This window comes from Ranitomeya variabilis, chromosome 1 (genome assembly GCF_051348905.1).
Source record: "Ranitomeya variabilis isolate aRanVar5 chromosome 1, aRanVar5.hap1, whole genome shotgun sequence".
Lineage (NCBI taxonomy): Eukaryota > Metazoa > Chordata > Amphibia > Anura > Dendrobatidae > Ranitomeya > Ranitomeya variabilis.
Window position 1 is genome coordinate 943,096,709 of NC_135232.1, and position 120,865 is coordinate 943,217,573.

The 120,865-nt window shown below is 44.3% G+C and overlaps 2 protein-coding genes across 6 annotated transcripts; one reads left to right on the plus strand and one right to left on the minus strand.

Annotated features, from left to right (window-relative positions):
• Nucleotides 1-1,587: 1,587 nt before the first annotated feature.
• LOC143790973 (malate synthase-like) lies at nucleotides 1,588-52,470 on the minus strand. Of its 3 annotated transcripts, XM_077279194.1 has the most exons (15): nucleotides 52,420-52,470; nucleotides 51,005-51,133; nucleotides 46,008-46,226; nucleotides 39,836-39,926; nucleotides 39,663-39,739; nucleotides 37,983-38,093; nucleotides 35,408-35,467; nucleotides 21,988-22,144; nucleotides 14,998-15,196; nucleotides 10,076-10,154; nucleotides 8,753-8,842; nucleotides 8,517-8,589; nucleotides 8,366-8,433; nucleotides 3,372-3,499; nucleotides 1,588-2,041 (listed from the first exon to the last, which is right to left on the minus strand). In XM_077279194.1, exons 2-15 carry the CDS (start codon nucleotides 51,128-51,130, stop codon nucleotides 1,918-1,920), a joined length of 1,602 nt encoding a protein of 533 aa, XP_077135309.1. In that variant the 5' UTR covers nucleotides 51,131-51,133; nucleotides 52,420-52,470; the 3' UTR covers nucleotides 1,588-1,917. The 3 variants fall into 3 exon arrangements, with proteins under 3 accessions (XP_077135309.1, XP_077135310.1, XP_077135311.1); XM_077279195.1 differs by lacking the exon at nucleotides 52,420-52,470 and having other exon boundaries at nucleotides 51,005-51,233; XM_077279196.1 differs by lacking the exon at nucleotides 46,008-46,226 and having other exon boundaries at nucleotides 1,639-2,041; nucleotides 52,420-52,456.
• A 22,335-nt stretch (nucleotides 52,471-74,805) lies between these two features.
• RAB33B (RAB33B, member RAS oncogene family) lies at nucleotides 74,806-97,917 on the plus strand. 3 transcript variants are annotated; one of them, XM_077279198.1, is made up of 3 exons: nucleotides 74,806-75,001; nucleotides 83,300-83,564; nucleotides 95,804-97,917. In XM_077279198.1, exons 2-3 carry the CDS (start codon nucleotides 83,319-83,321, stop codon nucleotides 96,236-96,238), a joined length of 681 nt encoding a protein of 226 aa, XP_077135313.1. In that variant the 5' UTR covers nucleotides 74,806-75,001; nucleotides 83,300-83,318; the 3' UTR covers nucleotides 96,239-97,917. The 3 variants fall into 3 exon arrangements, with proteins under 3 accessions (XP_077135313.1, XP_077135312.1, XP_077135314.1); XM_077279197.1 differs by having other exon boundaries at nucleotides 74,809-75,059; XM_077279199.1 differs by having other exon boundaries at nucleotides 74,810-74,960.
• The last annotated feature ends 22,948 nt before the right edge of the window (nucleotides 97,918-120,865 follow it).

The following is a 120,865-nucleotide window of genomic DNA, read 5'->3' on the forward strand; positions in this document are numbered from 1 at the left end:
CCAGCCACCCCTGAAAAGGCGCCTGTTCTGGCACTTAGCCTCTCTCTTCCCACTGCCCTGTGGCATTGGCATATGGGGTAATAAGGGGGTAATGTCACCTTGCTAATGTAAGGTGACATTAAGCCTGGTTAATAATGGAGAGATGTCAATAAGACAACCTATCAATTATTAATCCAATAGTAGGAAAGTAGGAAACACAGGTTTTTAATATCTTTATTGTACGCTCAATCCAAAGCGAAGCCCTCATTCTTCTGTAAAAAAAAAAAACAATATCCCATACCTGTCCGCCGTACAGTCAAGTCCCACGCTGTAAATCCATCTCAAGGGGGTTAAATACTTTACAACTGGGAGCGCTGCTAATGCTACCGGCCAGGCTGTAAAAGACTGGGGAATGCATGAAATGCAGGGAACGGAGGTTTGGTGACCAGTGGCGCCGTCACCGAAGCTCCGCCCCTTGGCGGCATTAACTCATATGAACTGTAGCGTGGGAAAATATTCAGAAACTTTTCCCGGTTGTAAAGTATTTAACCCCCTTGAGATGGATTTACAGCGTGGGACTTGACTGTACGGCGGACAGGTATGGGATATTGTGTTGTTTTTTTGTTTGTTTGTTTTATTTTTACAGAAGGACGAGGGCTTTGCTTTGGATTGAGCGCATAGTAAAGATATTAAAAACCTGTGTGTTTCTTTCAATAAAATACTTTATTCTTAATGTGTGTGTATTTTTAACCCTTTCCTTCTATTGTATTAATAATGGATAGGTGTGCCTTATTCACACCTCTCCATTATTAACCAGTCTTAGTCACCAAGGTGACATTAACCCCTTATTACCCCATATGCCAATGCCACAGGGCAGTGGGAAGAGAGTGGCTAAGTGCCAGAACAGGTACATCTTACAGATGCGCCTTTTCTGGGGTGACTGGTCGCAGATGTTTTTAGCTGGGGGGGCAATAACCTTGGTCCCCCTCTAGGCTATTAATATCACTGGCTTTCCCTCTCTGGCGGAGAAAATTGCGCGGGAGCCCACGCCAGTTTTTTCCGTGAATTAACCCTTTAATTTTACACCTACAGCTCCCAAATTTTACACACACACTTCTAACATTATTAGTGAGGGATATGTAAAAATCTAACGGATATGAAATGGTTTACTGTATGTAAACCATGTCTCATATTCTTTCGGGTTCGGTAATGATTTGGCAGCGGAAGCAGTTTTACAACGCTTCAGCTGCCCATTGTGCATTGTGAAGTCCGAGGAGGAGGGGGCGGAGTTCCGGCCATGCATGCGCGGTCGGAAATGGCGGTCCCGACGCACGAAAAAACGTTACATGTAACTTTTTTTGGGCCAACGCTTCCAGTGTGCGACACTTTCGACGTATGGACATACGTCGCAATGCGCCGCTAATATAAGTATATGGGCAAAAAAACGCATCCTGCGGGCATGTTTGCAGGATGCGTTTTTTTGCCACAGCGGCGCATTGCTACGTGTTCCAAACTACGCTAGTGTGAAAGTAGCCTAACTGAGAGCAAGCAGAGACATTAAATGTTAAGGTATCGAAATGCAAAATAAATTAGCTTTTTCTTTTCTTTAGAGCATATTCTTTACTTATAGAAAATTTTCTCATACAGCAACCCCTTCTTGACAATGTGTATTTTATTAGCATATTGATTTTATTATACCAGAAAGATTAGCTGTATAGTTAAGTGTTTGAAGGCAACTTGAGGAGCAATGACTTGCTCTAACTAAAATATGTGACACCCCCAGTGGGATCTTGTACAATTCAACCATGCAATGATTGTCTATGGGGAGAAAAGTGACGGGTGACTCTTTCCAAGACCTCTCATGTTCTTTACATTGGTTGCAATTTGCATCACAAGTTTATAGTAAATCAAAGGCATTGATGTGGAGCCCAAGTTTACCTAGAACTTGCTGCTCAGGAATGTATGATCCAGATTAAGGTAGGTGGTAATGAATTCTGGGAAATCTCTTTTTAAAACAATTTCCATAAATATTTCTGATGCAGTATGTAGTCTCTCCTCCTGCCTAAGAAGAAAAGAGAAAAGTATTTATATTGGGGCCAAGACACATTAACATCAAACAAGGCAACAAGTGTTCAGTTCCAGCAGGCAGACCAGACTGGTAAGATGGAAACTGGCATCATGTGCCAGGATAGATATGATTGTGGGCAATTGCACACAAGCAGGTGTTGGGCATGTTCTGTGTGTTGTTTTTGGTTCATTATTATTTATTATGCTTTGCTTATTTAGTATCATCATATTCCACAGCACTTTATGAGCCCCACTGGGGACAGTGTAGTCTATCAGTATGTCTTTGGAGTAAAGGAGGAAACTCACGCAAACACGGCTGTGGCCAATCTAGTTATCTATCCTGTGGAGATGTGGATTATCTTCAAACTTTAAAAATACCCCTTTAAGAATATCAATAAAGTTATTTCGGGTGGGTAGAAGGTGTGGACAGCTTTACTTGGCTGTGCCACATTCCCTGCACCATCATATACCATCACAGCGCTTTACTGACCTCATCATCATTGTCCACATTGGGGCTCACAATCTAGATTCCTTATTAGAGATGAGCGAATATCTTCGGCTCCCTCCTTATTCCGCAAGCTATAGCGCTTACCGAATAACCTGTATCGGGAACCTGGCTAACTGGAGCGCTCCCGATAATCAGCCGCTCCGAGCCTCAGCTGCATGTGTCGCGGCTGTGTGACAGGCACAACACATGCCTGTTGGGCTCTCCATGCATGTGCTGTGACAGTGACACAGCCGCGACATATGCAGCTGCGGCGCCGATTAGCAGGAGCGATCCAGGTGCCCTCTGCAGCTTATTCGTTAAGCGCTATAGCTTGCTGAATAAGGAGAGAGCCGAAGATATTCGCTCATCTCTATTCCCCATAAGTATTTATTTGAAGTGTGGGAGGAAATCTGAGAACCATGAGGAAACCCACACAAACACGGGGAGAACATACAAATTCCTTGCAGATGTTGTCCTGGCGGGATTTGAACGCAGGTCCCCAGCTTGCAAATCAAGAGTACTAACCACTGAGTCACCGTGCTGCCCCATAAATCTATTTAGAAGACCTGTGGAGTCTTTATATAAAGAACTACCACTTTAACACCACATTCACACGTTCAGTATTTGGTCAGTATTTTACATCCGTATTTGTAAAATACTGAACTCTTGAACATGGCATAACAGTATACAGTATATTTTTTTTACTTTCATAAAGCACTTTGTGTACGATGTAACATTAGTAACGTTTTGCAAGAAAATGTATTTTTTTGTCTTAAACTTTTCTGCATTTTGACACCAACGTTTTTCCTGTTTCCTATGAGAAGTTCTATTTACTTACAAATCAGAGATCTGTGACTCATCAAGCAGCTGACACTCCACTTGCTGCAGCAGGGCATGTACCAGACCCCTTGTGACCGTTCTGCTGTCATCCTCTAATTTTACCTGGTGCCTTATCCACTGCCAGACCTGTAGACCAGGAGGAAAGAATACATGAGCTTAGCCTGCGAGAGGAGGAAAATTTAAAATTATCCCTTGGCAAGGTTTCTTCTACTTGATAAGTCATTTGTTATTGTACGTAAAAAGTATACAGATAATGCCAGAATATTACACATAACGTGAACGGATTAGCTGCGGATTGAACGCTGAATACAGCCGCAGCGTTCATCCCGCAGCGTCCAGATGTTACAGCATAGTGGAGGGGATTTTATAAAATCCTGTCTCCACTATGCGTGGTAACACGCATTCGGCGGCCCTGCGTTTATGGACATGCGGACGCTCCGCCTCCGCAAGGTATCTAACACAGTCCTATGTATGGGGTGCGGAGATTCTGGATGTGTGCAATGAACACATCTGGAATCACCGTGCGTACAGAAGGGGGCGGCGCTTTGGGCGGAGTGAGTTTTCCGCTCCGCCCAAAGCATCGGCAATCCGGACCGTGGACACATACATACCCTTAGACATGTTTTTCAAAATGCCCTACAAGTGCATGTTACTTATGAAAACAGTGTCCAGGAAAAGGTATGGCCTAAGTTATTGTCTTGCGCTCCAAAACTGCACCACAATTTGGTATCAAAGAGGAGGCAAATTTATTAAACTATATGTGTCACTTTTCTAAATCTGGAACATTTTTTTAAACTGTAATGCTATGTTCATGCTTTGCATTTTTGCGGCTTTTTCTGCAAATTCAAAGCAGACAGTACCAGCAAAAGCTATGAGATCTCAATAATCTCATGCTGATGATTGCTTTTTTTTTTTCCTGAGTGTTTTGGAAAACTGCAGCTTTTTTTTACATCTGCATTATGTCAATTCTTTCAGTGTTTTTGCAGCATTTTTTTCTTCAATAGAAAGCACAAGTGACAAAACGCTTCTTGTGAACAGTTTAGTACATCTGTCCCAATTTTTATGAAAAAATAGTGTTACAATTTTTGAACTAAGCAATAGTGGTGTTGAAAAGAATGGACAATATAAAATAAAGACTTACCGTATATACTCGTGTATAAGTTGACCCTGTATAAGCCGAGGCACCTAATTTTGCCTCGAAAAAAAAACTGATTGACTTGAGTATAAGCCGGGTATGCATTGTCCCCTAATCCCTTTTCTGGTATGCATGGTTCCTTATTCCCATCCTTGTCTGCATGGGCTCCTTATTCCAATCCTTGTATGCATGGTTCCTCATCCCTATCCTTGTCTGCATGGATCCTTATACCCATCCTTGTGTGCATGGGCTCCTTTTTCCCATCCTTGTAATATATGGCACCTTATTCCCATCCTTGTAACACATGGCTCCTCATCTCTATCCTTGTCTGCATGGCTCCTCATCCCCATCCTTGTCTGCGTGGCTCCTTATTCCCATCCTTGTATACATGGTTCCTCATCCCTTTCTTTGTCTGCATGGTTCCTTATTCTCATCCTTGTATGCATGGGCTCCTTATTCCCATCCTTGTTTGCATTGGCTCCTTATTCCCATCCTTGTATGCATGGGCTCCTTATTCCCATCCTTGTTTGCATTGGCTCCTTATTCCCATCCTTGTATGCATGGGCTCCTTATTCCCATCCTTGTATGCATGGCTCTTTATTCCCATCCTTGTATGCATGGCTCTTTATTCCCATCCTTGTATGCATGGCTCTTTATTCCCATCCTTGTATACATGGGCTCTTTATTCCCATCCTTGTTTGCATTGGCTCCTTATTCCCATCCTTGTTGTATGCATGGCTCTTTATTCCCATCCTTGTATGTATGGTCCCCATGAGAAAAGCATGCAAAAAGGAAAAAAAAAATCCTACTTGCCTCCCCTGTGCACCCTCGCAGCATCTTGTTTCGGTGCCAGCAGCTCCTGTGGCCGGGCGATCACATGTCCCCGCTCATTAAGGTAATGAATATTCACCTCTCTCCACACCTATGGGACTGAAGAGAGGTGAATATTAATTACCTTATTGAGCGTGCACCTATGAGAGCCTGGTAGCTGCTGAAAGCCGGTGCCTGCGTCTGTAACTGTGCGCCTGGTATAAGAGAAATGAATATTTATTGCCAGTGCAGCGAATATTCATTGCTCTTTAGCAGTGGGCATAGGCTTTTAGCCACAGCCACGGGATCCTGTCTCCTGTGACCCGCCGGTCCCCCTCCGTAAACTGGGACAATGACTCGTGTATAAGCCGAGAGGGGCGTTTTTAGTACAAAAAAAAGTGTTGAAAAACAAACATACATACAGGGCCGGACTGGCCGTCGGGCATTTCTGGCAAATGCCAGAGCGGCCGGTCCCTGTAGTGGGCCGCTCGATCTGTTGCCCCCTTCATCCTGTCAGCTCCTGCAGCCAAAAGCGATCTCGCTGCTGCTGCTGCACGGGATGAAGTTTGCGGCTGCTGTCTGATGTCCTGATCACCAGCTGCAGTGTGGTAACATAGACAGGCAGGGAGGGGGAGAGGCGCCCTCTGCTCTTCTGTGCTGCTCTGACCCTGCCACTTACTGCAGCTGGGGATCAGGACATCAGACCGCCCACTTCCTCCTGTCCAGAGAGGCGGCAGGGACAGAAAAGATTTAGGAGCTGCTGAACCTTAACGTGAGTGTCCTGAGCAGAAGCACAGAAAACCCCGAAGTTGTACCTAAGAAAAAAGAAGCTGCTAAAAGGCAAGCATAAGGCTGTGTGCACACGTTCCAGATTTTTTGCGTTTTTTTTTCCGCTATAAAACACGATAAAACCGCAAAAAAAAAAAAAAAGCTCACATTAAGCGTCCTATTAATAGAATGCAATCCCTATGTTGTATGCACATGCTGCATTTTTTTTTCCGGAGCGGAAACTCATTCCGGAAAAAAACGCAGCATGTTCATTAATTTGCGGAATCGCGGGGATTCTGCACACATAGGAATGCATTGATCCGCTTACTTCCCACATGAGGCTGTGCCCACCATGCGGGAAGTAAGCGGATCATGTGTGGATGGTACCCAGGGTGGAGGAGAGGAGACTCTCCTCCACGGACTGGGCACCATATCACTGTTTAAAAAAAAAATGAAAATAAAAGTGATATACTCACCTTCCGATGGCCCCCGGAGTCCTCCCGCCTCTCAGCAGTGCAGCATCGCTGAGATCATCGGGGGCCGTCGAAAGAATAACCATTTTTTTATTTTATCATTTTTAACATTAGATCTTTTTACTATTTATGCTGCCTATGCAGCAAAGAGTTGGTCACACTTGTCAAACATTGTGTTGGTGTGTTTTTGGCGCGACATATTTTTTGTTGCATCAAAAACGCAGCGTCTTACAGTTCATCAACGTGGATGAGATTTACTATATAAAAATCTCCTGCCCACAGGGCTTGTTTATGCAGTGTAAACTGACCTGCGGTGCGTGCTTCAACTTCGCAACATGTCCATTTTTCTTGCAGATATGCTACATTTTCTGTGCACATTTTTCCCATAGAAGCAAAATATAGCTAATGTGGCCACTTTGGACGAGGCCGTAGCACTGTAGAGCGCAGCATCATCCTCATTATCTATGAGACCCTGCTGTGTGTGTGTGTAAAGTAGCAACTTTTCTTGGTACTGCAGCTAAGGCTGGAATCACACAAGCGTATAACATCCGATGCGAGAGCAATGGATGCGATATGCCAATGACCCTCCACTCCAGCTCTGCTGCAAGCGTGATGTGTCAGAGCTCTGTGCTCCGATGCTCTCACATGGGAGAATCAGCAGAGCTGCGGAGGAGACAGAGAAAGTAATTTCTCCATCTCCTCCATTACCTGTCTTCACGGCTCGGGGGAGTGCAGGAAAAAGGAGGTGAGCAGGAGTGACGACGATCGTTTCGCGCTGGAGCAGCGCTTCAACGGTTGAAGCGCTGCTCCAGCGCGAAACGATCGTCGTCACTCCTGCTCACCTCCTTTTTCCTGCACTCCCCCGAGCCGTGAAGACGCGGCTATGAATATGCTTCAATAAAAGATTGGACTACACTTCCTGGTGAGTGCTGCCACATTTTTTCTTGGTTTCACTAGGCATGTTTGGTATCTATGAACTCTTAATGACATGGACAATCATAATGTCAGTTTTAGCATTTAGTGAACCTAGCAAAAAAAAAGCCAAACAAAAACCTGTTGTGGGATTCCACTTTTTTTGCAATTTGACCGCACTTGTTTTTTTTCCCCCATTTTCTAGTACACGACATGGTAAAACCAATGGTGTCATTCAAAAGTACAACTCGTCCCGCAAAAAAAAACAACCCTCACAAGGCCATATTGATGGAAAAACAAAAAGGTTATGGCTCTGGGAAGAAGGGGAGCGAAAATGCAAAAAAAGAGAAAAGGCATGGTCTCTAGGGTTAAAAACAATTGTGGAAATGCACTTTTTTTTTTGCAATTTCACCCCACTTGGAATTTTTTTTCCTGTTTTTCAGTACACTCTATAGTAAAGTAAATGGTGTTATTCAAAAGTACAACTTGTCCCTAAAAAAACAAGCCCTCATATGGCTTTATGGCCAGAAAAAAAAAAATGGCCCTTAGAAGAAGGGGAGGAAAAAAACTGAAAATTGCAGAGTATTGAAGGCGTTAAAAGTATTTTTTTGATGTTTTGCAGCACACGTTTTCTAAATCCTTTGTGCTGATATCCACTGTAAGGGCTCTTTTCCATTTGCGAGAAACACGTCCGTGTCTCGCATGTGAAAACCAAGCTCTGGCGCCTGCACTTTGGAGCGGAGCGTGCAGCTCCATGTGTTGCTCTGCGGCCGCACGCTCTGCTCTGGAGTGCCGGTGCCACAGCTTGGTTTTCACATGCGAGACACGGACGTGTTTCTCGCAAATGGAAAAGAGCCCTTTGCCATATTACATCATAGTACATTTTGTTTGTACCTGGGATCGAGATATTTCGGCCGTTGCAGAGTCCTCCACTTTTCCACGATAGAAGAAATGGCCTTCACCTAATGCATACAATATATATGAAGAATTACAATATACAGCGCCCTTTCTGGGACATTATTACTGTATGATATGCAAAATCTACCTTTAAGCCAGGCATCAATGAAAAGTATTCCAACAGCAATATTATACTTTAGGCCAAAAAGTGTGACACCTCCCTGAGGAACACAACACAGACAATTCAGTGTCTTCTAAGCATCTGCTATAATAAATATGACAAAGAACTTGCATATACTGCCTGTCTAAATTATAGATACACAGTCCTAAAGCGAAGTACTAAGTTGCACAAGTGTAATAATGGGGCAACACAGCTTTACTTACAGCAGGCATTATAAGTAAATCAGACTGGGAGATTGTCACCGAGGGAATGACGTGTAACTGGTTTGGTCCACTTGTGCACTCCTGAAAAAGCTGAACAACAGTGTTACTGAGTGAATACCTATTTATACAAAATTCACACACCTAAATTGACTATTAGGCCAAATGCACACATCCATGTTTCGTTTACTGATCTTGATGAAAGTGGACCATGGGTCTCTTCACCCAACCCAACAGCCTCACAGGCATATATGATGCCGATTTCGTGTCTGGAGACCACCAGGAGATCCATACATTGCAGCCTGTGTACAGTAGGCCAGCTTATCACAGTTGTTCCAAAGTATGCATAGGTTCCCCAATGATTGCACTTAAAGGTGCAGTAAATGAGGCATTTCTCATAACGCACTCAACTATTACCTTACGCAAGAATAGGGTGGGATATGAAGGTGCAGTAAGGTCCATTGCACCTCTGTGGATGCTTACATACAAAGGGAAGCGGGCACTGCAAGAATAAATGAAAATTGCAGTGCTTAAACCATGTCCTCTCATAACTGAATGAAAAGGAGGTGAAAACTAAGCCGACACGGGCTAGCAGATACTCAGCATTTGTTGGGTATTGATTCTAAAAAAGCATACAGCGAAGAACTGTCTGAGTTTTAAGTTGACGACTTCCTTGGTAGGAGTTTGGGGTAGAATTAAACACATTAGATTTGTTGCAAACATTTCTGCAAATTTCCAATAAATGTATATGCTTCCGGCAGAAACGACTCCAATCAATTGTATTCAGTAGATGTTGTTGAAATTCCTACTGTACTCTATGAACAAGACCCCCATGGTATGTTCACACGATGTGATAGTGCAGCCTTTATTTGCCACAATTTCTGAAATTAAATTTAAAGTGGACAGAATTTGAAAATTGTTCAAAAATGGTGTTTCTACTGCCATTTTTTAAAATTGTGACAATTAACAGACGTGAACAGTCTCAAATTCTGAAAGTGTACCGTACTTGCCTACTGTAACTTAGATTTGGATATAACTTTTCATTTGAGGGGTTCTTTATATATAAAAAAACAAAAAACAAGCAAAGCTTGTGACTGGAGCAATAGGTCATAAAGGCGCAGCTGATAATGTGTCGTTCTAGTCATCTAAATGTCGCAGCCAATCACTTCCTGTCCTTACAGAAACTACTGAACAGCACTGTAACGAAGGTTCAGCAGGTGAGAATACATTCATTTATTGCTTTCTTTTCTACCATACTTTTTTTTTCTTTTAAGTCAAACAACCTTTTTAACGTATTAGATGATGTGACAGCCGAGATACTCTTACCTTTTGCATTGGTGCAACCAGGTCAATGTCATATACCATAAATCCGTCCACTCCAGCATTTATTTCAAACAGTTTCAATCTGAAATGACAATTAAGAATATGTTACCAAATACTCACGTGGTCAAAATTGTTGTTACCCCTCATTTAATGACAGAAAAACCCACAATGGTCACAGAAATAACTTGAATCTGACAAAAGTAATAAATAAAAAACTCTATGAAAATTAATAAATGAAAGTCAGACATTGCTTTTCAACCATGATTCCACAGAATTTTAAAAAATAAATAAATAAATAAAACTCATGAAATAGGCCTGGACAGAAATGATGGTCCCCTTAACTTAATATTTTGTTGCACAACCTTTTGCAATCACTGCAATCAAACACTTCCTGTAACTGTCAATAAGACTTCTGCACCTCTCAACTGGTATTTTGACCCACTCCTCAAGAGCAAACTGCTCCAGTTGTCATGTGTTTAAAGGTTGCCTTTTCCAGACGGCATGTTTCAGCTCTTTCCAAAGATGCTCAATAGGATTTAGGTCATGGCTCATAGAAGGCCACTTAAGAATAGTCAAATATTTTCCTTTTAGCCATTCTTGGGTGTTTTCAGCTGTGTGTTTTGGATCATTATCCTGTTGGAAGACCCATGACCTGCGACTGAGACCAAGCTTTCTGACACTGGGCAACACATTTCTCTCTACAATCCCTTGATAGTCTTGAGATTCCATTGTACCCTGCACAGATTCTAGACACTCTGTGCCAGATGTAACAAAGCAGCCCAAGAACATAACAGAGCCTCCTCCATGTTTCACAGTAGGGACAGTGTTCTTTTCTTGATATGCTTCATTTCTCCATCTGTGAACATGGAGCTGATGTGCCTTGCCAAAAAGTTCTATTTTTGTTTCATCTGTCCACAGGACATTCTCCCAGAATCTTTGTGGCTTGTCAACATGTAGTTTGGCAACTTCCAGTATGGCTTTTTTATGATTTTTTTTCAACAATGGTGTCCTCCTTGGTGGTCTCCCAAGAAGTCCACTTTGGCTCTAACAACGTCAGATGGTACAATCTAACACTGATGTTCCTTGAGCTTGAAGTTCACCTTTAATCTGTTTAGAAGTTTTTCTGGGCTCTTTTGTTACCATACATATTATCCGTCTCTGATTTGTCATCAGTTTTCCTCCTGCGACCACGTCCAGGGAGGTTGGCTACAGTCCCATGGCTCTTAAATTTCTGAATAATATGTGCAACTGTAGTCACAGGAACATCAAGCTGCTTGGAGATGGTCTTATAACTTTTACCTTTATCATGTATGTCTATAATCTTCTTTCTAATCTCCTGAGACAACTCTTTACTTCGCTTCCTCTTGTCTATGCTGAGTGTGATACACACCATGTCACCAAACAGCACAGTGAGTATCTGTAGCCCTATATACAGACCCACTCACTGATTCCAAGATTGTAGACACCTGTGATTTTAGTTAGTGGACATGCCTTGATTTAACATGTCCCTTCTTATTTTTTATTATTATTATTATTAATTTATATAGCACCATTAGTTCCATGGTGCTGTACAAGAGAAAGGGGTTACATACAGAGTTATATATATCGTTTACAGTAAACTAATTTACAATGACAGACTGATACAGAGGGGAGAGGACCCTTTCCTTGCGGACTTACATTCTATGGGATAATGGGGAAGAGACAGAAGGTCAGGGGTGCAGCAGCTCTGGTGGTTGTCAGGCGGTGGTTGTCCTAGGCCAAGGGTATAGATGGAAAAAAGTAGGGGCCCCAGGACAGAGCCTTGAGGGACACCAACAGGGAGAGGGATGGATGAGGAGGTAGTGTGGGAGTGGGAAACGCTAAATGTGAGGTCGGAAAGCTATGAGGCAATCCAGGACAGGGCAAGGTCTTTGGTGCCAAGGGAAGAAAGAATCTAGCAGTAGGCAGTGGTCGACTGTGTTAAAGGCAGAGGACAGGTCAAAAAGGAGGAGGATGGAGAACTGTCTGTTGGCTTTGGCTGTGAGTAAGTCATTAGTGATTTTGGTTAGGGCAGTTTTGGTAGAGTGGTGGGGGCGGAAGCCAGACTGGAGGTTGTCAAGGAGAGAGTTAGATGAGAAGTGGGAGGAAAGTTGAGCATGGACATGCTGCTCAAGGAGTTTTGAAGCAAACGGGAGCAGTGATATGGGGCGATAGTTGGGCATAGCAGTTGGGTCAAGGTTTGTTTTTTGAGGATGGGTGTGATGGTGGCATGTTTGAAGATAGAGGGGAAGATAGCAGAAGATAGCGATAGGTTGAAGAGATTGGTTAGTCCTGGAATGAGCGTGTTAGTGAGGTTAGGGAGCAGGTGGGAAGGGATGGGGTCAAGTGCAGAGGTGGTGAGGTGTGATTTGGAAAGGAGGGGAGTAATCTCTCCTTCAGTGATGTTGGAGAGGGAAGTCATTAGGGAAGGGCAGAGGTATGGTATATGGAGTGGTTGGGGTGGTGGAACAGTAAAGATTTGCCTTGTTTGGTCGATCTTATTTTTGAAGTAGGTGGCAAAGTCCTCGGAAGAGATGTGGGGAGTTGGAGGTGGCAGTGGTGAGTGGAGGAGAGAGTTGAATGTGCTGAACAGTTGTTTTTGGGTTGTAGGATAATGAAGATACAAGGTGAAATAGGTCTGTTTAGCAGAGGTGAGGGCTAATTTAAAGGCAAGTGTAGCTTGATTGAACGCAGTGAAGTCATCTGGCAGGTGTGTTTTCTTTCAACGCCGCTCCGCAACCCTGGATTCTTGTCGAAGTTTTTTGGTTGGATTGTTATGCCAGGGTTGCCTATTGATTTGTCGCACTTTGCCATGCATGAGAGGGGCGACTGAGTATATGGCTGATGTGAGGGTGGCATTATAGAAAGCAGTGGCGCTGTCCATGTCGTGGAGTGAAGATATGGAGGACAGAGGTAGAAGAGTGTCAGAGTCTGTGAATGTCTAGGTGAGCGAGGTTTCTGCGGGGATGTGCTAGTGGCTGGACATGGGAGGTGGGTGAGGAGAACAAGGATGAGAAAGTGAGTAGATGGTGGTCAGATAGGGGGAAGGGAGAGGTTGTGAGATTAGATAGGGAACAGAGGCTGGTGAAGATGAGATCTAGTGTATGTCCCGTCTGTGTGGGTGGCTGTTGAGGACCACTAAGCCCAAAGGATGAGGTACGGGACAGGAGTTTGGAGGCTGCTGGCTGGCAGGTGTCAGTAGGGATATTAAAGTCACCCATGATGATGGGGGGATGTCAGCAGAGAGAAAGTGAAGAAGCCTGGAGGAGAATTGGTCAATGAAGGCAGTGGCTGAGACTGGTGGTCAGTATATGACAGCCATTTGGAGACTAGAGGGAGAGTAGATACGGACAGAGTAAACCTCGAATGAAGGGAGGATAAGGGAGGGTAGGGGTTGGATAGGGTTGAAGAAGTTTTTAGGATCTCGGAAACCCACTCCTCTGCCATGTCTGTTGCCAGAGCAAGGAGTGTGGGTAAATTGGAGGCCACCGTAACTCAGTGTAGCAGGGGAGGCCGTATCATCGGGCGTCAGCCAGGTCTCAGTGAGGGCCAGGAAGGAAAGGTTGCTGGAAGTAAAGAGATAGTGGATCACGTGGAGCTTGTTGCAGATGGAGCGGGCATTCCAAATGCCCCAGAGAGAGGAAGCAGGGGGGGTGGGGGTCAGTGGCACAGATTTTAAGTGTGAGGGATTGCGGTAGTTTCTCTTAGTGTGAGAAAGATAGGGGTAAGTATTAATGGGATGTATGAGGCGGGGGGTGGGGGCGGCAAGATTGGGGGATATGTCACCAGCAGTGAGAAGGAGCAGAGAGAGGGAAAGCAGCTGGGTGAAGGAGAGTCATCGACTTATATTTTAGTAGGAGAGGTCTGAGGTTAAGGAGCAGGTCTGCAGATGAAGCAAGGGTAGGGGTAAGAGAGAGGGGGAGATAGTTATTTGGTTCGAGGGTGCAGGGGTTGGGGGATAGCGAAGGAGAGTGAGGATTAGTGGAGCATTATTTTCACATTATTGTCACATTATTTTCAGAGGTACCATCATTTCTGTCCAGGCCTATTTCATTTTTTTTTTTTTTTTTTTTTTTTTTTTTAAATTCGGTCGAAGCATGGTTGAAAAGCAATGTCTGACTTCCATTTGTTCATTTTCATAGATCTTTTATTTATTATTACTTTTGTCAGATTCAAGTTATTTCTGTGACCATTGTGGGTTTTTCTGTCATTAAACGAGGAGTACCAACAATTCTGACCATGTGTACATCTTGTTTGTGAGGTGGAAATAGAACATAAAATAATCATCACAGTTTCAGAAGGTAATGTATTTTTCTCATGGAAACTATGATAACAGCTATTTGCACATCTTTAAGGGCTTGTTCAGATGGGTTAATGCAATTCAATAGGGCTGCTCAGATGACCGCGTCTTCACATGGACCAACTGTACATGTGAAAAAAAAAAAATCACAGCACATGCTATTCACTTCTGAGTCTTTAATCAATATTGCCTATACAAGTCTATGGGTGCGCAAAAAAATCAGATCCCAAAGAGATAAATTTGTATAACATCCAATTTTTACGGATACATTGCCATTATTAACCCAAGAAACTCTACTTGATCGTGTACATTTTAAACCATTGAGGTATAAAAAAGGATGAGGCACGAACGTGACAAAAAATGGACAGACAGATGAACATATAGATGAAAAATTATCCAAGGTTTTTCATAGGTTCCTCTGACCCCGGCTTTAGCTTTACAAACTACTGAGGGAGCCGTTAGGCACTTAGTCCTGACCTATGGTCCCTTTGTGCAAGGCTGTATTATAGGTTATTCTCCGGGATATACAATGGTTTTTGGAAAACAATACCTCAAAATATGGTGGGGGAGAATGCATATTAATAATTATTCGGTTCTCCCAGCTTACTGTGTAACAGCTGCAGAAACACTTTGATACTCTTGGCTTTCTTTGTCTTTTGGCAGAAGTAGAGCAGCCATTCCCCCTGTAGCTAAGGCCCCTCTTCGATGACATGTTTGCACCAACAAATCCATGTAACTTTTTAGAAAATGTTTCTCCATATTCACGTACTTACTGCGATCTGGCAACAAAAATGTTGGCCGATGTCCTAAAATATTAAGTATATAAAATGAAATATCTCCCAACATTTCTTGATCATGTACTTGAAGAGGAAGAGAAGTTTTTATACTGTATTGTAACAAATACTTTATCCATTCTAAAAAAAACTAAAAAAAAATTATATGAATGATTGACGATTGTTCATGAGAAGTGAAAGCGTCATGCCTTGGATTTTAGATACGTCCTTTTTCTTTTTTTTTTTTTTAAACTATGAAGCCTTTTCTGATAATACAATGAGAAATAAAACAGTAAAATTGTTCATTTTCATTAAATTTATCGCAGCAGATCACAATTTCTTTGGATTATAATATAATGTCTCTGCCTGATGGCACCAGTTGGGTGCCACCCAAGGATGAGGCACGTTGGATTGGGCAAGGTTGAAGTGTGTGGCAGCGGGTTATCCCCCTCTCCACCACAGATAAACATGCACACTCTGCTCAGAGAGTTTAAGGGGAGGTTGGAAAACAGGTTTTTACTTCCGATAATAGGATTTTACAGAGTCCACGACAGCACCCACTATGAGAGAGGGGATCCGCCCACCATCAGGACAGGAACCTACAGGTTAAAAAGGGGCGGTCCCCCTCGCCTCTCCAGTTTGTGTTCCAGAGTACAAGGGATACCGCCAAACCGGTAAAAACCGGTTTTCCTATCGCCATGACAGCACCCACTACGAGAGACTTTTAGAGACTATTTAACTGGGAGGGACTACAGCACTAAGTACTGAACGCCCAAAGTTTAGGCTGGAATTGGCTGATAGATCAAGGCGACAGTGTTTAAAAAAGGTGGAAGGAGATGACCACGTTGCTGCCTTACATATCATATCAATCGGAACATCCGCCTTCTCTGCCCAGGATGAGGCCATAGCTCGAGTGGAATGGGCCTTGATGCCTTTTGGTGGTGTTTCCCCTTTGGCGGAATAGGCAAGACATATCGCATCTCTGATCCATTTGTGACACTCGAACCTTTCTTTTGACTCTGGAAAGAAACAAACAGAGCCCTACTCTGCCTCCAGCTTTGTGTTCTATTTAAATACTCTAATACTGCCCTTTTAACATCTAGAGTATGCCATTTCTGCTCTTCTGCTGTGACTGGATTATCGTAAAAGGATGGTAAATATATTTCCTGACTCCTATGAAATCTAGAAGCTACCTTTAGTAAGTATGCTGGATCTGGTTTCAAAACAATTTTATCCTGAAAGACCATTAGATAGGGAGGATCTATTGATAACGCTTGGATATCACTAACTCGTCTAGCAGAAGTTAAGGCTAGCAGAAGAGCTGTCTTTAGGGTTAAAATCTTAGTTGAGGCAGAATCTAATGGTTCGAAAGGGGATTGTGTTAACGCATCTAACGCTAAGTTTAGTTCCCATGGCGGTAATCTAGCAATATAAACTGGTTTACTACGCTCAGTAGCCTTAATAAACCTAGAGATCCATCTATTTCCCGCCACATTGCTATTATATAGGGCTCCTAAAGCTGACACTTGAACCCTAAGAGTATTAACTGCCAAACCCAATTCTTGGCCTTTCTGCAAGAATTCCAGTATAGCCGGAATTGGAACATGGTCTGACAGAGGCTGCTGATGAAATGCAAGAAATTTTTTCCAGACCTTAGAGTAAATTTTTGTCGTAACCTCCTTTCGGCTATTTAACAAGGTAGATATTAAGGCTTCTGAAAACCTCTCCATTTTAATAACTGCCTCTCAAGTTCGACGCCATCAAATGAAGACTCTCCATATTGGGATGATAAAATGGACCTTGAGAAAGAAGCCCCGGACTAACTGGTAACAGCCAAGGATCGGTTACTGACATCGCTCTTAGTAGAGAAAACCATGGCCTCCTGGGCCAGAAGGGGGCAATTAGAATTACTCTCGCCTTCTCCTCCCTGATCTTCCTGAGAACTAGAGGAATCAAGCACATTGGGGGAAACGCATATGCTAGTGGAAAATCCCAACGGATCTGAAGGGAGTCTACTATGCATGGTCTGTCTGCTACCTGAAGCGATGCAAACTCCCTGAGTTGTCTGTTTTCTCTTGTAGCAAACAGATCTATGACTGGTAACCCCCAGAGTCTGACTATTTGTCTGAATATTTGACGGTCCAGAGACCATTCCCCCTGACGTAGGGAATGTCAGCTGAGATAGTCTGCTTCCACATTGAGTTCCCCTTTTATGTGAACTGCTGAAAGTGAATTTCGGATTGCAGTATCCGAGTGTGGGATTGAGCCCATTGAACGGCCGGTATGCATGACGTCAATGACCCCAACAGGGACATTGCGTCTCTTAATGTTGACATGACTGATTCTCCGAATTTAGAAGAATACCGAGGAAAACTTGACACGTTGAAGGTTCTAGTTTTGACTTCTTTAGGTTGATTAACCAACCAAGGTCCTGCAGAGATGATATCATACAGTTTAAGCGGGCCTTACATTGGACCATCGAATTTCCAATAATCAGGAAATCGTCCAAGTAGGGTACAACAAGGGTATCCTTTCTTCTAACATGAGCCATTACTTCCGCAATTATTTTAGCAAATACCCTCGGGGCCATGGACAGGCCAAAAGGCATTGCTGTAAATTGAAAATGCCTGACCTGATCGTTTAGCCGCACCGCCATCCTGAGGAACTGCTGGTGATCCCTGTAAATGGGAAGATGATAGTATGCATCTTTTAGATCCAACACAGACATGTAACACTTGGGAAATAGAAGTTTAGCCGTTGACTTAATGGACTCCATTTTAAAGGCATGATATTGTAGGAATTTATTTAATTTCCGTAAATTTATGATGGTCCTAAAGGACCCATCAGGCTTCGAAATCGAAAACAACGGGGAGTAAAACCCCTCTTTTTCCTAATCTTTTGGAATTTTTACAATAACTTGCTTCTTTCTCAACTGCTTAATTTCCATTTCTAATGCCTGCTGTTGGTCCGAAGAGTCAAGAGTAGTCAAAACATAATGATTGGGGGGCATCTTCTCAAACTCTAGTTTCAACCCTGATGCAACTATACCTAAGATCCAACTACTAGATGTTATTTTGGCCCACTGGTTAAAGAAATATCTTAATCTACCCCCTACTGAGAGATCAGTCCTATCTATAGTTGTGTCTGTGTCTTGATGATGATGAAGAGCCCCCGAAGTATGCACCTCTTTTCTTTGGCTCCGTTGGTTCCCAGTCCCGGTCTGAATGAGGTCTTCTGAAAGGCATTCGTCTTCTGGAGGCATTTCTGAAAGTAGGATTGAATACCTTAGGAAATCCTTTTTTCCTATCCTCTGCCTTCACAAGGATATCATCCAGCACAGGGCCAAATAAGTACTCACCCCTACATGGAATAGTACACACTTTTGCTCTAGCCTGAGCATCACCTTTCCAGGTCTTTAGCCAAAGCACACGTCGGGCAGCATTCGATAGACCTGCTGATCTGGCTGCTAACTTCAAAGAGTCTACCGATGCATCCGCCAGGTAAGCTACCCCCTCACGAATCTGAGATAGAGAGTCTAACAGTATGTCTCTAGGAACCTTTGCTTTAAGCTGGTCCTCCAGCTGACTTACCCAGACCATAATAGATCTGGCAGTACAGGTACTGGGAATCGCAGGCTTAAATGCTCCAGATGACGACTCCCACACCATCTTTAGGAACATATCTGCTTTCCTGTCCGAAGGGTCTTTAAGGAGGCCTACATCCTCCAGTGGTAGAGTGGCTGACTTTGATGTAGAAGCTACCGCTGCGTCTACTTTAGGGACTTTAACCCACTGAGATAAAAGCTCATCATCAAAGAGGTATCTCCTCTTTGGGGATGATGGTAAAAACCCCTTATCTTGTTTATCCCATTCACGCCTAACCAGGTCTTTAACTGTGTCTACCACGGGAAAGGATTTGCGACTTTTCTGACATAATCCTGCAAACATGATATCTTGGGTGGACCTTGGTTCTTTATTATCTGTGACCCCCATGGTCGGGCGAACTGCTTTTACTAACGTATCCATATTCTCTACGGAAAAGCATGGTCTTCCTTCCTCATCCGAGGAGGATGGTGATGAAGAGTGAACATTCACCCTCCTGTAGAGATTGGCTAGACTCAGACAATAAGTCCATACTAGGTTTCTCATGCCGCCTGCTTTTAAGGGTACATTTGATTTCTTCCCTGATAACCACTCTTAAATCCGATGTATGGAGCGGAGCTTCTTCCTCTAGATTACGGCACATACATGCCTGACACAGCTTTTTGATATAGCTGTCTGGCAAGGGTACTGTGCATAATGCACACTGCTTGTGTTTAGTTTTTGTTGTTTTTTTAGCCTAAAACAAAGCACAAGAAAAAACGGAACACATCAGCTACCAGGTGTAGATTATACACTCACCCAAGGCTGATCAAAGGAGTACCGGTTCCGGAGGAGGTGAATTGCCACGTGACGCTGGGGTGTTTGAACTCCGCCGCCCCTGTTCCAGAGTGCTGCTGCTCCTTGAATGGCTGTTACCACTCTTCCTGTGCTGCTCGGGCACCTCTGCCTGAAGGTGCTCTGCGTCCCCCACAGAGGACATCTCGCTGCACACCGCTCACCTGCTGCGCTCTGTCTTAAAGAAAACTTCCACGCGCCTCCTCCCGGCCTCCCCTGGAAGTACGGTAACTACCGTATTTTTCGGACTATAAGACACACCGGACCATAAGGCGCACCCCAAATTTGGGGTGAAAATTGCAGAAAAAAAGATTTTTTTATAAGATGGGGGTCCGTCTTATTGTCTGAATTTACAGTATCTTACCTGAGGGCTGGCGGTGGCAGAGCAGGGTCACAGGAGGCATGGTGTCGGCAGAGGTGGGGTGATGCGGTACGGCGTGCACCTGAGCAGGGTCCCTTCCTGCTTAGGTGGGCGACGCCACGGCCTGGTGTCCATGGGAGGGTTGCAGCAGTGGTTACCGGCAGAGGTGCTGGGATGAGGAGGTGCTGGGATGAGGAGGTCCTGGGATGAGGAGGTCCTGGGATGAGGAGGTGCTGGGATGAGGAGGCGCAGTGAGAGGTATGGCGTCAGAGGGGTCCCTTTCCCCGGTGAGGTGATGCAGCAGCCCAGTAAGCAGCAGAGCCGGGTGAATACTGTTGTTAGCGGTGGTGGCGGCCATCTTCCCGAGGCCGCGGGTGCGCGCAGATGAAGCGCTCTGCTTCCCGGGGCTTCAGGAAAATGGCCGCGGGATGCCGCGCGTGCGCAGATGGAGATCGCGGCGGCCATTTTCCTGAAGCCACGAACTTCAGGAAAATGGCCACCGCGATCCCCATCAGCGCACGCGCGGCATCCCGCGGCCATTTTCCTGAAGCCCCGGGAAGCAGAGCGCTCCATCTGCGCACGCGCGGCCTCCGGAAGATGGCCGCCACCACCGCTAACAACAGGATTCACCCGGCTCTGCTGCTTACCGGGCTGCTGCATCACCTCACCGGGGAAAGGGACCCCGCTCACTGCGCCTCCTCATCCCCGCACGTCTGCCGCCGCACCTCTGCCACCGTACCTCTGCCGCCACGGTAAGCCTGCATTGCGACTATTAGACACCCCCCCCATTTTCGGGGGGAAAAAGTGCGTCTTGTATCCCGAAAAATACGGTACTTCTGGGTCACGAGTGCTTATCTTCTCCAGATGAACGCTCTGAATAGCGCCGCACTCACGTGACCCAGGGCGGCATTCCCCGGCCCCTGGGATCGCAACATCCATATGGCCAGACAAGGGGGGGTCTGTGAGCAGTACACCCCCGACGCTGCTTCCAGTGCCCCCGTCTCTGCCGTTCCCGCAGAGACTGTGCAGAGGCTGGATAGACCCGGGTAAGCTTCTTCAACCTGCAGGGTCCCGTGCCAGACAGGAACCCAAACTGCAGAGGCGAGGGGGACCGCCTCTTTTTAACCTGTAGGTTCCTGTCCTGATGGTGGGCGGATCCCCTCTCTCGTAGTGGGTGCTGTCATGGCGATAGGAAAAGATAGCTGTAGTCCGAGGTTTCTTGTGTTTATGGACAGCTTAACAGAAGCTACAAATAAAAAAATTAAAAAGAAAGTGAAATTTATTGACTCGTTTTGTATAACTGGCAGGAAATGAAGGGGAGCTTGGTTATATAAAAACTTACATTTTATGTATAGAGTCCCTGCTGTTTTCTTATAAAACTAAAGGTAAAATAAACGTATACTTTACTGTGTATACATTAGATTTTGCAATTAACCTTATTTAAAGAGGACCTCTCCCTAGATTAAAAAAATGGTCAGGTTTTGCTCTTATTTTATTCCCTCTGTCCCCATCAGTATATTGATTATTTTTTATCCGCCATAAGGTTCACCATTGCGCCGCTTGGAATGCACTTCCAGCAACACCGTACATGTACGGCGCATGTCGTGATGGGGTTATCCAGTGAGTAACGTCGACATGGAAAAGACCATAAACATTAGAACTAACAAAAACGGCCCATATTTCTTGAACTGTATACTCGAGTGAGCCGTGGCAGTAAAATAACACCAAAAACTGCCCACTTTTTACCTGGTGTGACAGGTTGTCTTTAAGTTGAAACCATCAAAAAGATTTGGTGTATCATAGACCTTATTACAGCACTGCTTTAGTTTGATGCAATGCAGTTGTGAAATATTACACTTGCCGTGGTGTAACTTTATCTTGCACGTTTCAGCTTTTCTTATGTTAACATAAAAGGGAAAATAAAATGACGCAAAAGAGAACATACATAGCCATGAAGCTGTGCCTGTGCCTCCCAATCACACGAATAAGAAAGGTTATTTGCACACACATATTTATTCTAAATTTACCAAACTTATTGACAAAGGAGGCTGAGTAATCCCAAATGCCACAGTTCAAACCAGCAGAATGGTCCCTCAGCTCATACAGGATTTCTTCCATCTCAAATGATGCCAGCACACTTTCAATCAGCACGGTGGCTTTAATGCTTCCAAGTGGTAGATGCAACTACGTGGTTAATAAGGAAACATAGTGTCAGAGGAAGCTTACATAGCAGCCATATTACTTGTGTTTCAATAATGCAATTAAAGAGCTTCCATCAGCTCTCCAGACATGTGAATTTTAGTAAATATACGTATTCTATATGAAATAATTATTCTAGAGCATATTTTCTTATAACAACCCCTCTTCCTTTACCCTTAATAATAAAAATTTCTTTTTTTTTAAGTTTAAGTTTTTTAAGCAGATAGTATGGTGAAATGGTAAAAATTAATTCAAAACTTCAACATCTCGCATTAAAAAAAATAAAGTCCTCATATGGCTATGTCATCAAAAAAATAAAAAGTTATGGCTCTTGAAACAAGTAAAAGAGAAAGAGCCAAAGTGCAAAAAAAACATCTATTGTCTCATCAGAAAGAGGTCACTTTTGTAATTAGCTTTATAACCCTACACTTCTCCATATCTAATCCCTAAATGTGTTTGTTTTGTTTTTTTAAAGGTACCTTCACACTAAACAACTTTACAACGATAACGATCCGTGACGTTGCAGCGTCCTGGATAGCGATCTCGTTGTGTTTGACACGCAGCAGCGATCAGGATCCTGCTGTGATATCGCTGGTCGGAGCTAGAAGTCCAGAACTTTATTTGGTCGTCAGGTCAGCGTGTATCGTCGTGTTTGACAGCAAAAGCAACGATGTCAGCGATGTTAAACATGGAGCTAACGACCTGTGAGAACGATAAGTGCGTCACCGCTACGTCACAGGATCGCTCCTGCATCGTTGTGGAGCTGCTGTGTTTGACATCTCTACAGCGACCTAAACAGCGACGCTGCAGCGATCGGCTCATTGTCTATATCGCTGCAGCGTCGCTGAGTGTGACGGTACCTTAACTGTACTCCCTGTGCCATTTCAGTTGAGAAGAGTCTCAAACAAGACGTCACAGGAGGCTGGGGCTGCACTCACTCCCTCCAGCGTCCATCGCAACTCCTGGAACAAGACGTCATCCGGGGCAGCGCTGCAGTCACTTACTACAGTTTATTAACAATAAGGCCGGCACCACCAAATAGGTGGAAGGAGATCAACATAATGTATATAAGAAAGATATGCAAAAATGGGGATCTTTAAAAAAATGTTTTTGTTTTTGTTTTTATTAACACATGATATACAGTATATACACAGGCAAACAAATGAATTAAAAAAGCGCACATGATGATAACCAATCAACCCTTAATAAAGTTATGGTATACACAGGCTAACAACACACAAACAGGGTATAAAGCTATGAAACCCAAACAATGGGCCTTATAAATAGAAAAGCTCACAAGGTCAATTTGAGACAATGTAACAATCTGAAATATCAAGATAAAGAAATTAACACAGCTCCACAGGCTAACCCAAGAAAATGTTCAAAAATATCCATATATAAAGTGCATAACTTATATGAATAAAGTGCAAGTGTGATCATATTACAGCAATCAATTAGAATATTGTACACCTGGGTTCCAAATATGAAAAAATAGACCCTATAGTCAGAGATGAGTAAACCTAAATAGACCTAATCCATAAAGAGGGAAAAGGACAAAATATCATACATAAAAGAATGATAAATCCTATAAACAAAGATAAGCTAATATGTGGACTTGATAATCATATAGTGTGAGCCCATACAAAAGCTGAGATGGGAAGCAGGTTTACCTAAACTTTCTTCTATTATCATAGGCATGCTTGTAGAACATAATCTATCCTTGCTGAAAAACTGAGGGAGGACATTAAGAGTAGGGTAGTTAAGTTAGCCTCATTTGATGTACACAATATTGTTACGCCCTTCAAACAATGTCTTAAAACCCGCTATAGACCATTTTGAGAAAGATGTAATTCAGGGTAAAAGAAACAAATTCTATCGTGATAAAATGGACTTTGATAATGAAGAGCATTTAAGCGGATACACCATGGTAATAAGAGAGTACCAGGCCCCAATTATGGAAAGCCGGATCTAACTCCTTCACCCTGTGAACTATATCCAGTGATTTTTTTATCATCTGGAACAAGCGACCAGGAAGGCGGAATAGGACAGGTAGATGAAAACTACGCCAAAAAAAGGAACAGAAGTTTCAGGGATTTGACTCCGACGCACAAAATGAACACAAGACGGAACAAGAAGTACTGAACTCCAACACTGGCATTAGCCCCGGTGACATCACCGCTGTGCTCTGCTTTATGGCCGGCGCTGACATAGTCAGTGCAGGAAGCTCTGAGCAGCAGCGTGTAACCCTGTGGACGCCGGGGGACGTGACAGACATCAGAAGGTGAGTATGTAGTGGGGTTTTTTTTTAACTTTTACAATGGTGACCAGGGTAAATATCGGGTTACTAAGTGCGGCCCTGCGCTTAGTAACCCGATATTTACCCTGGTTACAAGTGAACACATCGCTGGATCGGCGTCACACACGCTGATCCAGCGATGGACAGCGGGTGATCAGCGACGAAATAAAGTTCTGGACTTCTAGCTCTGACCAGCGATATCACAGCGGGATCCAGATCGCTGCTGCGTGTCAAACACGAGATCGCTATCCAGGACGCTGCAACGTCACGGATCGTCGTCGTTCTCGCTGCAAAGTCACTTAGTGTGAAGGTACCTTAAACGACAACTATCTGATACCTGTGTTACCAGATTCTTCCATCCGATCCCACTTTTTTTTTAACCCCTTAAGGACCAGGGGTATTTCGCTTTTGTGTTTCCATTTTTTGTTCCTCTTCTTTCCAACAGCCATACCTTTTTTATTTTTCCGTCAATATGGCCATGTGAGGGCTTGTTTTTTGCGGGATGAGTTGTACTTTTGAATGGCGCCATTGATTTTACCCCATAGTGTACTGGAAAACTGGAAAAAAATTCCAAGTGTGATGAAATTGCAAAAAAAAAGTGCAATTCCACAATTGTTTTTGTTATTGTTGTTTTTTTGTTTTTTTTTACCATGTTCACTAAATGCTAAAACTGACCTTCCATTATGATTCTCCAGGTCATTACGAGTTCATGACACCAAACATGTCTAGGTTATTTTTTATTTAAGTGGTGAAAAAAAATTCCAAAGTTTGTAAAAAAAAAGTCACCATTTTCCGAGTGTCTCCATTTCTCATGATCTCGGGTTGGGTGAGGGCTTATTTTTTGTGCGACAAGCTGATGTTTTTATTGATACCATTTTGGTGCGTATGCGATCATTTGATCGCCTGTTATTGCATTTTAATGCAATGTTACGGCGACCAAAAAAAAAATGTAATTCTGAAGTTTTGATTGGTTCATAGCTATCCGGCTATGACAACCACAGGGGTCTCCTGCAGATCCCGGGTTCATATGTGGGAAATTCTTCTAGGAGTTCCTCAAGGATCGGTCCTAGGCCCCCTCCTCTTCTCTTTGTATACCGCCCCTATTGGACAAACAATCAGTAGATTTGGTTTCCAGTACCATCTCTATGCTGACAACACCCAATTATACACCTCTTCTCCTGATATCACGCCAACCTTTTTAGAAAACACCAGTGATAGTCTTACCGCTGTCTCTAACATCATGTCCTCCATCTATCTGAAACTGAACCTGTCAAAAACTGAACTCCTCGTGTTTTCTCCCTCTACTAACCTACTTTTGCCTGACATTGCCATCTCTGTGTGCGGTTCCACCATTACTCCAAAGCAACATGCCCGCTTCCTTGGGGTCATACTTGATTCCGAGCTTTCATTCACCCCCCACATCCGATCACTGGCTCGCTCTTCTTATCTGCATCTCAAAAACATTTCTAGAATTCGCCCTTTTCTTACTTTCGACTCTGCAAAAACTCTTACTGTTTCACTTATTCATTCTCGTCTGGACTATTGTAACTCTCTACTAATCGGCCTCCCTCTAACCAAACTCTCCCCGCTCCAATCTGTCCTGAATGCTGTTGCCAGGATCATATTCCTCACCATATCGTTACACCGATGCCTCTACCTTGTGCCAGTCATTACACTGGCTACCCATCCACTCCAGAATCCAGTACAAAACTACTACCCTCATCCACAAAGCTCTCCATGGCTCAGCACCACCCTACATCTCCTCTCTGGTCTCAGTCTACCACCCTACCCATGCCCTCCGCTCCGCTAATGACCTCAGGTTAGCATCCTCAATAATCAGAACCTCCCATTCCCGTCTCCAAGACCTAACACGTGCTGCGCCGATTCTTTGGAATGCACTACCCAGGTTAATACGATTAATCCCCAATCCCCACAGTTTTAAGCGTGCCCTAAAAACTCATTTGTTCAGATTGGCCTACCGCCTCAACGCATTAACTTAACTATCCCTGTGTGGCCCATTCAAAAACAAAAAAAACTTAAACCATAATCAGGTTCCTCGCATCATGTTCTCATACACTTTATACAGTTAATAGCCCTCTGTGTCTGTACTGCTACATACTTAGGCAGTTAACTGGTTCATGCAGCTTTACATGAACACCCGAGCCTTACACTATGGCTGGTCTGAATAACTAAAGCAATTGTTACCATCCACCTCTCGTGTCTCCCTTTTTCCTATAGTTTGTAAGCTTGCGAGCAGGGCCCTCATTCCTCTTGGTATCTATTTTGAACTGTGATTTCTGTTATGCTGTAATGTCTATTGTCTGTACAAGTCCCCTCTATAATTTGTAAAGCACTGCGGAATATGTTGGCGCTATATAAATAAAATTATTATTATTGTTTTGTTACATCCATGATGTCCTGCTTTTCTAGACTGGTATATTGGATGAATGTGAATTGTTTAGCAGTCAACTGAACGATAACCCTTGGAACATCAGGCTCACTTCCCAACTTTCTTCTTCTACAGTGGACTTTTTGGATTTGAAGATTTCTCATTTTGGCACATGTGTAACTACCTCTTTATTTCGTAAGGCTACAGTTACTAACAACTTGTTTCACTATACGAGTTTTCATCCTGCACATCTGAGGAATGGTATAACTGCGGTTGAGGAGAAATTTCAGTTCTACCACGGACTTTAAGGCTCAAGCACAAATTCTTATGGAGAGATTTTTGGCCAAGGGCTAGCCTCATAAGGTTGTATCACAGGTGTACCAACATTCATATCACAGTGACAAAACAGAAGATCCTTGAACCTCGTACACGACAGGCATTGCAGACTATAAATTTGACATCCCCATTCAACAATCAATGGAGTGATATTTATCACATCCTCAAAAAGAGCTGGGGTATTCTGAGCAAACCCAAGCTGTCTCCGTTCATCTCCACCACCCCCATGATGGTGGCTAGGAGATCCAGGAATCTAAAATACCAACTTTCCTACAGCCACTTTAGACATTCTACCAGAAGATTGAATACAGGTAACGGGCTTCTTGGATCATTTACCTGTGGTGGTTGAATAATATGTCCATTTATGACTGCAGCAAGGAACATCACTCTCCCTAACTACCCTGAACCGATTTGTTCTTGATTCATTTGTTCTTGCTCAAAGGTTTATGTGGGTCAGACGACACTGGAACTACGGCAACGCATAAAGCAACATCTGTCAAATATAACTACGGCGAGGAAGGACAAAGATAAGGGTAAGACTATCTCTTCCATAGCCTCCCATTTCCTTGATCAACATGGGGGCTGCAGCAGGTGTCTCCGTGGGCATTGAATCAGTTTGTACAACAATTAGGTGGATTTCGCCACTAGAGAACTCCCCTAGTCTTGCACCAGCAGTGTTAAATGAGGAACTTCTGTATGTGGGTTACTACAAAGAAACATATTCAAAAAAGTTTCACTCTGTTGTGTTAAAGCATGCAGACATGGCATATGGATACCTCTCTCAGAAGCCTGTATTTATGGGTGGGTAGGATCCTGCTGTAATTAAAACCACCACATGTTGAAGGGCGGAGTGCTCGGTCAGAGAGCTAACATACAAATAACAAAAGACTGACTTCCAAGCTAATGTGAACAGGTGCTTACTAGAGGAGCAGCCACCTCCATATGCGATATACAAAAAAAGTTGTACTCTGTCATGCTAAAGCATGTCAATGTGAAATATATGAAATATGAATAGCAATACTGCTCTGGATAATAATAAGAAATTGAGATACTTAGCACATAATTTGGCCAATTCATGCATGCCCGGCAACCATTGACAAGGTGGCCTCATGCTTCTGGGACCCAGGAGTTCCCGGGTAAATGTGGATACCTCTCTCAAAAGCCTGTATTTATGGGTAGGTAGAATCCGGCTCACTTCTCAATGATATTCAACACTGTTGTCGTGATCCCTTTTATGTATACTTCTATTTATGTATTTCCTTGTTCCTCAGGAGATAAAGAAAACACAAGGAAATGCCAAGTTTCTTTAATTAATCTCGCCATATGGTAGTCAAGAATCTGACAATTTTAGGCAATTGTGATGTCATTTATTATGTTGGGTTAATGACGTACATAAGGTCGAATAATATTATTTTTTTCTTTCATTTATTATTTTGGTTATTGCCAAATATACATTTTTTTTTTGTAACCTAAAATCTAATTATGTGCATATATACAGTATACTCTAATCATTTTACTTTACAGTACGCTATAGTAGAGTTTACTAACTTTATCTGCCATTCCCTACTTGATAGGTTCCTCCAATTAAAATAAAAAATAAGAAACTACAAAACTTTTTTGATGCTTACTCTGTGTTACTGCACTAACTTGTTAACTGCACAAGCACATAATTATCTTTCTCTGCGGCAGTCTTGACGTTCATCATATGTGTGTACTGACTTCCAGTCCACATTGTGGCCGTGCCTGCATGCATTGTAGCTACTCTGTGCCTGTCTTCCGCCAGTCTTGGTCTCCTTATGTTTGTCATATTGCGTCATGACCTCACTGCCTCTGATTGGTTTATGTCGAACACATGATCTGGTGTGATCACTATGCCTCACTTGCTAACGCTACTTCCTGTAATGCCACAATGCTGGTACTATGGGGTCCTGCGTACGATAATTTCTACATGGTATATATATCGTCAACATGCGTCTGTGCATTTATACTATTGTCCCTGTGGAAGCTGTACTTGTTTGCGGCAATATGCGTGGGGTCTTGTCCTCTCTCTAACTAAATGATTGACACAGGTGTTTTAAGGGCTCACACTATGTGATGCATTATCAAGTCCACATATTAGCTTATCTTTGCTTATTGGGTTTATCATTCTTTATGCATGATATTTTGTCCTTTTTCCTCTTTATGGATTAGGTCCATTTAGGTTTTCTCATCTCGGACTATCGGGTCTATTTTTTCATGTTCGGCACCCAGGGGTGCCCTATGCTAATTGATTGCTTTAACATGATCTTCTCTATAAGCATGTGACTGCACACTTGCACTTTATTCACATATGTTATGCACTTTATATAAAGATATTTTTGAACATTTTCTTGGGTCAGCCTGTGGAGCTGTGTTAATTTCTTTATCCCATGATATGTCAGATTATGTTACATTGTCTCAAATTGACCTTGTGAGCCTTTCTATTTATAAGGCCCATTGTTTGGGTTTTATAGCTTTATACTATAAGAACTTGAGTAGTAGACCCTCTGGGTCGCGGCTTCAGAGCCCCTGAGGACAAGCAGACCAGATAGTGCCACCCCCTGTACAGGGAGTGTTTGGGACAGGCCCAAGGAGGATGAAGCCGCCACTGCCGGAGCGAAAGGGGCGACTGTGGGCTAGACCAGAGAAGAACAGAAGATGGAAAGCGTCAGCTTTGATGTTTTTATTTCCAGGTCGGAAATGTAGCTCGAAGTCGAAACGTCCGAAGAACAAGGACCATCTGGCTTGTCGAGGGTTCAGCCTTTGGGCAGACTGGACATAGGCTACTATCTTGTGGTCCATAAAAATAGTGAAAGGATGTGAAGCCCCTTCAAGGAGGTACCGCCACTCCTCCATGGCCAATTTAATGGCCACTAATTCCATGTCACCAATGGAATAATTACACTCAGGAGGAGAAAATGCTTTAGAGAAAAACCCACAGGAGACTAATCGACTAATCGACCCGATTTAGACCTCTGTAAAAGTACTGCTCCAGCTCCAATAGAGGACGCATCCATTTCAAGAATAAATGGTCTATTGGTATCCGGTCGATGGAGCACCGGCGCTGAAGTGATTTCTTGCTTCAGGGTTTGGAAGGCAGCCTCGGCCTCCGAAGGCCAAAGGTTAGGGTCGACTCCCTTGTGGACCAGAGCAGAAATTGGTTTAGTCAAGGAGGAGAAATGAGGAATAAATTGTCTATAGTAATTCGCAAAGCCCAGAAATCGCTGAATAGCTTTTACTCCCGAAGGACGCAGCCACCTTCTCAGGATCCATCTTCAGGCCATCCTTAGAGACAGTATAACCCAGGAAGGGTACGGAAGACTGTTCAAAGACACATTTCTCAATCTTCGCAAAGAGATGATTCTCCCTTAAACGTAGTAAGACTTGGTGAACGTCTCGTCAATGAGTAGATAAATCTGGAGAGAAGACGAAGATGTCGTCTAAGTAAACCACGACACTGGTATAGAGGCAATCTCGAAAGATATCATTGACGAATTCTTGGAATACGGTGGGAGCGTTACAAAGACCAAATAGCATCACCAAATACTCATAGTGACCGTCCCGAGTGTTGAATGCGGTCTTCCACTCGTCTCCCGCACGGATACGGACCAAGTTGTAGGCTCCCCGAAGATCAAGTTTGGTAAAAATTTGTGCTCCCCTCAGGCGGTCGAAGAGTTCTGAAATAAGAGGCAATGGATTTTTATTCTTCACAGTAATGTTGTTTAACCCTCTGTAGTCAATACAGGGATGAAGAGTACCATCCTTCTTATTCACAAAAAAGAAGCCTGCCCCAGCTGGAGACGAAGATTTTCGAATCAAGCCTCTGGCGAGGTTTTCCTGAACATAGTCCGACATAGCTTGAGTCTCTGCAGGAGAGAGAGGATAGATTCTTCCTCTAGGAGGCGTGGTACCAGGAACGAGGTCTATAGGACAGTCGTAGGGTCGATGTGGCATTAGAGTCTCCGCCTCCTTTTCGTCAAAAACATCCGCGAAGGAAAAATAAACAGAGGGCAACCCGGAAGGAATGGGAGAGGGACAGGGGACACTCACAGGACGCACCGGCAGCAGACAATGAGTCCGACAGGAATCTCCCCAACGAAGAATGTTGCCCCTATGCCAATCTAAAAACTGTTCGTGGACCCGCAACCACGGAAGACCAAGAAGAATAGGATGAGGGATGTTGGCTAAAACAAAAAACAAAGTTTTATCCCTATGGAGAGCCCCAACCTGAAGCTCTACCAACTGCGTAACTTGAGTTATAGTCTCTTGTAGGGGCTTACCGTCTACAGAAGCAAGAAAAAGAGGATTTTCTAAAGACCTAACAGGGACAGAAAATGTAATTACCTCCTCCAACCTAATAAAATGTCCCGCTGCACCCGAGTCTACATAAGCCTCAAGGGAAAAAAGTTTATCATGAATATGCAACAAAACAGGCAGAGTGAGGGGTTGAGAGGTTTCACATGTACCTAGGGAGGCCTCTCTTACCTGACCTAGGTGGAGGAGTTTTCCGGACGATCTGGGCAGGCTCATAGAAGATGAGAGGAGCTTCCACAGTAAAAGGCGAGACCCTGGGCGCGTCTCTCCTTGCGACGTTGTTCGGAGAATTTTAGACGATCCACTTGCATCGGCTCAGGAGCAGAAACCGAAGCTGAGACTCTGGGACGTGGGCTGGGGAGGTCTACGAGAAGACATTGGAGAACGAGGAAATTTTTTCTCCCGAGCTCGCTCCTGAAAGCGAAGGTCTATACGGGTAGCCAAGGCAATTAAATCCTCCAAATTAGTTGGAGTATCTCGGCCAGCTAGTTCATCCTTGATACGGCTAGATAGCCCCTACTAACGCTTCATTATTTCAACCCAAGTCGGAAGATAAGGTCCGAAACTGGATAGCGTACTGTCCAACAGTTAAAGACCCCTGCTGCAAACTAAACAAAGCCTCAGTGGTTGAGGCTAGGCGACCCGGTTCATCGAATACTCGACGAAACGTCTCCAAAAATGGAATCAACTGAAGGACCACAGGATCATCCCGCTCCCAAAGAAGATTAACCCATGCTAGAGCAGCACCCTCCAAATGTGAGATAATAAAGGCCACCTTGGCCCAATCCGTAGGGTATTGCAGAGGAAGGAGCTCAAAATGGAGACGACACTGATTAAGAAATCCCCGACATAGTTTGGGATCTCCATTAAAACGAGGAGGTTTGGACAAACGAGGAGAGGGATGAGTTGCTAAAGCTGGTGTAGGAACAGATGCGGCCGACTGTAAAGAAAGAAGTCGACTATCGACAGATGCCATATAACCCAGGATATGGGACTGGGCATCAAGCTGCTGTGCCAGTTTTTGTTGCAAACTGGCCAGCAGGCATTCCCGGATCAGAGGACTGGAGGGCAGAGAGACGGGAGTCCATAGATTTCATAAAGGACATCATCCGGGTCTGATTCTCCCGCAGGAAAACAAGTTCTTTCTGAGCAGCCGCAGCTCCAGCAGGATGGCCTTTGTGTACTATAAGAATTTGAGTAGTGGTGTAATAATTATAGGGGATAACTCAGGAGACTCTTTGCGTGGAACAAGACAACTACATGACACAGTTTTATAAGTGGTAAAGTCTATATTATCACACAGTGATTCAAACAGGTGCAGAGAGAAACTCAAGTCCACAACACTTGGTGCAAATATCAAATGCACCTCAGCAGTCTATAGGAATCTTCAGAGGAAAATGCAATCACGCAGAAAGTCTATGAAGCACAATTATTCTTGAGGATACTTGACATGAATAAGTCCTTGCTTAGTCCACAACACAGATAGATATGCTAATAAGGCAGTTCAAATAATATCTTAGCTCAACCAGGGAGGTCTGGGTAATAGTCTCAGGTTCTTGCAGAGCAGAAACAGCTTACATGTCCAGCAAATGCAGATGGAAGCAAACACGAGCAGCAGATGAAGGAGGATTACTGGAACTGGTGTATGCAGCAGGAACTCATAGCAGAGTAGCAGGATAACCCTACAGGTTCACAGGAGCAGGTATATAGCCAGGGAGTCACCAGAGGTCAGGAGCTGGATGCAAGGCAGAATACTCTAGCACAGACTGAAGGCTGGGCTGGAGTTGTATAGCAGGAAGACACAGTGAACATGAGACCAAAGACGCCATCTTGGAAAAGGGCAGTAATGCAAAAAAAGGTAATAAAAAATGTTCAGAGTCCTGACAAGTGGAACCTCTGGGTCGCGGCTTCCGAGCCCCCGAGGACGAGTGGACCAGATAGTGCCACCCCCTGTACAGGGAGTGTTTGGGACAGGCCCAAGGAGGGTGAAGCCGCAACTGCCAGAGCCAAAGGGGCAACTGTGGGCTGGACCAGAGAAGAACAGAAGACGGAAGAGAGACGGGGACCACAGAGGTGACTAGAACGGCGGTGAAACAAGACGGGCAGGGCTGAAAAGACAAAGTACTGACCGGTATGGCAAAGACACACGATTGCCGGGGAACAATAGGAACACAGGACAGGCAGAGATGGCAGGAACACAGGACTGGCAGGGACGGCAGGAACACAGGACTGGCAGGGACGGCAGGAACACAGGACTGGCAGGGACGGCAAGAACACAGGACTGGCAGGGACGGCAGGAACACAGGACTGGCAGGGACGGCAGGAACACAGGACTGGCAGAGACGGCAGGAACACAGGACTGGCAGGGACGGCAAACAGCAAAGAGTCAAGTCAGAGTCAAAGCGTAAAGAGCAGAGACTGGAGCCAAAGAATCTAAAGAAACACCAGCAAAAAGCCAGCGATCGCAATAGACGCAAAGGCGTCTTACCTGGACAGATGCAGGAAAGAAGTACCCGACGGGCGCCGCCATATTGGAGGCGGAGCCACCGGGTCACGACCTCCCAGAAGGCACAGCGGCAAAAGGAGCGCGTCTGCGCATGCGCGCACCGGAGAAAGGACGAGCGCCCGAGAACCCAGAGGCAAGAGAGCGAGAAGGAGGATCGGGAGCGCGCCGGCCGGACAGGTAAGTATGAGGCGGCGTAACATATACCTGTCTGTTGTTAGCTTGGGTATGCCACGACTTTAATAAGGGTCTCTTGGTTGTCATCATAAAGCCTGTGGCCGCCCTTTGAACGTGTCCTGGATCCTGGGTGATGTGAGTGCAGCACTCTGCTTCTATCTCCGCCACATCTTCTAAAAGTGTAACAGATGTTGTTAGGGGGCAAGGATAGAAGCAATGAGTGACACTAGTGCTGTCAAACCACTTCTAGCACTGCCCTCAAATGAATCACCATCAGGGGGTGTCACTTGCTGTTCCTATCACCGCCCCCTAATAACGATTCATTTTAGGGGATTGATAGACTTAGGGATTAGCTAGATGGGGAGAATTGTAAATCATTTTATAATAAAGCTAATCACAAAAGTGGTTAGGGTGTAGAAAAAGATCTTTAGAAAGAACATTTTAGGTGGTGGGCCAACCCTTCAAGCATAATTTTTTATACACTTTGGTAGTGTAGTTCTTTTACATTTTTCATGTCATTATTTGTATTACGGTATATTAAAAACATCCTTAAATCTTGCAGTTTTCTTTTTGGCTCATTCTGTTCTGTAGTGATCACTTCTCTATAGCCAAATGATAACCATTATAATCAGGAATACAACTAAAGGCATACAGTATTCTAAAGATTATGGGTGTAGATCACCTCCTCCTCCTTGCATTGTGACCTCTACACATGTAACAGAGCATGCACCAAAAACATCTTCCATTCAACTTATTGTCTAGACACCAGTTTTCTACATCTACATGGCCACTATAAAGCATATGGTTGACTGAACAGAGAAACAGCTTAGGTAAGATGACCCCCACCCTACCTATACTCCCCCTACCCCCAAAAAAATTGTATAGAACTAAACTAAATTTAAAAATCTACACTCTAAACTTGATCAGTATAAAAAAAATCTTATCAGCATGAGGTTTTATCTATGAAAATCTGATGAAATGTTCCTTTTATAGAAAAAAAAACAAAAACAAAAATGAAACAAACTAGGACAAATGTATAATATAAATGACTCCAACGTTAAAATGTACAAATGATGAAGGAAAAGGATTTTATCGGCATCTGCCACAATACTTGGCGCAATCACTGTCAGAACGGTGTAGTAATAGGTAAATGCCATAAATGTCCTGTAATATTGTATTGTAGCTAGAACATGATTCCCACACATTACATCTCACCTTTTCTTCTGTCCAGACAAATATTTGGTTCCAGAGTCTCGCCTCTAGAAAGCTTTCTACCTGGAAGACAATATATACAGTATATATCAGTACTCCATTGAAATGCAATATGTTTTATTATGGTTAATTAACATTAGATTCACCTCATTTACATCATCCCTCTCTCTGTAGATGACAATCCTTTCAGGAAATTTCAGGTCACCGAAAAGGAAGAGATCATATTAACTGTTCGCCTCGTTAGATATATGTAACTTATGGCTCATGCAGACGACCATAATCATCATATGTGTAGCGCAATGGCTGGTGCCACTGCATGGTATCCCCTTCTCCCTCCATGCAGGGATGCCAGCTTACTCACCGCCCCACCCCTGAGTCGTGGTTCCCCGGTGTACTCCTGCTACTTACTGGTGTGCGCGCATGCACGCTCTCCCCTGCTCTTAAAGGGGCAGTGCACACATATGGTAAATACCATCAGCTTGTTGCTAGGAGGCATTTAGTATAATTAGTACACCTGCATGATGGCTTCCAGCCAATTGCTGGCAGTCATCCTGTATAAAAGAGTCCCTTTCCCTTAGGGAGTTGCCAAGTAACGAGTTGAGTCACTAAGTAGTTGGTGTTCTACCAGTTCATTTGTGAGGTCCCCTGGTCCCAGTGTGGCCACTGTCCTGAACCCGAATCCTTGGTCCCGGTGTGGTCAGTGTCCTGATCCTGAATCTCTGGTCCCAGTGTGGCCAGTGCCTGAACGTTGAACCCTGGTCCTGGTGCGGCCAATCCTGAATCCAAAGTCCCCTGGTCCCCATGCAGATAGTCCTGTTCTCGAAGTCCATGTCAGCTGCAGTATCGGGATCTGCCTAAGAGTGGTACCTGGTGGCTACCTGCAGCCCAGTCTGTGTCTCCACCATCAGGAGCAACAGTGAACAACTGCTAACCACTTAGCTACGCCCCTTCTTAGGCAGGCCCAGCCTTGTATCACAGTGGGTCCACAAATCCACATGTGTTACCACCTCAATGAGATTGTAGTCTTCAGCCCAGACTGGGGTAGTCATCTAACAAAGGTACAGGTGATTCTGGAGGCTCTGAGAAAGGTGGGGTTTACCATAAATCCCCAAAAATGTGCCATGAGGAAGAAAGAGGCCAAGTACTAAGGGTATGTGCACACGTTGTGGATTTGGCTGCGGATCCGTAGCGGATTTGGCCCTGTGGATCCGCAGCGGTTTTCCATCCCATCCTGTATCTGAGTTGGAAGCTCTCTTCCTGTGAAAAAACTATGCCATTGACGAAAAAGAGTGCTTAGCCATCAAATGGGCCATTAATACGCTGAAGCACTACCTACTATATCGTAGGTTTAAACAAGTGTCAGACCATGCACCCCTAAGATGGTTAAGAGAAAAGAAGGGTGAGAATGCCTGGGTGACTAGGTTGTTCTTAGGTCGCCAGTACTTCAGTTTCCACCTCCGGAATTCCCTGTTTATTTTCTGAAGGTGCCAAAAACCCCGGCTTTGGGCGGAGGGAGAGGGGGGGGGGGGTTTATGTGTGACAGTCACTGGCAATGTATGTGAGGGGAGATATGCATCACAAAGATTGCTATCTTCCCTGATGTGAAACCCATAAGTTTCTCTCCAGTATGTTATGTGCTGAAGGGTTAATCGGCCATGACCATGACCATGCTTATTTTTTGGGAGTAGTTGTGGGACTACTACTCACCATATCTCCATCTCAAGGATGTAGTTCAGCAGGTTAAATGTCCGGCCACTGAGCTTTTTTTGTCTGTGTCTCTGGAGGCAAGAGCTCCAGAGAAGTGTTTATGTACAACTGGGCTGAACTCTGCACTCTGTCGTTGTACCAAGTGGGCGGATCCCCGCAGGCATATGGACTGTGCTATACCTTTGGTTTATTTTCCTGTTTTGCCAGAAAGGCCATATTTTTATATTGATCCCTGCACTAGTTTATGCCGTGTTCTAAATAAATGAACAGAAGAAACATTCCTGTGTCTACATCTATGAGCAGCCGAGTGAGTAGCATTACCACAGCAGGCTTAAGTCATTGTTATCAGCAACATAAAAATGAAATTATATTCTTCCTGCAGCCGCTCGCTTACAGTCATCGGGGTGGTCATGGTCACCGCTCACTATACACTAATCGCTCCATGATCAATCCTCCTCTGCACTTTGACTGATAGTTAGCTCTGTGCACATAAGCTGCACACATACGCTGCAGAGGAAGCTGTCAGTCAAGGTGCATAGGGAGTGATCGCAGCATGCTCTCTCTGTAGTGAGCACTGACAGTTACTGTTGGTCTTCTTGTGTAATGTTTTGTCAGTGTGGCCCTGCTGATCCGTACACTAGAGGCTTTGGTGCTACAGTAAGTTATGTGACTCCTTTTCATTGGCACAGGCACAGTCCCATACAAATTTGTGTCTGTGTCTAGTGCATTTAAAGGGTCTAAGCAGCAATTATTTTGCTGATCTGAACGATCCCGGGAGTGGGACCTCTCCTGATAAATCATTGGTGGCTTTTCATCAGTCTTGGTAAATTCCTTTAAGTATTTTGAAAGTAAGAGAAACAATATAGCCTACCTTTGATAAATAGAAAAAGGGCCCACATTCACTGTCATACAGTCTTCTCCCAGCATGGTACATCAGTAGACCATAATCAAAGAGGGGGCCTGGGATCTCTCTGCCATTTACCTGAGATGAGAAAACTGTAAGCCTTAGGTTAGCGCTACATGGCAACATATGTCACAAAAATGTAATGATTTCCTATGGTGTCGCATCAAGACCTAAACCCGAGTGCGACACAGAGTCGCATATGGTTCCACATGTGTTGGATGTTCTATCACTGGTTGCAACTCGAACGCCACACACTTTCTATAGATTTCAATGCACATGCATGTGACTTGTAAGCAATTCATTTGTTTTATTTACAGCAAAAATCAGAACTCTAAAATAGTTTTGTGACTTTTCAGACAAGTGCTGTCATGCAACACTTTTCACTCCAGTCTAAGGCCACATAAGGCACCTTGGTCAGCTATACACTGTACTGTGCAGGAAGCACACAACAGGTCAGCTATACACTGTACTGTGCAGGAGGCACGCAACAGGTCAGCTGTACACTGTACTGTGCAGGAGGCACGCAATAGGTCAGCTGTACACTGTACTGTGCAGGAAGCACACAACAGGTCAGCTATACACTGTACTGTGCAGGAGGCACGCAACAGGTCAGCTGTACACTGTACTGTGCAGGAGGCACGCAATAGGTCAGCTGTACACTGTACTGTGCAGGAAGCACACAACAGGTCAGCTGTACACTGTACTGTGCAGGAGGCACGCAACAGGTCAGCTGTACACTGTACTGTGCAGGAAGCACACAACAGGTCAGCTATACACTATACTGTGCAGGAGGCACGCAACAGGTCAGATATATATGGTACTGTACAGAAGGCAGTTAACAAAAATATTACATGACATGGTGTCACAGTTGAAAAATATGTGTGCATTATTGCTATAATGTTTCTATTATAGTAATATTTTACACTTTGTATATTTTTAGTTTTTTTTTTTTTTTTTAAATAACATGGTGTGATACAGAAGAGTCAGACGTTCGGGGTCAATACCACGAGAGTACATAACCAAGGGAAAAGATGAAGGCATAAGTCAGGTCACAGTTCAGGGTCAATAACAAGAGATAGTGGATCAAAAGCCGAAGGACAAGTCAAAGGGATAGTCAGAACATGGTCCAAAGGGTCAGATAGCAGAAGATCAGAACTCAGAGCAACAGAATCAGGCTAGCAATCACCAAGAAGCACAAACTACATCTGGCAGGGATCAGGGGCAGACACCTCAGTTAAGTAGCTGGGCAATAACCAGAACACTGAACACCTAACACCTGCAGAAAGTCCCGCACATTTCAGTAACAGATTGGACAGCAGAGCTGTCATTCAAGGCACAGACAGCCCAGCAAGCTCATCACAGTATTGGACAGCCAAGCTGTCAATCAAGACACAGTTCAGCAAGAAAGTTTCCATAGAACAGCATAGCAATCATTCACTGAGCAGAGGAATCATGACACAAGGTATATCACAAGCCAAACCCTTAGCAAACCTGTTACTTTATTATGATGCTTTGCAGGTAATAACATATGGTATATTTCCTCGCATTCACAGTGATTATGAATTAGTCAGCAACACCACACAGAAGATAATGGCTACTCCAGAACATGAAGGGGCTAGATTCAGGAGCAAGATTGTGTTATATTACCAGCATATTATGCTCCACCATATTCCAAGCCCTTGGTCTAAGCATTAACACAGGGGCCTCAGAGATTGGAGGTAGACCTGCAGATTATAAAACATGGTACATATAAATTAAAGTGCACAATCATTCTAATTCATTAAACTGTAGCAACTTACTGTGCATTTCATGTTTATTACCTGGTATCTTGCCATGGACGACTTGGTAGATATTAAAAATCCCTTTGATCTGATTGTAAAATGTCGGACAGTTTCCATCATCAAAATCCACCTAAGTGGTTAAAAATGAGATACAACTGTAATAAGCGCAATTTACAACAGCAGAAACTGATTGTCAGTGATGTTTGAATCACATTGTATAATCTACAGTATTTGTGGTCAATAAATATAATGTATATACTAGTTACATAAATCATACCGTATAAAGACCAAAAACCCATTTACAAGCCAGATTTTTTTTGTACATATTGTTTTTTTTTTCGAGTTAATGGCTTTCTGATGAAAAAACAGACAGCATATGTCCGTGCTGCATCCATGTGCTGCCTGTTTTTCACCAACCAATGCTAAGAGAAGTTTGGGAAAACTAACATTGTTTTTTCTCAAATGAGGAAAACTAGTGACATACGGATCAAAAATGGATGAAAATTTGAGCAAGCATAGTGATGAAAATCAGACTATGACATTGAATATAACCAAAAAATGACATCTGAATCCGGCCTAATTGGTGCTCGTTTAGTGGCCTGTTTATACAGGTTGACAAGTATTGATGGGGTAAAACGATTGTTAAAGACTAATTCTTATAATCACAATGTGGTCTTATATTCATGTACACATATATTCTTATTCATTTGTGCCAATATAAACCTTTTTTTTTTTTTTTTTTTTTTAAATCTGCTCCGTTTTGCACATATAACTCCCTGAAGATTCCCCCTCCAGGCTCTATTTATCCTTCAGTTGCCTTTGGAACTGTCCTGTAGACAGGGATGGATAAGGGGCAGGCAGACTAGGCATTTGCCTAGGGTCCCCGCTCCATCAGGGGCCCCTAGCCAGTGGCGTGCTAATAGTGACATACCATGTGCAGCTATGGGGCCTGTGAGTGAGGGGGGCCCGGCGCCAGCGCCGCCCCCCTGCCCCTCATTATCAGTGAGTGTGTGGTGGCCAAAATACTGCAGAACTATGGGGCTGCATTATACTCTATGAGGAATTTGCATTATTCTCTACGGGGGCTGCATGATGCTCTATGAGGTGGCTGCATTATACTCTGAGTGGGCTGCATTATTCTCTATGAGGGGGCTGCATTGTACTCTATGGGGGACATAATTATACTCCATCGAGGACTATGGGGTGCATTATACTATATGCGGAGCTGCATTATACTATATGGGGGCTGCATTATACTGTATCGAAGGCTATGGTGAATGCATTATGCTATATGAAGGACTTTGGGGTGCATTATACTATGGGGAGTGCATTATACTATATGGAGGACTATGGGGTACATTATACAGTATGGAAGACAATAGGGAGTGCATTATACTGTAGGGAGTGCATTATACTGTATGTAGGATTATGGGGTGTGCATTATATTATATGGAAGACTATAGGGAGGACTATGGGGAGTGAATGATACTATATGGAGGGCTATGGAGTGTGTATTATACTGCATGGATGACTATGGGGAGTGAATTATGCTATATGGAGGACTATGGGGAGTGTATTATACTATATGGAAGGCTATGGGGAGTATATTATACTATATGGAAGGCTATGGGGAGTGTATTATACTGCATGGATGACTATGGGGAGTGAATTATGCTATATGGAGGACTATGGGGAGTATATTACATAGTTACATAGTTATTAAGGTTGAAGGAAGACTTTAAGTCCTTCTAGTTCAACACATAGCTTAACCTAACATGCCCTAACATGTTGATCCAGAGGAAGGCAAAAAAAAACATGTGGCAAAGAGTAAGCTCCACATTGGGGAAAAAAATTCCTTCCCGACTCCACATACGGCAATCAGACTAATTCCCTGGATCAACGCCCTATCAAGGAATCTAGTGGATACACTCTGTAACATTATACTTTTCCAGAAAGGTATCCAGTCCCCTCTTAAATTTAAGTAACGAATCACTCATTACAACATCATACGGCAGAGAGTTCCATAGTCTCACTGCTCTTACAGTAAAGAATCCGCGTCTGTTATTATGCTTAAACCTTCTTTCCTACAGACGTAGAGGATGCCCCCTTGTCCCTGTCTCAGGTCTATGAATAAAAAGATCATCAGAAAGGTCTTTGTACTGTCCCCTCATATATTTATACATTAAAATAAGATCACCCCTTAGTCTTCGTTTTTCCAAACTAAATAGCCCCAAGTGTATTAATCTATCTTGGTATTGCAGACCCCCCAGTCCTCTAATAACCTTGGTCGCTCTTCTCTGCACCCGCTCCAGTTCAGCTATGTCTTTCTTATACACCGGAGACCAGAACTGTGCACAGTATTCTAAGTGTGGTCGAACTAGTGACTTGTATAGAGGTAAAATTATGTTCTCCTCATGAGCATCTATTCCTCTTTTAATGCATCCCATTATTTTATTTGCCTTTGTAGCAGCTGCCTGACACTGGCCACTGAATATGAGTTTGTCATCCACCCATACACCCAGGTCTTTTTCATTGACTGTTTTGCCCAGCGTTTTAGAATTAAGCACATAGTTATACATCTTATTACTTCTACCCAAGTGCATGACCTTACATTTATCCCCATTAAAGCTCATTTGCCATTTGTCAGCTCAAGCTTCTAGTTTCTAGTTTACATAAATCATCCTGTAATATAAAATTGTCCTCCCTTGTAGTGATTACCATGCAGAGTTTAGTGTCATCTGCAAATATTGAAATTCTACTCTGAATGCCCCTACAAGGTCATTAATAAATGTTAAAAAGAAGAGGGCCCAATACTGACCCCTGTGGTACCCCGCTAACCGCGACCCAGTCCGAGTGTGCCGAGTGTGCTCCATTAATAACCACCCTTTGTTTCCTATCCCTGAGCCAGCTCTCAACCCACTTACACATATTTTCCCCCATCCCCATTATTCTCATTTTATGTGTCAACCTTTTGTGTGGCACCGTATCAAAAGCTTTTGAAAAGTCCATATACACTACATCTACTGGGTTCCCTTGGTCCAGTCCGGAACTTACCTCTTCATAGAAGCTGATCAAATTAGTCTGACATGAACGGTCCCTAGTAAACCCGTGCTGATACTGGGTCATGAGGTTATTCCTCTTCAGATACTCCAGTATAGCATCCCTTAGAATGCCCTCCAGGATTTTACCCACAGTAGAGGTTAAGCTTACTGGCCTATAATTACCGAGTTCAGTTTTTGTCCCCTTTTTGAATATTGGCACCACATTTGCTATACGCCAGTCCTGTGGTACAGACCCTGTTATTATGGACTCTTTAAAGATTAAAAATAATGGTCTGTCAATGACTGTACTTAATTCCTGCAGTACTCGGGGGTGTATCCCATCCGAGCCCGGAGATTTGTCAATTTTAGTGATTTTTACATGCTGCCGTACTTCCTGCTGGGTTAAGCAGGTGACACTTAAGGCTACTTTCACACTAGCAGTGCCCCCCTTCTTGTTGGGTCCTGAACCAGTTGTAAAAGGTAATTGTCTCTCATAGTTGTCAAAAACCGATTACCTTTGCTGGAACTGCAGGTTTCTGTTCCCCAATCTATTTCAGGGTAGTTGAAGTCCCCCATAATAATGACTTCTCCTTGAGTCGCAGCTTCATCTATTTGCTTTACGAGGATATTCTCCATTGCTTCCATTATTTTTGGAGATTTATAACAAACCCCTATCACTAATTTATTATTTTTTCGCCCTCCCCTTATCTCCACCCACAGGGACTCTACATTTTCATTAAATTCACCTATATTATCACGCCGGATGGGTTTTAAGGACGATTTTACATACAGACACACCCCTCCCCCTCGCTTATCTGTACGGTCATTTCTGAAAAGGCTATAGCCCTGCAAGTTAACAGCCCAGTCATGGCTCTCATCCAGCCATGTTTCAGATATCCCCACCATGTCATAATTATGCTCCAACAACATTAATTCTAATTCGTCCATTTCGTTGGCGAGGCTTCTGGCATTAGTATACATGCACTTGATGTTCCTCTCTGTACCTCTATTCTTTCTTAAATTATTAACTGTTCTAACCCCACCCCCCATGCCACCGCCATGCCCAACTTCCTTATTTGTGCCCAGGTCTCTATCTGCCCTATCTTCCCCTCCTATAAATTGAATACCCTCCCCCCCAATCCCTAGTTTAAACACTCCTCCAACCTTCTCGCCATTTTCTCCCCCAGCACAGCTGCACCTTCCCCATTGAGGTGCAGCCCATCCCTAGCGTAGAGCCTGTAGTCCACTGAGAAGTCGGCCCAGTTCTGCAGGAACCCAAACCCCTCCTTCCTACACCAATTCTTGAGCCACTTATTAACCTCCCTAATCTCCCGTTGCCTCTCTGGCGTGGCACGTGGTACAGGCAGTATTTCGGAAAATACCAAGTTGGAGGTCCTTGCTTTTAGCTTGCAGCCTAATTCCCTGAAATCATCTTAAAGGACCTTCCACCTACCTCTAACTTTGTAATTTGTGCCAATGTGCACCATGACCGCTGGGTCCTCACCTGCCCCTCCCAGTAATCTGTCCACCCAATCAGCGATGTGTCGGACTCGAGCGCCAGGTAGGCAGCACACCGTTCGACGATCCCTGTCTTTGTGACAGATTGCCCTATCCGTTCCCCTAATAATTGAGTCCCCCACTACCAGCACCTGTCTGGCCTGTACTGCTCTCCTATTTCCCTCCTTACTGGAGCAGTCACTCCTCCGGCTTTCAGAGGACATGCCAGGCTGCAGCAGTGCTACCCCTGTACTGGCACCCCCCTCATCTGCCAACTTAGCAAACTTATTGGGGTGTACCAGATCAGGACTAGCCTCCCTGGCACTCTTCCCTCTACCCCGCTTCCTAACTGTCACCCAGCTTGCTACTTCACTGTCCAGCAGCTCCATCCTACCATTCCCCCTCATCTATCCCATTGAGCGTCTGCTCAGTGAGCAGAAGACTCCTCTCCATATTGTCTATGGATCTCAGAGTTGCCAGCTGCACATTTAGATCCAGAATCTGGGCTTCCAAATGCTCAACGTGCTCACTGCACAGTAGTATGCACCCTCGACCGGCTGATCAAGGACTGCATACATGTGGCAAGATGTGCATCGGATGGCATTAACAATAGTGGACCACATTTCCTAATGGGGATTGCACCAGACAAAAGCGTTAAATAAAAATAAATACAAAGTATTAATAAAACACAGACAGCAATTCAGTAATTCCTCCCTTGGAAACTCCCTGAATCCAAAGTCACTGAATCACAAGTCACACTTACCGCCGTTCACACTTACGCTCAGGTGACACTCAGCACGTTCACACTCGCTAAGCTGAAGATTTAAAGATTTTTTTTTCCTTTTTCCCCTCTGCAGCAATCCATTATAATAATCTTTATTTTTATATAGCACTAACATATTCCGCAGCGCTTTACAGTTTTGCACACATTATCATCACTGTCCCCGTTGGGGCTCACAATCTAAATTCCCTATCAGTATGTCTTTGGAACGTGGGAGGAAACATCATCCAGTGAAAACTGCAGATATGCTGCTGATAACATGATACTGTATGGGGGCTGACTGATGTATTAGTGATTGTTCTGTCCCCATCATTTTTCCTCAGCCGGTGTAAAGAGGTCTGGAATCAAGCGTCATATGACTTCAGTATTGTAAATGACGCTCATTTAATGGCCTGAATAAATAGCGCTTGGAGGGGAATCCATTTGTGAAAATAATGCTATTCTGGAAATACTCCTTTAATATGATCTTTCTGCCCCCCCCCCCTATGATATCATGTTAAAGGCAACATATTCTTGACTTACTTGGGATGATGGGTTATAAATATCAATGATTTTCATTATGACATAAACGATCCAATTGTCTGGTGAATGAGCGTTGTGCTCGTTTGTGAGGTAATTGATGTCTGATTGTCATTAGCTAATTATCTGCTTACCTAAATGGACTATTAAATTATTATTGCACATGTGACCTAGCAATTTACTCAATCAAAAAACTTGTGTTAGTATCTGGCTGGTCTTATCTCATATGGATAAGATGTTTAGTTTACACCTGTACTCTACAGCAAAGCAGATTCACCAAAAATTTCAGGAGTTAAAGATTTCAGCCTCCAAGACCCAGCCCTTTATATATATATATATACAGTAACACCAGGTCCTTTAGCCCCTTGTATACCTGTATTCCTTGAGCTGTGGACATCAATGCTCTATGGAAACGCTCTGTGTGGCAGGGTGCAGTATCCCCAATATCCACGTGTCTGTTCTGAAGTCTGTGGGGAACAGCTGCTACTCTCCAGGTTGTGTCATTTCTAATATGGACAGTGTCCGGTGAAAAGTCAGGATAACTATTATTTAAGTCAAGCTCAACTTTTCGTGATGTTCGATTCCACAAAATCTGTAAATATATGAAAAACATTATATTCTACAGAATTCTTTAAATGATAAGAGGACTAAGGTTAGGTTCTCAATCATGCAGTGATCTCTGTTGAGCACTCTTTCAGGGTTTCTGTCAGATTCCATGAAAATTAGGATTCCAATGGGAACCCGAAAGAGCCATTTACCTCAGTAAAGTTGACGGACACTGGCCTACATCCTGGCAGCATTCGTGGTTTTCAGATATGCACAAAAATGTGGCAGACCACGTTATGTACATGTCTGCAAAAGATGAATACTGCCAGGAGAGAGGCTAGACAGGGTCCAAAATGTCTGTCAGATTCATTGAAATGGAAGCTTCTGTCGGGGCTATGTCGGTGTTCCTGTTGGAATCCTGTCTTTCGAGTAATCTAACAGAAACCATGATGATGTGCTCAATTTCTGTGGGCTGTTCAGCATCTGAGAAGGACCACCCTGCCTATTATGTATGTCCACTCACGTCACTCCTTACAGATACTGCCATCATGTATCAGATTGTGAACTCAGATTGATGCAAGTTGCACCACGGTTCAGGGTCTAGGGAATCTATCAACAACAGCAGGGTATGGATTTCCATGTAGACCCCATAATAAGCACCGATCGATAGCGTGTGTGCTATAGGAGCCAGGAATAGAGCTAAAGATCAGTTCCAGGAGAGCAGTTTTGATGCAATAGCATTAGGAATGAGACTTTAGCAGACAGGACAAAGTGCGGACCGAGACAGTTGAAGGGCTGAACACAGTGGCCCATGGGCCTCCCCCACCCATGTCCTGATGTCATTGCTATCTGCTTCCTGTGGATGTAGATTGCAGGGAATACAATGATGGAGGATGGAGCTTCTGGCTTCTTCTTACACCATTCAGCGTGTGCAACGAAGACAACAGATGTGATGACATCACTACATCGCGTCTTCTGTACAGAACCTCAGTGCACACAGCAAAAACCAGAGGAGAGCACTAGAAGGACAAGAGCAAGGTGAGTATTTGGTTTGTTTGTTTTTTTATACGTGTGAATGTGTGTTGAGACCTACTGTATGTAGGGGATGGGGGTTTGTATGTGTGGGTTCATACTGTATAGAGAGCTGTGTGGGAGATCATACTGTATATAGGAGGGGCTGTGTGGGGGATGCCACTATATAGGGGTGGCTATGTGTGGTATCATCAGTTTTATAGAGGGGCTGAGTGGGGGATCATACTGTGGGGACCATAATACTATGTATAGGGGCCTTGGAAACCATCATACCATGTGTGGGGGCCATTATACCATGCGTGGGGCACTTTCAGGACTGTCATACCATGTGTTCAGGAAGGTCTGTGAGGCCCATTATAATATGTGGGGAGGGTTATGAGCACCATCAAATTGTCTGTGGGGTGCTTTTGGGGGCCATTTGTGTGTGTGTGTGTGTGGGGGAGGGCGGCTGTGAGGAACATTGTAATGTGTGTGGGGGGGAGCTGTGAGGTCTAGGGAGCTATGGGACCATCACAACAAGTTGTGGAGCTGTGTGGGGCATGATGCTGTGTGTGGGATGGCTGTGGGGACATCATACTATTTAGGGGGATCTGTGAAGACATTATACTGCTTGGGGGTCTGTGGTACATCACACTGTGTGGGGTGGGGTTGTGGGGACATCAAACTGTGGGGGGATGTGGATATATCACACTGTGTGGGGGATGTGTGAGGACATCATTCTGTGTGAAGGAGAGCTGTTAATCAAGGTACACGGGCTGAATAACAGGATCATAGGATTTATAAACTTTATAAAATGCAGTAATGTATATGGTTTTGATTAGCTGGTAATGGTAAGACACATACGGTACTACAATCAGCCCTACTGTAATATGTATTAGCTGTAGCAACTCATCAGAATACTTCATATTAATTGTATCACTTAATGTTAAAATTAATATATAATAAATATGTTAAAGTTAATATTGAGCAGAATTCATCTCAGCCTACTTGGGCCCTCCACAACAGTCCGTGTCTCTCATATGGCCCCTCAAAAAAATTAATTATCCAGCCCTGGGCTAGAGTATAGTAGTAGTACTACGAAAACCAGCAGTATTATTCAGAAGTTGAAGAAGTGTAGTCCAGAATAGCTAGGATTAAGAAACAGAAGTAGCATTACAGGTGCTAGGTGTAGCATTCAGGAGTCAAGAACAATAGGAATATCAGTAGTATAAGAGAACAGAGGGAAGCAGGCAGTAATCATCATAGTGTTAAGCAGCAAAGGACCTCTTCAAATAGGTTGCCGGACCCAACGTCATCAGGAGGAGAAGACAACAAAATGCTTAGAAGTGAGGACAACAATCACATATCAGCTACTGCAGTTTCTTGTTTTTAAGAGGAAGAGAATGCTTCACATGTCAACATCTCACGATTAGGGTTGGGCGAACCCGAATGGTAAAATTTGGGGTCTGTACTGGACGCCAAGTGTCCGTGCATAGACCCCAATCAAGGACTCTTCACAGAGAGCTGTGTTACTGTTCAGATTTGGCAGCCCGAACAAAAGCGTGTTGAAAGGATGACAACTGTGGGCTGCAGCACTCAGCTATCTGCTTTATTTTGGCTGGTTATCAAAAATGCAGGGGTCCACCTGCCATTTTTTTTAAATTATTTAGATAATTAAAATCAGAGTGGGGTTTCCCCTAGTTTTGATAATCAGCCAAGATAAAGCAGACGGCTGGGAGCTGGTATTCTCAGAAAGGTCCATGGATATTTGGCCCTCCCCAGCCTAAACATAGCAACTCACAGCCACCCCAGAAAAGGCACATCCATTAAATGAGTCAATTCTGACACTTTGCCTGACTCTTCCACTTGCCCTGGTGCGTTGTCAAGCGAGATAATATTTTGGGGTTGATTTCAGCTGTGTAATGTCCGCTGATATCAAGCCCAGGGGTTAGTAAGGGAGAGGCGTCTATAAGACACCCCCATTACTAACCCCATAGTCAAAAGCAATAAACAAACACAGAGAAAAGTCATTTAATTGTAAAAAGCACTCCCTGACCCTCTTTTACCTATTTATTACCTTTGAAAAATAAAATAATCCAAAGGCATCCACCGTAAATCCATCCCATGCCCCACAACAATCTCCGACTCCGCTACATCCAAATGCAGTGCTGAGTGTTGACATCAGTAATGTGACCGCTCAGTATGGTTGCCGGAAGACACTGACTGTAGTGTGTGAATCCGGCTGCTGCGAAGAGCACTGACGTCAGTAAGATTATCGCAGTTCATAGCCGATGAACTGCGATAGCCTTACTGACGTCACCGCTTGCAGCGTGAGAAATTTCTTAAAGATGCCTCTCCATTACTCATCCCTGGGCTGGATGTTAGCGGACATTACACAGCTGACATCTACCCCAAAACCATTACCCCGCTTACCAATGCACCAGGGCAAGTGGGAAGAGCCAAGGCTAAGCGCAAGAATTGGAGCATCTAATGGATGTCCTATTTCTGGGGAGGCTGAGAGCTGGTGTTGTTACAAGTCTTGGCGAGGGCCTATATCCATGGTCCCTTCCCAGCCTATTAATATCAGCCTGCAGCTGTGTGCTTAGCCTTTGTTGGTTACGAGAAATAGAGGGAAACAGGTCAAGTCATTTTCTGTTGGGGTCCCCCCTTTTTAATAATCAGTAAAGGATGCGCAGACAGCTGTGAACTGATATTAATAGCCTGTTTATTGCCCCCTTCACAGAATAACACCAGCCCCCAACTTTCTGCTTTTCCTCAGTTAGGTATTAAAAATAACTGGCACCCACTCCATTTTTTTTAATTTTATTTCTTTATCTATTAGCTAAATACATGTACAGTTAGCTTCACATACACTGCGCTAATATGTCTGACTGACATATTTATTACTATGCACAGGCGCCTGCTGGTGAATACTCTCACCAGCATCACCTGCTGTCGCTGCCATCAGCGAGACTAGGTGCATGGTGATGAGAGTAGTAGCCTTCAGGTGCCGCCTGACCGGCAGTAAGCTTTTGTCACTGGTCACAGCCGCTTACTCACATGCTGACCTCTGTGTGACATATAGATATGATGTACATCACTCTGTATAAAATTACGGTGCCAGGATAGGATGCACACTATACTGTATACCCAATGAAGAAAGAATCCAGCACTCATCGAGTTGCAGAAAAATAATATCATATTTATTAGCAAAGCAATCCAAAAAAGTGATGTTTCGGTCAAAAGGACCTTCTTCAGCCCGATTGCATATGATACACTGTATGTAACAGTGCTGTGGGGAATAGGGGTTCAGTGCCCATAGGCTTTTGGTCCTCTGTGTGACAGCATGGAAACCCGCATCGGTCTGCGATACCCAGTGGCTCTGATCGGTGGTGACTTCAGTAAGGTTACTGCCGGTCAGAGCCGGTGTTTCATGTGTGTGAGAGCGTGGGAACCGCCTGATGTTCGGGCCCCCACTTACTTGAATGGGGTTTGGGATTAAGTGGTTATTGTTCTGGTACCCGAAGTAAACTTTCTTTATAAAGTTTGTCCGAACCCAATGGATCTGAACATCCACGGGTCCGCCTATCCCTATTCACGATTAAAAAAGAGGACCTGCAGCAGCCGAGATGTGTGTTATAAGGATTATTGTGCAATCTGTACTATGACCTCACCATAGACAAAATAACATACAGTAACAAGTACATTATTCTAATATTTTTGTATAAATAGTTTATACATTGAACTAAAGAGACATACATATGTAATATGTATCATACATTCTATGTGGTAGTAACAGTGAAAATTGCTCACCTTGTCAACATCATTATTGAATGTAGAAGTAAGCTGAGCCAGAAAACGGATGGCATCAGGAGTGAGCAGTGTATTAAACTCATTTTCCAGGCCAAATGGAGGGTCACTTAGTTCCACTTTGTGCATTTCCTAGAAAACAGTTTGTACAGGTTAGGTCTACAATATCCAGGTGCAGATGTGAATGGACGGCACTCCGTATTGAATAAAAACGCTCCTTTATTCAAAGTTATGACATGGATGTGAATCACAGTGTGGACGACAGTCGTTTCGTTTACAGCCTTTGCTTCAGAGGGTCCGTGTACCTGGACCTGTTGAAGCGTAGGCTGTATCGAAAACAGCCATCATCCACACGGTGATCTGCTTCCCCTCCATCCATGTCATAACTTTGCTTGAATAAAGGAGAGGAATTACCCAATATAGAGAAAGGTATGTTGGTTTTGTGTGGTGCTGGTTTTTCTAAATTGTGCACATTAGGTCTACAATAGCTTTCCATATTGAAATTTTGAGTTTACACACCTTCTAAGCACCCATATACCGTTACATTGGCGTTAGTGACCACAGAATATGTGTAAGCCTATAGTATTGGAGTAGCACAGTACTCTACCCCAATGTTTAATTTATTAAAAGCAATGTTGAGCTGTCCCAAGAATACAGTTGAACAGTGCGGTGGAGAATGAACCTATCGTCCCCGCCATTCACTCTGTGTGGCACTTTATAGCTGAGTGGTGGTGTGCTGCCGTTACATTATCGTATCCATCTGTGCAGTGCTGCTGACAGGGCAGGTTTATCATGGGAAACGGGTTAGGTGAGTACTAATTTAAGTCCGTTTACTATGGGCTTTTAGTCAGAAGGCACTATAAATATGTGTAGGGCAATGCGACTAAAAGGCATTTTAGCTAAATTGGGACTTACCTACAAAAGGGGGCATTCCTCAAGTATGGAAAGCACCACATAGGGGGACACCATTATCATGTGTGTTGGGCACAATCTAGGCATACTATTGATAATCATGGCTTCAATTCTAGCAGGAGGATTTGAGTTCTGTAAATATTGAGCGCAGCATGGTGGCTCAGTGGTTAGCACTGCATCCTTGCAGCGCTGGGGACCTGGGTTTAAGTCCCACCAAAGACAACATCTGCAAATGAGTTTGTATCTACCTCCTATGTGTCCATGGGTTTCACCCCACACTACAAAGACATAGTAATAGGTAATTTTTATTGAGAGCCCCAATGAGGACAGCGATGATGATGTCTGTAAAGTCCTATAATGGAGCTATATAAGTGAGTAAAATAGCTAAATATAAGCTGTGACTCCTGTTCATGCAAGGTGTGATTCATGTAAATCATATAGCCTGTTCTTCTATCAGTGGAGATATATTGTACAGGTTATAAAATCATTTTCCAGCAGATACTCACTCAGGAAGCGCCTGTAAGTGTGTCTGGTATTATGTTGCTAATCTGAACAATGAGACCATGAAGTATACATGCTTCCTATCAATATTTAACAGTAATGTCCTCAGACTTTGATCTATGACTTCTACTGGATTAGCAAAAATGTGGACAAAAACAGTCTTAATATGCGAGCAATGTGGGCAAATGTATAAATACTACAAAAATCTAAAGATCTATGATACTACTGAACAAGTTGTGCCAAACATTTTATAAGGGTTGCTTCGGATTTAGTATAAGGTGCAGTCTACAGTGAAAATAATGTAAATTTATGTGTTTCAAACTCAGATTGCAAAACATGTGGGTGCAATTGTAAGAACTAAGGGTAAAAGAACAATGGCTGCTATAGCTCTTGTAAAAATCTTCCAGAGAAATTATAGTTTTGTTTTTGTTCAAATTAAATGGAAAATGTTTAACTTCTGATCTGTGTTCCTTGTTTTCATGTGAATAAAATATGACTATAAGAGTTTTCCAAACCATTAAATTTTTTTTCTTGACATTTTACTCAGCCCAACGTTTTTGGAATTAGGGGTGAAAGCTGCTGAACTTGGGTAATTGAAAAACAATATGGCCCCAAGAACAGATGATATATGAAATGAAAGGATAATAAAACTCCATCAAGATGGAAATCCAACATATGTTTGTTTTCATAAGTTAGCTGTGTGAAATATGATGTAAGTGATTTAAAATGGCATGGTTTTAAAACAAAATCACAAAGGTTAAAAAAAGATGTCTGAGCTTTAGGATAGAAAAGTCAAAGCAATTTAAAATGAAGATAGAAGCTGCCCAACAAAATATACAGTTGAAACTACAAGTTTACATACACTGTATAAAAAGACACATATGCATGTTTTTCTCAAAATCTGACATGAAATCAGAATAAACCTTTCCCGTTTTATGTCAATTAGGATTATCATAATTATTAACATTTGCCAAAAGCCAGAATAATGAGAGAGAGAATGTTTTAACCCAATAACCCCCAAGAGTGGTTTGCACGTTAATGACCGGGCCAATTTTTACAATTCTGACCACTGTCCTTTTATGAGGTTATAACCCTGGAACGCTTCAACGGATCCCGGTGATTCTGACATTATTTTTTCGTGACATATTGGGCTTCATGATAGTGGTAACATTTCTTTCATATTACCTGCGTTTATTTGTGAAAAAAAACAAAGTTTGGTGAAAATTTTGAAAATTTTGCAATTTTCCAACTTTGAATTTTTATGCAATTAAATCACAGAGATATGTCACACAAAATACTTAATAAGTAACATTTCCCACATGTCTACTTTACATCCGCACAATTTTGGAACCAAAATTTTTTTTTTGTTAGGGAGTTATAAGGGTTAAAAGTTGACCAGCAATTTCTCATTTTTACAACACCACTTTTTTTTAGGAACCACATCTCATTTGAAGTCATTTTGAGGGGTCTATATGATAGAAAATAACCAAGTGTGACACCATTCTAAAAACTGCACCCCTCAAGGTGCTCAAAACCACATTCAAGAGGTTTATTAACCCTTCAGGTGTTTCACAGGAATTTTTGGAATGTTTAAATAAAAATGAACATTTAACTTTTTTTCACAAAAAATTTACTTCAGCTCCAATTTCTATTATTTTACCAAGGGTAAGAGGAGAAAATGGACCTGAAATGTTGTTGTGCAATTTGTCCTCACTACGCCGATACCCCATATGTGGGGGTAAATCACTGTTTGGGCGCATGGTAGAGCTCGGAAGGGAAGGAGCGCCATTTGACTTTTCAATGCAAAATTGACAGGAATTGAGATGGGACGCCCTGTTGCGTTTGGAGAGCCACTGATGTGCCTAAACATTGAAACCCCCCACAAGTGACACCATTTTGGAAACAAGACCCCCTAAGGAGCTTATCTAGATGTGTGGTGAGCACTTTGACCCACCAAGTACTTCACAGAAGTTTATAATGCAGAGCCGTAAAAATAAAAAATCATATTTTTTCACAAAAATTATCTTTTTGCCCCCAATTTTTTATTTTCCTAAGGGTAAGAGAAGAAATTGGACCCCAAAAGCTGTTGTACAATTTGTCCTGAGTATGCTGATACCCCATATGTGGGGGTAAACCACTGTTCGGCCGCATGGCAGAGCTCGGAAGGGAAGGAGCGCCATTTGACTTTTCAATGCAAAATTGACTGGAATTGAGATGGGACGCCATGTTGCGTTTGGAGAGCCACTGATGTGCCTAAACATTGAAACCCCCCACAAGTGACACCATTTTGGAAAGTAGACCCCCTAAGGAACTCATCTAGATGTGCTGTGAGAGCTTTGAACCTCCAAGTGTTTCACTACAGTTTATAACGCAGAGCCATGAAAATAAAATAAAAAATGTCCAACAAAAATTATTTTTTAACCCCCAGTTTTGTATTTTCCCAAGGGTAACAGGAGAAATTGGACCCCAGAACTTGTTGTACAATTTGTCCTGAGTACACTGATACCCCATATGTGGGGGGAACCTCCGTTTGGGCGCATGGGAGAGCTCGGAAGAGAAGGAGCGCCATTTGGAATGCAATCTTAGATGGAATGGTCACATTGCATTTGCAGAGCCCCTAATGTACCTAAACAGTAGAAACCCCCCACAAGTGACCCCATATTGGAAACTAGACCCCCCAAGGAACTTATCTAGATGTGTTGTGAGAACTTTGAACCCCCAAGTGTTTCACTACAGTTTATAACTCAGAGCCGTGAAAATAAAAAATCCTTTTTTTTCCACAAAAATTATTTTTTAGCCCCCAGTTTTGTATTTTCCCAAGGGTAACAGGAGAAATTGGACCCCAAAAGTTGTTGTCCAATGTGTCCTGAGTATACTGATACCCCATATGTTGGGGTAAACCTTTGTTTGGGCGCACAGGAGAGGTCGGAAGGGAAGGAGCACTGTTTTACTTTTTCAATGCAGAATTGGCTGGAATTGAGATCAGACGCCATGTCGCGTTTGGAGAGCCCCTGATGTGCCTAACCAGAGGAAACCCCCCCAATTATAACTGAAACCCTAATCCCAACACACCCCTAACCCTAATCCCAATGGTAACCTTAACCACACCTCTAACCCAGACACACCCCTAACCCTAATCCCAACCCTATTCCCAACCGTAAATGTAATCCAAACCCTAACCCCAACTGTAGCCCTAACCCTAGCCCTAGCCCTAACCCTAATGGGAAAATGGAAATAAATACATTTTTTTAATTTTTCCCTAACTAAGGGGGTGATGAAGGGGGGTTTGATTTACTATTTATGCAGCGCCCCCACCGCCGCAGGGCCGAGGGGTACCCGGTACCGGGCCTCTGAGTCTCTGCTCTGGGGTTGTCACGGTGGCTAGGCCCCGGTCCGTGACCCTGCCGAGGGGCGCACAGTAAATGATGTGGATAGATGATGATAATGGAGCTGTAGTGGTGCGGTGCAGTAAATAACGAGGACACCAGGTTGCAGTCTCTTTACCTCTTTACTGAAGATCTCTGGGTCCTCAGTCCGGAATCCGGATAACCAGGCTGCGCAAGTCCGGCCGGCCCAATGGCACCTCCAGAGTTCTCTTAGCAGGTGGAAATCTGTGCCTTCCTGCTAGCGCTATGTGTTGTGGTCCTTCCCTGCTGTGCTTACAGAAAGTCCCCACAACTGTTGTGTCTGTTTCTAAAGTTCCCTCACAACTCGATTAGATGATGTTCTGCTAATCCTCCGTCCCTCCCTGGTGTTCTGGTTGGGACGGCACCCGTTTGACGGGTAGGCTCGGAGCTCTTCCGGGACCCTAGAGTCGCCCCTCTCCACAAGTTGCCCCCCAAGACTGCATAGGTGATTAAGTTAGACAGCCCGCCTTAGACTGACTGTCCTGCCGCTGTTTGGAGTATTGCTTGAAGCTGAATGTTATGATACTCCCTCGGCGTTCCGGCCACCGGTAGTGCGCCTCAGTAGGATGTTGCTTCGGTCTTACAGCACGACTCCTACTGGTATTTCTCCTTTTGCTTGATCTCGTTTCTCACTCAGCACAATGTATCTCGCTTCTAATCCTTCCTTGGGCACCGCCGCTATCCTGAGCAGGCACGGTCCCGTTACGTTCGTTCAAGTTGCCAAGCCTCTATCAGGATCCCACCCCTGACAGAGACCCTACTGTATCTTCCCCCACAACACCCTCTGCCACAAGGTGTTGCCTGGTTCCAACCCAGTCAGCTTTCTGATCTAACTTCCTGCCTGACCCCCAGTTTACCCACTATGGTGGGGAGTGGCCTAGTGAATAGAACCCTTAGCTCCCCCCGGGGGCCCGACTATGAAATGTATTGGTGTCTGTGATACCTGATCAGATGAACCCCTTCAGTGCCATCAGACGCACCATACCTCCCCATAGTGGCGGAGCCACAGTACTGCAACGACCAGGACTCTGGGGCGCTGCATTTATAGCGGGGTTTTTCGCGGATTTTTATGATTGGGAGCCGTCACACTAAAAGACGCTTTTTATTGCAAAAAATATTTTTTGCGTTACCACATTTTGAGAGCTATAATTTTTCCATATTTTGGTCCACAGAGTCATGTGAGGTCTTGTTTTTTGCGGGACGAGTTGACATTTTTATTGGTAACATTTTCGGGCACGTGACTTTTTTATCGCTTTTTATTCCGATTTTTGTGAGGCAGAATGACCAAAAACCAGCTATTCATGAATTTCTTTTGGGGGGAGCGTTTATACCGTTCCGCGTTTGGTAAAATGGATAAAGCAGTTTTATTCTTCGGGTCAGTACGATTACAGCGATGCCTCATTTATATCATTTTTTTATGTTTTGGCGCTTTTATACGATAAAAACTTTTATAGAAAAAATAATTTTTTGCATCGCTTTATTCTGAGGACTATAACTTTCTTATTTTTTCGCTGATGATGCTGTATGGCAGCTCGTTTTTTGTGGGACAAGATGAGATTTTCAGCGGTACCATGGTTATTTATATCCGTCTTTTTGATCGCGTGTTATTCCACTTTTTGTTCGGCAGTATGATAATAAAGCGTTGTTTTTTGCCTTTTTTTTTTTTTTTTTACGGTGTTCACTGAAGGGGTTAACTAGTGGGACAGTTTTATAGGTCGGGTTGTTACGGACGCGGCGATACTAAATATGTGTACTTTTATTGTTTTTTTTTACTTATTTAGATAAAGGAATGTATTTATTGGAACAATATATATTTTTTTATTATTATTTATTTAGGAATTATTATTTTTTTTTCACACACGTAATTTTTATTTTTTTTTACTTTTTTACTTTGCCCCAGGGGGGACATCAGAGTAAAGTGACAGATCGCTGATCTGACACTTTGCTGTGCACGGTGTCAGATCAGCGATCTGACATGCACAGCAGGGAGGCTTCCCCGCGCCTGCTCTAAGCAGGCGCTTGTAAGCCACCTCCCTGCAGGACCCGGATGCAGCCCCGTGGCCATTTTGGATCCGGACCTGCAGGCAGGAGGAGGTAAGAGACCCTCGCAGCAACGCGATCACATCGTGTTGCTCCGAGGGCCTCAGGGAAGCACGCAGGGAGCCCCCTCCCTGCACGATGCTTCCCTATACCGCTGGAACACTGCGATCATGTTTGATCGTAGTGTGCCGGGGGTTAATGTGCCGGGGGCTGTAAATGACCGCTCCTGGCACATAGTGCCGGATGTCAGCTGCGATAGTCAGCTGACACCCGGCCGCGATTGGCCGCGCTCCCCCCGTGAGCGCGGCTGATCGCTCTGGATATACTATTCCGTCCTTGGGAAGTAGGGCCCACCCCACATGGACAGAATAGTACATCCAATGGTAGAAAGGGGTTAAGGTATTTTATTACTTACTGAAAAGTCAAAAGTTTACATACTTTTCATTAGTATTTGGTACCATTGCCCTTAAACTAAATGACTTGGGTCAAACGTTTGGGATATCCTTCCACAAACTTCTTATCTTACCGCTACTGCCGCCTCCTCGCTCGCTCCCGGCCTCTGCTTCTCGTGCGCGCGCGCATACCAGGTTCAGTGCTGAGCGTGTGCACTTCTGATCTTCTGTTGGCGCTCCTCTTCGTCTCCTCTATGGTCCTGGAGGACTAGTACCTGGAAGTCGGTCCTCCTTATTGTCCTCTCTATGGTTCTGGAGGTCTGTTACCCGGAAGTGCTACCCTGCCTTTAGGTATTTAAACTGCTTCCTGCCGTCCCTCTGTGCCTGGTTATCATTTGTTCCTTCAGGTGTTCCTGGCCGCTCTTAGTCTCTGTGTGTTTTTTTTCCCTCTGACTTTGGGTTTATCCTGTCTTTCCTGTATCCTGCTAGCCTCTGCGTTTCCTCAGTTCCTCCGCCAGTCCCTGTACTGCTGCAGTTTACCCATCAGTCCTGTTTTACCCATCAGTCCTGTTTCTCTGCAGTACTCACCTTTCCTGTGGTCCTACTATCTCCGCCTCTTCTTGGTCTTCTCCCGTCCTGGTCCTCCAGCTTCCGTGGCGATAGTCCCTCACGGGCCTGCCCCTAACTCTCCCTGTATAGGGGGCGGTCTATCTGGTCAGCTCGTCCGTGAGGGGTTCGTCATCGCGGTCTAGAAGGTCCACTCTCCGTTTTCCCTCTTTGAATCGTCACACTTAAATAGGACTGCACTCGGGTGACATCTGAGTGCAGCCTGATTCTTACAGCATAACACTTCTCACAATAGTTGATTGGAATTTGGGCCCATTCCTTCTGACAAAACTGGTGTCACTTATCCAGGTGTGTAGGTCTCCTTTCTCGCACCTGCCTTTTCAGCTCTGCCCATAAATTTTCAATAAGATTGAGATCAGGGCTTTGTGATGACCACTCCAAAACATTGACTTTGTTGTCCTCAAGCCACTTTGTTACCATTTTGGCAGCATGCTTCGGGTCATTGTCCATTTGGAAGACCAAATTCTACCCAAGCTTTAAATTCCTAGCTGATGTTTTGAGATGTTGCTTCAGTATTGCCCCATAATCTTCTTTTCTCATGATGCCATCTATATTGTGAAGAGCACCAGTCCGCCCCGCAGCAAAACAACCCCACAACATGATGCAGCCACCCCTGTGTTTCACAGTTGGGATGGTGTTCTTAGGCTTCCAAGCTTCTCCCTTTTTCCTCCAAACGTAATGATGATCATTATGCCCAAAATGTTCAATTTTAGTTTCATCAGACCACAGGGCATGGCTCTAAAAATTAAGGTCTTTGTTCCTGTGTGCATTTGCAAATGATAATCTTACTGTTTTATGTTTCTTTTGGAGCACTGTCTTCTTCCTGGCAGAGTGGGCTTTCAGCCCATGTTGATACAGTACTTATTTCACTGTGGATATTGACACAGTCTTACCAGCTTCCGCCATCATCTTCACAAGGTCTTTTGCTGTTGTCCTTCAGTTGATATGCACATGTTGGACCAAAGCACATCCATCTCTGGGACACAGAACCTGTCTCCTTCCTGAGTGGTATAACGGCTGGACATTCCCATCTTGTATGTAATTCATATAATTATTTGTACAGATGAATGAGGCATCTTCAGGTATCTTGAAATTGTACCCAAGGATGAGCCAGACTTGTGCAAGTCCACAATTCTCTTCCTGATATCTTGGCTGATTTCTTTAGACTTTTCCATGATGCTACACAAAGAAGCAGTGTGTTTCAGATGTGCATTAAAATACATCCACAGGTGTGTCTCTAATTAACGCAGATGTTGCCAAAAATCATATGGGCAGTCCAGAATTGTTTAAAGGCATAGTAATCTTAGTGTATGTAAACTTTTGACTTTGAAGTAAGAAAAATGCCTTAAAACATTGTCTCTCTCATTATCCTGGCATTTGGCAAATATTAATAACTGTGGTAATCCTAAGTGACCTAAAACGGGAAAGGTTTATTCTGATTTCATGTCAGATATTGAAAAAAAACATGCATAGATGTATTGTTATACAGTGTATGAAACGTGTCAAAGGGCAGAATGGTTACACAAAGAATAGCAAATAAAGTGCTTAGTGTCTTACCAAAGTAAAATCAGTAGTAATGATAGTACCTAAAACCCTCATATATTGCATAGTTCAGTAGAAAAAAAAGTAGTATAATGATTACTGAACCCACTTTAATAGGGGAGTGCTATGGTGTTATAGATTGTTCCTTGTGTCTCTATTATGACTGTGTATTATTTATCCATGGGTTGCTAAAAACATTTGAGTTGCTGTACAGACTGGTGTCATTTTCTTGGGTGGAATTTCCCACTCCCCATGGTTGTTTTCGTCATAAAGGGCATACTGTATTCCCCTATTAAAGTGGGTTCAGTAATTATTTTTGCGTAATTCTAATTTTTATAGCCCTTTAGACCTCTCTATAACCAACTGACTCACAAGTTTTATTTTGGATACCCACATTGGAATCCTTCTCCATAATCATTATACTACCATTGATGTTTATTTTTTCTCTACTGAAATATGCAATATAAGAGGGTTTTAGGTACTATCATTACTACTGCTTCTACTTTGGTAAGGCACTAAGCACTTTATTTGCTATTCTTTGTGTGATTATTCTACCTTCTGACACGTTAGTGAGGTATAGAAGGAACAACCGCCGACGAGCGGGGCACCATTCTCGTCATTCAAGGGTGCCAACCTCCGCTGGTAGGCATGGAAGAATACCTATAGGGGCATATTATGTGACATCCTTACACCCAGACATTCCCCTCCTTCCTTGGTGATACTAAACGCCAGGACACGTATGTCGACACATATCTTTGTTCCCATGGACTATTGGGTTCCATAAGGTCTCAGTTGCTTCACACATCTTATATATTAACATATTTCTTTGATATACCCTCAGACATACAAACTTCCCATCCCTCATTGTTATGACTCTTTTGCTCCCCTGTCCCACGCAGGGCCTCATAGGGCCAGCAGGGTGAGCCGCTGAGGAGTGGGGGTGCCACTGTGCAGGTATAGAGTGTCAACCTCCACTGATAGGCAGGGTGGTTCAGTAGTAGAGCAGCTAACATAGAGAAACTCAAAAAAACACATCATAAAAAGCAGGCTCACCAAAACCTTGTCAAGTGACAAATGCACTAGCAGGGTGCAGCAGGCCCCCACTGATAAAGGCTGGAGCAGCACAGGTGCAAGCTACTGATGAGAACAACCACCCACTCACCTAAATAATAGAAGGGTTGGCTGCCTAGTAGCAAAAATGCACACAGGTAAGGCTTGCATAAGACACTATTCACACAGATAGGTGTGATGCACAGTGTCTGGACAACCTATTGATCACGCCCATAGAATTAGCAGGCAGGCCGTCCAGCACTATATATAAATGCACCACACAAAAACCAAGCCAACATAAAGGGGCCCTGCCGCACCCTGCAAAAAAATGATAAAAAAATTTTGATATTAGCACAGGACTCGCAAGTTAATGAGGACCCTTCACGTTGGGTTGCGAGCTTATCCATTTTGGCCAAAATAGTAACCAATACCTCATTTAATGTATTATACGCATCCATTTTTTCATCTTTTTACTGCACTTTTTTTCATTTTTTGGGGGAGTCTGCTTTTTATGATGTGTTGGTTCAGTAGTAGAACAGGGCTCGGCACCTCCCCATGGTATCTCTATTAGCGTCTATTTAATATTTTGGTGGTGGTTGTGCATTTATTCACTTTTTGATATAAAATGTTTTTTTATATCAAAAAGTGAATAAACGCACAACCACCACCAAAATATCAAATATAACAAATCAAACATTTTTACTGAAGAAAATAAAGGTTATATTTTAGTTTATTATGATAAAGTATGGAGCTCTACAGTGAATTATTGAAAGTTCAACATGGTACCTTATGGCAAAGAAAGCTATGACAATCTAAAAAAAAGAATTAGTGCTCTACATCAAGATGGCTAAGGCCATAAGAAGATTGCCAACACCCTGAAACTTAGCTGCAACACGGTGGCCAAGACCATACAGTGGTGAAACAAGACAGTTTCCACAAAGAACTGGTCTCGCCATGGTTGACCAAGAAGTTAAGTGTACGTGCTCTGCGTAATATCCAGAGTTTGTCTTTTCAAAATAGACTCATGGGTGCTGACAGCATTGCTGCAGAGGTTAAAGGGCTGGGGAGTCAGCCTGTCAGTGCTCAGACCATATGCTGCACACTACATGGCTGTCATTCCCGCAAACGCTTTGGTGAAGACAAGCAGAGTAAGGACATTGATTACTGCAACCATGTCCTGTGGTCTGATGAGTTTATATAAGAAACTCGGCACTCAACTTTGACATCTGAAATGTACTTTAATGTACTATAGTCCAAAAAAGAAAGTACGTTTCAGATGTTATAAAGTTGAGTGAGGAGTTTCTTACATATACTGATTTATGTTGTGGGAACCTACTCTGGCACCTCCTCTGGTAGTGCTCACGGTGTTTATTCCAATCTGTGGTCTGGTGAGAGCTAAGATAAACTTATTGGGTTCAATAAGAATGCTATGTTATTTAAATTCACTATTGTTTTTTTTATTTATGTACATAGTTACAGCGGGGTACATGATAATTTTGTTTCCTGTAGGATTTGTTTGTTTAATAGCCAATGTGAACATGCTTGTCAAGACTCAGCTGTCGGGTGACCGAGGACCAGGGGCTCTTTCCTTGTCGCTAACACAAGGGGGTGCCTTAGCTCACGCTATTCCTCAGGATTAGGGTTGAGCGAAACGGATCGGACAAATTAAAAAAATCGCCGACTTTCGGCAAAGTCGGGTTTCATGAAACCCGACCCGATCCTAGTGTGGGATCGGCTATGCGGTCGGCGATCTGCGCGCCAAAGACGCGTTTCGTATGACGCTTTTAGCGCCATTTTTCAGCCAATGAAGGAGGACGCAGAGTGTGGGCAGCGTGATGATATAGGTCTCGGTCCCCACCATCTTAGAGAAGGGCATGACAGGGATTGGCTTGCTTTCTGCGGCGTCACAGGGGCTATAAAGGGGCGTGCACGCCGACCGCCATCTTACTTCTGCCGATCTTAGCATAGGGAGAGGTTGCTGCAGCTTCATCAGAAGAAGGGATATAGTTAGGGAGGGAAGATTAACCCCCAAACCGCTTGTGCTGTAGCGATTTCCACTGTCCAACACCACCTTTTTTTGCAGGGACAGTGGAGGGTATATTTTTGTGCATCAGCTCTGTAGCTTATTAGGCTGCCTTATAAGGCTCCCTGATAGCTGCATTGCTGTTTGCACGCTGCTGTGCAAACCAACTGCTTTTTTAGAAGCAAAAATCCTGTTGCTCCTTTCTGCAGTTATCTTGTTTATTTGTCCACACTTTTAAAGTGTGCAGCAGTCCTTTTTATTGCTGCCATACTTGTCCTGAGATCATTGTAGGGAGATTGAAATTGTACTACAGTCCTTGTATTTTTTCATATATCTTCCAGCCACTTTCTGCCACTTACATTGTGTTGTTTTATACACTGGGCCTGAGTTTTGGTTCAGTCTCCCCAAAAAAAGTGAGATTCAAATTCTCACAAAGTGGATATACTTCAGTCCTGTTAGTTTGTCGTATATCAGCCAGCCACTTTCTGCCACGTACATTGTGTTGTTTTATACACTGGGCCTGAGTTTTGGTTCAGTCTCCCCCCCAAAAAAAGGGAGATTTAAATTCTCAACAAGTTTATATACACCTTCTACATTGTTTTACAGTACCATATAACTGTTGTTATTTTGGTTAGATTATCCAAAAAATGAGGAAGTCTGGTGGAATTGGAAGTGAATTGACACCTGGAACATTGGCCCACATGGCGGATTATGCCTTGCGTATCCTCAAAAAGGACCCCCGCATTATCAAAATGATGACCGATGACGATTACTGGTTGGCCTGCCTCCTGGATCCACGACATAAAAGGAAAATTACAAAATATCATGTCACATGAAAACCTTGAGCAAATATTGGCTACCAAACAAGCAACTCTTGTAGACCGTTTGGTTCAGGCATTCCCAGCACACAGCGGCGGTGATGGTTCTCACACGAGCTGTAGGGGGCAACATGGCAGAGGTGTTAGAGGTGCACAAATCCGAAGTGGCGTTGGACAGAGGGGTTTTATGACCAGGTTGTGGAGTGATTTCGCAATGACCGCTGACACGACAGGTACTGCTGCATCGATTCGAAGTGAAAGGAGACAGCATTTGTCCAGTATGGTTACGAACTACTTTTCCTCCCTTATCGATGTTCTCCCTCACAGGTCATTCCCCTTTGATTACTGAGCATCTAAAATAGACACCTGGCCTGAATTGGCAGAATATGCATTACAGGAGCTCGCTTGCCCTGCTGCTAGTGTGCTATCAGAAAGAGTCTTCAGTGCTGCTGGTTCAATACTGACCGAAAAAAGGACACGTCTGGCTACCCAAAATGTTGATGATCTAACCTTCATTAAAATGAACCAATCATGGATTTCAAATTATTTGGCCCCACCTTCCCCTGCTGACACGTAGCTTGCCTGAAAAATGTCTTGCTTTTGGCCTCCTCTTACTGACTTCTCCAATTCCTCCATTTGCAGCTGCTGAATGTCCACCATAGGCCATTTTTATACCTCCCTAAATGGGCTGACTCCCCCCACAGGGCCGTGGTCACCACCTGGAGTAAGCACCCGTGCGAGTGCCGTTTGCCTGGACAGGTGGGTGTGCCCACTCTTGGGCGACGGCACTGGCACAGGGTCCCTCATAGTACAATGAAGTGTCTCTGACGGTGGTGGTGCACAACCAACGTCAGACACACGGTCGTAATATGAGGGGCCCTGTGCCAGTACCGCCGCCCACGAGAGAGTGTTCCCCCCAACTCATACAGTGCTCTACCACTTGCAATACTTACCTCTCCCTGCTCCACCACTGTGTAGTCTGTGCTGTTAAATCCTTCAATGGCACTGCCAATACCAATTTGTTGAAATGATAGATGATAGTTAAAATATACAGGGGCCCTGGCCTCCATTTAGACCAGTTAATAATTTGCGCCTACTACCACTCTGCTACTCAGCAAAGGAGCCCACCCCTGTACCTAGCTATGCCACCTGTTTATTTATGAACAATTTTTTGGCAGACATTTAGCCCACTTTATTATTTCGGCCTACTAACTGTGTCTGCCACTCATTACAGTTGTCCTCCACTGAACAAAGCAATGCCGCCTGTTTAGTCCTGTTACCAATTTTGAACTGCAATTAGGCTACTTTATTATTTGGGTCTACTAACTGTGTCTGCCACTCATTACAGTTGTCCTCCACTGAACAAAGCAATGCCGCCTGTTTAGTCCTGTTACCAATTTTGAACTGCATTTAGGCTACTTTATTATTTGGGCCTACTAACTGTGCCACTCATTACAGTTGTCCTCCACTGAACAAAGCAATGCCGCCTGTTTAGTCCTGTTACCAATTTTGAACTGCATTTAGCCTACTTTATTATTTGGGCTTACTAACTGTGTCTGCCACTGATTACAATTGTCCTCCACTGAACAAAACAATGCCGCCTGTTTAGTCCTGTTACCAATTTTGAACTGCATTTAGCCTACTTTATTATTTGGGCCTACTAACTGTGCCTGCCACTCATTACAGTTGTCCTCCACTGAACAAAGCAATGCCGCCTGTTTAGTCCTGTTACCAATTTTGAACTGCATTTAGGCTACTTTATTATTTGGGCCTACTAACTGTGTCTGCCACTCATTACAGTTGTCCTCCACTGAACAAAGCAATGCCGCCTGTTTAGTCCTGTTACCAATTTTGAACTGCATTTAGCCTACTTTATTATTTGGGCCTACTAACTGTGTCTGCCACTCATTACAGTTTTCCTCCACTGAACAAAACAATGCCACCTGTTTAGTCCTGTTACCACATTTGAACTGCATTTAGCCCACTTTATTATTTGGGCCTATATCTGTGTTTCCTCCTCATCCTGCCCATTGCCCAGCAACTGCTAGATGAGTCTGCTGGTACATTGACCCAGACCACTACATTCCCCTTGCACTATACACAGCCAGAATCTGACCCTGCTGAAAGTCAGGTTCCCCTTCCCGCATACTATACCACCTTACAAGGGGACAAAGAGGAAAGGTGCAGATGAAAGTGCAGGTTCCTTCATCAGGTGGGGGGGCATACTCATTGGCGACGTCACTGGCACAGGGCCCCTCATAGTACGCAAAAGTGTCTCTGCCGGTGGGAGGCGCCACCCGCCGTCAAACACACCGCCATACTATGAGGGTCCCTGTGCCAGTGCCAATGCCAACGAGTGGGCCCCCCCTGCTTGCTCAGGATCACAGCACTTGCAAAGTTGAAATACTTACCTCTCCCTGCTCCACCGCCGTGACGTATTCCGCGTTTCCTGGGCCCATGAAAAACTTGAGCCAGCCCTACCCCCCCACAACTTTAGCCAAATGACCCCCAGTTTTCAATGCCTAACTATTATAAAGTAAATTAAGATTGACAAGCTTCAGTAATAAGAATTGATGTTTTTTGCATTAAAATGGGCACTGTAGGTGTTTTCCTGTCCTCCACTCACTGCCGACTTTGATTCCCCATTGACTTGCATTGGGATTCGTGTTTCAGTCGGCCCCCGACTTTTCGCAATAATCGGCCGATTTCACCCAACCCGACTTTACAAAGTCGGGTTTCGCGAAACCCGACTCGATCTGAAAAAAGTAAAAGTCGCTCAACTCTACTCAGGATATTTCTGAAGGTGGAGATGCTGGGGCTTCCACCCTTGCCTTTTCTCCTGAATCAGCCCCCATATGTTCTCTTCCCCCACCCAGTGAAGAGGAGTGCTACCATGCACCGCAGTACACCAACCCGACGAACAACGCAACACGAACAAGGATAGCTGAAAATACGAGGCATACAAATATTTACTCACATATAACAGAGGAATGCACAGGGGAGTGGAGGATGATGAGAAACCAAAGCAAGAGGAGGGAAGGGAATTATCACACTTACAAACCCACACAACAGTCACAGATAACTCTTCCAAATTCCTTATATAACCACCTTTCCTCCAAGCCATGCAGCATAAGCTAGCTCTGACAGTGGGTTTCAATCAGAACCCAGATTATAAAGGGGATGGGAGTGGCTAACCGAGCTCAGGTGAGAGAGCAAACTCCCAGAGTTCCCAACATGGCCGATTAACTCCTGTTCTGCCAAAAGAAGTTAACACCATTTAAAAAGGTGAAGTGCTTCTTTTCAGTGCAGGAGTAGGAGCAATCAGATACTGCGGTCTTCTGGCTCCTCTTTGTTGCGGAGAACCCGTGACAATGCGTTTACGTGCTGCATATATACCAACTTAAACCCAAGCTTGATTTTTTGTGTTTTTCATTAGTATTTTTGCATTTTGTGCAAGCCAGGGCATGGCCTCCCTTCCTTCAGCTGAATATTTAATTTAGTTTTTCATAGCTGTTGTCCACAATTTGGGACCCAGTTCTTTGGCTGCCCTTATACACATAGAGGTAAACTGTAATAAATGGTAAGGTTTTTAATACTAGACAGTGTAGGACCATCCCGAACAGGGTCACCTTGCCGATGGCGAGATGGCTTTTATGATCAAAGACAGTGTTTACTTAGAACCCTATGTTATTTAAATGCACTATTGCATTGAAGCACATTATACTGTGGGGTATTATATGGGACCATTATACTGTGGGAAACATTATAGTGTGGTGCACTATATGGGGCCATTATACTGTTGAGCACTATATGGGGCCATTATACTGTGGGGCACTATTTGGAGCTATTATACTCTGGAGCACTATGTGGAGTCATAATACTGTGGGGCACTATATGGGGCAAGTATAGCTTTGCTGATATTCCTTGTGACATTTCTCTTCCATGTGGTGCCATTGCTGACAGCATGAAATAGGAAGGGGTTTACTTTCTTAAGTAAGGTTCTTTTATAGTCAACTGACTAGTGGACACCTGTTAAGTGAAAAATTAGACTAACCTGTGGTTGAATTCTTGTTTAGAATTTTGTAGTCTAAACTTTAGCTTTGCTCCTAAGACTGTCATTGTGGTGTACTTATTTTAGCACCATTAATTTAGGAAAATTGATTTTTTTTGTGTGTGTAAATTAACAAATCTTGTTTGCAATCGATCACAAACAACCGTTCGGAGTATTTTTCTGTATGGTGGCTCAGAGAAAAAGCAGATTATGAAAGGAAACTAGAAGTTTTCGGACAAACCTGTTTGGGTGTACTAATTTATTATCATCATTAGGGCTGGCTGTCAGTCAGTGCCGGGGCATAGTTACCCCTGCTGCTACAACCCCTGGCAAAAATTATGGAATCACCAGCCTTGGAGGATGTTCATTCAGTTGTTTAATTTTGTAGAGAAAAAGCAGATCACAGACATGGCACCAAACTAAAGTTATTTCAAATGGCAACTTTCTGGCTTTAAGAAACAGTAAAAGAAATCAAGAACAAAAAATGTTTTAGTCAGTAATGGTTACTTTTTTAGAACAAGCAGAGGGGAAAAATTATGGACTTACTCAATGATGTAGGAAAAAATTATGGAATCACCCTCTAAATTTCAATTCCCAAAACTAACACCTGCATCAAATTAGATCTGCTTGTTATTCTGGATCTAAAAAGGAGTGATCACGCCTTGGAGAACTGTTGCACCAAGTGGGCTGACATGAATCATGGCTCCAACAGGAGAGATGTCAATTGAAACAAAGGAGATGATTATCAAACTCTTAAAAGAGGGTAAATCATCAAGCAATGTTGCAAAAGATGTTGGCTGTTCACAGTCAGCTGTGTCTAAAATCTAGATCAAATACAAACAATATGGGAAGGTTTACCAAGCACAGGAGAAACAAGAGTCGGAAAAAATGGTAGAGAAAATACAAAAATATAAGAATATGTTTTATTTAGAATCCATAAATAAAATTATCATATGCAATAATATATATTTGTGCAGAAATAAGTGATAAGTGACTGCATTCAAAGTGCATCTAGTATACCAGGAGCCACTGGGCGGAACAATAAGACATATATTGTTGCGGTACTTGAGGATTAATTTACGTGTGCACAGTAGCACCTAGTTCCGTTGTACAAAAAGGCATAAATATCTGCATAGTAAACCATCACTGAACCGGCAACATACCGTGTCCTGATTCCCGCAACGTTCAACATACGTAAAGTGCTTAAACAGTATTACCAAAGGAATTATTTACCCATAAGTGTCTGTAACCGTCCGTCCAGGTCCTGGATATATACCCCGACGCGCGTTTCGCGTTAATATGTGACTGCTTCCTCAGGGGACGCCCCCTGAGGAAGCAGTCACATATTAACGCGAAACGCGCGTCGGGGTATATATCCAGGACCTGGACGGACGGTTACAGACACTTATGGGTAAATAATTCCTTTGGTAATACTGTTTAAGCACTTTACGTATGTTGAACGTTGCGGGAATCAGGACACGGTATGTTGCCGGTTCAGTGATGGTTTACTATGGAGATATTTATGCCTTTTTGTACAACGGAACTAGGTGCTACTGTGCACACGTAAATTAATCCTCAAGTACCGCAACAATATATGTCTTATTGTTCCGCCCAGTGGCTCCTGGTATACTAGATGCACTTTGAATGCAGTCACTTATCACTTATTTCTGCACAAATATATATTATTGCATATGATAATTTTATTTATGGATTCTAAATAAAACATATTCTTATATTTTTGTATTTTCTCTACCATTTTTTCCGACTCTTGTTTCTCCTGTGCTTGGTATATGTTGTCGAGTCGTTGTATATGGTGATTTGCTGACGTCCCCTATTTATAAATATGGGAAGGTTGTTAAAGGCATACACTCTGGTAGACCAAGGAAAACATCAAAGCGTCAAGACCGGAAACTTAAAGCAATATGTCTCCAAAACAGGAAATGCACAACAAAACAATGAGGAACAAATGGGAGGAAACTGGAGTCAACGTCTGTGACCGAACTGTAAGGAGCCGCCTAAAGGAAATGGGATTTACATACGGAAAAGCTAAACGAAAGCCATCATTAACACCTAAACAGAAAAAAACAAGGTTACAATGGGCTAAGGAAAAGCAATTATGGACTGTGGATGACTGGATGAAAGTCATATTCAGTGATAAATCGCGAATCTGCATTGGGCAAGGTGATGCTATAGGGAGAAAAATACTTTATCTAAAAAACTAATTAAAGCTGCCAAAAAGGAAACAGAGAAGCACATTGCTAAGGAGAGTAAAACTAATCCCAAACTGTTCTTCAACTATATCAATAGTAAAAGAATAAAAACTGAAAATGTGGGCCCCTTAAAAAATAGTGAGGAAAGAATGGTTGTAGATGACGAGGAAAAGGTTAACATATTAAACACCTTCTTCTCCACGGTATTCACGGTGGAAAATGAAATGCTAGGTGAAATCCCAAGAAACAATGAAAACCCTATATTAAGGGTCACCAATCTAACCCAAGAAGAGGTGCGAAACCGGCTAAATAAGATTAAAATAGATAAATCTCCGGGTCCAGATGGCATACACCCACGAGTACTAAGAGAACTAAGTAATGTAATAGATAAACCATTATTTCTTATTTTTAGGGACTCTATAGCGACGGGGTCTGTCCCGCAGGACTGGCGCATAGCAAATGTGGTACCAATATTCAAAAAGGGCTCTAAAAGTGAACCTGGAAATTATAGGCCAGTAAGTCTAACCTCTACTGTTGGTAAAATATTTGAAGGGTTTCTGAAGGATGTTATTCTGGATTATCTAAATGAGAATAACTGTTTAACTCCATATCAGCATGGGTTTATGAGAAATCGCTCCTGTCAAACCAATCTAATCAGTTTTTATGAAGAGGTAAGCTATAGGCTGGACCACGGTGAGTCATTGGACGTGGTATATCTCGATTTTTCCAAAGCGTTTGATACCGTGCCGCACAAGAGGTTGGTACACAAAATGAGAATGCTGGGTCTGGGGGAAAATGTGTGTAAATGGGTTAGTAACTGGCTTAGTGATAGAAAGCAGAGGGTGGTTATAAATGGTATAGTCTCTAACTGGGTCGCTGTGACCAGTGGGGTACCGCAGGGGTCGGTATTGGGACCTGTTCTCTTCAACATATTCATTAATGATCTGGTAGAAGGTTTACACAGTAAAATATTGATATTTGCAGATGATACAAAACTATGTAAAGCAGTTAATACAAGAGAAGATAGTATTCTGCTACAGATGGATCTGGATAAGTTGGAAACTTGGGCTGAAAGGTGGCAGATGAGGTTTAACAATGATAAATGTAAGGTTATACACATGGGAAGAAGGAATCAATATCACCATTACACACTGAACGGGAAACCACTGGGTAAATCTGACAGGGAGAAGGACTTGGGGATCCTAGTTAATGATAAACTTTTGTACAAATAGTCCCCAAAACATATTTAAAGTACAATAATTAACATACACATAGTTGTATATAAATGCTAAATTGCATTCTAGAATATAGGGCACAGGCGACTCAAATAATGATTAACAAAAATGGAGAAAAATAGAGTCAAAATACCAATAATTGCAAAATTTAGTAGAAACTTTATTAAATAATTGATACAAACATAAAATCAATATTGTGCACACAATGTGCACACAGCCGTGAGCAAAATAGTAACAATGTAACACCAATAAAGTGATAGAAATGACACTCCAAGGATAAGAGAGCAAACGGTACACCTAGACAGTATATATGGGTTCTATTGTATATATGGCTTCTGTATATATATGTGTATCGACCTTAAGGCACACAAGATTGATAGGGCGCTACATAGAATTGGTAAATAGTGGTATAAGGGGCAGGCTAAACTGTAAGACAATATACTAATTGATCACATGTGATAGTAACCTAACACCTGCTGGTAACAGCCAGATGAAAGCACTGGCCACAGATCTACATTCAATACAAGTCGTAGCTGCTGAGTAACTCAGGCCATATATACAATAGAACCCATATATACTGTCTAGGTGTACCGTTTGCTCTCTTATCCTTGGAGTGTCATTTCTATCACTTTATTGGTGTTACATTGTTACTATTTTGCTCACGGCTGTGTGCACATTGTGTGCACAATATTGATTTTATGTTTGTATCAATTATTTAATAAAGTTTCTACTAAATTTTGCAATTATTGGTATTTTGACTCTATTTTTCTCCATTTTTGTTAATGATAAACTTACCTGGAGCAGCCAGTGCCAGGCAGCAGCTGCCAAGGCAAACAGGATCATGGGGTGCATTAAAAAAGGTCTGGATACACATGATGAGAGCATTATACTGCCTCTGTACAAATCCCTAGTTAGACCGCACATGGAGTACTGTGTCCAGTTTTGGGCACCGGTGCTCAGGAAGGATATAATGGAACTAGAGAGAGAGTACAAAGGAGGGCAACAAAATTAATAAAGGGGATGGGAGAACTACAATACCCAGATAGATTAGCGAAATTAGGATTATTTAGTCTAGAAAAAAGACGACTGAGGGGCGATCTAATAACCATGTATAAGTATATAAGGGGACAATACAAATATCTCACTGAGGATCTGTTTATACCAAGGAAGGTGACGGGCACAAGGGGGCATTCTTTGCGTCTGGAGGAGAGAAGGTTTTTCCACCAACATAGAAGAGGATTCTTTACTGTTAGGGCAGTGAGAATCTGGAATTGCTTGCCTGAGGAGGTGGTGATGGCGAACTCAGTCGAGGGGTTCAAGAGAGGCCTGGATGTTTTCCTGGAGCAGAACAATATTGTATCATACAATTATTAGGTTCTGTAGAAGGACGTAGATCTGGGGATTTATTATGATGGAATATAGGCTGAATTGGATGGACAAATGTCTTTTTTCGGCCTTACTAACTATGTTACTATGTCACTATGCTGCTGGAACTTTTGTTTGGTGCCGTTCCAATGAGATTTATAAAGACGACTGCCTGAAGAGAACATGCAAATTTCCACGGTCATTGATGATATGGGGCTGCATGTCAGGTAAAGGCACTGGGGAGATGGCTGTCATTACATTCAATAAATGCACAAGTTTATGTTGATATTTTGGACACTTTTCTTATCCCATCAATTGAAAGGATGTTTGGGGATGATGAAATCATTTTCAAGATGATAATGCATCCTGCCATAGAGCAAAAACTGTGAAAACATTCCTTGAAAAAAGACACACAAGGTCAATGTCATGGCCTGCAAATAGTCCGGATCTCAATACAATTGAAAATCTTTGGTGGAAGTTGAAGAAAATGGTCCATGACAAGGCTCCAACCTGCAAAGCTGATCTGGCAACAGCAGTCAGAGAAAGTTGGAGCCAGATTGATGAAGAGTACTGTTTGACACTCATTAAGTCCATGCCTCAGGGACTGCAAGCGGTTATAAAAGCCAGAGGTGGTGCAACAAAATACTAGTGTTTTGGTGTGGTTTTTTGTTTGTTTTTCATGATTCCATAAATTTTTCCCACATAATTGAGTGAGTGCGTAATTTTTTCCCTCTGCTTGTTCTAAAACAATTCAACCATTACTGACTACCACATTTTTTGTTCTTGATTTCTTTTAGTGTTTATTAAAGCCAGAAAGTTGCCATTTGAAATGACTCGTTTTGTGGGGTCAAGCTGGTATTGCCGGTAAATCTGGATGTCCCAATGGTAAAGTGTGCCCCACAGCTGACTAGGGGTGGGTACCGCCCAAGAGCAAAGATTGGTGGCTGACAGCACATCTGACAAAAAAGAGCAGGAAAAGGCGGATGCCCGTCCTATATCCACTGGACCCAAGTGGAAGAGTACATACCATAGGTTGAAGTGAAGGACAGCATCCAGTCAAGGTGAAAAAATCTTTATTGTGCCATAAATGCAACGTTTCAACCTCAAGGGTCTTTCTCAAGCATGCTTGAGGTTGAAACGTTTCATTTATGGCACAAGAAAGAAGATTTTTTCACCTCGCCTGGATGCTGTCCTTCACTTCAACCTAGGGGTGGGTACCGCGTCACCTCAGAACTCAGAGCCAAAATATCACTGCCATTCAGAACTATAATGGAGCAGAACACTACAAGCAGGAACCTAACTGGTCACAGAGGCCCTGCTGCACTGTGGTCTATGCTGATGGTGGAAATGTGCCAGAAAGCCGCAGTATCCTCTCTTCTGTCATGGCAGCAACTGTAATACAACAGGTACAAGCCACGTCCTGTGTGAGGAGTCAGCAACCTACAAAAGCCCCTGCCATTGCCCACCATGTGCCAGTCCAGTGCAGCCACACATTGCCACTCCACTACCCTATAGCACTCACACAGCCCCGCCCGGCGGCAGCACGCTGATGACGTAGTTGTCAGCACGGCCATCTTTATTTGGGGCAAATAGGCTGTAAAATACATTATTGGTGCCCACATCAAACATGGTGACTTGTTTAGCCTATCCCAGCAGGGCGGAGGCAGAAGACGGGCAGTGAAGTGACGAAGCGTATTCAGGAGGAGCGAGTAAAATGCCAAAGCAGCCGGCTACTCCGCACTAGAGGAAGCTGCGGCACCGGGGCCGGTAGTGAAGAGGGACCCCGGTTAGTTAGTGCTTCTTTCCACCCTTCACATCCATCCCGTGGTGAGCGGTTCTCCGGTCACGCCCGCTATTTCTCGGGGATACCGAGCAGTCCCGCTAGGTGAGTGACTGGGCGCGTCCCTGCATGTGTACGTGGACGCGCTCCATCCCCAGCTGGCCGGGTACAGTACAGTGACGTCTGCTGTCAGTCCCATATGTGACCCTGGCACATACAGGGGATCAACTGGTGTCTTGGGCTCACAGCTGCATCCATAGTCCTCAGGTTGGACGTCTCCGGCTTCTTTAAATGTCGCCATTTCATATTAGGAACAGAAAAAACAAAATAACAGCAGAACCGTGTCTGTCCTGATGGTGGGCAGTGGCTTCAGGCGATGGTGGGCAGTGGCTTCAGGCGATGGTGGGCAGTGGCTTCGGGCGATGGTGGGCAGTGGCTTCAGGCGATGGTGGGCAGTGGCTTCAGGCGATGGTGGGCAGTGGCTTCGGGCGATGGTGGGCAGTGGCTTCGGGCGATGGTGGGCAGTGGCTTCGGGCGATGGTGGGCAGTGGCTTCAGGCGATGGTGGGCAGTGGCGTCAGGCGATGGTGGGCAGTGGCTTCAGGCGATGGTGGGCAGTGGCGTCAGGCGATGGTGGGCAGTGGCGTCAGGCGATGGTGGGCAGTGGCGTCAGGCGATGGTGGGCAGTGGCTTCAGGCGATGGTGGGCAGTGGCTTCAGGCGATGGTGGGCAGTGGCTTCAGGCGATGGTGGGCAGTGGCTTCAGGCGATGGTGGGCAGTGGCGTCAGGCGATGGTGGGCAGTGGCGTCAGGCGATGGTGGGCAGTAGCGTCAGGCGATGGTGGACAGTGGCTTCAGGCGATGGTGGGCAGTGGCGTCAGGCGATGGTGGGCAGTAGCGTCAGGCGATGATGGACAGTGGCTTCAGGCGATGGTGGGCAGTGGCGTCAGGCGATGGTGGGCAGTGGCGTCAGGCGATGGTGGGCAGTGGCGTCAGGCGATGGTGGGCAGTGGCTTCAGGCGATGGTGGGCAGTGGCGTCAGGCGATGGTGGGCAGTGGCGTCAGGCGATGGTGGGCAGTGGCGTCAGGCGATGGTGGGCAGTGGCTTCAGGCGATGGTGGGCAGTGGCTTCAGGCGATGGTGGGCAGTGGCTTCAGGCGATGGTGGGCAGTGGCTTCAGGCGATGGTGGGCAGTGGCGTCAGGCGATGGTGGGCAGTGGCGTCAGGCGATGGTGGGCAGTAGCGTCAGGCGATGATGGACAGTGGCTTCAGGCGATGGTGGGCAGTGGCGTCAGGCGATGGTGGGCAGTAGCGTCAGGCGATGATGGACAGTGGCTTCAGGCGATGGTGGGCAGTAGCGTCAGGCGATGGTGGACAGTGGCTTCAGGCGATGGTGGACAGTGGCGTCAGGCGATGGTGGGCAGTGGCGTCAGGCGATGGTGGGCAGTGGCGTCCCATTGAATATTGGAATCTGTCAGATTTCCATCGTGGTGATCTTCATTGTGCAGCATTACTTTGTCTGGTGTTCATCAGTCCGTGGGGGATCCGCGGTGTGAACCTCCCAGAATGAATCCTCTGCGCAGTGTCCCTCGTGACTGATGACATACTGAGGCCCTGGTCACATTGCCTTTCCACAGTGATGCAGGAGTTCTGTCTTAAAAATGGGATTCATACGATGGGGTCCAAGTAAATCCTATCTCTCGGCAGCTCATTGTGCTGTGTGAGTGACCAGGGGATGTGCTGCCGAGAACATGATCTATGTGCACAGACTGATCACATTAACACTAGTTCTGTGCTTATAGAGCAGCGGTCGGCCGGTGCAAACAGGGTATTAGCCACCACCGATCGGCTTGCGTGTAGCTGATCTGCACCTGATAATGTGCCCTAAGATGTAACATCCCTGCTGCAGAGCTCCCACAGTGGAGATTCCGCAGACATTTACCTTTGTGGATATCATTGCGATGAAGGAGCCGCATATTTCATCCTTTGAATTGCTGAAGGTGAAACTTTTACCTACATTTGCAGCTTAAAAGACCTGTGGATCTCAGAATCACAGCTCCTGACGAGGCTGAAGTTGGTTTCTTATTCGTCAGTTTTCTTATTTGGCAATTTTTTCTTTTCTGTTTTTTATAGGTTTAACAACAAAAAAAAGCATCACAATAATAACATACAATGCAGCGAGGTGCCCTGATGTGAATACACTTAAAAACAGCAAGAAAAATGATAAAACTGGCACAAAAATGAGCATCAAAGTGGGTACCGAAGGGCGTTAATGAAAGGGTTAAATGACTTTGGGCCACAGATCTCACACTAAGAATACACAGATAGTTATGCCCGCATGAAACCCAGGTCCCTCCAGCCTGGTCCAAATGGGTTCTCGGCATCAGAACTGGCATCAAAGTGGGCAAATAGCCCATTTTCACAGATTTGAATAAGTAACTGATGTTTTTAAGGGGTTAAATGACTTTGGGCCACTGATCTCACACTAAGAATACACATCCGTGTATTCTTTCTACCTTACATGGGCCATGCTGGAAGGACCTGGGTTTGATGCGGGGCATCACCATCTGTGTATTCTTAGTGTGAGATCAGTGGCCCAAAGTCATTTAACCCCTTAAAAACATCAGTTACTTATTCAAATGGCCAAAATCGACTGCCCACTTTGATGCCAGTTCTGATGCCCAGAACCCATTTGGGCCAGGCTGGAGATACCTGGCATTGATGTGGGGCACCCTGTTCTATATGTCTGCAGTGTGATATCAGTGGCCCCAAGTCATTTAACCCTTTCATTAATGCCCTTCGGTGCCTACTTTGATGCCAATTTTTGTGCCAGTTTTATTGTTTTTGTAGCTGTTTTTAAGTGTATTCACATCAGGACACCTCGCTGCATTGTATGTTATTATTGTGAGGATTATTTTTTGTTGTTAAACCTATAAAAAAACAGAAAAGAAAAAATTGCCGAATAAGAAACTAGACGAATAAGAAACTGATTTCAGCCTTGTCAGCTCTTGTCAGTTACAGGGGTTCTACCATCGGCCATAAGCCCAAACCAGGAGCGGGTGATGAATACAGAAGTGGTGACGTTTTTCTATTATACTTTTCCTCTGATTGTTCCACTCCTGGTTTTGGCTTACAGATACTGAGGTAAAAAACTGACCAAATACTGAAGTGTGAACACGGCCTTATAGTGAATGCATTCAATGTAAAAGTTCTTAGGAAAATGATGCAATTTGTTTTTCTATTACAGGCTGCTAACGATATCGCCCATCCAGTATTTGGCTTCTCCTGCTCTAGTCGCGCAGATAGCATATCTGTAATTAGTGGTTACACGTGTGGAGACTAAGGAGCTGACATAACCTGGTGTGAACAGCGCTCATAATACTGCTGAGAGAGGAAATCTGAGTGTCTGTGTGAGGGAGACAGTGTTCTTTACAGCCGTCTCCCTGTACTGTCACCCAAAATGAATACTGACCGCTTCTCCCGTGACTGCTGCCTTGCACTGCACATGCTCCTCCTGTCACAGCATTGTTCTGTGCAGTCGCCTCCCTGTACGATCACCTAAAGGCGATACTGACCGCTTCTCCCGTGACTGCTGCCTTGCACTGCACATGCTCCTCCTGTCACAGCATTGTTCTGTGCAGTCGCCTCCCTGTACGATCACCTAAAGGCGATACTGACCGCTTCTCCCGTGACTGCTGCCTTGCACTGCACATACCCCGGTCACAGCATTGTTCTGTGCAGTCGCCTCCCTGTACGATCACCTAAAGGCGATACTGACCGCTTCTCCCGTGACTGCTGCCTTGCACTGCACATGCTCCTCCTGTCACAGCATTGTTCTGTGCAGTCGCCTCCCTGTACGATCACCTAAAGGCGATACTGGCCACTTCTCCCATGACTGCTGCCTTGCACTGTGCATGCCCCGGTCACAGCATTGTTCTGTGCAGTCGCCTCCCTGTACGATCACCTAAAGGCGATACTGACCGCTTCTCCCGTGACTGCTGCCTTGCACTGCACATACCCCGGTCACAGCATTGTTCTGTGCAGTCGCCTCCCTGTACGATCACCTAAAGGCGATACTGACCGCTTCTCCCGTGACTGCTGCCTTGCACTGCACATGCTCCTCCTGTCACAGCATTGTTCTGTGCAGTCGCCTCCCTGTACGATCACCTAAAGGCGATACTGGCCACTTCTCCCATGACTGCTGCCTTGCACTGTGCATGCCCCGGTCACAGCATTGTTCTGTGCAGTCGCCTCCCTGTACGATCACCTAAAGGCGATACTGACCGCTTCTCCCGTGACTGCTGCCTTGCACTGCACATACCCCGGTCACAGCATTGTTCTGTGCAGTCGCCTCCCTGTACGATCACCTAAAGGCGATACTGACCGCTTCTCCCGTGACTGCTGCCTTGCACTGCACATACCCCGGTCACAGCATTGTTCTGTGCAGTCGCCTCCCTGTACGATCACCTAAAGGCGATACTGACCGCTTCTCCCATGACTGCTGCCTTGCACTGTGCATGCCCCGGTCACAGCATTGTTCTGTGCAGTCGTCTCCCTGTACAATCACCTAAAGGCGATACTGACCGCTTCTCCCGTGACAGCTGCCTTGCACTGTGCATGCCCCGGTCACAGCATTGTCCTGTGCAGTCGTCTCCCTGTACGATCACCTAAAAGCGATACTGACCGCTTCTCCCGTGACAGCTGCCTTGCACTGTGCATGCCCCGGTCACAGCATTGTTCTGTGCAGTCGCCTCCCTGTACGATCACCTAAAGGCGATACTGACCGCTTCTCCCGTGACTGCTGCCTTGCACTGCACATACCCCGGTCACAGCATTGTTCTGTGCAGTCGCCTCCCTGTACGATCACCTAAAGGCGATACTGACCGCTTCTCCCGTGACTGCTGCCTTGCACTGCACATACCCCGGTCACAGCATTGTTCTGTGCAGTCGCCTCCCTGTACGATCACCTAAAGGCGATACTGACCGCTTCTCCCGTGCCTGCTGCCTTGCACTGCACATACCCCGGTCACAGCATTGTCCTGTGCAGTCGTCTCCCTGTACGATCACCTAAAGGCGATACTGACCGCTTCTCCCGTGACTGCTGCCTTGCACTGCGCATACCCCGGTCACAGCATTGTTCTGTGCAGTCGCCTCCCTGTACGATCACCTAAAGGCGATACTGGCCACTTCTCCCGTGACAGCTGCCTTGCACTGTGCATGCCCCGGTCACAGCATTGTTCTGTGCAGTCGTCTCCCTGTACAATCACCTAAAGGCGATACTGACCGCTTCTCCCGTGACAGCTGCCTTGCACTGCGCATGCCCCGGTCACAGCATTGTCCTGTGCAGTCGTCTCCCTGTACGATCACCTAAAAGCGATACTGACCGCTTCTCCCGTGACAGCTGCCTTGCACTGTGCATGCCCCGGTCACAGCATTGTTCTGTGCAGTCGTCTCCCTGTACGATCACCTAAAGGCGATACTGACCGCTTCTCCCGTGACAGCTGCCTTGCACTGCGCATGCCCCGGTCACAGCATTGTTCTGTGCAGTCGTCTCCCTGTACAATCACCTAAAGGCAATACTGGCCACTTCTCCCATGACTGCTGCCTTGCACTGCGCATGCCCCGGTCACAGCATTGTTCTGTGCAGTCGTCTCCCTGTACGATCACCTAAAAGCGATACTGACCGCTTCTCCCGTAACTGCTGCCTTGCACTGTGCATGCCCCGGTCACAGCATTGTCCTGTGCAGTCGTCTCCCTGTACAATCACCTAAAGGCGATACTGACCGCTTCTCTCGTGACTGCTGCCTTGCACTGCGCATGCCCCGGTCACAGCATTGTCCTGTGCAGTCGTCTCCCTGTACGATCACCTAAAAGCGATACTGACCGCTTCTCCCGTGACTGCTGCCTTGCACTGTGCATGCCCCGGTCACAGCATTGTCCTGTGCAGTCGTCTCCCTGTACGATCACCTAAAGACGATACTGACCGCTTCTCCCGTGACTGCTGCCTTGCACTGTGCATGCCCCGGTCACAGCATTGTCCTGTGCAGTCGTCTCCCTGTACGATCACCTAAAGACGATACTGACCGCTCCTCCCGTGACTGCTGCCTTGCACTGCGCATGCCCCGGTCACAGCATTGTCCTGTGCAGTCGTCTCCCTGTACGATCACCTAAAAGCGATACTGACCGCTTCTCCCGTAACTGCTGCCTTGCACTGCGCATGCCCCGGTCACAGCATTGTCCTGTGCAGTCGTCTCCCTGTACGATCACCTAAAGGCGATACTGACCGCTTCTCCCGTGACTGCTGCCTTGCACTGCACATGTCCCGGTCACAGCATTGTCCTGTGCAGCTGTCCGCCTACACAGCACTCGCCAGTAGAAGCGATCATTCTTGGTTTTCTGACGGTGCGCAGAGATGGCTGCATGGAAAACACGGTCTGTCTCCTTCACACAGACGCTCCAATTCCCTCTCTCGGCGGTGTTATCAGCCCTGTTAAGTGATTTTCAGGCTTATTACAGAATTGCCATCTGCTCATGTGTGACCCGATCAGTGGAGGCCGGATTCTGGGCGAGCTACTGTATATCATTAGCAGCCTGAGAGAGAACAATAATGCAGTGTTGAAAATGAATTGTATTTGAACAGTTTGATTGTCTCTCATGATAAAACCTTTTCAGAGCTTCAGAAGTATTTGTGGCACTGTGCTCAAATGTTGCATCTTGTGCCCTACAATACATACAACACTTTTAGCATCAACCTTGGATTGCTGCCTTTTTTCTGCATATATAGAGTAATATTTGGCCCTTCTAGGTCTATTGTCCTGCACAGGCTGGACCCTATGTGTATTTCATGCCCCCTTAGGGAGTTCTACCTAACCGTACCGTCACTTGTACGGTCACTGGCTGATTCATTATTTGCAGGGTTTTTTTAAGTCACTTTCCTTTTTTGTTTTGCCATATTAGTTGCCATTTTTGGCACCAAATTCATCAAACTGCCACAAGCAATTCATGAAGTCAGCATTGGTCTTTTTTCCTCATCTTGAAGTATTTTTGTGGCCAAAATTGCGTATTTAAAAATACATCAGGGGGGACTGCAGTGAAGTTGTCATATTTAGTGACTTTAAAAAAAAAATTGCAATTGGTGAATACGGAAAAAACGTCTTGAATGGCAAGGCTCTGGCCACAAAGTGGAAAACAAAAAGAAACAGGCAAGAAAATATAAGACGGGTGCAAAAAGAATAGTAAATTGTGTGGCAGCAACAAAAAAAGGCGCAAAGGTAATGATTAATTGGGGCCATTGTCTCTAAGATTTCAGCTCCGTTGCAAAATTTTATGCATGAAGCATATGGTGCAAGGGTGAAAAACCTGCGGCCCGCAAAGCCATTCTGTGTGGCCCCCAATCATCTGAAAAAAAGAAAAATGCTTGACTGACAGGTTAACTATATGTGGGCAGCCACACACAGAAGAGACGTGCGGCAGCTTAGGAGCAGGGACTGGCAAGTGCTAATGGTGCCCTGTGTGGACATCTCTGCCTCGTACATGAGGAGAATGGGGTCTCCTCACCCGTCTGGCACTCCAGAAGGTAGACTGTGGATTAGGCAGGTGGCCATGTCCGCGGCCATCTCCACTGTAGTTTATGGGAGTTTGAATCATTATCCAGTAAGCAAAGAACCCATAACCTATTGTAGAGGGCTGTGTAGGTGCAGGAGCTCTTCCTCTTTAGGGGCTGTGCACACTGTTTTTTATGAATGAAGATTTCAAAGAGAAGTTTACTTCAAATCCAGATGAACAATTCTTCACTGTTTGAATAAGCTTCCTATTAGTTTTATTGCTAAATGTTCAAAATAACGTGAAAAAAACAGCACCATGGACACTAAAGGAGCTTCTCACATTAATATCAGTCGGAAATTTGTATTTATTACTTATTAAAAGAGTAATGCCATTTTTGTTGTGGATTAAAGAGCAGCATGTATCTAAATCCTCGTAAAACAGCTGTGTGAATGTACAATTAGAGTGCTGATTTTTGGAAGTAAGAGATACAAATTCTACATACAGGACTATCATGGTTTATACTTTCAATATGTCACAGAAGGTAATACCCCTTTAATTTTTAGTTTGGTCCCCAGATTGGTTTAGTACGACAATGTGGTCCTTGGACCAAAAAATGCTTGTGCATGCCTGATAAAGTGAGTTGCTGTCTTTTATTAGGACTTAGTTCTTCTCACACAGAACCTGCATAAATGAAGGTGTCCTTTATGGCCTATTCTAGGTAATCTGACTGTGTATTGCTTTGTGTCCCAGCCCGGCTTGGCTGGATTTGACTTGACTTTCATTTTCACCATTTCTTTTTCAGCGTTTGCTTGTGGGTAATTATGTCTTCTGCCACTGGTGGAGACAGAGGACTAGAATCATCCTTGGAAGCTAGTATCAACAGCACGTGCTCCTATGGGTCGACCCGGGCCCGGATTTTTAAGATCATTGTGATTGGTGATTCTAATGTGGGAAAGACCTGCCTGACGTACCGCTTCTGCACCAGCTATTTCCCTGAACGGACAGAGGCCACCATCGGTGTGGACTTTAGGGAGAGGTGTGTAGAAATAGATGGAGAAAGAATAAAGGTAATAATGAGATTAAATGGAGAGTGCATGAATGAACAGTGATGGAGAAAACCTCAAGAAATGCTTGATTGAAAATCAGTGCTCCTTTATTTTCCAATCCTCAGGTTTTATTGGCAGACCAAGTATTAAAAAAATAAATATATGGTTCCATTTGGAGAACCATGTACATAGGATCTGTACCACCTTATAACGTTTCTACATGTTGGCACTTGCTTCTAAATGTTCTCTGCTTTAAAGGGAAGGTGCCACCAGTTTTCTTGTAGTTTGTTTTTTTGTGAAATTAAGCTTAAAATAGTAAATAAAATGTATTAATGCAATGTTTGCACTGTTTGCAAATATTTCTATATGAAAAATATTATATATTTTCTTACAAATATATATATATTGACCACTAGGGGGAGCATTTTCCGTTTTAGACCTCAAGCAGCTATAGTAAGACTTATCAGCTTTACTGTTAGCTGGAAAATCTGGGCAGTAACTGCTGACATCAGCATTTCCCTCCCCTTTTGGGTGGTCTAATATCCCTGGGGCAGAATGAAGAGCAGCATCACAGGGCAGAGCCATTTTGTGTGTGACTGCCCTGTGATCTGCTATCACCAGCAGTTAGTGCATCAGAAGCACAGTTAGTTTATGTGGTGTGTATGGAGCAGCATTGTCTGTGCAGAGCTGTCTGTGACTCATCCCTCAGTAAGATAAGAAGGAGCTCCAGGTCTGCAGTGAATGGCCAGGCATTGTGGAGGGAGGGGAGAGATACATTGTATGGCTGAGAGAGGAGTCAGGTGTCACCTCTCTGCAGGCTGGGAATGCAGCTTAATGGAGTGAATGGAGCTCCTGTGATAGAGAGTAAGTGGAGCTGGGCAGAGAGCACTGGGCTATAATAAAATGGCAGCTAGTCACACCTACAGCAGTGAATTGTGCAGCCCACAGAGGCGTGCCCAGCTCACTGCTAACACCTCTCCAATGTTATAGATAGGGTCAGCGCCGGTCTATTAGCTCTCCTATGTCCATGGGGTGCTGTAAAATGACACTGTTAGTGCCCTGCTACTGCTGCAAAACCAAGATGTCAGCCCCCAGTTCCTTCTTTAACCCCTTAATCCCATATGACGTACTATACCGTCGAGGTGGGGTGGGCCTTAATTCCCACCGACGGTATAGTACGTCATAGCGATCGGCCGCGCTCACGGGGGGAGCGCGGCCGATCGCGGCCGGGTGTCGGCTGCATATCGCAGCTGACATCCGGCACTATGTGCCAGGAGCGGTCACGGACCGCCCCCGGCACATTAACCCCCGGCACACCGCGATCAAACATGATCGCGGTGTACCGGCGGTACAGGGAAGCATCGCGCAGGGAGGGGGCTCCCTGCGGGCTTCCCTGAGACGATCGGTACAAGGTGATGTACTCACCTCGTACCGAACGTCTTCTCCCTGCAGGCCCCGGATCCAAAATGGCCGAGGGGCTGTATCCGGGTCCTGCAGGGAGCACTTCCGGGTCGGAGCAGGCTGCAGATGAAAGCTGCAGCCTGCTCCGATGAAAGTATGATCGCAGATATGATAGAGTGCTGTGCACACTATCAGATCTGCGATCTGTGATGTCCCCCCCTGGGACAAAGTAAAAAAGTAAAAAAAAAAATTTCCACATGTGTAAAAATAAATAAAAAAAATTCCTAAATAAATAATAATAAAAAAAAAAATATTATTCCCATAAATACATTTCTTTATCTAAAAAAAACAAACAAAAACAATAAAAGTACACATATTTAGTATCGCCGCGTCCGTAACGACCCAACCTATAAAACTGGCCCACTAGTTAACCCCTTCAGTAAACACCGTAAGGAAAAAAAAAAAAAAACGAGGCAAAAAACAACGCTTTATTACCATACCGCCGAACAAAAAGTGGAATAACACGCGATCAAAAAGACGGATATAAATAACCATGGTACCGCTGAAAACGTCATCTTGTCCCGCAAAAAACGAGCCGCCATACAGCATCATCAGCAAAAAAATAAAAAAGTTATAGTCCTCAGAATAAAGCGATGCCAAAATAATTATTTTTTCTATAAAATAGTTTTTATCGTATAAAAGCGTCAAAACATAAAAAAATGATATAAATGAGGTATCGCTGTAATCGTACTGACCCGACGAATAAAACTGCTTTATCAATTTTACCAAGCGCAGAACGGTATAAACGCCTCTCCCAAAAGAAATTCATGAATAGCTGGTTTTTGGTTATTCTGCCTCACAAAAATCGGAATAAAAAGTGATAAAAAATGGTCACGTGTCCGAAAATGTTACCAATAAAAACGTCAACTCGTCCCGCAAAAAACAAGACCTCACATGACTCTGTGGACCAAAATGTGGAAAAATTATAGGTCTCAAAATGTGGAGACGCAAAAACTTTTTTGCTATAAAAAGCGTCTTTTAGTCTGGTTTCACACTTGCGTTTTTATCTGCATGCGTTTTTTTAAAAAACCGCATGTGTGAAAAAATGCATGTAAACGCGGTAAAACGCATGCGTTTTTATAGAAAAACACAAGAAAACAAGAAAAAAACAAAAAACCCTAACCCTACCCCTAACCTGAAATACGTGGCACGGAAATACGTGGCACTGAAATATACGTTTATATACGTATATACGTATATAAGTGCCACGATATTTCAGTGGCCACGTATATAAGTGCCACGTATTTAAGTGCCACGTATTTAAGTGCCACGTATTTAAGTGCCACGTATTTAAGTGCCACGTATTTAAGTGCCACGTATTTACGTGCCACGTATTTACGTGCCACGTATTTTTCAGTGCCTAAAATACGTGGCACTGAAATACGTGGCACTGAAATATCGTGGCACTGAAATATCGTGGCACTGAAGTATTTACGTGCCACGTATTTTTCAGTGCCTGAAATACGTGGCACTGAAATACGTGGCACTGAAATATCGTGGCACTGAAATATCGTGGCACTGAAATATCGTGGCACTTAAATACGTGGCACTTAAATACGTGGCACTTAAATACGTGGCACTTAAATACGTGGCACTTATATACGTGGCACTTATATACGTGGCACTTATATACGTGGCACTTATATACGTGGCACTTATGACTGTCAGAAAATGTTCAGTAAACGGTTAGGGGTGAGGTTAGGGGTAGGGTTTCAGGTAGAATTGGGCAGTTTCCACTGTTCAGGCACATCAGGGGCTCTCCAAACGCAACATGGCGTCCAATCTCAATTCCAGCCAATTCTGCGTTGAAAAAGTAAAACAGTGCTCCTTCCCTTCCGAGCTCTCCCGTGCGTCCAAAAAGGGGTTTACCCCAACATATGGGGTATCAGCGTACTAGGGACAAATTGAACAACAACTTCTGGGGTCCAAGTTCTCTTGTTATCCTTGGGAAAATAAAAATTTTGGGGGCTAAAAATCATTTTTGTGGGAAAAAAAATATGTTTTATTTTCACGGCTCTGCGTTGTAAACTGTAGTGAAACACTTGGGGGTTCAAAGTTCTCACAACACATCTAGATAAGTTCCTTGGGAGGTCTAGTTTCCAATATGGGGTCACTTGTGGGGGGTTTGTACTATTTGGGTACATCAGGGGCTCTGCAAATGCAACGTGACGCCTGCAGACCAATCCATTTAAGTCTGCATTCCAAATGGCGCTCCTTCCCTTCCGAGCTCTGTCATGCGCCCAAACAGTGGTTCCCCCCCACATAGGGGGTATCAGCGTACTCAGGACAAATTGGACAACAACTTTTAGGGTCCAATTTATCCTGATACCCTTGTGAAAATACAAAACTGGGGGCTAAAAAATCATTTTTGTGAAAAAGAAAAATAATTTTTATTTTCACGGCTCTGCGTTATAAACTGTAGTGAAACACTTGGGGGTTCAAAGTTCTCACAACACATCTAGATAAGTTCCTTGGGGGGTCTAGTTTCCAATATGGGGTCACTTGTGGGGGGTTTGTACTGTTTGGGTACATCAGGGGCTCTGCAAATGCAACGTGACGCCTGCAGACCAATCCATTTAAGTCTGAATTCCAAATGGCGCTCCTTCCCTTCCGAGCTCTGTCATGCGCCCAAACAGTGGTTCCCCCCCACATAGGGGGTATCAGCGTACTCAGGACAAATTGGACAACAACTTTTGGGGTCCAATTTATCCTGATACCCTTGTGAAAATACAAAACTGGGGGCTAAAAAATCATTTTTGTGAAAAAGAAAAATAATTTTTATTTTCACGGCTCTGCGTTATAAACTGTAGTGAAACACTTGGGGGTTCAAAGTTCTCACAACACATCTAGATAAGTTCCTTGGGGGGTCTAGTTTCCAATATGGGGTCACTTGTGGGGGGTTTGTACTGTTTGGGTACATCAGGGGCTCTGCAAATGCAACGTGACGCCTGCAGACCAATCCATTTAAGTCTGAATTCCAAATGGCGCTCCTTCCCTTCCGAGCTCTGTCATGCGCCCAAACAGTGGTTCCCCCCCACATAGGGGGTATCAGCGTACTCAGGACAAATTGGACAACAACTTTTAGGGTCCAATTTATCCTGATACCCTTGTGAAAATACAAAACTGGGGGCAAAATTTCATTTTTGTGAAAAAAAAAAAAAAAAATTATTTTCACGGCTCTGCGTTATAAACTGTAGTGAAACACTTGGGGGTTCAAAGTTCTCACAACACATCTAGATAAGTTCCTTGGGGGGTCTAGTTTCCAATATGGGGTCACTTGTGGGGGGTTTGTACTGTTTGGGTACATCAGGGGCTCTGCAAATGCAACGTGACGCCTGCAGACCAATCCATTTAAGTCTGCATTCCAAATGGCGCTCCTTCCCTTCCGAGCTCTGTCATGCGCCCAAACAGTGGTTCCCCCCCACATATGGGGTATCAGCGTACTCCAGACAAATTGGACAACAACTTTTGGGGTCCAATTTATCCTGATACCCTTGTGAAAATACAAAACTGGGGGCTAAAAAATCATTTTTGTGAAAAAAAAAATAATTTTTATTTTCACGGCTCTGCGTTATAAACTGTAGTGAAACACTTGGGGGTTCAAAGCTCTCAAAACACATCTAGATAAGTTCCTTAGGGGGTCTACTTTCCAAAATGGTGTCACTTGTGGGGGGGTTTAATGTTTAGGCACATCAGGGGCTCTCCAAACGCAACATGGCATCCCATCTTAATTCCAGTCAATTTTGCATTGAAAAGTAAAATAGCGCTTCTTCCCTTCTGAGCTCTGCTATGCGCCCAAACAATGGTTTACACCCACATATGGGGTATCGTCGTACTCAGGACAAATTGCACAACAACTTTTGTGGTCTAATTTCTTCTCTTACCCTTGGGGAAATAAAAAAATGGGGGTGAAAAGATCATTTTTGTGAAAAAATATGATTTTTTATTTTTACGGCTCTGCATTATAAACTTCTGTGAAGCACTTGTTGGGTCAAAGTGCTCACCACACATCTAGATAAGTTCCTTAAGGGGTCTACTTTCCAAAATGGTGTCACTCGTGGGGGGTTTCAATGTTTAGGCACATTAGGGGCTCTCCAAACGCAACATGGCGTCCCATCTCAATTCCAGTCAATTTTGCATTGAAAAGTCAAATGGCGCTCCTTCCCTTCTGAGCTCTGCCCTGCGCCCAAACAATGGTTTACACCCACATATGGGGTATCAGTGTACTCAGGACAAATTGCACAACAATTTTTGGGGTCCAATTTCTTCTCTTACCCTTGGGAAAATAAAAAATTGGGGGTGAAAAGATCATTTTTGTGAAAAAATATGATTTTTTATTTTTACGGCTCTGCATTATAAACTTCTGTAAAGCACTTGTTGGGTCAAAGTGCTCACCACACATCTAGATAAGTTCCTTAGGGGGTCTACTTTCCAAAATGGTGTCACTTGTTAGGGGTTTCAATGTTTAGGCACATCAAGGGCTCTCTAAATGCAACATGGCGTCCCATCTCAATTCCAGTCAATTTTGCATTGAAAAGTCAAATGGCGCTCCTTCCCTTCCGAGCTCTGCCATGCGCCCAAACTGTGGTTTACCCCCACATATGGGGTATCAGCGTACTCAGGACAAATTGTACAACAACTTTTGGGGTCTATTTTCTCCTGTTACCCTTGGTAAAATAAAACAAATTGGAGCTGAAATAAATTTTGTGTGAAAAAAAGTTAAATGTTCATTTTTATTTAAACATTCCAAAAATTCCTGTGAAACACCTGAAGGGTTAATAAACTTCTTGAAAGTGGTTTTGAGTACCTTGAGGGGTGCAGTTTTTAGAATGGTGTCACACTTGGGTATTTTCTATCATATAGACCCGTCAAAATGACTTCAAATGAGATGTGGTCCCTAAAAAAAAATGGTGTTGTAAAAATGAGAAATTGCTGGTCAACTTTTAACCCTTATAACTCCGTCACAAAAAAAAATTTTGGTTCCAAAATTGTGCTGATGTAAAGTAGACATGTGGGAAATGTTATTTATTAAGTATTTTGTGTGACATATGTCTGTGATTTAAGGGCATAAAAATTCAAAGTTGGAAAATTGCGAAATTTTCAAAATTTTCGCCAAATATTCGTTTTTTTCACAAATAAACGCAAGTTATATCGAAGAAATTTTACCACTAACATGAAGTACAATATGTCACGAGAAAACAATGTCAGAATCGCCAAGATCCGTTGAAGCGTTCCAGAGTTATAACCTCATAAAGGGACAGTGGTCAGAATTGTAAAAATTGGCCCGGTCATTAACGTGCAAACCACCCTCGGGGCTTAAGGGGTTAAACACATATAACACACGAAATCTGTTTCACATGCATTTAAAACTTGGTTATAGCAGCATGTTATGCTACATTACAGTGATTTATTAATGATCTACAAACGCGGTACCTTACCTTTAAGCTGCTGTCAAGGAACAAGATGTAACTTAAGGAGTTGTAGAACCTTAAACTTGGCTACTTTATTCCAGAAAAGTGTCACCCTTGCTCATAAGCGGTGTCTGTGTGGTATTGCAGCTTAAGTCAAGAGAATAATGCAGTAACAACATATGGACAATAATTCTGTTGTCTCTGCAAGAAGACAGATTTTTGTAATCCACAACAAACCTTTTAAAGTGAAATGGTCCCTGTCATATCAAAATTTTTTTGCATAAATCAGTAGTAAAGTTAAGACACATTTCAAAGTTTGTTTTAAATTTATCAGAGAAATCTGCTTCTCACTCGTTAATAACATTGGGGGGGATACAGGACTCTGGGATATGCCTTGCCAATAGGGACTCTGCACTATGTAGAAAAAAATAAAAGATCTTGGCTCTCTGCTAGGCTATACCCTCTCCTCACACTAGGCAGCTCAGTTGCCGGCTGGCAGTTCACGCACTGGTGGTGTTTTTTTTTTTCTTAGGCAGTATCTGTATACTCATCAGTTTTAAAAGATCAGATTTTGCGGATTTGATGTGCCCTTTAAAGTGTATGGGGATCCATGAAACACGGAAGACCTAATTTGTACTTTTATCGTTCCATACTAGTTTATTTAATTTGAATTTAAACATTATTCCAATAGATAAAAAAAGATTCTGAACACCAGGGGCACCGCACGGTTTGGTAGTCTTACTAATCAAGGCCCCTTCTAGGCAGCAACTTTCATTTCATGCCTATGGTGGCCTGGTACGTCCCTTGACTAACTCTATTCCCCTAACTTTTCCCAGGACTAGGAGGTGTTGTAGAGTGAGCTTTTTTCTCTACTTAAGTTCCTTCATGCTATTTACTGAGGAAGGGGCTTATTTTCCCAAATTTTTCTCCCAATCCATTATTGTATCCTCAGAGTGCTTGCCAGCCTAGTTTGACCTGTGAGCTTTCAGTAATGCATTGGGCGCCATCTGGCATAGAGCCTGAGAAGTCAGCCCCATAGCCGCTCACAAGAGACATAGGACATACATGCACAAATCCTCTTTGGTCTTCCCGCATTATTCCGAGACAGAGCCACAGCATATAACACCGCTTTTCCCCCAGCCCAGTCTGAGTCCCTAGGGAACTACTCTAACTCTTGAGTACTAGCAGAATTCTAAACTGGCTTTGGTCTTTCAGGATCTTTTTTGGGCATTGACTGTCACACTTCAGGAAAGGAGAAGTCTACCTCCCCTTTCCAGGATTTTTCTTCCAGCAGCTCTGCGAGCAGCAAGTACCTTTCCCTTTGAAGACTTTACAATCTTCTAGTGAAAGAATGGAAACGCTCAGATGGGCGCATGCCTTCCTTAAGGAGGTTTAAGGACCTTTTTCCCTTTGCGGACAAATTAGTTTCCAGGTGGTCCATATCTGGTCCACAGATGGCCCCTCCTTTCCCATGTTCTGATGCGATGTTCCTTAGTGACCTGCAGGATAAGAGGATTGACTGCCTTTCTAAAGCAGCTTTTTTGGAAATGATCTATGCGTTACGTCCTGTTTTTATGGTGTATTGGGTCAACAAGGCCTATATGCCCTGAATGAATAATCTTCCCAAGGGTTTCTTTCCTTTTTTTTTTTTTTTTTTTTCTTAGTCCCATCTAATGGTTTGATCTTGCATGCTCTCCTTTCAGCGAACCATTTACGACCTTCATCCAAGGTGTTAATGTCCTTGTTCCATGCCCCAAATGTTTCCAGAGATACTGCCTCATCCTGGTCACAGTTCCCATGAGTGAAAGAGTGACAGCTTGGTCAGACCCATTCTAGACCTGAAGAGCATCTACCGTTTTGTACAAGTTTGAAGATTTGCCGTGGAATCCCTGCATCCTTGGTCGCGTCACTGGTGCTAGCAGAATTCCTCTGTGCGGTAGATACACGTCACGGTAGATTTACGCCACATGTATCTTCATATACCCGTCACAGAGTATTGCCAGCAATTTATTCACCTTTGTCAGTTCTTTTCTTTTCCTGTTCATTGCACTCCCCTTCAGATTAGAGACAGCTCCTAGGATCTTAAACTAGGTACTCATTCACAAGATGGTATTACTGCTTGCCAGAGGGGTGTCAATCAGTTTTTATATGAAAGATCTTTTGATACAGGTCTTGTCCAGAGATGAGAATTCTTCTGGTCTTCAAATTACCTTGGATTTCTTGCAGCTTTTTGGCTGATTGTCTGATGCTATCCAGCATCTGAATCTTCTGATCTTGACCTTCAACACCCCAGGTGGGTCATGTTTTCCTTTCACTTGACAAGCCCTACTTTTGTTGTGCTGGAGTGATTTGTTGCGGATGGAGTTCTTGTGCAGTATCCATTTTATGTATGAAGGTTTGGAGCGAGATGGTGTCAGTTTTCAAAGGTGTCTTGTCTCTGGAGGTATCTTGCCTCCGATCAACTTCCTGAAACTGAGACCTACTGAGACAGACAATTCGACTACTTACTGGGTGACTGGGTGGAGTCTTGCATTTCAGCGCTCCATGGTCTGCATTCCTTCCGTGGAAAACCGGGCAGCAGACCTTCTCAACCAAGAAACTCTGGAACTGGAAGATGGGTTCTTTTCACAGTGCTCAATGGAGTACCCCCAGCATGGTCCTCTTTTTGTCCCAGCTCAATCACAAGGTCCCAACCTATGCCACCAAGTCCCAAGAGCTTTTATTGTAGATTATCAAGTCATGAGCTGTTTTTTTTCTTCACTGCTTCCCTGGTTCCTAACCCCCTCCCTGACCCCACCGTCAAGGCAACAGTCGCTGTGGCAATCATAACGGTGCTGGTTTGACATTGACTCTATGGCCTTTTCCTCCTCATGACCTTCCTTCACAAGGTGCTGGGTTCCACCCACACTTTGCCTCCTCTGCATTTAACGGTGTGGTTCGGTTGTTGAAGAGGAGGTTCTGAGATCCAAGGGTGTGTCTGACTTTGTTATCCAGACTACGGTATGTTGATAGCTCTTAAGCCACAGTCTGCCAAAGTTAATCTCTATATTTTGAGGTCCTACTGGGTAGATGGAAATAAAGGGACTCCCATACCATGGCATTCTCTATTCCTAGGGTTTTTCCTTTCTTCAGTCTGGTCGCTATGCTGGCCTTAGCCTTTACTCCTTCAAGGCAATGTTTTCCGCAATTTCCATACTCACATGCTGACTTACCACTAACAAGATGTTCTAGAGGTTGGTGCATTGCATCTATCCTTACAAGCAGGGCTGTGGATTCGAAATCGGAGCTCATTTTAGTGGAGTCTGTGTCATGGAAATTGAGGAGTCGGAGGTTTGGCTTACCGACTCCACAGCCCTGCTTACAAGCATCTACTTTCTCATTCTGCATGGCAGTTGGGGCCTTCTGGGCGGTCAAGCATCAGATTTGTCTCGGGCTCAGGCCTGCAAGCTTGCTACTTGAGTCTCTGTCCACACTTTTCGTCAGATTCTACAAGATCCACTCTATTGCTTTGGTCGATGCCAGCTTTGGATGTAGGGTACAGTAGACCACTCTCTGCTAGATCATCCACATGGTTACCTGTTGTTTTATCACACGGTCTTGTCTCCCAATGCTATTGATGAGAAAATGTATTTTTTGTATTTACTGTAAAATCCGTGTTGAATATTCTTGTTGAATAAATTGGGGGACACATCTCCCACCCTGTTCCCATTCTTTTGTCATGGGGTTAGTTTAGTTGCCTCTAATGTGTTTTTCTTCCACTAGTTCAGGTCATATTGATTCCCGATTTGTCTTTTAGTATAGATTGTTTATTTTTATTTTTTTACTACTGCCCTCATCCTGCGTTCGACACTAAACTGAGCTGCCTAGTGTCAGAGGAGAGGATTTAGTCCACCAGGTAGCACTAACACCTTAGTTTCTAGATAGTATTGGGCCTCTTATTGGCAGGATATATACCCATGGTCCTGTGTCCCCATTGTAGTTTATGAGAAACTGATTTTATGGTAAGTTCAGATATCTATTTTTGTTTCCACTTTTCTGCCTCATTTCCTACCTTCACCCACCCACTGATCTAATTGATGCACTCAGAAATTATGGTAAAATCATCCAGCAAGACTAGATGAACTTCCAGCTCGCTGAGGTATCAAATTACAGCTACCTTTCTAAGGGTACCGTCACACAGTGCAATTTTGATTGCTACGACGGTACGATTCGTGACGTTCTAGCGATATCGTTACGATATCGCAGTGTCTGACACGCAGCAGCGATCAGGGATCCTGCTGAGAATCGTACGTCGTAGCAGATCGTTTGGAACTTTCTTTCGTCGCTTGATCTCCCGCTGACAACGCTGGATCGTTGTGTGTGACAGCGATCCAGCGATGCGTTCGCTGGTAACCGGGGTAAACATCGGGTAACTAAGCGCAGGGCCGCGCTTAGTAACCCGATGTTTACCGTGGTTACCAGCGTAAAAGTTAAAAAAAAAAAAACCGTACATGCTCACCATCTGATGTCCGTCCGGTCCCTTGCCGTCCACTTCCCGCTCTGACTGTCTGCCGGCCGGAAAGTGAGAGCAGATCACAGCGGTGACGTCACCGCTGCACTCTGCTCTCACTGTATGGCCGGATCTGTCAGAGCAGGAAGCAGACTGCAAGGGACCGGACGGACATCAGATGGTGAGCATGTACGGTTTTTTTTTTTTTACTTTTACGCTGGTAACCACGGTAAACATCGGGTTACTAAGCGCGGCCCTGCGCTTAGTAACCCGATGTTTACCCTGGTTACCCGGGGACTTCGGCATCGCTCCAGCGCCGTGATTGCAACGTGTGACCGCAGTCTACGACGCTGGAGCGATAATCATACGATCGCTGCGACGTCACGGATCGTGCCGTCGTAGCGATCAAAATTGCACTGTGTGACAGTACCCTTAAACCTAGGGAGAGAGGAAAAGACAATGTTGCTGCTTTCTACAATATGTTTTATCTTAACCCATGGTTGGATTCCCATATACACTACTCAGCACTGCTGTATAAGGCTTTCCTAAAATGCACCTGCTTCTGAACATAGGTGAGCAGGAATCACTCATGTCTCTGCGTTCTGTTTGGAGATCCATCACAGTGGTAAGTCTTTACTGACTAACTCAAAAACAACTGAAAATTAGAGAGTCTGCTGAGAAAAAAACTGCATGATACAGGGTCTATAATGGACAAAAAGTATTATTCCTCATGTACGCAGAACAGCTTGTTCTCAAATTGCCTAAACTGACAGGTTTCTTTAAAGTGGGCCTATCAATTATTTTAAATAACCACAATTATAAAAATATTTTTCTTTTTATACCACAAGCATTTATTGTTACATTTCATTTTTTGCCTTCTGCTTTTTTTCTTCTTACAGATTCAGCTATGGGACACAGCTGGGCAGGAGCGCTTTCGCAAGAGCATGGTGCAGCACTACTATAGGAATGTACATGCTGTGGTTTTTGTGTATGACATCACCAACATGGCAAGTTTCCAGAGTTTGCCAGCCTGGATAGAGGAGTGCAAGCGGCATTTACTTACCAATGATGTGCCCCGAATTCTGGTTGGAAATAAATGTGACCTAAAGGACTCCATTCAAGTACCCACTGACTTGGCTCAGAAATTTGCTGATTTACACAGCATGCCAATGTTTGAAACCTCTGCCAAGAATACCAATGACCATGTTGAAGCTATATTCATGACACTGGCGCACAAGCTCAAGAGTCATAAGCCACTGGTTTTGAGCCAGCCTCCAGAGAATACAGTAGAGCTAAATTCTGGAGCCAAGACGTCTTTTCCATGCGGTTGCTAGATTTGAGTTTTACTAGACTAAAATGTGGAATGCATTTTACAAGTATCATTGAAGGCGAAATCTACGTGGTTACATGGCCACCTGGAAGATGCATGGTTTTATGGAGGTCAACCTATGGCATGAGCTATTCAGGGGTCTTGTAGTGAGCCTCGTTGTATCCGTTACTGTAGCCTGGGCTGTTCAGAAACAGTCATTGAAATTGTGCTTTTCTTTTTCTCTGATCCTCAAACAACATAACCTGTTTTGGCAAGAGCAATTTTTATTTTAATTCTGAGAAGTGTTCACTGTGCGTTACTGTTTTTCATCAGCTAAACTGCATTTATCTGAGAATTTGTCTTTTTTGTCCTCCAACCGCTCTGGCTCACCATGTTAATGAAGGACACAAGCTGTGGGCACAGTAGGCTGGTAGTTCCTTGTTGGCTTCAGACCTGGCACACAGCAGGTTTCTCCATGTGCTTGTGACCATATTGCTGCTGCCAGGGATTGCATACAGTTATATATGTGAAGTGAGTGAGTGATTGGAGTCGGGCAAGGTCATTTCCTTCCTCTTCTGCAGCCAGACAAGCTGAACTGATCCTTGAAACAAGACTGAGATCCTCTGCCCGTAGCCTGGACTGTGACTCCCATGCTTTGCCAAGACTAGCACAAGCTTATTGTTTTATCGTTCACCTCGTCCTTGTACCCTTCACCATAGTTTGCTACTTAATCTGAAGAACCGCTTTCATTTTCTGTATTAAAGAGACTGAATGGTAAAAAGTATAGATAATTTCCTAGCACAACAATTTTAAATGTAATTTTAACTGTTTAAAATCACTACCTTTATGACTCCCAATCATGTCAAGTATTTTGCAGTGTACTAGTGATTACAAAATGCACTAAATGTTTTACAAGCATAAAAACGGGGAATACTGGGTCATATGCACATTGTCTTATAGTTCAGAATACATATGTTGGTATGTGCTAAATTCGTGTCATCTTCAGAATATAAGCAAAGTACTTTCTATTAATAGTGATATTTTTTTTTTCTCTTGGTCTGGCTGTCCTCACACTATTTTTCTGTGAGTGCTGCATACTTCTTGTCTAAAATTGAAACCAAATCCATCAGAGCAAAGGGAAACCTATGTTTTTTTTCCTATGCTGGGATCTGGTCTGCTGTTAGTACAGGGTATATGCAGCCTTATTTTTTTCTTCTGTCTTCATTAGATTTGGAGGCATCTGTCCTTGCTATATTACATTATTCTTAACCAGATATGGAAATAAGTGAAAATGCTTCCAAACTTTTTACCGTTCCTTTTTTTTTTTGTTGGGCTCTGTCCCTGTTTTTGTAAAGGGCTTCTCTAATGTTGGGAAGAGTGGAGCCTGATCTCTCTAAACATAGCGGCATTGTCTAAGTGGATTTGTATTAAGGGCTTTCTGCTGGCCGTACTCCTTTTTTGAGGGAGACCACATTGAGACCTTCTACAAATGTAGTCTGAACAGCCAAATACAGATTGTGGCTCTTCGGGAACATTGTTGTCACAATCTGGAAGTTGGAATTTCATGACCGGTTTAGTGTAGCCGCTAATAGTTTTGGTGTTTTCTACTGCAGAACATTGAGTCACTTCACGAAGTGTGTAGATGTATTTTCAGTAGTGCCCACCCATTGCATTTTAAAAGTAAAATATGACGTGTGTCATCTGCATAGTTTGCCTTTCTCATCCATTGCTGGTCATTATTTTCTCTGTCTATTCAGTCTTTCAAAATTATCTAGGAAGTGAGATTTACTTGGATTTGATGATGGCAAGTCCTTTAAAATAGGCCATAAATGTTTTATCCATCGATCAGCACTAGATGACTGTTGACTCTTGAAAGCACTCGATCTAGGTGTCTGTACACATCCGCACCCTTAGAATAGGGCATCAACATGTGATCAGTTAGTAACTCTGATCAGCAGGATAAAAAGTCTGCGGCACATGACTGTCTATTAGGCAAGGGAACAGCATCTTGGCTTCCATATCAGACAAACCACATGGATGTGGACGTACTGCTGCTTCTTTGTTCTGCTGATCATTAGGACTCTAGATGTGATACTACTCTGATCATACACTGATGACCTATGGTAAGGATTTGCTATCAATAAGATGACCTATGGTAAGGATTTGCTATCAATATGAAAACCTGGACATCACTTCTAATATTTTTTTGCAGGAAAAACTAGGAAACTGAGGAATTCTGATTTTGCAGCACTTTGTCCACCTAATCAAAGGGAACCATAAAGTAAGGGAATAAAACGAGGAGTTAAATATGGGGAAAAAAAAAAAAGTTTACTTGCTCTTTAAATCTAAGTGCCCTTTAAAATGACAATTTGATCAGTAGGAGACTCGCCAATCGCTCGAAATCTCCCTTTTCACAAGAAATGCATAGCTCAGCAGACAGGAGCACACAAACAGAGCGGGGTATGGACTTCATAGCTTATGCTTTCTCTTTAAGCTGCTCTCCGGTCTTAGGGTACTGTCACACAGTGGCACTTTGATCGCTCCGACGGCACGATCCGTGACGTTGCAGCGTCGCTTGATTATCGCTCCAGCGTCGTAGACTGCGGTCACACTTTGCAATGCACGGCGCTGGAGCGATAATTTCATGACGTAGTTGCGATGTAGAAGTCATACGGGACATTGGGAATATCGTGCACACCTTTGTTACACGCTGCGATCATGCTGCCACAGCGGGACACTTGACGACGAAATAAAGTTTCAAACGATCTGCTACGACGTACGATTCTCAGTGGGGTCCCTGATCGCAGTAGCGTGTCAGACACAGCGATATCGTAACTATATCGCTGGAACGTCACGGATCGTGCCGTTGTAGCGACCAAAGTGCCACTGTGTGACAGTACCCTTAGGCAGGAGCTGTGCACACCTGTCATCTGAGCTGCGCAGCTCTAGGTGGGGGAAAAAGGGGGTGGTTGGTGGATTTTGAACGATCGATGGGGGTATCGGGACCCAGACCCCGATCTATCTGTTGTAAGTATAAGGACACTGAAATCTGAAAGGAAAAAAACATTTAGCTTTAGTTACTTTTTAGTATGTACTCAAATACTTGAAATATTATTTTTTTGCATGTTTTTTTTTAACCTGTTAAAGCTGTCTACTATCACTTATATAACCTCTTACATTCCATATATTGCAATGTTGACATTTCAGGGTTTTTTGTTGCTTTTTTTTTTTTTAGATTACATGATATTTGACATTATTCTGCATCTATTCTATTCTCCATCATAAGAGGCTAAAAAATGTGATACGTTATATTTGATCAAAAGGGAATTCTGGGTATGCATATGCATTTTTTTATCTGTTTATTTGCCAACAGTTCATAAACTATGCAATGTCTTTACAGTCTGTCTGTCTGCTATCTTGTTCTCAAATTCATTTTGAATGTGCAATCAATGTTTTCATTGGCCCATTGGACAAGCTTACATGTTTTAGCCATGGAAACGCTGCTTTAGAAATTAACATATCTCTTAACACATTGTGGTTTCACATTATTTTCATTTGTAATTATGACTTTATGCTACACTTTAGATTCCAATAAAAAATTGATAATATATAGAGGACTTCTGTTTTTCTTTGATAATTTTTTTCCCCTCTGGAGCCTTAACCCCTTCGCTTCGAAGCCTGTTTTCACCTTCTTGACCAGGCAAATTTTTACAATTCTGACCACTGTCACTTTATCAGGTCATAACTGTAGAACACTTCAACAGATCACACTGATTGTGTGATTGATATGACTTTCTCTGATATGACTTGCGTTTATTTGTGAAAAAAAAATGGAAATTAGGCGAAAAGTTCGCAATTTTCACACTTTTAATTTTTATGCCCTTAAATCAGTCATGTCACACAAAATAGTTAATAAATAACATTTCCCACATGTCTACTTAAAGGGAACCTATCACCCCGTTTTTTAAAAATTAGATAAAAATAGTGTGAAATAGGGGCAGAGCTGGGCTTTACATTAGTGCCTTTTTGGTGCCTTTACACCCCCGTTAGGCTGCCGAAATACCTTTGTGAAGTGGCCGTTTTCTGCTGTCACTCAAGTTGGTCAGGTCGGATGGGCGTGGTCACAGCGCTGTTTCTCCCCCAGATCAGGCTCATCATTACGTTGGTGGCGTAGTGGTGTGCGCATGTCCAAAGAGAAGATCCACTGCCCAGGAGATTCAAAACAGCGCGGTCTTCGCTATTCGCCGTTTACCGGTGGGCGCGGCCATCTTTCCTGTGGCCGCGCGTGCGCAGATGGAGCGCTCTGCTGCCCGGGGCTTCAGGAAAATGGCCGCCGCGATCTCCATCTGCGCACGCGCGTAATCCCGCGGCCATTTTCCTGAAGCCCCGGGCAGCAGAGCGCTCCATCTGCGCACGCGCGGCCACAGGAAAGATGGCCGCGCCCACCGGTAAACGGCGAATAGCGAAGACCGCGCTGTTTTGAATCTCCTGGGCAGTGGATCTTCTCTTTGGACATGCGCACACCACTACGCCACCAACGTAATGATGAGCCTGATCTGGGGGAGAAACAGCGCTGTGACCACGCCCATCCGACCTGACCAACTTGAGTGACAGGACAAAACGGCCACTTCACAAAGGTATTTCGGCAGCCTAACGGGGGTGTAAAGGCACCAAAAAGGCAGTAATGTAAAGCCCAGCTCTGCCCCTATTTCACACTATTTTTATCTAATCTTTAAAAAACGGGGTGATAGGTTCCCTTTAACAGCAGCACAATTTTTGAAACAATTTTTTTTTTCTGTTAGGAAGTTCGATTTCTCATTTTCACAACAAAATTTGCAAAACCATATTTTTTTTTTTTTTAGGGACCACCTCAGATTTGAAGTGACTTTGAGTGGCCATTCTAAAAACTGCACCCCTCAAGGTGCGCAAAACTACATTCAAGAAGTTTATTAACCCCTCAGGTGCTTCACAAGAATTTTTGGAATGTGTAAGGAAAAAATAAACATTTTACTTTTTTCACAAATTTTACTTGGACCAATTTTTTTTTTTTTTGCTTTCGCAAGGGTAACAGTAGAAAATAGACCATACAATTTCTTGTGCAATTTCTCCTGTGCATGCCGATACCCCATATGTGGGGGAAATCTACTGTTTGGGAGCGCGGAAGGGAAGAAGCAAACATTTGACATTTTGAATGCAAGATTTACTGGAATAATTGGCGGATGCCATGTTGTGTTTGGAGAGCTCCTGTGTGCCTAAACAGTGGACACACAATTGTCACAATTTTTGAAACTAGACAGATAGGGAATGTATCTAGATGTGTATTGAGCACCTTGAGCCCACAGGTGCTTCACGTTAGGCTACTTTTACACTTGCTGTGATTTTGCGGCCCCAATAGATTTCTATGGAGCCACAAAAACGGGCCGTAATAATTCCACAGCGCGCCGTATGGCCGTGAGGGCCGTATTTATGGTCGTGAAAAAAAATAGAGCCAGCTCGATCTTTCACGGCTTACGGACACAGCCCCCATTGTAAATCAATGGGGCCGCAAAAACTACGGAAGGTGCACCGTGACTTCTGGTTTTGCGGAACGCCGTTTTTTTTCCCCAATGCTTTTGCTTTAGTATTAGGAACCCGAAAAACGGCGATCTGCAAGTTTTTTGCGGTCCGTTATTGTGGCAGACTGAAAATTGCGGCAATACGGCCCGCAAAAAAGGCCCGCTATAACGGGCCGCGAAAAGACCTGGTAAGTGTAAAAGCCTTTAGCTGGGAAAATTTAAAAAAAAAATCACATTTCTCGCAAAAATCTTTCTTGGCTCCACATTTTTTTTTTTGTATTTTCACAAGGGTGACGGGAGAAAATGGACCCCAACACTGGTGCAATTTCTCCTGAGTTCACAGATAGCCCATATGTCCTCAAAAACTATTTTTGAGGCACAGTGCAAAGCTCAGAAGGGAAGAAACGTCATATTACAGTGACAATTTTGCTGCACTTGTTTGAGGGTGCCATGTTACAGAGCCCCTGATGTGCCAACACAGCAGAACCCCCCCCCCCCTGTGATCCCATTTTACAAACAACCTCTCCATGAATTCATCTAGTGGTGCAGTGATTATATTGACACCACAGGTGTGCCACAGACTTTTATACCATTGAGCAGTGAAGATAAAATAATTTACATTTTTACCACCAAGATTGTTAGCCCCAAGTTTTACATTTTCATACTGGGAAAGGTAAAAATGGCACCAAAATTTGTCTCACAATTTCTACTGAATGTGTCAGTACTCCATATGTGGTATTGCACATACTACTTAGCCATACAGAGAGACTCGGGAGGGGTTCTCTCTGATTCACATATTTCAGAGCTTTACACAGAAACCCTGGTGTAAGCGTTCAGCGCAGAGTGCAGGATAAATGTGCGCTAAGCCTTACTGCGATCTTTGGGAGGCAGAATGAAAAAATCAACAGTATGTGAAGAATTGGCTTAATTTTTTATGCTGTTCCTCGTGTGGTGTAAGTGATTAGCGAACTTTATTCTTCGGGTCATTGTGATTACAGCAATACCAGAATTATTGGGTTTTTATGTTTGGCTGCTGTCACACTAAAAAAATGCTTTTTATTGCGAAAACTAGTTTATGCATCACCATTTTTTGAGAACCATAATTTTTCCATATTTCGACCAACAGTTGTGTTATGGCTTGCTTTTTGTGGGACAAGCTGATGTTTTAATTGGTACCCTTTTCAGGCACATGACGTTTTTTGATCGCTTTATATTCTGATTTTTGGGAGACAGAATTAACAAAAACCAGCAATTCAGGAACTGTTTTTTTTTTTTTTCCTTTAGATCGTTCCGTGTATGGCAAAATTGGTAATGCAACTTTATTTTTCGGGTCAGTACGATTATAGTAATTCCCAATTTATATCGTTTTTGTTTTGGCTCTTTTACACAAACTTTTAGGCTATGTGCACACGTTGCAGATTATTTGCGTTTTTTAGCGTTTTTGCGCTATAAAAACGCTATTAAACCGCAAATAATTTGCATACATTAAGCATCCCATCATTTTTAATGAAATCCGCAATTTCTGTGCACATGATGTGCGTTTTTCCGCATGAAAAACGCATTGCGGAAAAATAATGAACATGCTCATTAATTTTGCGGTTTTTTCGCGGTTTTCCCACTGCCTAATGCATTGGGAAATGTCTGGGGAAAAACCGCATCAAAAACGCGCAAAAAACGCATGCGGTTTTCATGCGGAAATCCGGCAGAAATGTCCGGATTTTCACAGGAATTTTCTGAGAGCTATAACTTTTTTATTTTTCTGCTGCTAGAGCTTTATGATGGCATGTTTTTTGCGGGACGATGACATTTGCAGCGGTACCATTTTTACTTACATTCCGCTTTTTGATCGCGTTTTATTGCACTTTTTGTTTGGTGGTATGATGATAAAGCATTGTTTTCTCTTCGCCACGACAGCACCCACTGAGAGAGGGGATCCGCCCCTAGGAACAGGAAACCCTACGGAGAGATAAAAGGGGCGGTCCCCCTCGCTCCCACAGTTTGGTTTCCTGTTCCTACGGGAATCCACGGAGAAGAGGATGCCTAGCCTGGATGCCGCTTGCGCAGTTAACCTGTGAGGACGGCAAGGGCTCCAGGGCTGGATGCAGCGTCGGGGGTCCTCTTCTCAGTTCCCCCCTCTGCTGGCAGACGCCATGAGGCCACAACTGCAGGGGTTCCTGGCTCATGGGAATCCATCCGGGCAGTCTGCGGGACCTAGCGCCGAGGAGAGGTAAGCGCTGCGCTTTGGCGAGCGCTCAGGCGGCGTGGAGCTCCACAATTTACCCGGGAGTCCTGAATTGAAACTCCGGGCGGAGGAGGAGGTGGACGGCACCCGCGCTGATGCCGGTGACAGCGCGAGTGCACACAGTATGGCCGCGACCCGGAAGTGGTTAGCACTTCCGGGTTCAACCGGAAGAAGATGGCGGCCCCCATGTAAAAGGACGCCGGCACAAGCGCCCGGTGTCCACAATGGATTCGTCACAGACCCCTGCGATGCTCTCCATAGAAGACACCGCGGCTACCCCACGTACACGGGGCAGCAGCAGTCGCTCCAAACAGAGCGGATCCTCCAGGAAGAAATCCGGTTCTCCACCTAAATCTCCTCGTCAATCGGTACCGTAAAAGCTTCACTGGGGTAAGTGTGCTTCTACCCTCATAAGCTGACTGGTGTTCCCTTTCCCTTTATACACTTGGGGAAAGAAAACAGAGAAAACGAAGCACAAACAGTGTGCATTATGTCTCCAGCCCCTCCCGGATAGTTATAAAAAGAGATTGTGCAAATCATGTATTGCTTCTACCTTGCGGGAGGAAGCCTCAGTTAAATCTGAGGACATCAGGCTCATGATAAGGCAAGAGTTACAAGCCTTGCGAGGTTCTGATAAAGAGCCACATACTAGAAGTAAAAAAGGATATGAATCCCCTATATCTGACCCATCTTCGGATAGGGAGAAAGCGGACTCTGACATCTCCTGCGAATATGTTTCCTCGGACGAGGAACAGGATACATGCTTTCCCACGGATAGTATTGACAACCTTGTCAGGTCCGTGTGTAATACGATGGGTATCGAAGATTCTAAAATTCCCAGAACACAGCAGGACATTATGTTCGCTGGCTTATCGGAAAAGAAAAGGCCTTCTTTTCCGGTGATAGCAGCAATAAAATCTTTAGTTAAAAAAGAATGGGAAAGCCAGGGCCAAAGGGGGTTACCTCCATCCTCAAAGAGACGGTATCCCTTCAATGATGAAGAGTTCTCGACATGGTCAAAAGCGCCAAAAGTGGACGCTGCGGTAGCATCTACATCTAAAAAATCTTTGCTACCTGTGGAGGATTCAGGCTCATTACAGGACCCGTTAGACCGTAAAGCCGACTCACTACTAAAAAGAGCCTGGGAGTCGTGTACGGGAGCCTTCAGACCATCTATCTCTGCTACATGCACCGCTAGGTCCATGTTGGTCTGGCTGAGTGACTTAGAGGAAGGCCTTAAAAGTGGTCTTTCCAGAGACAAACTGCTGTCTTCTATACCCTTAATTAGAGGGGCTACAGCTTTTTTGGCGGATTCATCGGCCGATTCTATACGTTTGGCAGCCAAATCAGCAGGTCTCACAAACGCGGCACGCAGAGCCCTATGGCTTAAGGGCTGGAAAGGCGATCCACAGACAAAGTTTAAGTTATGTGGCCTCCCATGTCAGGGTGAGTACCTGTTTGGTACCAAACTGGACGAGATTCTAACTAAAGCGGGGGAAAGAAAGAAGGGCTTCCCTAATAATAATTACCTTCCATTCTATAGGAAAGCGTTCCGGAAGCCCATATTTAATAAAAGAAAAGATTTTAAAAACCAAGATCGCTGGACCCCTAGAGACGCAAAACAAAGAGGTGCATTCTTTGGGAAGCGCCCTTTTAAATCTGAAGACAAGCCCCGTTAGAGCAGATCTACCTGTGGGAGGTAGATTATCCTCTTTTTCAGACCAATGGAGGAAAATAACTTCGAACAATTGGGCAAATAATCTCGTCACCTCTGGCTTAAAATTAAAATTTGCCCGAGTCCCTTCGGACTCATTTCTATTGACTTCCTTAAAGTCACAGTCTCAACAGGAGGCATTACAGCAAGAAGTAATGAATCTGCTATCCAAAGGAGTTTTGGTGGAGGTTCCATTTCTTCAGGAAGGGAAAGGGTTCTATTCCCCGCTGTTTCTAATCACAAAACCTGATGGATCATTCAGAACCATCATAAATCTTAAAAAACTGAACACCTTCCTAGAAAATCAAACTTTTAAAATGGAATCCATTCGATCCACCGTAAAACTCCTGTTTCCCTATTGCTTTATGGCGGTTCTGGACTTAAAAGATGCGTATTACCATCTACCAATCTTTAAAGAGCATCAACAATTTCTCCGCGTAGCGGTTATATTAAATGGATGTATACGGCACTTTCAGTACACAGCAATGCCCTTTGGACTATCAATTGCTCCAAGGGTATTTACTAAACTAATGTCAGAGGTTATGTCTTATCTAAGATTAAAAGACACACTCATAATCCCGTACTTAGACGACCTGCTAGTAGTGGGAAAATCCACCTCGCAATGTCAGCAAAGACTATGTCATATGATCTCATCCTTACAGAACTTAGGATGGATAATAAATTGGGAAAAATCTAGACTGATCCCGACAACCCGGCAGGTATTTTTGGGAATTATATTAGATTCTGTAAGTCAAAAGTGTTTCCTCCCAGAATCTAAACAGATAACAATTAGGGATAAAGTTCAGTCCATACTAGATAAACCTATAATTTCCCTCCGGGAAGGCATGTCCTTGCTTGGCTCCTTCACGTCATGTATCCCAGCGGTTCCGTGGGCCCAGTTCCACTCGAGGTGCTTACAGTATACAATTTTACATGAGGAGATAAAATTACAAGGGCGATTAGACGGTAAGATTTCCCTTTCTAATGATGTAGTCCAATCCCTAACCTGGTGGCTACAGCCAGATCATCTAGTTAGTGGGGTTCCCTGGGAGGTCAAACCCTCAAACATAATTTTTACGGATGCTAGCCCTCATGGTTGGGGGGCACACTTGGGGAACCAGGTTGTCCAGGGGCTGTGGTCGGTTACGGAATTAAACGACTCCTCCAATAAAAAAGAACTAAAAGCCATCTATCATGCCCTATGTGAATTCCTCCCACAGCTGCACGGAACACATACCAGGGTGCTCTCAGACAACATGACATCGGTGGCTTACGTCAACCATCAAGGCGGAACGAGATCAGGCACTCTCATGTCTATAGCCGAAAACATCTTGACTATAGCCGAAAATCATCTTCTGTCCTTATCAGCACTACATATCCGGGGGATAGACAACGCAAAAGCAGACTTTCTCAGTCGTCATACCCTCCATCAGGGGGAGTGGGTGTTAAATCGTCGGATATTCAGTATGATAACTATAAAATGGGGTATACCCGACATAGATCTCTTTGCCACAAGAGACAACAGGCAAGTAAAAACATTCGCCTCAATGTTTCGAACAGACAACCCCGATGTTCTCGACGCCCTCCAGATTCCATGGACATTTCAGAAAGCATATGCCTTTCCCCCAATGATTCTTCTTCCAACAGTCATCAGGAAGATAAGAGAGGACAGAGCGAATGTGATATTGATCGCTCCATTCTGGCCAAAGAGACCATGGTTTTCCCTGCTCAGAGCCATGTCCATCTCGGATCCATGGATTCTCCCAGAGAATCAAGATCTGCTTTTCCAGGGACCCTTCAACCACCCTCATGTGAAGGGTCTACGGTTGACAGCCTGGGATTTGAGAGGCAGCTGTTAAAACTAAGGGGCTTCTCTGATAAAGTAATTGATACCCTATTGCTGAGTAGAAAAAGATCCACTACATCGATCTATGTAAAAGTATGGAAAAAATTTTTAAGCCTCTATCCCTCAGCCCTGTCAAATGAAATTCCAGTCCCTATTATTCTTGAATTTCTCCAAAAAGGACGTGATTTAGGCCTTTCAGTTAACACCTTGAAAGTGCAAGTTTCAGCGCTAGGGGCTTTGTATAGTCACAATGTTGCAGGAGATAGATGGATATCCAGATTCATCTCAGCCTGCCAGAGAGCAGAACCAGTCCATATTCCCAACTCACCTCCTTGGGATGTTAATCTGGTCCTTGAAGCCTTAACAAATCACCCGTTCGAGCCTCTACATTCTGCTCACATTAAACATGTCTCCCTCAAAACAGCTCTTCTTGTTGCCTTAGTATCGGCAAGAAGGGTAAGTGACATACAGGCGCTATCAGTAGATCCTCCATTTATGTCAATATTGCCAGATAGGATTGTCCTAAAGACAGACCCTTCCTACTTACCTAAAATGAGTACCAAATTCCATAGGTCTCAGGAAATTCTTCTTCCTACCTTCTATAATAATCCTACAAATCAGGAAGAAGAAAAATACCATACTTTAGATGTGAGGAGGGCTGTAATAACCTATCTAGACAGAACTAGCGCCTGGAGGAAGAGCAGGGCTCTCTTTGTTTCCTTCCAGGGTCAGAGGAAAGGAGCTGGTGTTACGAAAGGCACATTATCCCGATGGATTCGGGAGGCGATATACCTGGCCTATTCGTCTAAAGGGGAAGATCCACCTGAGACTATAAAGGCACATTCCACCCGGGCGATAGCATCATCCTGGGCAGAGCGAGCAGAAGTTCCAATAGAACTCATATGTAAGGCCGCAACCTGGTCGTCTCCTACTACCTTCTATAGTCACTACAGATTAGATTTATCTGCCTCCACTGACCTGTGTTTCGGTAGATCGGTTCTTAACACGATAATCCCCCCCAAATAACTATCTCTGAAAGTCTCTCAGTGGGTGCTGTCGTGGCGAAGAGAAAACACCGGATTACGTACCGGTAATGCTCTTTTATAGAGCCACGACAGCACCCCTTCACTTCCCTCCCTTATATATATTAGTTTGCATATGAGCACAAATAAGGGTGATTGGTTCTTGTAAATATTAGTAGTATAAGATTAAATGATAATATAGAATTGCCTACTAATACTGGTGGGCGGTTCCTCGCAATCTCTGTAACCCAAACTGTGGGAGCGAGGGGGACCGCCCCTTTTATCTCTCCGTAGGGTTTCCTGTTCCTAGGGGCGGATCCCCTCTCTCAGTGGGTGCTGTCGTGGCTCTATAAAAGAGCATTACCGGTACGTAATCCGGTGTTTTTTTGCCTTTTTTTTTTTTTACGGTGTTCACTGAAGTGGTTAACTAGTGGGACAGTTTTATAGAGCGGGTCGTTATGGATGTGGCAATACCAAGTGTGTGCTTTTATTGTTTTAGTTACATAAATAAATGTATTTATTGGAAAAAATATTTGTTTATTTATTTTTTTCTTTATTTGGGGATTTAGAAAAAAACATTTCCTTTTTTTTTTCTCCTTTTTTACATTGTCCAAGGATGGGACGTTACTGTATAACATCAGATCGCTGATCTGATGTTCTGCAATGCAGGCAATTAGACCAGGAACTGACAGGCAGGGAGGAGGCCTCCCAGGTCCTGCTGTGAGCAGGCACTGACACGCCACCTTCTCTGAAGGACCCTGCTGCCATCTTGCAGCCGGGTGTCTCCATGGAGACCATCAGGACAATGCGATCGCATCCCCTCCCTGCGCAATGCCCCTCTGTCGCTGTCTCTACTGCCCGGGGCATCAGAGGGGTTAAATGCCCGCGATCGGTGCTAGCAACGATCGTAGGCATTGCTGCGGGGTGTCAGCTGTTACCTACAGCTGACACCCACACCCAATAGCCGTGGCGCTTAGCATGAGGCCGTGCAATCGGTGGGCTGTACTAGTACTGCTGTTTGTGGAAACTCAGTTCCCGCAGAGCAGTACTAGTACGGCACATGTCGGTAAGGGGGTTGTCTCTTTTCAGAAAATATCCAGGCAGTTTGCCGTTACGCGGGGCTTTGGAGTCAGGAACATTGAGTTTTTGCTTACCATCGCCACGACAGCACCCTACGAGAGAGAGGGGATCCGCCCACCATCTGGACAGGAACCTACAGGATTTAAAGGGGCGGTCCCCCTCACCACTCCAGTGTGGATTCCTGTCCGGACGGCAGGAGCCTGCAGGATTCTCTTACCCAGGTCCACCAGGCCTCTGCGCGGTATCCACGGGAACAGCAGAATCAGGGACTCTGGAAGCAGCATCGGGGGTGTTCTGTCTCAGACTCCTCCTCGTCTGGCCGCATGGGAAATGCGATCCCAGGGGTCGGGCAGTGCCGCCCTGGGTCACGTGAGCGCGGTGCCGGCTCTGCATTTCTTCAGGCTGATGACCCGGAAGTGGAAGGTAGGACTTCCGGGGGATGCTGGGAGGGGATGCGTGGCTGCTAGTATTAAGCAGCGGAGGCTGCGAGGCAATATGCGGCAGACATGTCCTCGGTTGCGGACACAGAGCATCTTCAGGTGGAGGTGCCTGACCAGCGCAAGAGTGACAGCAGCCGCTCCAGAAGCAGCAGCAGTGTGGTACGGGGGCAGCAGCATGCAGGTGCCTCAACGTCACGTATGGATTCTCCTCCTCAGAGACCGGTACTGCCCAGTTCAGCCTTGGTGAGTGTTATCAGAAAGCACCTAGTAGCTGATATGGTCCGTTTTTTCTTGTGCTTTGTTATAGGCCAAGAAGACAGCTAAATCCAAACATAAGCAATGTGCTTTATGTGCGGTTCCTTTGCCTGATAACTATGAAAAAAGGCTCTGCCAAACTTGTATTTGTCAGACCTTAGAGGAAGAGGCTCCCCTTCGTGCATCAGACCTCAGGGCGGTCATAAGGGAAGAAATTAATTATTCCCTTAAAGGCAGTCGGCATGAGAGATCCGTTGAAGTATCACCAGGATTGAGCCCGTCTTTGCAAGAAGGTGAATGCTCACGTTCCTCATCACCATCCTCTTCGGATGAAGAGGGAAGACCATGTTTTTCAGTGGATGGGATGGACGTATTGATTAAGGCGGTTCGCACAACTATGGGGGTTGCAAAGAACAAGGAGCCAAGGTCAACCCAAGATATAATGTTTGCAGGGTTGTGCCAAAGGAACCGTAGGTCATTTCCAGTAGTGGATACGGTGAAGGACCTTATTAAGCGAGAATGGGATAAGCAGGATAAGGGTTTCCTACCATCGTCGGCAAAGAGATACCCTTTTGATGATAAGGTTCTAGCGGAATGGGTAAAAGTTCCTAAAGTGGATGCGGCTGTGGCTTCCACATCTAAATCAGGCACCTTACCGCTGGAGGATGTAGGTCTTCTGAAAGATCCTTCGGATAGAAAAGCAGACATGTTCGTTAAAAAGGTTTGGGAAGCATCGTCGGGGGCATTTAAACCGGCAATTGCCGGTACCTGCACTACCAGATCGGTTATGGTCTGGGTAGCCCAGCTGGAAGAGCAGCTGAAATCTAAGGTGCCTAGAGACAAATTACTAAACTCCCTGTCTCAGATCCGTGAGGGTGTGGCGTATTTGGCAGATGCATCAGTAGACTCTCTGAAACTTGCAGCCAGATCTGCGGGACTGTCGAATGCTGCTCTCCGGGCCCTATGGCTTAAGACCTGGAAAGGGGATGCTCAGGCTAGAGCTAAACTGTGTACTATTCCGTGTAGGGGTGAGTACTTGTTTGGCCCGGTATTGGATGACATCCTGGCTAAGGCTGAGGATAGGAAGAAGGGTTTTCCTAAAGTATTCAATCCTACCTTTAGGAATACCTTCAAGAGGCGCTTCCCATACCGGAGACCCTACTCAAATCGAGATTCGGAGTCGACGGAGCCAAAGAAGAAAGGTTCAGACTTTAATGCCTCATCATCTTTTCAAGACGTGGGCGAAATTACCGCTAAAGCACATCTTCCAGTAAGGAGCAGATTGAAACATTTCTATACTCAGTGGGCCAGAATAACTTCCAGCAATTGGATTCTGGGTATAGTTGAGTCAGGTTTAAAATTAGAATTTCGGGAAAGACCTTCTGATTACTATGTATTGACTGCCCCTAATTCCTTAGATCAACAGAAGGCCCTGAAAAAAGAGGTTCAGATGTTGAGACAGAAAGAGGTTATTGTAGAAGTTCCAAAAGATCAGGAGGGGGAAGGGTTCTATTCCCCTTTATTTTTAATCTCCAAACCTGATGGATCCTTTTGAACCATCATAAATTTACGGAAGCTGAACAAATTTATACAATACCATGCCTTTAAGATGGAATCAATTAAGACAGCGACTAAACTTATTTTTCCCAGGTGTTATATGACAGTCCTGGATTTAAAAGATGCATACTACCATCTGCCCATTCACAAAGATCACCAACGGTTCCTCAGAATGGCGGTGCGCTTAAACGATCAGGTCATACACTTTCAGTTTACGGCAATGCCATTTGGATTATCTATGGCACCAAGGGTGTTTACTAAGATCATTGCGGAAGTAATGGCCTATATCAGAAAACAGGATACATTAGTTATACCCTACTTGGATGACTTCCTAATAGTGGGAAGTTCGTTTTTCCAGTGTAAAAGTCGCCTAAACTGTATAATATCTTCTCTACAGGACCTGGGTTGGCTGGTCAATCTAGAAAAGTCAAAGCTAGAGCCATCAACAAATCAGACTTTCCTTGGTATTCTGCTAAATTCAGAGGATCAGCTATGTTTTCTTCCAGATGAAAAGAAGCAGAGGATTATACACAAAGTCAGGACTGTGATAAAAAAACAGATCTGACCTTGAGCGACGCAATGTCCCTTCTAGGGTCATTAACATCTTGCATACCGGCTGTTCAGTGGGCTCAATTCCACACTCGGGTTTTACAAGCTCATGTCCTGAATGCAGAAAGGAGTCTCCAAGGTCACCTAAGCGGAAGACTCAGGCTATCCGCCGCCACACTGTGCAGTCTGGGATGGTGGCTAGATATAGAACATTTGGCAAAAGGGGTACATTGGGAAATAGTACCAGACAACACGGTCACAACCGATGCCAGTCCAATAGGATGGGGAGCTCACATAGGAGATGTTTGGACTCAAGGGCAATGGTCTCTTTTAGAGACTCAAGAGTCCTCAAATTGGAAGGAGCTTATGGCAGTAAAAAATACGCTGCTCAGGTGGCTACCATTCCTGCGGGATTCGCATGTAAGAGTCCAGTCAGACAACATGACAGTAGTGGCATATTTCAACCATCAGGGAGGGACAAGGTCAAAGTCTCTAATGAACACCACCAGACATTCTCGACATAGCCGAAGCTCACTTTCGCTCTTTCAGCAGTTCACATACGAGGAGAACACAACACAGAGGCAGATCACCTCAGCCGTCATTCTCTACGTCAGGGAGAATGGTCTCTAAACCGGCTAGTATTCAAACAAATAGTGAGTCTGTGGGGGTTACCCATTATAGATCTGTTTGCTACAAGGGAAAACAGACAGACCAGGAAGTTTGCATCCCTTCGGGTAGCGGACAAACCTTTTATAGTAGACTCCCTTCAGATTCATTGGGATTTCCCTCTAGCATATGCATTTCCCCCAATATGTCTGATCCCTCTAGTTCTCTGGAAGATCAGGAAGGAGGGGGCGAGAGTGATCCTAATTGCCCCCTTCTGGCCCAGGAGGGCATGGTTCTCCTTACTCAGGGCAATGTCAGTGACCGATCCCTGGGTGTTGCCCGTGAGTCCGGAACTTCTTTCTCAGGGCCCATTTCGTTACCCCAATGTGGAATCTCTGCATTTGACGGCATGGCATTTGAGAGGGAGTTATTAACCCCTTAACGACCTTTGACGCATACGCTGCGTCATGAAAGTCGGTGCCAAACGACCTATGACGCAGCGTATGCGTCATGGAATGATCGCGTCCCTGCAGATCGGGTGAAGGGGTTAACTCCTATTTTACCCGATCTGCAGGGAGAGGGGGAGTGGTGCTTCAGCCCAGGGGGGGTGGCTTCACCCCCCCGTGGCTACGATCGCTCTGATTGGCTGTTGAAAGTGAAACTGCCAATCAGAGCGATTTGTAATATTTCACCTAAAAAACTGGTGAAATATTACAATCCAGCCATGGCCGATGCTGCAATAACATCGGCCATGGCTGGAAATACTAAAGTGCCCCCCCCCACCCACCGATCGCCCCCCCAGTGCTCCGTTAGTCCTCCGGTCCCCTCCGTCCGCCTGCCGGCTCCCCCGTCCTGCTGTCCGCTCCCTCCTTGCTCAGACCCCCCCCCCCCTGTGCTCCGATCACCCCCCCTGTGCTCCGATCCACCCCCCCACCACCCCTTCATACTTACCGATCCTCCCGGTGTCCGGCCGTCTCCTCCCTGGGCGCCGCCATCTTGGAAAATGGCGGGCGCATGCTCAGTGCGCCCGCCGAATCTGCCAGTCGGCAGATTCCTTACAGGTACATTTTGATCGCTGTGGTAGGTTCTATCACAGCGATCAAAATAAAAAAAATAATAAATAACCCCCCCCCCTTTATCACCCCCATAGGGACAATAATAAAATAAAGAATTTTTTTTTTTTTTTTTCCACTAGGGTTAGGGTTAGAACTAGGGTTAGAACTAGGGGTAGGGTTAGGGGTAGGGTTAGGGTTACGGGTAGGGTTAGGGGTAGGGTTATGGCATGTGCACACAGAGCGGATCGGCCGTGGATCCGCAGCGGATCGGCCGCGGATCCGCAGCGGATCCGCAGTGGATCGGCAGCGGATTGGCAGCGGATTGGCCGCGGATCCGCAGCAGATTGGCAGCGGATTGGCCGCGGATCCGCAGCGGATTGGCAGCGGACCCGCAGCGGATTGGCCGCGGATCCGCCGCGGATCCGCCGCGGATCCGCAGCGGATTGGCCGCGGATCCGCAGCAGATTGGCAGCGGATCCGCAGCGGATTGGCCGCGGATCCGCAGCGGATTGGCCACGGATCCGCAGCGGATTGGCCGCTGCGAATTCGAAGCAGTTTTCCATCAGGTTTACAGTACCATGTACACCTAAGGAAAACCAAATCCGCTGTGCCCATGGTGCGGAAAATTCCGTGCAGAAACGCTGCGTTGTAGTTTCCGCAGCATGTCAATTCTTTGTGCGGATTCCGCAGCGTTTTACACCTGTTCCTCAATAGGAATCCGCAGGTGAAATCCGCACAAAAAAACACTGGAAATCTGCTGTAAATCCGCAGGTAAAACGCAGTGCCTTTTACCTGCAGATTTTTCAAAAATCGTGCGGAAAAATCTCACACGAATCCGCAACGTGGGCACATAGCCTTAGGGTTAGGGTTGGAATTAGAGTTAGGGTTGGAATTAGGGCTAGGGTTTGAAATAGGGTTAAGATTAGGCTTGTGGTTAGGGTTACGGATAGGGTTAGGGGTGTGTTGGGGTTACAGTTTTGGTTAGGGTTGGGATTAGGGTTACGGTTGGGATTAGGGTTAGGATTAGGGTTGGAATTAGGGTTACGGGTGTGTTGCGGTTAGGGTTGTGGTTAGGGGTGTGTTGGGGTTAGGGTTGTGATTAGGGTTATGGCTACAGTTGGGATTAGGATTAGGGGTGTGTTGGGGTTAGTGTTGAAGTTAGAATTGAGGGGTTTCCACTGTTTAGGCACATCAGGGGTCTCCAAACGCAACATGGCGCCACCATTGATTCCAGCCAATCTTGCGTTCAAAAAGTCAAATGGTGCTCCCGCCCTTCCAAGCCCCGACGTGCGCCCAAACAGTGGTTTACCCCCACATTTGGGGTACCAGCGTACTCAGGACAAACTGGGCAACAACTGTTGGGGTCCAATTTCTCCTGTTACCCTTGCAAAAATAAAAAATTACTTGCTAAAACATAATTTTTGAGGAAAGAACAATTATTTTTTATTTTCACGGCTCTGCGTTATAAACTTCTGTGAAGCACTTGGGGGTTGAAAGTGCTCACCACACATCTAGATAAGTTCCTTCGGGGGTCTAGTTTCCAAAATGGGGTCACTTGTGGGGTGTTTCTACTGTTTAGGCACATCAGGGGCTCTGCAAATGCAATGTGACGCCCGCAGACCATTCCATCAAAGTCTGCATTTCAAATGTCACTACTTCCCTTCCGAGCCCTGACGTGCGCCTAAACAGTGGTTTACCCCCACATATGGGGTATCAGCGTACTCACAACAAACTAAGCAACAAATATTGGGGTCCAAATTCTCCTGTTACCCTTGTGAAAATAAAAAATTGCTTGCTAAAACATCTTTTTTGAGGAAAGAAAAATGATTTTTTATTTTCACGGCTCTGCGTTGTAAACTTCTGTGAAGCACTTGGGGGTTGAACGTGCTCACCACACATCTAGATAAGTTCCTTGGGGGGTCTAGTTTCCAAAATGGGGTCACTTGTGGGGGGTTTCTACTGTTTAGGCATATCAGGGGCTCTGCAAACGTAACATGATGCCCGCAGACCATTCCATCAAAGTCTGCATTCCAAAACGTCACTACTTCCCTTCCGAGCCCCGGCATGTGCCCAAACAGTGGTTTACCCCCACATATGGGGTATCAGCGTACTCAGGAGAAACTGGACAATAACTTTTGGGGTCCAATTTCTCCTGTTACTCTTGCAAAAATAAAAAATTCTGGGCTAAAAAAATATTTTTGAGGAAAGGAAACACATTTATTATTTTCACGGCTCTGCATTATAAACTTCTGTGAAGCACTTGGGGGTTCAAAGTGCTCACCACACATCTAGATAAGTTCCCTTGGGGGTCTAGTTTCCAAAATGGAGTCACTTGTGGGGAGTTCCTACTGTTTAGGCACATCAGGGGCTCTGCAAACGCAACATGATGCCCGCAGAGCATTCCATCAAAGTCTGCATTTCAAAACGTCACTACTTCCCTTCCGAACCCCGACGTGTGCCAAAACAGTGGTTTACCCCCACATATGGGGTATCAGCGTACTCAGGAGAAACTGGACAACAACTTTTGGGGTCCAATTTCTCCTGTTACTCTTGCAAAAATAAAAAAATTCTGGGCTAAAAAAATATTTTTGAGGAAAGGAAACACATTTTTTATTTTCACGGCTCTGCGTTATAAACTTCTGTGAAGCACTTGGGGGTTCAAAGTGCTCACCACACATCTAGATTAGTTCCTTGGGAGGTCTAGTTTCCAAAATGGGGTCACTTGTGCGGGAGCTCCAATGTTTAGGCACACAGGGGCTCTCCAAACGCGACATGGTGTCCGCTAATGATTGGAGCTAATTTTCCATTCAAAAAGCCAAATGGCGTGCCTTCCCTTCCGAGCCCTGCCGTGCGCCCAAACAGTGGTTTACCCCCACATATGGGGTATCATCGTACTCAGGACAAACTGGACAACAACATTTGGGATCCAATTTCTCCTATTACCCTTGGGAAAATAAAAAATTCTGGGCTAAAAATCATTTTTGAGGAAAGAAAAATTATTTTTTTATTTTCACGGCTCTGCGTTATAAACTTCTGTGAAGCACCTGGAGGTTATAAGTGCTCACTATGCATCTAGATAAGTTCCTTGGGGGGTCTAGTTTCCAAAATGGGGTCACTTGTAGGGGAGCTCCAATGTTTAGGCACACAGGGGCTCTCCAAACGCGACATGGTGTCCGCTAACGATTGGAGCTAATTTTCCATTCAAAAAGTCAAATGGCACGCCTCCCTTTCCGAGCCTTGCCGTGCACCCAAACAGTGGTTTACCCCCACATATGAGGTATCGGCATACTCAGGAGAAATTGCCCAACAAATTTTAGGATCCATTTTATCCTGTTGCCCATGTGAAAATGAAAGAATTGAGGCTAAAAGAAATTTTGTGTGAAAAAAAAGTACTTTTTCATTTTTGCGGATCAATTTGTGAAGCACCTGGGGGTTTAAAGTGCTCACTATGCCTCTAGATGAGTTCCTTGGGGGGTCTAGTTTCCAAAATGGGGTCACTTGTGGAGGAGCTCCAATGTTTAGGCACACAGGGGCTTTCCAAACGCGACATGGTGTCCGCTAACGATGGAGATAATTTTTCATTCAAAAAGTCAAATGGCGCTCCTTCCCTTCCGAGCCTTACCATGTGCCCAAACAGTGGTTTACCCCCACATGTGAGGTATTGGTGTACTCAGGAGAAATTGCCCAACAACATTTAGGATCCATTTTATCCTGTTGCCCATGTGAAAATGAAAAAATTGAGGCTAAAATAATTTTTTTGTGAAAAAAAAGTACTTTTTCATTTTTACGGATCAATTTGTGAAGCACCTGGGGGTTTAAAGTGCTCACTATGCTTCTAGATAAGTTCCTTGGGGGGTCTAGTTTCCAAAATGGGGTCACTTGTGGGGGAGCTCCAATGTTTAGGCACACAGGGGCTCTCCAAACGTGACATGGTGTGGGCTAAAGATTGGAGCCAATTTTTCATTCAAAAAGTCAAATGGCGCTCCTTCCCTTCCGAGCCCTGCCGTGCGCCCAAACAGTGGTTTACCCCCACATATGAGGTATCAGCGTACTCAGGACAAATTGGACAACAACGTCCGTGGTCCAGTTTCTCCTTTTACCGCTGGGAAAATAAAAAAATTGTTGCTAAAATATCATTTTTGTGACTAAAAAGTTAAATGTTCATTTTTTACTTCCATGTTGCTTCTGCTGCTGTGAAACACCTGAAGGGTTAATAAACTTCTTGAATGTGGTTTTGAGCACCTTGAGGGGTGCAGTTTTTAGAATGGTGTCACTTTTGGGTATTTTCAGCCATATAGAACCCTCAAAATGACTTCAAATGTGAGGTGGTCCCTAAAAAAAATGGTTTTGTAAATTTTGTTGTAAAAATAAGAAATCACTGGTCAAATTTTAACCCTTATAACTTCCTAGCAAAAAAAAAAAATGTTTCCAAAATTGTGCTGATGTAAAGTAGACATGTGGGAAACGTTATTTATTAACTATTTTGTGTCACATAACTCTCTGGTTTAACAGAATAAAAATTCAAAATGTGAAAATTGCGAAATTTTCAAATTTTTTGCCAAATTTCCGTTTTTTTCACAAATAAACTCAGAAATTATCGACCTAAATTTACCACTAACATGAAGCCCAATATGTCACGAAAAAACAATCTCAGAATCGCTAGGATCCGTTGAAGCGTTCCTGAGTTATTACCTCATAAAGGGACACTGGTCAGAATTTCAAAAAACGGCAAGGTCATTAAGGCCAAAATAGGCTGGGTCATGAAGGGGTTAAAGAGAAAGGGGTTTTCTGATGCTTTGATATCTACCCTTTTAAGTAGCCGAAAAGAAGTTACTACTAAAATCTACTCCAAGATCTGGAAAAAATTCCTTACCTTTTATCAACATCCTTTTACGGACAAAATTCCAATTCCAGCTATTCTGGAATTCTTGCAGAAAGGCCGAGAATTGGGGTTGGCGGTAAATACCCTTAGAGTTCAGGTATCAGCCCTGGGGGCATTATATAACAGCAATGTGGCGGGAAATAGATGGGTATCTAGATTAATTAAAGCTACTGAACGTACTAACCCGGTTCATATTGTTAGATTGCCGCCATGGGATCTAAATTTGGTTTTGGATGCGTTAACAGACCCCCCTTTGAGCCGTTAGATTCTGTCTCCATTAAAAATTTAACTTTAAAAACGGCTCTTCTAGTGGCCTTGACTTCTGCTAGAAGAGTGAGTGATATGCAAGCATTGTCGGTAGACCCTCCTTATCTAATGTTTTTTCATGATAAGATAGTTTTGAAACCGGATCCAGCATATCTGCCAAAGGTAGCTTCTAAATTCCACAGAAGCCAGGAAATATATTTACCATCTTTTTGTAATAATCCAGTTTCAGCAGAAGAGCATAAATGTCATATGCTAGATGTTAGAACAGTATTAGAATACTTGCACAAAACAGAACCTTGGAGGCAGAGTAGGGCTCTGTTTGTTTCCTTTCAGAATCCAAGGAAAGGGGCGAGTGTAACAAAAGGTTCTATCGCCAGATGGATCAGAGATGCAATATGTCTTGCCTATACTGCCAAAGGTCAAATTCCTCCAGAAGGCATCAAGGCCCACTCCACTCGAGCCATGGCCTCATCCTGGACGGAGAAAACGGATGTCTCCATAGACGTGATATGTAAGGCGGCAACGTGGTCATCTCCTTCCACCTTCTATAAACATTACCGTCTTGATCTATCATCTAAGGCCAACTTAGAGTTTGGCTGTTCAGTACTTAGTGCTGTAGTCCCTCCCAGGTGATTAGTCTTTGAAAGTCTCTCGTAGGGTGCTGTCGTGGCGATAGGAAAACCGTTTTTTACTTACCGGTAATAGGATTTTACAGAGTCCACGACAGCACCCGCACATTCCCCCCGGTAGTTAATCACTGGATTCCTGCACTCTATTGGAAGGTGTGCCTTTAGTTGTCACTCTTTAGAGGTGATGGTATTTAGTAATGTTTAAGTATATATGATTGTGTACTAACTCAATCGCGGTGTCCCTTATACTCTGAAACACAAACTGGAGTGGTGAGGGGGACCGCCCCTTTAAATCCTGTAGGTTCCTGTCCAGATGGTGGGCGGATCCCCTCTCTCTCGTAGGGTGCTGTCGTGGACTCTGTAAAATCCTATTATCGGTAAGTAAAAACCGGTTTCCCTGACTCCAACTCCACAACTCTGACTCCACAGCACTACGTCACTACTGAGCATGTACATAAAGTGCAGCACAGATTCATCTTCGCTCCGATTCCACAGCACTGGTCACTCTACGGAGCATGTATATAAAGTACAGCACAGATTAATCTCAACTAAAGACCGAGATCCATAGATCAGGAAGAGAACAGACATTTATAGGACATTTCAGAACTTTCCTAAATTATTCTGAAATAAATATTGAGCACATCCTGCACTGTACTACTGTACCCAATTTATTGTATATTTTATTAGTCAGCGTTGGTCCATTTGATACCGACTCCGACTTCACAGCCCTGCTGTTAGGAAGAGGGGGGGGGGGGGGGGGGAGTTTGCTTCCTGATTTTTCCTGGGTCCAGCGCTGTCTCTGCTGCTTTCAGTGACTGTAAATCGGCTGCAGCTCTGACCATTTTATTGAACATTGAAAGCCATCAAAATAATGTTCACACCCCACCCCAAAAAAAGCGTAATTTAATATTTTTTTTGTTGCCATTTTGCCTCAGTTGGAATTTTTCCTTCAA

What these genes read in the sequence shown, in the direction of transcription:
- LOC143790973 (XM_077279194.1), bottom strand. Translation starts at nt 51,130, where the DNA reads ATGCACAAAGTGGAACTAAGTGACCCTCCATTTGGCCTGGAAAATGAG. An exon ending in TCAATAATGATGTTGACAAG is followed by an intron (nt 46,227 to 51,004) that starts GTGAGCAATTTT and finishes ATATATTTACAG; the next exon opens with ATTTTGTGGAATCGAACATC. An exon ending in TTGTCTGGACAGAAGAAAAG is followed by an intron (nt 22,145 to 35,407) that starts GTGAGATGTAAT and finishes TTAACCACGTAG; the next exon opens with TTGCATCTACCACTTGGAAG.
- RAB33B (XM_077279198.1), top strand. Translation starts at nt 83,319, where the DNA reads ATGTCTTCTGCCACTGGTGGAGACAGAGGACTAGAATCATCCTTGGAA. An exon ending in TAGATGGAGAAAGAATAAAG is followed by an intron (nt 83,565 to 95,803) that starts GTAATAATGAGA and finishes TTCTTCTTACAG; the next exon opens with ATTCAGCTATGGGACACAGC.